This window comes from Mixophyes fleayi, chromosome 6, assembly GCF_038048845.1.
Source record: "Mixophyes fleayi isolate aMixFle1 chromosome 6, aMixFle1.hap1, whole genome shotgun sequence".
NCBI lineage: Eukaryota > Metazoa > Chordata > Amphibia > Anura > Limnodynastidae > Mixophyes > Mixophyes fleayi.
Window position 1 is genome coordinate 209180030 of NC_134407.1, and position 144179 is coordinate 209324208.

General features: G+C 40.4%; 4 protein-coding genes and 1 long non-coding RNA gene across 7 annotated transcripts; 1 reads left to right on the forward strand and 4 right to left on the reverse strand.

Annotated features, from left to right (window-relative positions):
* Window positions 1–2315: 2315 nt before the first annotated feature.
* On the reverse strand, window positions 2316–9419 carry LOC142095278 (uncharacterized). Of its 2 annotated transcripts, XM_075178220.1 has the most exons (5): window positions 9305–9419; window positions 7778–7942; window positions 6651–6821; window positions 6465–6528; window positions 2316–4839 (listed from the first exon to the last, which is right to left on the reverse strand). In XM_075178220.1, the coding sequence occupies exons 1-5, from the start codon at window positions 9353–9355 to the stop codon at window positions 3584–3586; spliced, it is 1707 nt and encodes a 568-aa protein (XP_075034321.1). In that variant the 5' UTR covers window positions 9356–9419; the 3' UTR covers window positions 2316–3583. The 2 variants fall into 2 exon arrangements, with proteins under 2 accessions (XP_075034321.1, XP_075034323.1); XM_075178222.1 differs by lacking the exon at window positions 9305–9419 and having other exon boundaries at window positions 7783–7861.
* A 14241-nt stretch (window positions 9420–23660) lies between these two features.
* On the reverse strand, window positions 23661–93559 carry LOC142095275 (pendrin-like). The gene is made up of 21 exons (XM_075178216.1): window positions 93515–93559; window positions 91437–91608; window positions 78216–78355; window positions 59814–59924; window positions 57322–57521; window positions 54420–54584; window positions 52986–53138; window positions 52006–52088; window positions 44868–45015; window positions 42920–43033; window positions 42142–42219; window positions 38415–38510; window positions 37106–37212; window positions 35541–35610; window positions 35363–35455; window positions 35187–35282; window positions 34132–34371; window positions 31807–31861; window positions 28981–29126; window positions 25006–25086; window positions 23661–23684 (listed from the first exon to the last, which is right to left on the reverse strand). The coding sequence occupies exons 2-21, from the start codon at window positions 91586–91588 to the stop codon at window positions 23661–23663; spliced, it is 2352 nt and encodes a 783-aa protein (XP_075034317.1). The 5' UTR covers window positions 91589–91608; window positions 93515–93559.
* A 12328-nt stretch (window positions 93560–105887) lies between these two features.
* On the reverse strand, window positions 105888–109405 carry LOC142095283 (uncharacterized). The gene is made up of 3 exons (XR_012677770.1): window positions 107918–109405; window positions 106902–106994; window positions 105888–106658 (listed from the first exon to the last, which is right to left on the reverse strand). It is a non-coding gene; the product is annotated as an uncharacterized LOC142095283 (long non-coding RNA).
* A 384-nt stretch (window positions 109406–109789) lies between these two features.
* On the reverse strand, window positions 109790–123064 carry LOC142095276 (uncharacterized). 2 transcript variants are annotated; one of them, XM_075178217.1, is made up of 5 exons: window positions 122995–123064; window positions 119092–120126; window positions 117455–117581; window positions 114463–114573; window positions 109790–112931 (listed from the first exon to the last, which is right to left on the reverse strand). In XM_075178217.1, exons 2-5 carry the CDS (start codon window positions 120112–120114, stop codon window positions 112009–112011), a joined length of 2184 nt encoding a protein of 727 aa, XP_075034318.1. In that variant the 5' UTR covers window positions 120115–120126; window positions 122995–123064; the 3' UTR covers window positions 109790–112008. The 2 variants fall into 2 exon arrangements, with proteins under 2 accessions (XP_075034318.1, XP_075034319.1); XM_075178218.1 differs by having other exon boundaries at window positions 109791–112931; window positions 117455–117578.
* A 2114-nt stretch (window positions 123065–125178) lies between these two features.
* Window positions 125179–129739, forward strand: LOC142095282 (uncharacterized). Its single transcript, XM_075178227.1, has 2 exons — window positions 125179–125468; window positions 127498–129739. The coding sequence occupies exon 2, from the start codon at window positions 127693–127695 to the stop codon at window positions 129046–129048; it is 1356 nt and encodes a 451-aa protein (XP_075034328.1). The 5' UTR covers window positions 125179–125468; window positions 127498–127692; the 3' UTR covers window positions 129049–129739.
* Window positions 129740–144179: the final 14440 nt, after the last annotated feature.

The window sequence follows — 144179 nt, forward strand, 5'->3', positions numbered from 1 at the left end:
TTTTTCTTTTGCAGAATTATTTATTCTCATTAAGAGCCGTGCCTATGGGGCACCCTTGCCCATGGGGCCCCCGGGCAGCTACCCATCGTGCCCAATGGAAAAGATGGCCCTGATAACAGTGACACTTACAGACAATCCTGAATTTCCCTCGCTGTAATGACATATTTAACAACATAAATAAAGCAGTAGTTTAGGAGAAGATTGGAAGTTGAAATTAATGAAGGTGATAAATTTATAACAGGCAGGAGTTTGAGGCGACATTATTATTATCATCTATTAGGTGCCTCTCGTTCTCCCATGCGCATATGATTCTGGTCCTCAAATCCTGCATGAGGTGGAGCAGGATATTTTTGTAGACCCACAAGGTGGAATGAGGTGAGTTCCTATGGCTGACCTAGGTGGAGAAATATGCACCTCTAGATGCAGTGTTTCCTGTTTGTAAGTGAACCCCATTGTACTATTGGGATTGGATACAGGACAAAAAGTTTCTGGGTCACTCCATGAAATATAGGACACAATACATGAACATTAAATTTCACATAACTGCTAACATATTAGTATATTTATGCTGCTAAAAGATAATTGAAAACCAATATTTATCGCGTATTGATTTCTCACATGTGTAAACATTGAACATATATGGAAGTTGTTGAAGTGGATGAAAATATGACTAATTTCCACATACATAAAATTATAATAGTAATCGCAATTTCATAGTTGCTGCCTCATAAAGTACTTTTAAGATAAGCAGTTCATCAAAAATAACTTTCTAAATATTGTGACTACACGTCGTAATAACAATTTTTCTGCCCCTTTGACTGGGGACAGACATGTGACACGAGTCACGTGTTAAAATTGCTTTTAAGTATAGTTGTTTGTGTGTCAATTATAAGTTTAGGGTCTTACAAGTGTATAGTATAACAGCAAAATTGTAAAAATAATTAGGACAGCAGATTTAAATAAATATATAAGTCCCCTCAGTTCCCATGTCCATTCTGTTGCAACGTGAGTCACAAATAGAAACAATAACATTTAACTACTAAGAGTGTACTTTTATTCCTGCTTCAAGGCATTAATTAAGACTACCTATCCCAGTGATGGCTAACCTGTGACACTCCAGGTATTGTGAAACTACAAGTCCCAGCATGCTCTGCCAGCTATCAGCTAGTTATCTACTGGCAAAGCATGCTGGGGATTGTAGTTTCACAACAGCTGGAGTGTCACAGGTTAGTCATCACTGACCTATCCCATATCATATTTTTAAAATGTTGAATTTTTGTTTGTGGTGCATTTAAACTTCAAAAAAGGAACATGAAATGTAACACGGGTCACATGGAACGACCCCTCTCCTGCAGAATTAGGAAGCGCACTGTGACGTCACGAAGCTAATCCCCGTGTAAGAATCCAACAATAAGCAGCTTGAACAGGGCTTATAAGGTAGTCAGCCACACAGGCAAATTATAGCCTTGTCCTTTCCATAAAGATACAACATAGAGAAGCTCCCCCTCCCTAAGCAGCATCTTCTTACATAAAACATATATTCTATATATATGTATATAGAACCGTAAACACATCAGTCCTTTAAATTATTTCACTCAGGTATATTAATGTACAAATAGCATGACTTGTTCTTTAAAATGTTAGTGATAGCACAATGTCTGCTTGGTGCGCTTTGCTTATTTGTCTACAATGTCAGAAACATAAATATATATCATCACTATCCGCTGCACAGTCATAATCCGCTGCCGATGGTTTAATTTCATGAAAATTGTGACAGGCCTATCAATATGGCCACTGAGCTCTATTTTTGTTGTATTCATACTTTTCTGTGTGTATTGTAAAATGCTTCTCTGATCAAAGGCTGGGCCGAGACATCTCCACATATAATGCCAGGGCGGTGCCTCAGATGCTTCTGCACATGTGCAAGAATGTATCTTTCTTATCAGTAATGGACCAATAGCGAGTCTGAAAATATATCTATACCCTTATATGTAAGTTGATTCCAAGACCCTTTGTTCTCGGAGTATAAAACTGGAATGTCAGAGAGACCCTGGTCTCATGACTGGACCTTGATGAAGAAAGGTGCCTATTGTTTTTCCAGTTTTCATGTGAAAGAGGGGTCCTATTACTTGAACATATTGGAAGCTAAGAATTTGGTTTACTTTTCCTTTTATGTTATGTTTATCGTAAAAATAAAGGTAAACGTCACAATAAATGTTGCATTCATGAGTCATTAACTCTTTGAAACCGAAAGCACCTCATTCAAACAGAAACAAAAATACAAAGCAAATAATAACGATACAAAAATAGGACTTTTATTGCTAACATAGTACAATATAATTATTTACAGTAATATACTTCTCCCACTATTGTACAAGTACATTTTCTGGTCATGAGACCTTTCTCCATGTGCAAAATGCACCCCTATACAAAGCAAGCTCTAAAGACGACCAAGCAATTCCGTTTCTTTTTAGGATTTCTTTTTTCTAAGCAGTCTCATCACAACTAGATCATTTCCAGAGAAGGATGACCAAAATATGAAGTAACCGGATGGTGAAAAGCAGTCAGAACAAAAGCAAAGGGTATACTGTTTATTCTGGGGAAGGGTGTCAATCCGTACCCCCCAAGTTGTGGCCATTTAATGTTGTTTAATAGAGTTGACTGTGGTTTTTCTAGGGCTCCTAGCTGGTAGTGCAGCTTAAAGGCCTTGAGAATTAAATAAGACAGTAAAATTCTTAATTTACTGCCAACAAGTCATTTAAGTTAAATGTTCACAATGGCTTTATTTAAAGGTACATCAGATGGCCAATTTTCTTTCTCTTTGTAAAAATCCAATGGTTTTTTTTTTTCTCCAGGATTGTGGAACATGAGGCAGTCCTGACAGTGTTCTTAAAAAACAAGACCCGTCTATTTTTTAAAAAAGTTTTAAGTGAATATAAGGTTGTTTTAGGTGCATATATCTTAAACATTATGATGCTACAAAAAAAATCCACCTGGATGTTGCCTAAAAGTACAACCATGATCTGTGTGTAATAAACAGAATATCCTAGAATTGTAAATAACTTTATTTAGTCCTATGAGTGGCACACAAACATCTACTGAAGGGAGAGAGGTGATCCGAACAGACTGAAAAAGATCGGCTCAACAGACAAACCCTGTTCGCCCTCCAAAAACAAAAAAACAAAACAAAACAATTAAAAATGAAATGAGGACATGATTTTGACACTAAAAATGTTGTGAAAACAAATTATAATTTAAGACAGAAAATATTGAGGTTAAAGTGCTTTTAAAGGTGAACAAATTCTTTTTGTATCTCTCAATTATTTATTGTTGTATTCTCCAGTGGGTAAATGACATAAAGCTAGACTGCCTCATCCAAAAGGCCATTTGAAGTCACACACAGCCCTCTAATTTCCACACCTGTTCAACAGCTTTAAAGCCTCTCCATACACATGATCTAAATCTCAGCAATGGTGGGGAGGTAAATGATAAATGAAAATCATTAACAAAAAAAACATCTTCCATTCATATATCTTTAGTTGCAGTTCTAACGCCCAAAAAATAAAATATTCCTACATTTTAATCACAAAACTTGTTTATCATTTATATGTATCCTCTGATGTTTAATAAGAGTTGCGTTGCTATTGAAACATTTCTCACAGTTGGGGCATGAGAACGGTTTCTCACCTGTGTGAGTCCTTTGGTGTATGATAAGATTTGTGGAGCGTGTAAAACACTTCCCACAGTCAGGGCACGAGAATGGCTTTTCCCCAGTGTGTATTCTCTGGTGTCTAACAAGAAGAGACTTCCGGTTGAAAACTTTCCCACAGTCAGAGCAGGAGAACGGTTTCTCACCGGTGTGAATCTTCTGGTGTACAACGAGAGCCGATTTCTGGGAAAACCATTTCCCACATTGAGGACACATGGACCTGTTCATCTCGGCGTGACTCCTCTGGTGTTTGATGAGGAACATTTTAGAGCAGAACTGTTTCCCACAGACAGAACAAGACAGATTTTTTCCTTTGTGGGCCCTCTGATGCTTCACAAGATCGGATTTCTGAATAAAACACTTTCCGCATTCTGAACAAGAAAATGGCTTCTTTCCAGTGTGACTTAACTGGTGCCTCTCAAAATGGGAGCGTTGGTTAAAGCATTTCCCGCAGATGGAACACGCAAACGGTTTTTCTCCGGTGTGGATCATTTGATGCCTCAGAAGAGCGGATTTCAAGGTAAAACACTTCCCACATTCTGAACACAGGAACAATTTTTCTCCTGAGTGAATCTTTTGATGCCTTGTAAGGTGTGATTTACAAGAGAAGTGCTTCCCACAATCAGAGCAAGACGTCTCCTTCTCGCCGTGTTCCGTCTGATGTTTATTAAGATCAGAGGTACTAGAAAAAGATTTTGAGCACACAGAGCAGTTATACATCCTCCCTATGGCACGTGTCCGTTGTCCAGACCGATTTGTTGATTTTTTATCAAGATTGACCTTCGTCCCTGACGTCCGTTTTTTTAATGCATTACCACTTCCTGTGTTACACACCAAAATATAAGTAGATGTATATTCTGTCTGTGTACATTTAGAGCCTGACACTCCCCCACGTGTACACGAGTTGGGCTCATCTGTAATCTCAGAGGATGTGTTTTCTGTCTGTGTACATTTCGTTGATGTGGAAGCTTTGCAGTCTGGCATATTAGCTGCTCCCAGCCATTTGTTATTTTCCACTGTGTGCCCTATAGAATATTTTTCTACTTCATCAACTGTTAAATCTTTGTTTGAAAAATGGAGGCATTCAGAGATGTGAAATTCTTCCCTTGTATTTTTTACGGTCGAACAAGCTGTTAAAGAAAAAATAATTATTTTTTTTCCCAACATGAAATACAAAATACTAGTGTAGACTTACAAATGGATTAAAAAACTAAATGGCCGCTCTTAGTCACTCTGTCACAATGAACAACGATTAGGATTCATGGTTCTCTATCACTTATGGATCACATCCGCAACTATAATACATGAGTGACATCACTTGTCAAAGATAACAATAGCTTTTCACTGTAGTGACCGATATAGGACATACACCCATCAGCCACAACATTACAACCACTGACGAGTGAAGTGAATAACATTATCTCATTACAATGGCACCTGTCAAGGGGTGGGATATATTAGGCAGCAAGTGAAGAGTCACTTTTGAAGTTGATGTGTTGGAAGCAGGAAAAACGGGCAAGTGTAAGGATCTGAGCCACTTTGACAAGGGCTAAATTGTGATGGCTAAACGACTGGGTCAGAGCATCTCCAAAATGGCAGGTCCTGTGGGTTGTTCCCAGTATGCAGTGGTTAGTACCTACCAAAAGTAGTTCAACAAAAGAGCTACTGTAGCACAAGCTGGCTATGATAGAAAGGTGTCAGATCACACAGTGCCTCGCAGGTTGCTGTGTACAGGGCTGCGTAGCCGCAAACCGTTCAGAGTGCACATGCTAACCCCTGTCCACCGCCGAAAGCGCCTACAATGGGCACGTGAGCACCAGAAGTGGACCAGGGAGCGATGGAAGAAAGCGGCCTGGTCTGATGAATTATGGTTTTTTTTTAACATCGTGTGGCTGGCTGGTTGTGTGTGCGTCATTTACCCGGTGAAGAGATGGCACCAGGAAGCACTATGGGAAGAAGGCAAGCCGGCGGAGGCAGTGTAATGCTCTGGGCAATGTTATACTGAAAAACTTTAGGGCCTGACATTCAAGTGGATGTTAATTTGACACATACCACCTAAGTAAACATTGTTGCAGACCAAGTACACCCCTCCATGGCTACGGTATTCCCTGACGGCAGTGGTCTCTTTCAGCAGGATAATGCGCTCTGCCACACTGCAAAAATTGCTCTGGAATGGTTTGAGGAACATGACAAAGAGTTCAAGGTGTTGACCAGGCTTCCAAATTAACACAACACATCCTGGAACAGTCTGGATGTAAGTATGTAAAGCCCTGACCAGTAAGAGGAATGACACAAGGTAAATGTATTAAACGGAGTTTTCCGGTGGGTTTGAAAAACCAATCAGAATCTAGTTATCATTTATTTAGTGCATTCTACAAAATGACAGCTAGAATCTGATTGGTTGCAATAGGCAACATCTCCACTTTTCAAACTCGCCTGAAAACTTTCAGCTTGATACATTTACCCCCAGGAGAATTTACAGACAATGCAAACAGAGTTAATTGTGATCTGGATTTACCCAGTTTTAAAATTAGTTTAAGAAAAGCTGAAGAAGACACAGAGTAAATTAAAGGACGAGGAGTCATATGATTCAGTACATGGGAGGCCGATTCTGACATTACAAATTCTGGATAATCCTGACATTGCCAGGAAGTGATCTGGATGAAGATACAGTCATGGCCATGACTGTAGGTGTAAGGAGTGCTGAAGTCACCTGCATAACACTGACCTTACACTATTTGACACATTCACTTACCTAAAGATCCTTCTAAATGAATATCTTCACAACGGTTCTGGCAGCCCTCTGGAATTTTCCATTCCTACATGAACAAATAGCGAAATACCGTCAATGTTCTTCATATTCCACAGAGACAAATATACAAACTTCTAAAAACATTAACTCCAAACTCTGGCTGTGTAATGTCCCATTCCCAGCAGTCACCTCTCCAGTCAGCAGCTGAATGATCTTGTTGGTGAGTTCTAGAATCCTCTGGTCATTGTTTCTCTCATGTATCAGTGAGTGAGGTGGAGGTTCCATGATGGGGCTCTGGGTCCTGCTCAATTCTCCTAACACACAGGGGCGGCTACTGGACTTCTTTAGTGGCCCATAATCCTATAAAATTGAAAATTTAATAAATATCACTATGCTAATAAATGTTCATTCCTCTCCCATCCCTGCATTTCTCAACCAAATTAGCCAGACATTTAAATTTTATCAGTCATTCCTCTCCCATCCCTGTAGGATAGTGATAATAAGAATAAAACTTCCATTGTTCCTGTGTCCTTATTTTATTTTAATATCTCGATTACTCTTACAGCAAAATACTACTCCATATTTCCTTCCCAATTGTGCTTGCCTAAGCAGCCAGTTTTGGTTGGGAGCGCCACCCGAAGGCTATACAGAGAAAGTCGTTAAGTTTGTTCCATAACTACATATATAAATCAATCACCTCATTAGGGACCTGACCTGCAGACTTTCCCCTTCCCTGCTGTTGGCTAATGATAAATGTCTTGAGTTGGCCACATGCAGACATATTTTCTTAGTCATGTTGCCATTTCTCAAACTATTGGCCAGACATTTAAATTTTATCAGTCATAATGAAATTATTATCAGCTTTTCACTCTCAATGGCATGTGATGTCACTGGCATCCTAGGAGTGGTAAGTGCCCACAAGTTTGGCTTGATGGCCAAAGTATCCAAGTACATAGCCAAAGTGCTCACAGAATCGGTCACTTGATTGCACTTCCGAATCATCCATAATCTTAAACATGATAAAACTAAGCAACACCCCTGAGAACTTCACATTAAACCTACAAACACCTCCTCACAGACTTTTTAAATATCTAAGCTCATCTTCACACTTCAACAATGGCGCATAACCCCTTATAGTCATGCAGTAAGCGCAGCCAATTAGAGGAGACACTAGACACCCCAGTCAGTCACTTTGCTAGATGGCCAAGGAAGATTTCCATCTCACCGTGCAGGTGATTAAACACAGATGTCAACATCAGCTCAAGTAGCAAATGATGTACTATTAATGTCAGTGTGACATTCCCAGAATCCCTCACCTCACCAGTCAGCAGGTAAATGATCTCCAGGGTGAGATTTAGAATCCTCTCAGCCATGTCATGGCTGTCATTCTTCATTTTGAGGGCATCCGTCAGGTGCGCTGTAAACAGGGTCTGGTCCATTAAACTGTCTTCTGATTGTATCACCACTTCATTTTCAAAAACCTAAGTAGTAAAGTAAATATTCAAGAAATATCTGATACGTAAATGTAGATGTGAACTTTATGTGAGGTATTTATCTCAGTGCTGTCATGTTGCAGCTCTCTAGCGGATGTGTTGTATGGTAGCTCCAGCCAGAAGGAGACCATCTTTCCTGCCACCAGATAAGCAGATGGACAGTTGGGCGGACTGTAGGATCTGGCAGTCAGGCAGCCGTATTGACGCTGCAGGACGGTGTAAAAAAATGAAACCCGTCTATTACTGGTCTTTGTACAGTCATAGTATGGAAATAGTAGAGACAGGTTTCAAATGACAAATCACTGAACCACCTTAGAACATCTGGATCCCTCATTCAGGACTTGCCCTTTCTTATAAGCTTTATATGAGAAAGAGTCCCGATTGCTAGAATCAGAAGAAAATACACTGCAAAGTAGGGAACATTGTTCTCTATGAAGAACCCACCACTACAGAGCAATTCATTAGTATAATCCAAACACAAGGTGAAGCTTCAACACATGGATATAGTGCATGCTGTATACTAGAGTTATATCTCTCCACAAGGGTACATTACAGAGATTAAATTGTAAGCTTGTAGAGCCATCTTTACCTACTGTCTTATGTCATTATACATAATGGACCTCATTTAGAGTCGGACGCAAAGTTCGTTTTAAGCGCATCTAACCAAAAAACACTACCACACATACAGAAAGCACCAAATCCGCCTGCATCTTGGACGCAATTAACACTTGCGACTCACTACGAGAGAATGGGAGGAACGCGGAATTGTGAAGGCGTGACCATGTAAATACATCCTAGTCGCAGGGAGGCGCAGACGCAACACACGTCAAAACAGGGCTAAAGCTGTGCGGCAGGAATTAGGTGGTGCAAGCAGTTAGCTAGCTGCAGGAACTGCTCGCAGCTCCATAGGGTATTAAGAGTGGGACGCAACTGGCTTTGCTTGCCACTCATAATACCCTACCAAGCTGCGGCACACTCCCACTCCTACACTTCTTAAACAGACTTTGCGTCCGACTCTAAATGAGGTAAAATATGTTTATATAAAGATCCACTCAATGTACAACACATATTTGGGCACTTTATAAATACAGGATAATAATATTTCCACCAGTTAAGTTGCTTAAATAACAGGGATATTAGTAAACATTTAAAAACAAAGGGCTACATATACAAATTATTGGGAATACGTTGAATACATTGATACGCAGCTGGGGATACTTGGTAATAGTAGACAGAACATGATACAAACATTTTGAGAAACCCTGTTATAGACAGGAGTACTATCTTTATAGATGGGCAATTAATAAATGAGCCTCACATTCATATACACAATACCTACAATAGACATACCTGAATTGGACCCTGTGCCTCAGCACAGTCCCCGCTCCCCGCTCTGATCATTGTCAGTGTTGTATCCACCACTTCTCCTTTGCAAACAAGTAACAGCAGACATTGCTCAGCTCACTGAGCATGCGCAGAAGCATCTCGGTGCCTGGAGCCCACGTCTTAACTACTGCGCATGTGCGAATAACAGGACGCTGTCCCGTTGCCATAGAGACAAACGTGCGCCTTTTTACAGCCATCATTGATTAGGGTACATGCCCATAGTCAAATAAGCACATGTATCTATAGCTTTATTACTGGGGTTTACGGACTACTTGTACCCTATTAGATTATACTAACGTGACTTAGTATTAACGCAATACAGGAAGCCTACGCTTGTTGAGTACAGTGGGGGATGTGATCACGTGTTCTCTGAGTCACATGATCGTGGGTTGCATCTATCTCATAGACTTGCAGCAGCTGTGCTATAACCTGTATATTACAATGTAATAATTACATAGGTTGAAGGGAAAAAGCAAAGCACAGGCTCATCAAACTCAAACTTTCCTAAATTGTAATTGCAGTCGTCCAGATGAACACACAACAAAACTCCCAATGTGACTATTGGCAATTTTGCTTAGCAAGGGAAGACATTGTTTCATGCCCCCAAAAATTCCCTCACCACCATTGTGTCCTGTACTAATTATAAGATCATATTTCATTTCCTGTATGAAAAGCATCTATTCCATTTTTATATTTTTTCAGTGAATTAGCTCCGTGGTGAAGAATTACACAAACTTACAGTAAATAACCTTTTTCTATGGTGATGGTGAAATCATATTTCTTTCATTTGCAACAATGAACACTTGCCCTGCGTATGGTCCTTGGTGTGAAAAGTACATTAGACAAATTAAGATGTGTTTATACATAGTAATTAGCATCTAATGGGCCTTCTTCCAAATATACCTATTTTTTTTATATAACCTCTCTATAATTTAACCCTCTCATTCCCTTTATTAATGCTCTAAGTAATGACATTCTATGGTAATATTATGTTTGCATTGCGTCCATTTGTGCACCTTTATGCATCCCACGATTTGTTTATCTATTACCAGGGACTAGGTGCGTAAACTTACATTTATTTACTTTACAGTTCATCTAATTTTATGGCAAGTGCAAGAGGGGGCACGGTGACGCCGTTGTGGTCACCATGGCCCTACCCCCTTCTATGAACTGCTGAAATTCATGCCATTGTGTATTGGGGGAAGCTTGGTGACTACTCCTCCAGTGTTTGGAGGTTTGCTTTATGTAAAGAATGTATCCATCAGCTTTCCTTATCTATAATATAAATGCCTAGTGGCGTGTGTTAGTTTGTCTATGTGTGTGTGTGTGGAAAAAATAAAACCAAGCTGCAGCGCCACCTGCTGGGCGGAGTTATACACTGACCTACTAAATTCTTAGTGTGTGTGGGGAAAAAAATTCAGAAAGGGCTGAAATTTGGTTTACTAAGATGTTTTTAATTTGTTAATTTAATTTGTTAATTGTTAAAAGTGTTTATAAAGATTTTAAAAAAATATATATATATTTCTTGAAGGAGAAGTGACAGTTGGGAGTGATTGGTGGTTGCCGGGGGTGACAGTGGGGAGTGGTTGGTGGTTGCCGGGGGTGACAGTGGGGAGTGGTTGGTGGTTGAGGCCTGGGCTATGGCCCAAATGCATGACAAGAACCTTTTTAACACCTTAAGTAGCTTGATTTGACTAGAATGCATGAGTATAATGCACGGGTTAACTTGTACTGGATATAATTATTAGGGATGTGCACCGGCGACTTTTGAGGTCTCGTGTTTTGTGTTTTGGATCCGGATTTTCGTTATTTTTGAGGTTCGGATTTGTCTCGCAAAACACTTGACGAAAGGTCTCGGTTCGGATTTAAGGTATTGGATTCGGATTTTTTTTGAAAAAAACATAAAAAGTTTAAAAATCAAGTTTTTGGGCTTATTTTCACTCCTAGGCTATTATTAACCTCAATAACATTCAATAACAAGCATTTCCACTAATTTACAGTGTATTCTGAACACCTCACAATATAGTTATTAGTCCAAAACGTTGCAAAAAGGTATCTTTCTGGACTGCGTAGAGGAGTGGGTCACAACAATATATCTTAAAAACCCTGAACTTTTATGATTCGCACCAATAATTGTACCTGGACTGCGTAGAGGAGTGGGTCACCACAATATCTTAAAAACCCTGAACTTTTATGATTCGCACCAATAATTGTACCTGGACTGCGTAGAGGAGTGGGTCACCACAATATCTTAAAAACCCTGAACTTTTATGATTCGCACCAATAATTGTACCTGGACTGCGTAGAGGAGTGGGTCACCACAATATCTTAAAAACCCTGAACTTTTATGATTCGCACCAATAATTGTACCTGGACTGCGTAGAGGAGTGGGTCACCACAATATATTAAAAACCCTGAACTTTTATGAATCGCACCAATAAATGTACCTGGACTGCGTAGAGGAGTGGGTCACCACAATATATATAATAAGAAAACCATCAACTTGTTTGATTCGCACCAATAAATGTACCTGGACTGCGTAGAGGAGTGGGTCACCACAATATATATAATAAGAAAACCATCAACTTGTTTGATTCGCACCAATAAATGTACCTGGACTGCGTAGAGGAGTGGGTCACCACAATATATTAAAAACCCTGAACTTTTATGAATCGCACCAATAAATGTACCTGGACTGCGTAGAGGAGTGGGTCACCACAATATATATAATAAGAAAACCATCAACTTGTTTGATTCGCACCAATAAATGTACCTGGACTGCGTAGAGGAGTGGGTCACCACAATATATATAATAAGAAAACCATCAACTTGTTTGATTCGCACCAATAAATGTACCTGGACTGCGTAGAGGAGTGGGTCACCACAAGATATATTAAAAACCCTGAACTTTTATGATTCGCACCAATAAATGTACCTGGACTGCGTAGAGGAGTGGGTCACCACAATATATTAAAAACCCTGAACTTTTATGAATCGCACCAATAAATGTACCTGGACTGCCTAGAGGAGTGGGCACTGGGCACCACAATAAAATATATAAAAAACCTTCAACAGGTCTGCATTACACTACACATACGGCTGCTCCTCCATCCTCTCCATCATATACATGTTGGAGTTTTAGCGTGTGACAACCTCTTGTTTTTGATAATGTCAGTGCATTTTGAATATTTTTCAATTTGCCCCACACCACTGAATGTACTTTATCTATGATACGCATCTATCTATCTTGACTGCGTAGTGTGGTGGCCCCGGTACACAATTTGGTACCGAGGCCACAATATAATTAAAAAACCCTCCACGTGTCAGAATTCCACCAAACAAGTATCTGGACTGCGTAGTGGGGTGGCCCCGGTACCCAATTTGATACCGGGGCCACAATAAAATAAATACACCCTCCACGTGTCAGAATTCCACCAAACAAGTATCTGGACTGCGTAGTGGGGTGGCCCCGGTACCCAATTTGATACCGGGGCCACAATAAAATAAATACACCCTCCACGTGTCAGAATTCCACCAAACAAGTATCTGGACTGCGTAGTGGGGTGGCCCCGGTACCCAATTTGATACCGGGGCCACAATAAAATAAATACACCCTCCACGTGTCAGAATTCCACCAAACAAGTATCTGGACTGCGTAGTGGGGTGGCCCCGGTACCCAACTTGATACCGGGGCCACAATACCTCCTCCAAACATGCTACAGACAATTCGTCATTGAGATCCCATCAAGTATGTTAAAGACAGACAGGGTCCAAGTGTTATTAGTTGACTTTGTAAAGAAAAAAACTGTCCCTGTTGCACATAGTCGTGCAATGAAGACTTACTTTTTCATTTAAAGGCACGATCTTTCAAGTGTAGTGTTTGTAAGTCTAAGTCATATTATACTTTTGGTAAAATTGGTTTTTTTTGTTCCTCTTTATGTTAATTAATTAGTAATAGAATTAAAGTAGGAAATAGAATTAAATAGAATTAAAGTAGGAAATAGAGTGGTATAGAGTTGTAGTGTGGTATAGATAGAGTGGTCCACACAATATAATAATAAAACCCTCAACTGGTCTGAATTCCACCAAACAAGTATCTTGACTGCGTAGTGTGGTGGCCCCGGTACACAATTTGGTACCGAGGCCACAATATAATTAAAAAACCCTCCACGTGTCGGAATTCCACCAAACAAGTATCTGGACTGCATAGTGGGGTGGCCCCGGTACCCAATTTGATACCGGGGCCACAATACCTCCTCAAAACATGCTCCAGACAATTCGTCATTGACAGACCCCAGACAGACAGGGTCGTAGTGTTATTGTTTGACTTTGTAAACCCAAAAAAATGTCCCTGTTGCACTTGCACATAGTCGTGCAATGAAGACTGACTTTTTCATTTAAAGGCACGATCTTTCAAGTGTAGTGTTTGTAAGTCTAAGTCATATTATACTTTTGGTAAAATTGGTTTTTTTTGTTCCTCTTTATGGTAATTAATTAGTAATAGAATTAAAGTAGGAAATAGAATTAAATAGAATTAAAGTAGGAAATAGAGTGGTATAGAGTTGTAGTGTGGTATAGATAGAGTGGTCCACACAATATAATAATAAAACCCTCAACTGGTCTGAATTCCACCAAACAAGTATCTTGACTGCGTAGTGTGGTGGCCCCGGTACACAATTTGGTACCGAGGCCACAATATAATTAAAAAACCCTCCACGTGTCGGAATTCCACCAAACAAGTATCTGGACTGCATAGTGGGGTGGCCCCGGTACCCAATTTGATACCGGGGCCACAATACCTCCTCAAAACATGCTCCAGACAATTCGTCATTGACAGACCCCAGACAGACAGGGTCGTAGTGTTATTGTTTGACTTTGTAAACCCAAAAAAATGTCCCTGTTGCACTTGCACATAGTCGTGCAATGAAGACTGACTTTTTCATTTAAAGGCACGATCTTTAAAGTGTCAGAAAGAGAGAGAAGACACAGGAGAGGAGAGTTGTAGCTGGGGACCTGGGGTGGAAGCTCCCAGGCTCCCCCAGCATTGCCTGGAAGTCTGAGCGTGGTGACTGAGCCAGGGCAAGGAATGTGTGCCCTGGATGAGGGGGAGAACTCCATGCCACTATAGTGAACCCAAGAGAGAGGGGGACACTGCACATGGAAGAGGCCCTGGAGTGAGGGCTGCTACAAGAGGCATGGTAGCTGTAGTGTCAGATCCTGAGGCTGAGAGTACACAGAGTGACGTGTCAGAGCACAGGAGACATTATCCCCGCAGAGGAGGGATGAGCTGCAGTTGAGAGGTCTGTTGTTGAAATAGGACATGCACACTTTAACAAACCAATCATTTCAGCGACAGGGCCTACCAAACAACTTTGACTGAAATGATTGGTTTGTTTGGGCCCCCACACCAAAAAAGCTATTCATCTCTCCCTGTACAGACTAAACAGGCTCTACTGAGGCAAGATGTCGTCCTCATCCTCAACCTCTGATTCCTCTCCCCCTACAGTGTGTACTTCCTCCTCATCACACATTATCAATTCGTCCCCGCTGGACTCCACAACCACAGGTCCCTCTGTAGTATCTGGAGGGCAGTGCTGTACTTCATTGAGGAATTGATTATTCATTTTTATAAACATCATTTTTTCAACGTTGTGAGGAAGCAACCTCCTTCGCCGCTCACTGACCAGGTTCCCCGCTGCACTAAAAACTCTTTCCGAGTACACACTGGAGGGGGGACAACTCAGGTAAAATAGAGCCAGTTTGTACAGGGGCTTCCAAACTGCCTTTTTTTCCTGCCAGTAACAATATGGACTGTCTGACATGTCTACTTGGATGGTGTCAGCAAAGTAATCATCCACAATTTTTTCTATTGTCACAGCATCCAATGCAGCGAGAGTAGACATGTCTGCAATGGTTGGCAGGTCCTTCAGTCCGGACCAGATGTTATCAGCATCCCCGCCAGTGCCTCTTTTGGGAAAACTGAGCTTTTTCCTCGCAGCCATAGATGTGGAAGAAAATGAGGGTGGAGCTGTTGGCATGTCACGGTCCTCTTCAGAGGACAATCTCCTGACCAGCAGGTCTTTGCACCGCTGTAGATTTGTGTCCGCCGGAAACAGAGACACAACATACGCTTTAAACCGAGGATCGAGCACGGTGGCCAGAATGTATTCCTCTGACTTTAAAAGAGTGACCACCCTCGGATCCTGGCAAAGCGTACGAAGGGCTACATCCACAAGAGCTACATGCTTGCTGTAATCGCAATGGCTTACCAGCTCCTCCCTCACTTTCTCCAGCTGCTTCTGCAACAGCCTGATCAGGGGAATGACCTGACTCAAGCTGGCAGTGTCGGAACTGACTTCTCGTGTGGCAAGTTCAAATGGCTGCAGAACCTTGCACAACACGGAAATCAGTCTCCACTGCGCTTGACTCAGGCGCATCCCCACTCCTTTGCCTATGTCGTAGGTGGCTGTGTAGGCCTGAATGGCCTTTTGCTGCTCCTCCATCCTCTGCAGCATATAGAGGGTGGAGTTCCAGCGCGTCACAACCTCTTGTTTGAGGTGATGGCAGGGCAGGTTCAAGCTTTTTTGATGTGCCTCTAGTCTGCGGTAGGCACTGGCTGAATGCCGAAAGTGTCCAGCAATTTTGCGGGCCACCGCAAGCATCTCCTGCACACCCCTGTCACTCTTGAGGTAATGCTGCACCACCAAATTAATGGTGTGGGCAAAACATGGGACGTGCTGGAAATTGCCCATATTTAATGCCCGCACAATGTTACTGGCATTGTCTGACACCACAAATCCCCATGAGAGTCTAAGTGGGGTAAGCCACTGGGAGATAATTTCCCTCATTTTCTCTAATATGTTGTCAGCGTTGTGCCTCTTATTAAAGCCTGTAATGCACAATGTTGCCTGCCTTTGCATGAGCAGCCATTTTGTAGATGCTGCTACTGATGCAGCTGTTGCTGTTGCTGCGGAAGGGGATGCATCTACCCAGTGGGCTGCCTGTCACAGTCATATAGTCCTTCGTTTGCCCAGAACCACTTGTCCACATGTCCGTGGTTAAGTGGACAGTGGGTACAACCGCATTTTTAAGAGCACTGAGGACACTTGATCGTACTTCTCTGTACATTTTTGGTATCGCCTGCCTAGTGAAGTGGAATCTCGAGGGGATTTGGTACCGGGGACACAATACCTCCATCAACCCTCTAAATCCCACTCCACTGATGGCGGACACCGGGCGCACGTCTAACACCAACATTGCAGTTACAGCCGCAGTTATACGCTTTGCAATAGGGTGACTACTATCGTATTTGGTGGTCATGGCAAACGACTGTTGGACGGTCAATTGTTTGGTGAAAGACTTAGCGGTCTTACGACTTCCCCTCTGGGAAGATGACCGACTAACAGCAGCAACAGCAGCAGTGGCAGTAGTAGGCGTACCGCTGCAGGATTCCTCGGATGAATCCCGTATTGAGGAGGACTCAGTCTGGCTGGTGACTTGGGCTGCAGGACTGAATCTGATGGAGATTGTGGAGGAAGTTGACGAGGAGGGTGTTGCTGGTGTGTATCCAACTGGACCACGGGATTTAGGTGTCCCTGTACCGATGAGGGTCCTAGCCCCAGTTCCTGAACTAACCACTGAACTATGAAGGTTATTCAGGTGACGTATAAGGGAGGATGTTCCTAGGTGGGCAAGATCCTTACCCCTGCTTATTTGAGCTTTACATAAGCTACATATTGCCATACATTGGTTGTCTGGATTTGGATAAAAATAACTCCAGACCGAAGAGGTGCATTTTTTGGTCTTCTGACCAGGCATGACGATGGGCTTTTTCATCCCATGGACATCAGCTGTTTCCCCCCCTGGTGCCTCATTTACAATAACCACATCACCATCCTCATCATCAAGTTCCTCCACAGCGCCAGCTACATCATCAATAGCCTCCTCCCGAGCCACCTCTTCCCGTACAGTGATGGGAAGGTCAGGCTTGACAACCACCAACACCCTTGGACTCGCCTTGGGGATTTGTGATAATTTCTCTTTAGAAGGCAGAGTTGTTTGCTGTTTTGTTGCTGACAGCATAACTCTCTTCAATTTTTTGTAGGGGGGGGGAGGAGGAGGAGGGCTAAGATCCGTGGGTGAAGCTGAACCACTAGTCATGAACACGGGCCAGGGCCTAAGCCGTTCCTTGCCACTCCGTGTCGTAAATGGCATATTGGCAACTTTACGTTTCTCCTCAGATGATTTTAAGTTTCTCTTTTTGCTACTTTTTCTTAATTTGGGCTTTTTGGATTTTACATGCCCGGTACTACGAGATTGGGCATCGGGCTTGGAAGACGACGTTGATGGCATTTCATCGTCTATGTCATGACTAGTGGCAGCAGCTTCAGCATTAGGAGGAAGTGGGTCTTGATCTTTCCCTACTTTATCCTCCAAATTTTTGGTCTCCATTATATGTAGCACAAGATACTGCAGAATGTGTGAACTTGGTAATATTGCAGTACCAATGGACTTATACTGCTGGATTGGTTTTGCAAATTTGGTTATAATTATTATATATATTTTTTTTTTTTTATTTTTTATTTTTTTTTACTTTTTTTTTATTTTTAAAAAACTTGGGAATAGTGGGGAAATAACTATGCCCTTAGAAGCACAGAGCACAGGACACAGCACCACTGGACTGAACAGGACACGGCACAGGACCCAGCAGCACTACGGAACTCAGCAGGACAGAGCACAGGACACAGCACCACTGGACTGATACTGCAGAATGTGTGAACTTGGTAATATTGCAGTACCAATGGACTTATAATGCTGGATTGGTTTTGCAAATTTGGTTATAATTATTATATATATTTTTTTTTAAAATTTTTTATTATTTTTTACTTTTTTTTTATTTTTTAAAAACTTGGGAATAATGGGGAAATAACTATGCCCTTAGAAGCACAGAGCACAGGACACAGCACCACTGGACTGAACAGGACACGGCACAGGACCCAGCAGCACTACGGAACTCAGCAGGACAGAGCACAGGACACAGCACCACTGGACTGATACTGCAGAATGTGTAAACTTTGTAATATTGCAGTACCACTGGACTTTTACTGCTGAATGTGTGAACTTGGTAATATTGCAGTACCAATGGGCTTATACTGCAGGATTGGTTGTGAAAATTTTGTGGTAATTAAAAAATATTAAAGTAGTTTTTGGTATTTTTTAAAAAAACTTTTTTTTATTTTTTTAAACACAGGGGAATATTGGGGAAATAACTATGCCCTTAGAAGCACAGAGCACAGGACACAGCACCACTGGACTGAACAGGACACAGCACAGGACCCAGCAGCACCACTGACCTCAGAGGGACAGAGCACAGCACACAGCACCACTGGACTGATACTGCAGAACACAGCACAGCACAGCACAGCACAGCACAGCACAGCACAGCACAGCACTAAACAGCACAGCACTAAACAGCACAGCACAGCACAGCACAGAACTAAACAGCACAGAACTAAACAGCACAGAACTAAACAGCACAGAGGACCACCTAACACACCCTCCCTCTACCCTGATCAATGCCCGAGTGAAGATGGCGGCGACTAGCGGGGAATTTATAGGATCCGAGTATCGCGAGATCCGACAACGGGATTATGAGTCAGAGCCTCAGTTTCACTTTTGAATTTGGCGCCAATACCCGGATCTGTCTCGGATCCGACTCGGATCCGCAACGTTCGGGTGGGCTCGGATTTCAGAAATCCGAGCGCGCTCATCCCTAATAATTATTTACTCTGTGATAATGAATATCAAATGCACCTGGTTCATATTCTGATATTATTGTGCATATTCTGAGCTCATTGGCTCTATTTTGTGAAATGAGCTCCAGCTCCATCTACTACCAGCCATGTGTAATACCTAATATAACATGGTAACAAGCCATGATAAGTGTGTTAGCTCATGCAATTATGTTAGACATGATATAATTTCTTCTGGTTTATGATGGAGATAAAAGAGCTTTGTGATGTCATAGAACCTCCCCGTTACCATGGTGACACTTCATGGATAATTACAATAGAAGTAATAGCCACAATAAAGGGGATATTGATAGAGCACTGACTTGAAGCCTTATTTCCAACTGCTATTTCAACCTCTAAATATATTTGGCACAATACTCAGTATACAATATCACCTTACAACAATTACGTAACTTATGTTAATTAACCTTATACTGATATCTATTGTATGTCTATATAAATATGTTTTGGAAGAGAAGCTGCTGCTTCAGCTGTAAGTTGGCAAAGAGGGGGACACAGTGTGTGAGATGGCAAAGAGGGGGACACAGTGTGTGAGATGGCAAAAAAGGGGATACAGAGTGATATGGTGAAGGGGCGCAGTAATATGATGAATGGGGCACAATGTGATGGTGAAGGGGGTCTAAATACATCTTAGTCATTTTGACCCAACTACTTAAAAACGTAATTATTTTGGCTTAGGGGTGCCTTGGAAAAATTATGGTGACCCTAAGGGTGCCTCGAACTGAGAAAGTTTGGGAACCACTGGGTTAGATAATTCCGGTGCACATCCCGAAATTCTCCACTATTATATATGAAAATGAATATCCACAAAATTCTATAAGTATAGATTGAGGCACTTCATAATGCAGTTATAAACAGTTCTCAGATCAATCCTCAACACGCCAATAACCTCTCTTTATGCGGAAGGCACAGATCACCGTCCAGTCAGCTGTTGCTTTCAATCTTAAGCAGAGATCCAAGTCCGACACATACTGTGTTACGTGGTGTGAACAGGTAATACAAGTATTTTTATTACATTTGAAAAAACCTTTTGGCTTCTCTGGAAGCCATTTGGACTTCTCTATACTTAACTGGGTATCATTGTCTCCTAAATTGCCTCTCCTAAACAAACGCGGCACCAATTGACGTTTTAATGTCTTGCCTTTCAAAAAAAAACACCTTCAGATTGTCATGAACTGTTTTTCTCAAATGTAATAAAAATACATGTATTACCTGTTATTTTGTCCTCCACAGAAAAACTAATTTTTGCTCTTTTGTCTCAAAAGAAAAATGCGAGATAAAGAATTTCCTAAACTGTCATTCTACATCTGTTATCTATGTGATAGAATGTATATGCGGCATTCAATATGTGGACCGCTAAACGAGGACAGTGTATGTGCGCTTTTTAGAACATAGAAGGAACATTCTTAAGGGGAATGGATTACATAGCCTAGCAAGGCATGGTATTCACATCAGGCGTTGTTTTCAATCATAAGCAGAGATCCAAGTCTGACACATACCCGTCATGGCCAATAACCAAGTGAAATTGTTCAATTTTAGATTTAATGTCAAAAGGTACAGGACATTTGGATATAATAAAAAAAACATTATCAATGGCAATCAAAAATTAATGCAATACAGTTACAAAATAAAGGGTGACTTCAGAGAACAGGTAGCAATAATCTGCAGAGCGTTACCACAGGATAGTGGACTAGACACAGATGCTGTGATGATCTGCGGATAGATGTGCTGGAGACTTCAGAGAACAACTAGCAATAATCTGCAGAGCATTACCACAGGATAGTGGAGTAGTCACAGAGGCTGTGATGATCTGCAGATAGTTCTGCTGGAGACTTCAGAGAACAGGCCGCAAACAGGAGCCAGGGAACAGGACATCTGAACAGGAGAGTAGACCTGAAGATCTGGCAACTTGGTAGAGAAGCAGGTGCTTTAAATAGACAGAGCTGACAAGCAAATAGCCAATCAAGAGAATGCAGGAAGTATTGAGCAGGCAGGTGTGTGTATGCTCAGTTCAGCCCAGCAAGTGAATGCAGAAAGAGGGAAACAGGTGAGAACAGTGACCATAATGCAGGTTTAGCTGGTGCAATGTGTGACAGGAGGATTGTTTTGTATGCAAAAGCTATGGATTCCTGACATGCGCAACTACTATCTGCACACACTTCCTTCCTTATACCCGTCCGACCACACGGTTTGATGATCAGTTCTACCCGCTCTCCTGGATTAGTAGAAAGGACTTACAGGCTGCATCAGTATCTTCCACATCGGGACAATTTACACCTAAGGGAACAGTGAGTCTTCATTGGGTCAAGCACCCTGGTCTTATTCAGATCCTTCTATTTCACTCAGACTTTCTTTTTTTTCCTGCACCTTAATTGATACTTCATTGGATCCTCCAAAACCACTCTAGGTTGTACTGGTGTTAGGTTGGGATTACGTGTTGACCAATATTATTGCAATATTTTGCACATCGACAATATGAGATGGGACTATTTTAACTCTAATCCAATTTCATTTAATTGAGGATTTTTTATCTTTATTTTCATTATTTCTTTATTCAAGTCTATCAGTCGTCCTCCTAACTCCCTTGTCCTGGCTCTCTCCCCCAGTTAGTACCATCCTATTTGTGTCTCCCCCTTTCCTTTAGGATGTAAGCTCTCTGGAGCAGGGCCCTCTTTCCTTGTGTGCTCCTTCTACTATTCCATCACCCCCTGTACCTCTTGTCCTGCTTCCTTAGCCCTATTTTCTTAAGCTTCAGCCTACTTCTCACTGACTACTACCATCACTTTCACTCATTGTCCCAGAAATAATTTGATTTGCATTATCATGTTACCTGTATGTGTGTGTTTGTGTATATATTTTTGTTTTTCATTTTTTGTTCTTTCTGTATGATGTTGTGTCATGGGTTACTGTTTTCTGTATATATCATGTACAGCACTGCGGACCCTTTAAAGATAATGATAATAATAATAATAATACTATGTTCATTTATTGTTTGTATTATTGTATTGTGGTTTTATTGTTTGTGGCTTATCCCTTCATGTAGCAATAAACACAGTTTTAGTCAATCACATTTATCAGTACTACATTATAGATGAGTAACTAGGGAATTAGATACTCCAGGGGATATTCTCCCCTCCATACCCACCTTTTAATTTATATTTTAGAACATGTAATATCTCCTTTCCCCCATAAGAATATCCAACTCCCCCTTTTTATACCTACACTATATGTATCTGATCCATCTAAGTCAATAGAGCGCATAATTCTAATTGTACTTATTATCTTTCTAGGATGGATACCTGTTGCCTTCTGATAGATCGGGGTCCTACCATTAGTAGTTTGATTGACACGCGCTTTAAACAAGTCTTCTAACAACGGGGAGTGATGTTTTCGAGTGGGATATTTAAGTGTTCCTGTACACATTGGAATATGATCACAACACATTGTTAAAAGAAGAAAATTATTTATTGATTTATATATTTGTTTCACATTAAGAAGGACTTTGTGAGAGATTTATATATTTTTTACACATTTTTTTCTACACAATATTTACACATATTCACTGGAGTACCTTATTTACCCTTTATATTATCTCAGCCTATCAAGTCTGTGAGTACACCAGGCGGACAGCAGAATTTGCAACATAATAAAAATGGTAATAGGTTTATTTATTTTTATTACATATCTTTGAATCAGTGCTATCTGCATAAATAACATGCAGAATATACTGTAATCATCTCAGAGATGTACAGTTGGACATTCGTGACATCATAATGCAGGTATAGTGACATTATTTGTATTCATCATTAACTATATAATACACCAGTGACAGTAACTGATTCAGTACTCATTACACGGAACAGTAAGACCCCTACTCTAAACTATAAGAATTTTAGCAGTGAGTTACATAAATTGGCGCTCAGTATTTTCTTATTGGACATTGTGTAGTTCAGCTCTGTTGATGTCACATCCTTTTCTAACACATTTGTCATTATATGGGACAAATCTGTCCTCGACTCGTAACATACAGAATTCCGCTCTGTAAAATTGTATAGTCCCGTTGAGATATTTAAATACAATCTGTGGCAGCACGGAACAGTTCACTTATGTCTATTAGCAGTCATCTCAGGCTTCTATGCTGGGGATAAAGGTTCTCTGTCCCAGAACTCTTTAGTGAGGCAGCGCCGTATTTGTGGAAAGGCCCCACAGGACCGATTCTAGGTATTTCGGAAGTGCAAAAAGAGTCTTGAAATCGAAAATTGAAATCCAGCCCTGACAGCGGAGAGCATTTACCCATAATGCACATGTTGTCTCTGTGGTGTGTGTCCTGTTTAACGCATTCATCCCTTCATGGTGTGGAATCCTTACTGGGGGCATAATACTTCCAGTTGTAATTGGTTTAATTTATCTGATAGGTCTAATTTTAATGAGTAGATGAAGCAGAGAATAATAATATATGCAGAGTGCCGATAAGTGAGGTATGTTTTATCAACCACAAAACTCTTTCTTCAGAAAGCCAGGGCTCTCATTGCCTGCAAAGTAAAGAAATCCATTAGTCTCAACACACATTAAGGGCTAGATTTACTAAACTGCGGGTTTGAAAAAGTGGAGATGTTGCCTATAGCAACCAATCAGATTCTAGTTATCATTTATTTAGTACATTCTACAAAATGACAGCTAGAATCTGATTGGGTGCTATAGGCAACATCTCCACTTTTTCAAATCCGCAGTTTAGTAAATATGCAGTTTCATAAATATACCCCCAGAGATGTCATAAAAGAACCAGTTTATACAGGTCTAGAAATGGGAGCCTGAGGAAGCACAGCTGGACACATATGGAATGATGACCCCCACCTCAAGGACCAATAACCAATGGAATCAACCATTGGGGCATCGAGCTATTGGGAGGTCATGACCCATCGACCTATGAATGTGGACCTTAATACTGTAACTGTGTATCTTTGTGATGTCACTGCTTTTTATGTCTGTACAGTGTGTAAAGTGTTCACCTCTGGCTTTGGAAACCAGAGCGTTCTGATAGAAGCAGCTTGTGTCGGTGCCGACTGCCCAAGTGCATGCATTCGATAATTTGTCTGTAATCTAGGGCAGCACAGTGGCCTAGTGGTTAGCACTTGTGCTTCGCAGCACTGGGGTCATGAGTTCGATTCCCGACCATGGCCTTATCTGTGTGGAGTTTGTATGTTCTCCCTGTGTTTGCGTGGGTTTCCTCCGGGTCCTCCGGTTTCCTCCCACACTCCAAAAACATACTGGTAGGGCAATTGGCTGCTATCAAAAATTGACCCTAGTCTGTATGTATATGTCTATGTGTGTGAGTGTGTCTATATTAGGGAATTTAGACTGTAAGCTCCAATGGGGCAGGGACTGATGTGAATGAGTTGTCTGTACAGTGCTGCGGAATTAGTGGCGCTATATAAATAAATGATGATGATGATGATGATGATTATAATAAAACTTTTGTGCTTTGGAACCACAGCGATCACATGGGAGAATCTTTAGTTTATACGATACATATGAACGTATAACCAAGTAGCAGCCATATGAGGCCTGAGGTTGTTCTGAGCGGCCCTGCATATGATTATCTGTATAAACCCACAATAAGATGCAAAGCCTAGGCAATGGTATATGCGCAGCGGGTATGCGTTTTCTGAAGCTTTTTTAAATCACCTATATTTATTAGTTCTTTGTCAATGAGCAGGAACTCATGGCATATTTACACGTTTGCTGCAAAATGATCTGTGAAACATCACTATGGAATTGTTAGGATTATCCAGAAATCATTCGCCATTAAAGAGGGGGGGACACACACAAAAGGAAACACAAAGAAATTCTCACCTCCTCAGGTTCCTGTAGCTCATCGTATGCTGGGTCAGCCATAAAGTCATATGGTTCTGTAAATTCCTTCATTAATAAAATCTTGGGAGAAAGTAAAATAACATTTTAAGTTCTGGATTGATTGTGTTGATTCATAGATGCTGCTGTTATTTCTACATTTTCAATGAGCAAAATGTAATAAGATGCATATATATATATTTTCTTGTAGTCTGGAAGTTGGGGGTCCTTGACATTTACTGTAGTTCTAAACATTTTTTATACTGTTATCCATTGTGGTGCAGTTTGTTACTTTTTTCGGGGTTACACATCGGTTGCAATATAATGATTCCTAGGAATTGATTTTTACTATATAGTCATAAGATACAATAGGCAACATAAGTGGGTTTTCCCTCTTCCCATCCCCTCTTCCCCATCCCCTCTTCCCCCCCCCCCCTCCTTCCCCTCCCCCCTATCAATGGCTTTCTGATTTCCATCTTGGTAAACATATAATGTTTTAGTATCTTAGAAGGTACAGTCACTATATCGGGTCCATTATTAGGATGCTAATCTATGGGTGGTATTGGTTTTATTAACTTTATTGCTCTCATTAGTTATTATAGTCAAGGTTTAGAGATATAGCCAGTAGGTGTCATCTCATAATATTAGGATATTAATGCTTGGTCAGGTTGATGATGTGTACTAAGCAGCAAAATTGGTATCTGTATCTGATATATTGTCACCAGATTTGAGTTTAGGTATAATGGATATAGATTAACCCACTGTTTGGTAGATTTGATCAGGTTGTATGCGATTATGTATGTGCATGTATATATGTGTTTTCTGTATATGTTTTATATATTGTGTATCACATCATGCATAACTGTTTTTAATGTTTTTTGTATATGGATGTTATATTACTGATTCCGCTGGCGTTATGGGGATTATGTAACACGTGTAACCATATCCTTTTACTATATAACGTAGCTAATGAGAGCAAATATCTTGATATTTTATTAGTGTCTATTAAGGGGCATATGGGTGGCTCCACTGGAGTGTCACGCTGCATATGCGGGATTACTGTTCCGTCTAGTGTTTTTGTGAATATGAATAAAGTTGTTCTGACGCATGCGCAGTAAGTGGCGGCATCTGCGCATGCGCCAAGATGGCGTCCGGGCTCTATTTAAAGCCGGCAATGTAGCGGTATAGGTATCTGCTGTTCTCCTGCTCCTGATGAAGTCCCGTTTTTACCGGGACGAAACGCGTTGAGCCTACTACCTTTAACATCTATCTGCACTCCTTGATGTAAGTGCATATATTTATTTTTTAATAAAGCGCTATTGTACTTTTTACACCTCCTTTCTTGTCATTATTGCTGCCAATGACTGAGATTTGAAGAGAGGGACTATACAACTGATCCTCCAAAGGATTGATTTTGTGCCAATTTGAAGAGACCATCTGGTACGCAGTTTATATTTTTATACCCTTTTTTTGGGCTGGTACACACGGGTGTCCTATATATCATAATTGTTGATTTCTGGGCATATGTGTTTCTGCACGATAAGGAAGTCCCATAGGTGGTATATATTCCACAGGTGGTGTGATTGCACATCCTGACAATACTACTCTATGTTGTATTCTGTTTTCTGCATTGTCCATTATTTTACCAACTGGGAGGAACAATTTATGAAGAGGATCCTCCTTCTCTGATTAGACGACCTACCAATACCTTATGGTACGCATGATATTACATCCATTTATACTATACAAGTGGTAATACACATTGAGGCGCCCTGCCTGTCTTCTGTTACAGCATATATATATATATATATATATATATATATATTTATATACTTATTCTGCTTGGGAGAAGATATCTGAAACAGCATGGTAATTGTATGGTGTTAGCCGTGGGATACAAAGGAGATGGAGCGAAGGAGAAGCAGTACACTAGACCACCCTTAGTCATACCCAGGCATTCCACTAGGTAAAATAAATGTTCCCTATGTGTCTTGGGTCAAGGGGTTGTCCTCTCTCCCTCCTTTGTCCTCCGTTCTTTCTGCATCTGACTGGTAAATTCCTGACTGATCAGATTGGTCCTTGTAAAGTGGTTAAGGTGCATAGTACCATTAGTCTTTATCAGGTTTGGTGACATAGGGGCACCAGGCCATGTGATAAAGGACAAGCCTGTGTGACACACATCTTTCCCACTAGGTACAAACTCTCAACTGTTATGTTTAAGCCCACCAAAATGTGGTCCTTGTCTTCCACGTCCTACAAGAAATAAGATCCACTCTTAGAGCTTATTATTGTTATTCTATACCCTGATCCCGGTACTGGATAAATTAATTTGAATAATTCCAATTAGCGCATTCTTTCTGGATCCACAGCCCCAGACTGGCTGGAACCAAGAAACTCACAGCTTAATATATTTACCCAGTTTCGGCATGTATCCAAGTCTCCAGCCCAATAGGGACCTGGGTTCCTTTGGACAAGAAGCGGAGGAATCACTGGTGTGAGAAGTACAGAGCTTAGTGGCAGAAGTGGAATGAGGACACTTGGGGCTAGATTTACTAAGCTGCGGGTTTGAAAAAGTGGGGATGTTGCCTATAGCAACCAATCAGATTCTAGCTATAATTTTGCAGAAGGTACTAAATAAATGAAAGCTAGAATCTGATTGGTTGCTATAGGCAACATCCCCACTTTTTCAAACCCGCAGCTTAGTAAATCTAGCCCTTGGACTCTAATAGATGCAGTTAGCATTGGGCTCCATACCAGACTACAACAGGAACCAACGTCCATCCTCAGGAGGAGTATTAAAGGGCTGATGTTACTATTCAGATGTCTATCTGACCGGCCGGCCGCCCCCCGGACGCAAAAAAACATAGTTTTCCCCCCGCGGCCGCCTCTGATGACATCAGAGGCGGCCGTGTCAGCGCAGAGGCGGCCACATCACATGACAGGGCCGCATCCCCTGTCATATGATGCGGCCGCCTGTGTGCCCCCCGGCCATCCCTCTCCCAGCCCGCGCCTGAGTATGTGTATGTGGTAATATAGTGTAGAATGCTTATTTTTAAATAAGTATGTTGGGGAAGTTAGTAGCTTTGTGCACCCAGTGGTACCCTCTGCATTGTGCCTACAGTGTGAAACACATCAGTGTATTCTGGTGGGACAACCTCTCTTTGTACGGGGTAAATACATCTTCCGATACTGGAACTTATGAATGTAAAGTGGAGGGATTGAGGATTAATATAACACAGACCCTTGTTTCCATGTTCGCAAATAATGAGCAGACAAAGGTAAGTAATGTAATACTGGGGCCCAGAGCTGCAACTTAAAATCATACTTGCCAACCTTTGAAAAGTTAATTCCGGGAGATCCTGGGCAGGGGACGTGGTTAGAGGGTGGCAGGGGCGGGGCACAGTCAATCATGTAATTTTGGCCCCACCCCCCCGCGTCAAAATGCCGTTTTTGTTGCAAGAGCCAAAATTACGCGATTCACAGCGAATCTCGCCATTTTGAAGCGTAAGTTGCCATATGCGGGATACTTGCCTGCTTTCCCGGGAGCGAGAAACAAAAATGCCACCCCCACTATGTCCTCAATTATAGCCAAATGAACCTAAAATATTTATAAACTGCGCCCTCCTTCAGCGTTGCACCCTATGTGGTCGCCCCCTATCGCACAGCCCTAGTTATATGTTACAGTGTCTGCAGTGGTATTAGGCAAGTGGCACAGTATCACAATGTGTGACCTGACAATGACTATGATCCCCGATAATAATCTGAACAAAAGATCTGTCTGTTCGACCTGAGCGCCAACTTGATTGTAACTGTGATTACTGGCAAAAAGGTTGCAATTTGTAAAATTGTATTTTTATCAAGGTGGAATAATCATTTTTTCTGACACTGTCATCACAAACATGACAATTATTACAAAAAGGTGTTCCAACAAGTCCCCCAAAATTCATCCATTGTTTCTGTAAACAGAGCTTTAGATACCTTCTCCATTATGGGATCGTGCGCATGTTTAACTTCCCGTTCATTTTCTATATGCAGAACAGCATCGTGTACAGTGAGGAAAAAGATATCAGATCTGATGGTTTCTTCAAAGAAACAGCAGGACTCCAATTTCTTAAAAACGTTATCTGGGAAAAGTGACAAAGTGCTTCTTACTTCTAATTCACCCTTATATCAAATTTATTCACAATTTATTTACACCCACACAAATATAATAGCTATAATGTTTGCTATAGTCGGATATCTCTTACAGTGTAATTAAGATCAAGTCAACAATATTATTTCAAGTTTCCTTATAACCCAGTTCAAACCATTTAAAAGTTGCTTCCTGCATATTGCTATATTTCTGAGAGCATTCATCCCACACCACTGTCTTACATCATGACATAAATTGCTCTACAACCAGTAATGTAAAGTGCAGCAGATTTTAACGACTTTCTTTAAATATTTGCACATTACACTGTACAATATTACATAATTAGAGCAGAGCAGTTCAATTATTATACAATTGTCATTGTTCACAGCCAGGGGCAGACATACACCATGTGATGGACACATAGGCAAGTGCCAAGGGAACAGAAAGTGCTCCAAGTCCAATGATCTCACCGGATGTACTGATTAAAATATGAGTAAACTGTGGACATCTCTAACACAGTACAAGTACATCCAGGGGGTCCTCAGGAAAGGGTGACTGCTAATTGGCTGTTGGCCCCCAGTCAATTGATGACAATATAATTTTATATTGTGGCTCTGTAAGTAGCAGCTGTTTATTGGATATTAGGGGTTTTATTTTATTTCCAGTGGATTTCAGCTATTGTAACTACATGTTTCACAGCAGACATTGGCAGCCATGGACATGCTGGTACTTGTTGTTCAGCAAACTCCAACATGTACTTACAGTCAGTGGCTACCAGTGCTTGCGGGGACTGAGTGCCATAATAGCTGGGACCACTGGAGGTGTTAAAGGGGCCACTATAGTGGACCAGATTTATTTCTGTTATTATTACTTAGGTACCCAAAACCCGAGTGGGTGTTTGATGGTAACATTGTATTCTTTATGTTAATAAAATGTTAGTTTTCACTAAGTCATACTTGCCACTCTCCGGGAATGTCCGAGAGACTTCAGGGAGACTCCCGAATTCCAGGTAGGTCTCCCGCATCCTGAAGACCATTCTCCCGCATCCTGCCAACTTCTTAGTGAAGTGGGCAGGATGGGAGTCTCCATGACATGATTCGCTGTTAACTGCATCATTGTGGCCCCGCCCCTACAGCTAAATGGCGCTTTCACAAAATTGCGTCGTATGTGCGGGGCCAATATGATGCGCTTCGCTGTGCCCATGCCCCCCTCTGTCCTCACTCTTCACCTCTCCTGAGGGAAAGAGTAAACAGTTGGTAAGCATGGAACAGGTCACAGCCCCCAAACCCCCCCAAGCTGCAGCCTACTACAACTTCCCTAGCCTCAGATGAAGGTCTTGCTTAGCCGGATGAAATCATTTTGGTGTAACTGGACGGACCATTCCACAATACTGTTTATTAGTGCAACAAGCTAAGAGCATGGGTATTGGTATATTTGTTTCCACGTGTAAATAATGTACTAAAAGCTACCTTAAATGTACAGAACACAGTAAAAGGAAACAACTCATCCAGTGATTTAAAGCTCCCATGGCCCCAGAGTGCCGGCCGCTGACATGGAGCCTGGAGGAGAAGCACCTTCTTACTAGTGTAGGCTGCTGCTCCTCAGTGTCAGTGATGGGCTGGGTGATGTCACTGCCCAACACCATTTATCCAGGAGGCTGACTAGGCAGCAGCCTAGGGTGCAAGGCTTTTTTTTTTGGGGGGGGGGGCTCAACATTTTTTGGGGTGCAAAATTGTGACAGTGAAATGTATAAATTGAAATTAATTTTAAAATATAAGAGAATAGTTATTCTCCAAAGTACAAAGAAAACATAAAAGAATAATATAGTAACGTTTTATCTTGAAGAAAGCTGGATTTGAAATTAAGGACAAGGGACCTGATTCATTAAGAATCTTAACTTGAGAAACTTCTTATTTCAGTCTCCCGGACAAAACCGTGGTACAATACAAGGGGTGCAAATTAGTATTCTGTTTTGCACATAAGTTAAATACTGACTGTTTTTTCATGTAGCACACAAATATCAACTTTAAATTTCAGTGTACAAATAAGCTATCAAGTATTTGTGTGCTACATGAAAAAACAGTCAGTATTTAACTTATGTTTAAAACAGAAAACTAATTTGCACCCCTTGCATTGTAACATGGTTTTGTTCAGGAGACTGAAATAAGAAGTTTCTCAAGTTAAGATCCTTAATGAATTAGGCCCAAGATCATTTTATGTACCGTGTATTAGCCTGGTGTGGATAGCGATGGAGCGCTATGAGCATACTAGCCTAGGGTGGCCTGAACCCTTAATCAGACGCTGTTGAAGGGTGCAGAAGATGTCACCCCACCTCCTGCCTGCTGTCATAAGCAGGCAGGAGTGGGGGCACTGCCTCCAAGGTATTGGGGGGGGGGGGATTTCCTAGGGCACCAACACTCGTGCTTCATAGAGACATTTCGAGCCATGAGTTTCAGAGCATAAGATCAGAAAGCTCTGTATATTGTATTATAGTTTTATGTTTTGTGGTTCAGTTATTACTTTTAAGTATTTTGTAGTTTTGCCAACATCTATTTATTTATTATTATTATTATTATTTATGGTTTAGATTTGCACCGCTCCTATGTTTTGACTTTGAGTTATTACACTATAAAGCTAACAATAGACACAACAAACAATAAATATATATTTACCATCACAAGCTGCAATGTAAGCCTCCACATCAATCCTCTTGAATTCTTTAATTATCTGTGCCAGAAAAGAAAATATTACGGTTATAAACACTTTCTGTTTAGGAAGTGACATTTGCAGTTTTTGCTGCCTTAGATCAGTGATGGTGAATACATTATCATTTTGGGGCCGCTTGAAGACATTAGTCGAAGAAAATATTAGCAACTCCCTACTTATCTACATAAGAATGCCATTTTATTATCTTATATTATGGTCTGAAAGTTAGAAAAAATTCACAAGATAGCACTACAATAGCCTGAGTTTTCTAGGCACCATATCTAGAAGATATCAGTAAATTCTTACAATGTAAACTTAGCTGTAGTTCTGCTGCTATCTAATGAGATATATAACAATCACATATTATATGACTAGCTAGAGTAACGATGCCATCTACTGTCTAGTCACAGATTTGTTAAGACGTCACAGTGCTCTGCAGCGCCGTACAGTAAGTAAAACAGGACATACATAAAACAGGGACATACAAGGTGGACAGTATATAAATGCAGATATGAAAACAAAGGGTAGGGAGGACCCTGCTCATTAGAGAGCTTACATTCTAAGTGGAAGAGGGCACAGCTGGAACAAGAGGATCGAGTCTGGCTCAGAGTAGAGATTGGGACAGTTGTAAGGGTGCATTAGTGTGAGCAGTGCCATCGGGGATAAAGTAAGCTCTAATAAAGAGATGGGTTTTCAGAGAGCGTCTAAAGATTCCAAGGCTGTGGGAAAGTCTGATTGGGCGTGATAAGGAATTCCATAAGTGGGTATTTGCTTTTCAGTATTTGCTTTTTTAAGTATTATTTAAGTATTTGTTTTTCATATAGAGTCTGGATACTTTTATAAAGGGTATGGGATAGGTTTCTTTTAAATATCTCCAGTGGACTTGACAGAAGTCAGTGCCCTGGTATGCTCCTATTAGATCAGGGTCAACTTGCTAATCGAAGTTAAGTAAATATTTCTTAAATATACATTTGTGTGAGTTGTCTTCCTTTCTTGTACCAATATGTCATGATGGTACAAGATGTAACATAACCATCACTTACAACGTCTTTCTATTTAGAACAAAATATGTTCAAATTTGATCAGAAACAGACTTTTTGGGATAAGGCTAAGAGTTACGCTTAGGACTAACAATAAAACTAAACTGGCCAAACATGCAGTGATATTGTCGCTCGTCCCAAGAACCAAGCAACGGAATCTCAAACATAGGTGGATGAGATCTGGCTGTATAGCACTTGGACCTAGCAGCCTGTTACTGCAGGCAAAAGATGAATGCACACACAGGCCAGGCAGACAGTTATATAGGACCAGTTGCCCAATATCATCTGTAATATTACAGTGTATGTAGACACCATTAGAATCAACTTAAAATTTTAACGTCTGGGACGAGAAAAAAACTGCCACCCCCCTAGCCTTTAATGTTAACCAAATTGACCTAAAATATTCATAAATTGCGCCCCCCCTTCAGCATTGCGCCCTGAGCGGCCTCCCCTCTCGCACAGACCTAGTTACGGCCCTGGTTTTGTGTATTGAGCCTAGAGTCTTCAGCCCAATTCCTGGAACTTTAATAGCAGGCTTTCTTGGACAGTGGTTCAACATATCAATGCTTACCCAATTTGAACACCATTACTAAGAAACATAGTGTTGGGTGCATAATACCTGTTAGGTATTAAGCATAATGATCCTTTAATCATTTATTAAACTTGCCTTGCCTTATCTAATAACTGTGCCCTGCTGCCCTTATATGGTTGTGACCTTGTCCTATATGGTAGATATAGGTAGCTCGAGAACTGCACTCCACCAAAATACATAGAGGGCATTATAACAATTAAATCATTTTAACATTTACAGAAATACAGAGACAAAATAGGAGTGAGCAGCCTGGGGAGGCCACAAGGTACCTCTCACCAGTCCCACCCTTTGTGTGCTCCTCAAGGGAGGAGGGGAGTGGAGGAAAACAAGACACAGTGTGAGACAGTGGAAGGAGCAGGTTGGTGATGTAAGCGCAGCTCAAACCACTGGAGCTAATTCTGCGCACACATAGTGAAACTGATTTTGCAACTCACAAATGCACTTGCACTCTTAATTGCACCCTATGTGCACAAAAATATGACACAGCTGATCCAGCTGCAATGCAACCATGTGTATATATATATATATATATATATATATATATATATATGTGTATATATATATATATATATATATGTGTATATATATATATATATATATATATATATACACACACACACATATAGGGTGTGGTATGTTACGATGATTTATGAAGTTACCAGCTTCAAGACTTTAACAGCCACCACGTCAAGGAATGATATCTGGCTGAAATCGAAGATTATACTGTGAATGGAGACTTTGGGAACAGACACTTTGACGGGCAGATCCGAATTCCAGTCTACTTGAATCTCAATTTCCTTTGATTTAATCCCATCATTCTCGGGTCCATGAGGATCTTCTGGATCTTCTTCTGATTCATACCCCATGTTATCAATACCTGCTGGACTGATGACCCCGTTCTGAAAGATATATGGTAGATTCTCAATCTATGACTTTTAAGGCAAAATACATATCCAATATTAGTAAGTCAATATCTGCAATAATATAGTACTTATAAACAAACAATAATAACATTGTAATGATTGCTATGATTGACGGCCAACAGCTGACTCATTTTTTTGAACAGAGAACAGAACCATACAACTAAGATTAAAAGAAAATCACAAAAACTTTGCATGACAGGTATTAAAACCGTTCCACAAGTAACTGTAAAATAATGGCGCTATAATACAAAATTAACAGTTAAAATATGATTTTCTGCTATGGGCAACACCCACCCTACACAGTAACCTGTAGACAAGTATTCATTAATGCCGCCCCTGCGCTAATTTTATTGGCCACTAAGGGGCATATACTATTAAGCGCGAAGTGCCTCCAGAACGGATCGGAAAGAACCCCACTTTACGCAACATTGCGGATTTCCCTTTGCACCCCATTGGGTTGCGAAGGGAAATCCGCAATGTTGGCGCACCGCATTAACAAAAAAAAGTGCAGCCGCGATGTTCAGGCCTAATTAAATCTGCTCCGTTAGGGTAGTATAGATAAAAAGAGCAAAGTATTCAAATAAAATGAAAGAGACAGAGAATACAGGTACTGCTAACCTGTACACGTAAAGTAATGTGTTAATCAGGGCAGGACTAACAATAAACAAAACAGAGGGAATCAGATCACTCAACAACATTAGTTGGAAACCATCAGGTTAAATTGTTGTAATCATACAACACAAAAATATATAACAAGTTTCATGCAACTAAAACAGTAACCAGAAACTCACCTTTGTAGTTCTTAGCTTCCCTTTCTTTATAAGTTTATTGATCTTCATCAAAGCCTTCGTTCTTTTTGTAAAAACTCTGACGCTATCAAAGCCAACCTGCCAAGACCACATAAAGAGAGGTGTAAATGTCATACCCATTTACGTTCCTCAAAGTACTACATGCATATTGCACTTACGATTTTCTTGATGCCGTTTCTCAAGCCTTCGATGTTACCATAGAAGATGCCACTGCAAAACCGAACTATTTTCACCCCTTCTGGCTCAACAAGCTGTAAAAAAGAAATTCCGTCATAGATTTGATTTGTCGTAGCTGATTTGAAGTATAAGATATCTGATAAAATAAATATCACCTACGTTTTTGTAAGTTTTCACATTTTTGTAGATATCGGAGTTTGGAACACTCCCTAGAGCGTAACAAGAGGGGCTGAAAAGAAATGGAATATAAAATATATAAATGTTTTCCAGAATCTGCTAAGCAATGCTTAGTATTAAAATCATTATTATTAAAATCCAAGAGAACAAAACATAGCTGAGCTAAACAAAAATATCCTTCAAATCCACAAAATAACACAACTACCACATTTCTAATGAACAGATGTGGGCAAAGAGGCCATGGGGTGTATGTACTACACTGCTGTATCATTTTGAATGTACAAAACAAATGACAGCTAGAATCTGATTGGTTGCTATAGGCAACATCTCTACTCCTTCAAACCCGCAGTTTAGTAAATATACCCCCATGTCTTATATCACACCTCTAGTCTGGACAGTCTAGCCACCATTTAGCCGTGGACCATCCCAAACCAGTAGGCCATGCCCATATACTAGAGGAAGATTCTTAATGTATAATTGGCTTTTATATGTCAACTGTGTACATATTCCCTGACCAGAATTTGTGAAACGGCTTCACACTTCCAGCCATCGCTTTCTAATTCAACATATTTTTAAAATTGCCTTTCTTATTTGTTTCTATCTCTATTTCTGCTGTGGGCAGGATGTGCTGGGGTATTGACGATCATTTAATTACTGGTAGAATAAATGTATTTGTTTGATACATAAGGACAGCATAACATTTAAGTAATTGAAGCTTGTAGCACATGACCCTTGCAGTCCTATTCCCCGACCCAATGAACTAGCCATACAGCATTAATGTCAGTTTTGGAGCATGCGCAGAACATTTTCACGCAAGATATGAAACGCAAGCGGACTCTCCGCTTCAGATATACACATACATACCCTGCATATATACCCTACAAATGTTCCAATTTATGACCAGCAAAGGGGTGGAGCTTGGACTAAAGTGGGTGTGTTTGGGTGGACTGGGGGCAGGAGTTACCCAGGGCTTGGTGGCGGCTTATCTTGTCCCAATTTTATTACTTATGGGATGTATACGCATATGAGTCCATATTTCTCATTTCCACAGTTAATATTCTCCACAGTTGATATTTATCGCTGATGAGAGAAAACGATTTAAAATATTTTTTCAAAATAGAATGAAAAAAGTCTAATTCCAGACAGTCATTCTTAGGCCGGAGCCTGCGGTGTCTACATCCAGTTATACGAGATGTGGCGGAGATCGAGGTAAGGGAGCAAATAACACTGCAATGGATGTATTAAAATGTAATGTAGCACTTTCCCCTCATACATCTTGTTTAAATCTACTAAACCATTTACATTTGGATTGACTCAGGCAATTGTGATGAAATTAAGGAAAACAGCAAAATACTTTGGTCACCTCTTAAAGAACAATTACACACTATATATTAGGATACCAGATGGAAGCTGGTGCTGTAGAAACATGTTATATACTCTGTTTCATTTTATGAATGTATTCGTTTCTAAATGACATTAGACATATACGTTACACTTAAAATGCCGTAGCAGTAAACTTGCTTAACTACAGTTTTAAATGTACTCACAACTGGACTCGCAAAACGACAGTCAATAATCCAAACACCAGACCGGCCAGTAACCCCAAATCCAAGCCAAGTATAATGGATGCGATACACGTGACTACCCAGTTGAGCTGGAATAAATGGGCAACATTAACATATATTAATCTGCAGTAACTGTGAGAAATGAGGGGATGTAACACAGAAGGGTAAATAGCAGGGGGTATCCCACAGATGATAACGCCATGTTTTTGTCCTGTATTGTGTTGCTATCACATTTTCTTGTATTCTCTAACTTAAATGTACAGTCGCAGCAGATGATTTTGCTGGGTAAGAAAAACATGTTGTTGAACATACCTCCGAATAATCCTGATCACAGGATACTTTATAAAATCTGGACAGGGTTTAGGCAAATCAAGATAGATAGATAGATAGATAGATATGAGATAGATAATTAGATAGATAGATAGATAGATAGATAGATAGATAGATAGATAGATAGATATGAGATAGATAGATAGATAGATATGAGATAGATCGATAGATAGATAGATAGATAGATATGAGATAGATAGATAGATAGATAGATAGATAGATAGATAGATAGATAGATATGATATAGATAGATAGATATGAGATAGATAGATATATATGAGATAGATAGATAGATAGATAGATATATAGATAGATAGATAGATAGATAGATGAGATAGATAGATAGATATGAGATAGATAGATAGATAGATAGATAGATAGATAGATAGATAGATAGATAGATATGAGATAGATAGATAGATAGATAGATAGATAGATAGATAGATAGATATGAGATAGATAGTTAGATAGATAGATATGGGATAGATAGATAGATAGATAGATAGATAGATAGATAGATATGAGATAGATAGATAGATATGAGATAGATATATAGATAGATAGATAGATAGATAAATAGATATTATATGATATGATATGATATGATATAGATATGAGATAGATAGATAGATAGATAGATAGATATGAGATAGATAGATATGAGATAGATAGACAGACAGACTGCACTCAAAGTTTCTATGGATCCCTGGGAATCTGCCATTATCTCTTTAATCCTCATAATTTGGTAAAACTTTACTTACAGACTCCAAAATTGGTGGTAAAAACATCCCTAGACTTTGTCAGTAAATTTCTGATAAATCACGATTTTGCTTTTCAAAATGTTGGGTGATATGTCGTAGGAAAACATCACATAAACAAAAGAAAGTTAAATCTATTCAAAAATTATAAAGTGCAACATGAAAGTAATATCAAAGGTAAAACCACCAGTAATGGCACTTACAGAATCCCACTTGTTCTCTCTCCACAGTCTGGGTACATCACGAACCTGCCAGAACATGCCTTTCAGGTTGGCTATGCAGATGGCTGCCAAAACAGACTGATGGGGAAAAAAGGTATTAAACAGGTTTCCAAATATTGGTGCAGGTATAATTGTCCTGGCAGTATATTCTCAATGATTTTATTCACTTCTACACATCTCATTGACGTAAAGGAGTGCACCTTGGTTTTCACTGATTTCAAATTTGTTATTAGTGAGTCAGACCCCTCTCTTCATACGTGCTGCATATTTTAAAAATTGAGACTCAGAAAGGTTTTAAATGTGACATCCTGAGTGCACTTGTTGTTACACAGGCTAGGGACTCACCTACCGGAGATGCCGTGATGTTGGCTGGTGAGCTTATCCCTCTATATTGTGCACAAAATCTCCTATTTATGAACAGTTCTGGTCAACATTATTAGCACCCTTGAATTTTTTATATAATCTGTACAGTACAATATCTTCAGAAATAAATAGAAATGTACCAACTTCCTTTCATTAGAATATTTTAATAGGATATCCAAAGTTATGAACCAGAAAAACTTTCCTTTTCAAATTACATGTAGTAATGTCAAAGACGAAATATAAAATATCACCTGGACAGTATTAAAGGCGCCATGCCATAATATTTGGTGGGCAGCACGGTGGCTTAGTGGTTAGCACTTCTGCCTCACAGCACTGGGGTCATGAGTTCGATTCCCGACCATGGCCTTATCTGTGTGGGGTTTGTATGTTCTCCCCGTGTGTTTCGTCTGGGTGCTCCGGTTTCTTCCTACACATACTGGTAGGTTAATTGGCTGCTATTAAGTTTCCCTTAGTCTCTCTTGTTCTGTGCGTGTGTGGGACTTAGATTGTAAGCTCCAATGGGGCAGGGACTGATGTGAATGAGTTCTTATGAGTTTAACCATTCTTTTGTGCCTTTGTATATGTGTTTTGGGTCTTTATTGTGCTGGGGGACCCATGTCCTTTCGACCCAAACCTAGTTTTCTTACACTGGATAGTACATTTTGTTCCAAAATCCCTTGGTAATCCACTGAATTCATGATTCCTTCAATACAGTCAAGGCCTCCAGTACCAGAGACAACAAAGCAGCCGCATGACATTATGGATCCCCCACCATGTTTAACTGTATATGGGCTGTTCTCTGCCTTATAAGCTTCAAGTTGTCGCCTATAAACAAATTGCTGATCTGCATCCAAAGAGCTCTATTTTGGATTCGTCTGTCCACAAAACATTTGCCCAGAAGGATTGTGGTTTGTCTAGATAAGTTTTGGCAAAGATCAGTTGCTCCTTTTAGCTTAGTGTGCGGTGTATGCTACAGGTTGAAACCATCACTCCAGATTGTTCCAGATCAGCCTTCAGCTCTTCCGGTGTTTTATGTGTTGTTTTTTTCCACAGTTCATACCGACCTCCCAAGACTTCTTTCATCGATTTTCCTCTTTCCCCCACATGCAGGGAGGTTCTTCACAGTTCCATGAGTAGCAAACTTCTTAATAACATTGTGCATTGTTGGAACTGGGGTGCCAAGGTCTCTGCAGATGGCCTTGTACCATTTAGAGATCTGGGGCCAGATTCATTAAGGAACGGAAAGCAAAAAAATAAGTAAATTTTCTTCTAGACAAAACCATGTTGCATTGGAGGGGGAGGTAAATTTAAAATATGATAGCAGATTTATGTCCTAGATCAACTTTAAATGGTCTACAAATAAGCTATCAAGTATTTGTGTGCTACATGAAAAAACAGTCAGTATTTAACTTATGTGCAAAATAATAAAATAATATGCACCCCTTGCATTGTAACATGGTTTTGTCCAAGAGAAAACCTACTTATATTTTTGCCTTACTTTCCTTAATGAATCAGGTCCCTTGTATTTAGTCATAATAGCACTTCTGATGCTTTCCGACAGTTATAATGTCTTCACCATTGAGACAAAGTAACAGGGAATAAAAAGTGGCTTTTTAAAACCAATAATTGTGTCATGGCAATCTTTCAAAATGTTTTATAGTTTATCCTAGTATTGCTTTTTAAATTGTTATCGTTTTATGCTTAGCTGTTCTGTGTCAAACATGAGTGTATATAGACCAAAGCTGTTTCACTACATTCCTTTCTTTCAGGAGATATTGTACATGATGTACTTAAAATTCAGGAATACCAATGATGTGGACCACAACTATATATGCTGATGCTGACACATAGAGATTTATATATTGTTTGTGTTAGAGAGACGGACTATCTTTTGTTTTCACATACACAGTTGTCTTAATTGTCTTGGCAGCACTTTCTCAAATTATTTTATTCACTTGTACACCTTTCATTAATTTAAAGGAGGGCACCTACTTCCCACTGTTTTTTAATTATCCAGACAACTATTTTCATTCTAGTTGCTACATGCCATTTGCCTGTTTTACCCTGATTGTCAGGTGCACCCACATTCCCCCCAGCCCCTACATTCCTCCACTGTGTCAAACCAATGCAATGATATCACAATTGTACAATAGTATGCGATGCCTCTATCTTCAAAATGGTAAGTTGGTCTTCCAGGAAAATTCAATGATAGAGCATGGTAGAACTAAGCTTATTTTGAATCATCAATGCGGATATCTTGTTAGCTTTGTATTTATATTTGTATGAATATTGTTCATTTTTTTCTATGTTACTGTGAATCCTCGGCAAAGAGAACTTGTATTAATTACATTTTTGATCTTATTATTGTAGATATTCTATCTCACGGTGCGCCACTAAATACGTCATTTCAAAAAGCTGACAGCAAGATTTTAAAAACAGCCACTACCACAATGTATGCACCCTTCACCATGATCCAATCCACCTTATACACTCTGCTCCCAGACTACCTACTTACTATTGCTGTAGTGGGGGCTAAACCCATTTAGGCAAATATGTTTATGAGCAGAGCGTTTTGTTGAAGGGGTCACATTGTGCTCTGGCTTTCGTATCCTCGCATCCTGTCTGTAACTTACAGCTCTCCTCCTCTCTGGTATCCACCTCTCACTTCCATCTTCCACACTTCTCCAGTGCTGCTGCCCACTTATGGAACACCCTACCCCACCTGACCAGACTCTCCCAACCTTCAATCTTTCAAGCTCTCAAAACCCAGCTCTTTACTATAGGATCTCCTACCCCACCTAATATAACCCCCTCTGCTAGTTCTACCAGCTTCAGTTCCATGGCCACTCTGTGTCCCACTAGCGCCTATTGTCTCAGCAATGCCCTCTCCCTCTATGCTCCCCCAGTGCAATCACATAAAATAAAGCTGGTAGCATTAGATACAGGCGTAGGCAGATCTAATAGTGAAAAGGACAGGTCTTTTGTCAGTGTGGATAAGACCAACATTGTTGTCCTGTCAAACAATGGCACCAATTGATAAGACGCCTATTGATACATTTATTTGGTGCATTAATAACTGATGATGCTCCCCTTGAATAGACGTATCTTTCCTTGCATATGAAAGACACCAACCAATCAGATTCTAGTTATCATTCTGTAGAATGTACTAAATAAATGATAACTAGAATCTGATTGGTTGCCATAGGCAACATCTACACTTTTTAAACCCGCCGGAAACTGGCAGCCTGATACATTTACCCCCAGGACTGGACATGTGGTCAGCGTTATACTAAGCTGGTTCTGCAAGGTTCTAGACAACTAAAGTATTAGCAACACATTTCTCTACCTTTTGCAACGGCTCCAGGAGCCTTCCGAGGGCCAATATAGCAATCATCACAACCCCGGCTGCGAACGCGCTGGCAAACTAAGAAGAATAGAAGACAGGGATAAATGTTATTATTTATCATTCAGCAGTGGTCGTTGTACTTCACCTTCTCACTTTCAATGTGTTGTTACATTTTTTTAGATGAAATTTGTTGCAGAATGTTTAGAATCACTTGAAGGAAGGTCAATGTGCAATACAATTTCTAGGCATGTAGATCACAGACAAGCACCACCTCCGCTCTCCCCATGACCCTATATCCAGCTTATCTGATGCCTTCAGTTTCTCCCTCCATTAGATTTTCATGCAACTGGCAATGAGCAAAGATTTGTTGCATGCGTGATCCTACAACTAACTCTGGTGTCTATCGGAAGGTGAAAAGGGTTTAACCTAATGATGATACTTAACACATAACAATCACTGCAGCCCTTATATTTGCGTCTACAGTGGATTTAAAGCGGCTGCTGATTACTTTGAGAAGTAAGCTTTACCCTAGAAAAAATGTGCCACAGAGCAGGGTCTGGAACATGTGAGACTCCCTTAAAATGTGGGCAAGTACTATAGAAACTAAAACTATTAAAATATCAATAAAGCAAACAAAAAACATTAATCCTAAAGCCCGGCGGCTCTGGAAGGATCAGGACTCCGGTAATTGTCCTCTTTGCTCTGACGAACAGACAAAGTGACTGATCCAAGGAGCTGACAGTCCACGGCAGGTCTCTTGGTGCACTGAATGGTTTACCTGAGTTTTGCCGCCGGTGCCCTCCTGGATTGCAGTCCGTGACAGTGCAGTACTAGCACAGAAGCAGGAGAAGATTCCACCGAACATATTGCTGACCCCATATGCAATGAATTCCTGCGGAAAAAATGCTGATGTGGTTACTTATATGGGAAAGTGAAGGGGGGGGGGGGGTTATATCCCTTTCTAGGCAAATCTTAGTGATTCAAATATGAAGAAAAGCTTCAGCACAGCTGATTCCAGTACTACACAAACACACTGCCGGCAAGTTACGTTTTAAGAACGAGTAGAGAACTTGAGCGTAGTTCTGACCGCATTCAAATCAAAGCGGATCTCAAGATTTGAATCTGGATGCGAGCACTCTCTGCCTAAACGTTACTTGCTGTATGTAGACCGAACAAACGGCAGTATACGAACATGCGTAAGGTCACTTCAGACAGCATGAAAAGAAATGTTTATAATACAATAAATAAACATTTTTTTTAGATTTTGTTTTACATTATATATATAAATCAAGATTTTGTTAATGTGTACTGTACATACATTGCGCTTTTTTTATAGTCTGTCTTACTTGCAAAAACATTTTCTGTGCTAGCTAGCGGCACGCACTTGTATTTTTTAAAACAAGACTATGTCATGCCAGTCATCACTATCAGTCGGCACTTACACCTGTCCTGTAGCTGGGGCAAATGATATATATTTGAAGCCAAGCGTATTTACAAGAAACTCCGGACTTCAATTGGCCGCATCTGTGCCGGTACGCCCTTGGCACGCTCTTACTGTGCATGGCCTATGTTAGTCCGCCACTTCCCTCCTCCGTTCCGCCCTTCAAGTTGTAGACAGTTGTGCCATTTGCATTCAGACGTGAATTGCATGCAGTTGCGTTCATTGATGTAGGGCCCGTTTCTGAGCATGCGCAGAGAAATTTCATGCAAGATACGGTACGCAAAGGGACTTATGCTCGAATATGAATCAGGCCCCCTGACTACATTTTGTAGACATTTGCCACAAGTAGGGATGCTAGTCTTTGTAGAGTATAGAACATGACGAATTTGGTGAAAGACTAAGTTGGAAGCCCCCCTCTATCAAAATACTGATTTTGCTCCAGGCTTAATTACTCTGAGCATTTGTGCCATATGCAATTTACATTGAGCAATAAATGTATCAAACATGTGGTGTTGTAAAATTACAGATTTTCCGACATTTTGCCGGTGGGATTTAAAACGGCAATATATTAGGAGGCAAACCCGGGTATGTTGGATTGAAAAATGTATATTTACCGAGCCAATCACCGGGTTTTGCCTATGACAAAATCTCAGAAAATTGTTTTACAACACCGTGGCCAGGGGTGGGCTGGGCCGGGGGGCAGGGGGGCATCTGACCAGTGTTTGCACATTCTACAAAATGACATCTAGAATCTGATTGGTTGCTATAGGCAACATCTCCACTTTTCAAACAAGCCGGAAAACTCTCAGCTTGATACATTTACCCCGTGTGTTTTATACCTTTACCCCTCAATGTACATTGCGTACGGCACAAATGCTCAGATTAAGTAAGTCAGGAGCAAAATCAGTACTTTGATAGGGGGGTGGGGGATTTCTAGCTTTGATACATGTATACCTGAGTGTTATTTAAATATTTTTATTTAAAGCGGCAATGTCAGGACCCCTATCTTAACAGTTAACCTGCGTGGTACCGACATTGCCACTTTAAATAAAAAATAATTGAGGGCGCACTGACGTCAGGCACTACTGCCAGACACCTGTGCATTCGGAAGAAGCTGCTGTCAGTGTCCTGCTACGATCGGATATCTGGACAGTCTCTGATTGGGTAAGTCTGTGTATATTCTTGTCGTTGTCTTCTCAAATCGGTTTTCTTTTGTAGGTGTCCTCAGCGTCGGATTTACCAGCATCGGCGACGGCCAGTGTAAAGAGACAGGAATGTAATTTACCTGATTGCCGTCCACTGGATAGTTATGTCTGGTGCCATAGACTTTTGCCACAGATACAGCCACAGCATACGCAACAATCCCAGTGGAGAACGCGGACCCAATCATTTCTGAAAACATCGACACGTCTGGAGCCATGGGCTTCATGAACCTGAAATGTCAAACGTTTTACAAACAGGACATTCAACACTGATCATCAAAACAAATGAAGATCTTGATACCATCACTTTCATCAAATATATTTCTGTTTAAACCACACAAGCATATTACATGTCTAAATGATTATACTCAGTGCCTAAAGTCATAATCAATTAATAATGACATCATCATGCTTTGCATAGTATAGCATACCCGTTATTGTAGATCAGGGGTTCTTAAAGGTATTGTGCACTTATAGAACCATCCTCCATTACTATAATCGGCCCATCCGCAGTCTACCAATTTCCCACTGCCTCATCCATAACCTGAAACGGGGAGGCTTGTGATTGGCTCATTTTAGCTGCAGCTCACACTTAACAGATCTCTATCACCGAGGGTGGATTCATTGATCCAGCAGAGCTATGGCATGATCCTTGACCTGGCTTCGGGTACGGATGTTGTTTGGGGGACCACCCAGCCAAATTATTACATGGGGGATAGGATAATGTAAATATCTCTTTCTCCTTTGTTGAAGTTTAATAATTGGACAAAGATGGTAATTATTAGTTTCTGTACACTACAAACAGTTGCAATGTGATTATTACTCAATGCAATTATTATTACTTAAATAAGTTTAATGTATTTCTATCATTTAATATAAAATATAAAGTGGTGAAGAGGATAATTAATGTTTTTTTTAATGAGTTTGGTATTATTCTGTTCGCAATTGCATGAGAACGTTTCCGTTTCCGGTATTATTTATGTAGCATTCGCACATTGCAAACACTAGTTATAAATAATGTCACTTTTCATACATCAAATAGCAAGTCCACAGTTGTCATAAAAGAGCCAATTAATACAGGTCTAGAAGCGGGAGCCTGAAGAAGGACACCTGGTCACCTCAAGCAACAATGGCCAGAGGAATCAGCCAATGGAACGTCGAGTTCTTGGGAAGTCATGACCCATCCACCTAATGATGTGGACCTTAATATTGTAACTTTGTGATTTCACAACTGTACACTGTGTAAATTGTTCTGGCTTTGGAAACCAGAGCGTTCTGATAGAAGCTTGTCGTTGGTGCCAATCGTGCAGGTGTGTGCAGGCGATACTTTTTCCTGTAATCTATTTTGTGAATAAAACCTATGTGCTTTGGAACCACAGCGATTGCTTTGGAGAATCTTTATTCTATATGATACATATGGACGTAACACCTTTCTGGTCAGGGCCCTGTTCAGATCTGCACCATTTCTAGTGTGGTGCTGTGTGATCTTCCCCCTCACACTCAACAGGGAATTTCTCTTGAACTGTTAGGACCCCCAAATTTCTGCTAGTTGGAAGGTAGGACAAGGGTTAAATTTGAGCGAACAGAACCTTTAAAGCGCTAGGCTTGTTGCCTTGAGTCTTTATATGTTATGGGGGAGGTTGTATTCTTATTTACATGTACATTGAGTGGCGATATGAACAGGCGGTAGCTTGGGTGTAAGTACACCTGGACTATACACAAAAAAAGTCAAGCAGCACCAATGCTACCCATGTAATGGAGACTCTTTCAGTGATAACATCCTGGTGCAGACAATGCTATGTATTGTCCGTGAGACCTGCCCTACTTGAGAAATGTGAGTTATATGTTAGTAGTAATATGTATATTATATAGTTACACTGCAAATTTAGTGTTTTTCGTGGGGCCTGGATGCTAGGTCCTCTTCACTGACAGAAAGGGACAGTAAGTTAGTGTGAGAGAGGCATTATATTATTACTTTGCTGCAGCCTTTGAAACCATCTCGGTGTTATCTTGTGGGTGCTCTGGATTCCACCCGCAATCGGTTTTCAATGGTATTGATCCTAGTCTGGACGGATGTGAATTAATTAATCTTCTCTGTGTTAGTACAAGTAATATATTGGCAATTTAAAAATAAAAATGAATAATAATAAACAGTTAGGGGCATATATTTAATTACGATTCCGGTCCGCAGGATCGCGCCGGAACGGGCCGCGAACTTAATCCATGGTACCGCAATAACGTGGATTTTCATTCACAGCCCATAGGGTTGCGTCCGAAAATCTGCGTTATTGCGGTACCGTATTACTGGCAATAGTGCGCACTTCCCACGGTAACGTACGACCGGAATCCTAATTGAATATGCCCCTTAGTGTGGAAAATACGGTTCTTGGGACTTGGAGCTAGAGAAGTGTGCCAGTAGGGCCTATCTGTGTTGTCGACTATTTACTGAGTCTCCCTAGTTACAGCATGTACAGGGTTAATTACAAGGTGCCGCAAAATGACAAACAAATTGAGGGTAACTAGACACCTACATAAGAGTACGATAGGAAAGAGACCATCACCATTTAAAGTCATAATAGTAATTTCCAAAATGACCACTGTTTAGAAATGTTTAGAAGTAGATGCTGACAGATCAGGTAAACAGGCCTGGAGCTCCAGAGGTAAGGAGCAGTCAGACAGAAAGGTTCAATGTGTGGTAGTGCAGCAAGAAGTAATTTGGAGAGATGTGAAATACATTATGTGGCCGACCACAACAAGTATGATGTATGGGAAGGTACAGGTGAGTGCTTTAAAGTGAAGTCAAGTGAAAGCCTTAAGCGCAACATAACTAATATGTCAGCTGGTAGAGATTTTGGGGAGGGGAAGATCACCCTAGAGGCGCAGGTTAGAGTTAAAACTTGCCCCTAGGCATCATGCAGGTTCTACATGTTTTATCTCCATTCCGCCAACACTGATGTAAAGCTCAGTTATTGCAGCAGTTCAGCTTAGTCCAAATGTATTATGAGACCGTTTTTGAGTTTTAATTGATCCTCTTGGATCCTTTATGGAGTTTTGTTTCAGTGAAGACAGAACACCTCTAGATATAAATGTCTCAGTAACTGTTTAATGATGGTGTTAACATGCAAAACAACCTTATAATACACAAGTGATGCTTATATATGTATAAACTCCTGCAAATAATACCTGTATAATAAACAATGAGTTCTGATGTCATTGGTTACAATTGTTGGGTTCTTATGTCATCTGTTAGTGCTCATAGGTAAAATTTGTGCATTATAAGGATTAGCTCATACCCTCCTGTAAATGATTACAGGTATTACAAGATCTGTAAGCATTTAGCCTGTGACCTTGTTTTTTTATAGAGTCATAGAACTCTTTAGTGACTTATAATATAATAGAAAGTACATTATCCCATATATAAATCACTTTCTAGGGGAAGATTCAACTGCTGACGGTGTGGGGCGTGGACATGGCACCGTGCACATGGCCAGCAGTTACGGTAGAAATCTGTCAAATCTCCGCCTCAAGGTGTCTTACGAGCGTTCCGGAGACACCTCACGGCTAGTTGAACTCCCCCGTTAGTGTAATTGATATTGATATTAGAAGTCACTGAGGTTTTCTTTGACCGTATACAAAGTTGTAGCATGAGTGTTTTTATACAGCTCACAGAAGCCCGAGGTCACTACTAATACCTGTTATAATCTACAGTAAGATGTATAGCATTATTCTTTATAATACACAAGTTTCCCTAATGAATACCGAAGTGGTGACATCAGAAGTCACCGTTTATACCAATATTATACATTAACATCACTTGTGTGTTATACAGGTATTATTTACAGAAATTACTTCATACATATATTACCATCACTTGTGTATTATGTATTGAGGCAACCTATATGTCTACCAAAAGCTGATTAGCTGATAACAATACAACAGGAACCAGAAATCTCACTAAGTGAAAGGAATCGTATAACAGAGAAACTGAGTCACTTCAAATATTTGAATGCAGTGCCCATATAGGGTCTAGGTCCCAGGTTCCCAAACTGTGTGCCGCCGGATTGGTAAGTTTTTCTTTTTTTTCTTTTTCTTCCTGTCCACGGCGGGAGACAGAGGGGGCAGAGCGAGGGGGCAGAAAGGATGCAGAGGGGGCACAGCGTGGATGCAGAGGGGGCAGAAAGGATGCAGAGGGAGCAGAGCGAGGGGGCACAGTGCGGATGCACAGGGGGCACAAAGGATGCAGAGGGGGCACAAAGGATGCAGAGGGGGGCACAAAGGATGCAGAGAGCGGGTGCAGAGGGGCACAGAGTGTGTGGATGCAGGGGGCACAAAGTGTGTGGATGCAGGGAGCACAGAGTGTGTGGATGCAGAGGGGGCACAGAGTGTGTGGATGCAGAGGGGGCACAGAGTGTGTGGATGCAGAGGGGGCACAGAGTGTGTGGATGCAGGGAGCACAGAGTGTGTGGATGCAGAGGGGGCACAGAGTGTGTGGATGCAGGGGGGGCACAGAGTTTGTGGATGCAGAGGGGGCACAGAGTGTGTGGATGCAGAGGGGCACAGAGTGTGTGGATGCAGGGGGCACAAAGTGTGTGGATGCAGGGAGCACAGAGTGTGTGGATGCAGAGGGGGCACAGAGTGTGTGGATGCAGAGGGGGCACAGAGTGTGTGGATGCAGAGGGGGCACAGAGTGTGTGGATGCAGGGGGCACAGAGTGTGTGGATGCAGGGAGCACAGAGTGTGTGGATGCAGAGGGGGCACAGAGTGTGTGGATGCAGGGGGGCACAGAGTGTGTGGATGCAGAGGGGGCACAGAGTGTGTGGATGCAGAGGGGGCACAGAGTGTGTGGATGCAGGGAGCACAGTGTGTGTGGATGCAGGGGGCACAGAGTGTGTGGATGCAGGGGGCACAGAGTGTGTGGATGCAGAGGGAGCACAGAGTGTGTGGATGCAGAGGGGGCTCAGAGTGTGTGGATGCAGAGGGGCACAGAGTGTGTGGATGCAGAGGGGGCACAGAGTGTGTGGATGCAAAGGGGGCACAGAGTGTGTGGATGCAGGGAGCACAGAGTGTGTGGATGCAGAGGGGGCACAGAGTGTGTGGATGCAGGGGGGGCACAGAGTTTGTGGATGCAGAGGGGGCACAGAGTGTGTGGATGCAGAGGGGCACAGAGTGTGTGGATGCAGGGGGCACAAAGTGTGTGGATGCAGGGAGCACAGAGTGTGTGGATGCAGAGGGGGCACAGAGTGTGTGGATGCAGAGGGGGCACAGAGTGTGTGGATGCAGAGGGGGCACAGAGTGTGTGGATGCAGGGGGCACAGAGTGTGTGGATGCAGGGAGCACAGAGTGTGTGGATGCAGAGGGGGCACAGAGTGTGTGGATGCAGGGGGGCACAGAGTGTGTGGATGCAGAGGGGGCACAGAGTGTGTGGATGCAGAGGGGGCACAGAGTGTGTGGATGCAGGGAGCACAGTGTGTGTGGATGCAGGGGGCACAGAGTGTGTGGATGCAGGGGGCACAGAGTGTGTGGATGCAGAGGGAGCACAGAGTGTGTGGATGCAGAGGGGGCTCAGAGTGTGTGGATGCAGAGGGGGCACAGAGTGTGTGGATGCAGGGGGCACAGAGTGTGTGGATACAGAGGGGGCACAGAGTGTGTGGATGCAGAGGGGGCACAGAGTGTGTGGATGCAGGGGGCACAGAGTGTGTGGATGCAGGGAGCACAGAGTGTGTGGATACAGAGGGGGCACAGAGTGTGTGGATGCAGAGGGGGCACAGAGTGTGTGGATGCAGAGGGGGCACAGAGTGTGTGGATGCAGGGGGCACAAAGGATGCAGAGGGGCACCGAGTGTGTGGATGCAGGGAGCACAGAGTGTGTGGATACAGAGGGGGCACAGAGTGTGTGGACGCAGAGGGGGCACAGAGTGTGTGGATGCAGAGGGGGCACAGAGTGTGTGGATGCAGGGGGGCACAGAGTGTGTGGATGCAGAGGGGGACACAGAGTGTGTGGATGCAGAGGGGGCACAGAGTGTGTGGATGCAGGGGGGCACAGAGTGTGTGGATGCAGGGGGGCACAGAGTGTGTGGATGCAGGGAGCACAGAGTGTGTGGATGCAGAGGGGGCACAGAGTGTGTGGATGCAGAGGGGGCACAGAGTGTGTGGATGCAGAGGGGCACAGAGTGTGTGGATGCAGAGGGGCACAGTGTGTGTGGTGATGAAGGGGCACAGTGTGTCTGGATGCAGAGGGCACAGTGTGAGTTAGCTGTAAATTATTCTTTGACAGAAATATAATTGATAAAAATATATATAAAAATATTCTTTTTCCTTGGATTTATGTGTATTATTTTTGCACACAACTAAATAAGTATCTCTGTCCTGACCTAAATACTTATTACGTATTTTTGACTACTTATAAAACGGGACAGCTTGATAATTATTTTGGAGGGGTGCCTTGAAAAAATTATGGAGACTCTAAGGGTGCCGCGAACTGCAAAAGTTTGGGAACCACTGGTCTAGGTCAAGGTGAAATCCACTAAATGTTGCAAATATTCACCTGGACAGACCATGTTGTGATACAAGGGGTGCAAATGCAATTTTGTGTGTATGTAGGGAATATACTGCCTATTTTTGCACATAGCACATTGGAGATTTATTTTTAAACCCCCCCCCCCACCTTTTGCAACATGGTTTTACTATAGTGCAATACTACACCTTCCAGATGCATGTACTCCTAACTCCTAAGTACTTGATTGCCCAGCAAATTCTCCAATCCTCATCCAGAGCTGTGAAGTGGTTTATATTGGGCAACACAGTTAAAACAATTAACACATAGATGTTAAATATCAGTAGCTCCCCGTGTTTGCGTGGGTTTCCTCTGGGTGCTCTGGTTTCCTCCCACACTCCAATCCTCATCCAGAGCTGTGAAGTGGTTTATATTGGGCAACACAGTTAAAACAATTAACACATAGATGTAAAATATCAGTAGCTCCACCATTCAATATGGTATTCATCATCTTGGTACCCACCTCAGCTAAATAGCCTCAATAGGATGTCTAGCATAGTACAAAATTAAATTAATACTTTGTTGTCCATATTGCAAAAGAATGTTACAGCCTCTCCCCCCACAATAAATACCTATCATTCCCAATAATATGCTAAAGTAATTTTTCTCTTAACAAGAATCCCATTTACATACTTTTTACTCATCAACAACAGTAATTAGAGTACCCACCCACTGGGGATACTTTTCACAATTCCAGCGTTGTACTTTTTTTCAAAGTTGACGCCGTACGACACTCCTGTAGCCACCACTGTCTACAATGAAAGCAAACAAAAATGTAAATGTGTGTTTTCTGTGTGACTTGTAAACTACAAACTACTAACGAGATGCTTTCCTGATACTTCTCCTGAAAATGTTTAAATGATAATTGGGGAGGGGGGCGGGAGATCTACCAAAAGTTGAACTGTAGGGTCGTGATAAAATCGCGATTTATTTTTGTGAATTACTGGTAAATTTCATAATTACTGATTCTAATGGCAAATTGACCTATAAATCATCCTATAAGCTTTTTAAAAAAAATTAACCCACATCACAGTGATATTAAAGAGGTAAATATATCAAATAAAAAGAAGATATCACCAAAATTGTTTTTCATTGGTTTCAGACATTATTTCAGTGAAATAATGTAAACTTTTTTGCATGCAGTGAATGGGCCCATTTATTTCAATGTTGTTTTCACTGGTACTCTATTAACCCCATTGAATTTAAAGACACACTGAAATGAAATGAGAAGCTTTGTCTATAAAGTTTTCAATTATTAGCCAAGTGGGCTTGATGTAAAATAGTCTTGCATTGGACACCCTTCTTGAGTTGTTCCCAATGATCCTGCATTTTTTACTTTGTATTTCCATGCCCCCATTCCTTCCAGCAGCATTAACTGTTTTGTTCCCCACGTCAACATAGATTTGAAAGTCTTTCAGTGCTTAGTTTACTTGTTGACACTTATTATTATGCTGAAGCTTACTACTATTTTACTATTACTGTTTAATAGATACCTCTTATATATGTGTACAAGTTTAATAAAAGGCTTCTGCAGGGGATTCTAACTAAAAGCATGATAAGAAAAGAACAGGGTGTTAAATTATCAATTACAACACATATTACAAATGATATAAAGATAATGGCCTGGAGAATTTAGAATTCAAACTCACCACAATAATTTCTATCGGTATAGGCACACGAAGTTTATGTTTGTATTTTTCATTTATTTCTTTTACTATCACACACACTATAAAGGCCAGAAGTCCCGCAATGAGATCAGCGATGTTGGTCTTCGGAATGTTGGAACAAATATCTATAAATGTCTAAAGAACAATTCAAAGAACAAAAGAAATAAACAAAAATGAAATAGTGACTAATAAAATTAATTAGTTCTGATTTAATTTCTGCAAATTAATAAGTTCAGTTTTCTTTGCTTGAAAAACAAACCTTTTGTGGAAAAAAATATGTATTTATGAGTTTTCGAGGGGAAGGGCCAAATCATTTTTTTAATCAAGGTAAGTTTTTTTTCTTAACAATGAAAAATACAACAGTTATTATCATCATCACCTTCATTCCCTGGGCCATCCATATAGCTTGCCTCGGGGAAGGAATGGATGATGTTGATGATGACTGCTGTATTTTTGTTCCAGACACATCTATAGGCTAGATTTTTAACTTGGACGTGTCTTAACATACTCAAAATACAGATGTAGAAACTCAAGAGTGCCTTGAGTTTTTACGGCTGGTGGCTAAGTGGTTATCACTTCTGCCTCACAGCGCTGGGATCATAAGTTCAATTCCCGACCATGGCCTTATCTGTGTGGAGTTTGTATGTTCTTCCCGTGTTTGCGTGGGTTTCCTCCGGGTGCTCTGGTTTCCTCCCACACTCCAAAAACATACTGGTAGGTTATTTGGCTGCTATCAAATTGACCCTAGTCTGTGTGTATGTGTGTGTGTGTGTGTATCTTAGGGAATTTAGACTGTAAGTTCCAATGAGGCAGGGATTGATGTGAGTGAGTTCTCTGTACAGCGCTGCGGAATTAGTGGCGCTATATAAATAGCTGCTGCTGATGATGGTGAAGTTTTGTCTTAAACCCTCATGCCCTACATATAATAAGGGGTATGGGAGACCTAAGTACACTAAAAGGGGTAGATCAATGTGTATAAATAGATTAATATCACAATCAGAAAGTTGTCTGACAACCTGTCCAGTATAAGGTAGGCGGTATAATTCGGTAACTTATATTAAGAATAAGCAGAGGGTAATGTACTAACACACTGTGTAGTACATTATGTTTGTCATTCTATGGCACTGGTGCGGTATGTCCTATATTGAACATGAAAGTGAAAGACATTGTTATATTTGATGACTAGTGATGTCAGAGAGTGACAAATATAAAGGTACCTCTAAGAATTCACACCAGTCATGTGTCATAATGTACTATTGAAAACAAACCATCTTCTGTAGTCACTGAAAGCACCAGTCATTGTTAGTGTTCTTTAGGAATCATATATTGTTGCAGTGTTCCAAATTGGAATCACTAAAGAAAATGTAACTTGGAGAATGCGATTGTTATCACACATTGCAGACTGACAGTGCTTACCAGTATTATTGACAACACTCCATTGAAGTTTTGTGCGGGGACGTTGAGGAGTTGTTTTATTTGTGACACCAAAACCTGGAAAGCTGCAGCTGTCGTGAATCCTCCGACCAGCGGTTCTCCCAGATATCGTACGATGAATCCAATCTGCAGAGCTCCTAGTGCCAGCTGTAAGACAGGGGGTAGGTGAGAGTGGTCTGATAATCTCTGCTCAGCTTCTATCCAACTATTCATCCACACTCTACTGTGTTGGTTTTGAGGACACACATTTTAACCAATTTACTGGGCATCATAACCTATGGTAGGCAGTTAGGGCCTGATTCATTAAGGATCTTAAATGAAGAGGTATCTTATTTCAGTCTCCTGGACAAAACCATTTTACAATGCAAGGGGTGCAAATTAGTTTTCTGTTTTGCACATAAGTTAAATACTGACTGTTTTTCATGTAACACACACATATTAACTTTAAATTTCAGTGTACAAATAAGCTATCAAGTATTTGTGTGGTACATGAAAAAACAGTCAGTATTTAACTTATGTGCAAAACAGAAAACTAATTTGCACCCCTTGCATTGTAACATGGTTTTGTCCAGGAGACTGAAATAAGATACTTCTTCATTTAAGATCCTTAATAAATCAGGCCCTTAGTTCACAGGGCCTGATTCATTAGGAACGTAAGTGCTGATACGTGCTGTAATTTGCTTAAAATCGCTTTGTGCATCCCCAGAACTGAACTATACACTATAACTAGGGGCGGTGGGGTGGCTCGGTGGTTGGTGCTTCTGCCTCGCGGCGCTGGGGTCGTGAGATCAATTCCCGACCATGGCCTTATCTGTGTGGAGTTTGTATGTTCTCCCCATGTTTGAGTGGGTTTCCTCCGGGTGCTCCGGTTTCCTCCCACACTCCAAAAAAAAACCCATACTGGTAGGTTAATTGGCTGCTATCAAATTGACCCTAGTTTGTGTGTCTGTGTGTGTGTGTGTTATGGAATTTAGACTGTAAGCTCCAATGGGGCAGGGGCTGATGTGAATGAGTTCTCTGTACAGCGCTGCGGAATTAGTGGCGCTATATAAATAAATGGTGATGATGATGATACACCAGAGAGCTCAGCAACATCCAATTAATCTTTGAGCGCAAATGACACGACAGCCTACGATTACATGGGCGGAACAGGGAGGGCAATGGACGTTTGCACGTAGTCAGTGCACAGTGAGGGTGTGTCAAGCACATGCAGCAGCGTCCGATTCAAGCTTTGGGCATTTCTCAGGTACGTGTTTTTCTGTTGTATCACTTGCACCAGCTACAGGTCAGGTGCACGTGCTGATTGGTAATGATGACGGCTGTGTGTGCATGCAGGATATGTGTTTGCAATCAGGAGCAACTGTAAAAATGCTTTTTATGTACATTCATAACATGCTGATATATGTATTTCATGAGGAAAAAAAATGATTCAAAAATTATTTTATAAATTTTTTTTTTTTTTTTTTAAAAAGGCTGTTTCACTAATGACAATATTTTTTTTTAAAAAAAAATGTCTGTGTGGGACTTTATATTGAACATATATGGTATTATTGTATGTATCCCGCAGTGTGTATCTGTCTCAATAGGGTCGTTTATGCAGAGTGTACACTTGTATTCAACAAGAGACGTTTCTTCAGATCTGCTTATACTTTAATACGTACGTGCATATGCTCGTATTACATGCATTTTAAAAAAGAAATACACAATACGTTCATTTTGTGTGCCTTAATGCAGGGTTTCCCAAACCCAGTCCTCAGGGCTCCCCAACAGTGCATGTGACATAATTAGGACCACCTGTGGATCTGTTACAATGTGTCAGTCAGTAATGAATACACCTGTGCTCCAGCAAAGAGATATGGAAAACCTGCACTGTTGGGGAGCCCTGAGAACTGGGTTTGGGAAACCCTGCCTTAATGAATTGGGCCCACAATGTTCCGTTACTAGAGACAGGGCATTATTAAATCTCATTGCTGAATCTTAAAAATATATTCTCAAAACTCTGGCCAGTTGTTATTTAATGTAAAGAGGGATTTCAGTATTCACTGATAGGAAAAACCTCCAACGTATTTCAACTTGTGTGTTGAAGCGCGTTTAAGTAAAATTGAAGATTGAGACATTTTTACAATCAGTGAAAAATGGAGGATTTAAAGCGTTCTGTTCCTGGTATAAAGATGTTATATTTCTCTGTAATTAGACCATCTGGGACCTGGTAGGAATTTGGGGCCTGATTCATTAAGGATCTTAACTTAAGAAACTTCTTATTTAAGTCTCCTGGACAAAACCATGTTACAATGCAAGGGGTGCAAATTAGTTTTCTGTTTTGCACATAAGTTAAATACTGACTGTTAATTACCCCCTTCCAGACATCCTTCTCTGCTCAGAATCTTCCAGTGTCAGAGAGGTAGGTGTGGTTGCCACATTGGCCATGTGAAAAGGAGAAAGTAGCTCCTGCTATACAAAGTGAACTAAGGTGGTGTTTTCCCTGCCCTGGGGGCCAGTTATCTTTATCCATCTCATCTGTGCACTGGATCCCAAACTCTGCAACAAATTTGGACAATTCTCCACGAATTGAGGTGTCCCGCCACAATCGGGACTGCTGGGAGGTATTGCATCGAATAAGGGTGGGGCTTACATGTAAGGGGCGTGTTTCCCAATAAAGTGTTTATTATGGTCGGAGTCTGGGAGGATCGGGGCAGGGGTCTATTTTGTCCTGATTTTGGGAAGTATGTATTGGTGAACTGAAAATAGCAGAAATATGCAGTTATCCCTAGCAATCGAGCAGATTTGAGCTTTAATCAGTTTGATATGGCTCCCAGCACAGTTGTACTGCTCAGTGCTGTAGAAGTGCCCTTTATATGTTAGAATGTGTTTTAGTCCATTGTACCTGTATAATTCCAATTAGGAAACAGAGTGTTCCTGAAATGATGACTCTTTGTGCATCTCTTGCTTCAATGTCTATCTCTCCAGTGTCTATCTCTGTGCTATTCTCTTCTATTGTCCCGTTGACCTTTAGCTTAAATTTTTCATCTGGGGCCATTTGGAGGACAGTTACACCAACCATCAGGCAGACCACAGGAAACGGTCCTGGTGGAATAAGAAGAGACATGTAAAACACAACACACAGGTAACGTTTCTTCCTCACCCCATGTTCTGGCCCTGTAACATCAGGATGTCTTATTGGCCTTCCAGATACGACGTATGTATATCGCTCTGTTTAAGACCACAAGACGGTGTTTACACCCTCTATGACCATGCCAATTGAGCAGATGATGGTGTGGAAGCCAATGGGGGCATCATCATCATCATCATCATCATCGCACAGACTATCGCGAAAACCGCAAGTGATCACACGCATTACGTGCAACCCCGCAGCAGTGCCAGGGGCAGGAGAGTCTTACATAAAGATCACTATCCTTATCGATCTGATGTGTAACCCAGTGTTGGCTCAGGAAGACACAGAGACGCAGAAATAGATTAAGGCTGCTCTATGAACGTGGCTGGAGGGATGGAGGATGTAGTAACGACCTGGTGTCACTAACCGACCTTCCAAGGCCGTGACTCAATCCTGTCTTCTCTATAGTGATGAAACGCTGCATGGCCAGACCTTATGACTTAGGCATTAGTAAATTTAGCCAATCAGAGGTTTACCAGAGTTCTTATAGTTTAATGATGTCACAAAGCAGAAAGATGTTAACCTATATAACATCTACACACCTTGTTAATGTGTTATGCGTAGATGACAGGAGCTGTTTATGGTTGTTCCTAATTTGCATTGCTGGCTGTGTTATCCTTCATTCTACTTACAGGACATAGTGGGCTCCTCCCACGAGGAGTCTTCCCTGTTGCCTGAACCTGAGATCTGTGAAATGCTGATTTTCCCTCCTTTATGCTGTAGGAAAACAATTGCATTGCTGTGTATTGCTCAACAACAGAACGGTTGTCAGATTCGGGTAACTGAGGTGGTTCCCATCCTATTTGGTATATGTGGTGGGAAGGTTTAATTAGGAAGGAGTTGTCCAGCACAACCACTTTAATTGTTCAAGGGTCAGTAGCATCACAGGCCCAAAACCACACTGGTGCCAACATAACTGTTTGTACACTATTGAGATTCTGCTTTGACTCCAGATTCCGTGAATGCAGCTCAATTTTATTTTACAATATAAATGTTTTGATGTGACTGACCACAACATATAATAAGGATATCACACCACATTAAGGGATAAATGTATCAAGCTGAGAGTTTTATGGCGGGTTTGAAAAGTGGAGATGTTGCTTATAGCAACCAATCAGATTCTAGCTGTCATTTTGTAGAATGTTCTAAATAAATGATAGCTAGAATCTGATTGGTTTTTCAAACCCGCTGGAAAACTCTTAGCTTTATACATTTACCCCTAAGTGTCCATTTATCAACCTATAATCCTCTGAAAACGGCATTTTTTTGGGGGATTAAAGTATAGAAACAGCATGCGCATAGCACTTCCACGGGAGAGTAATCCAGCAAAGCCAGAGAGGCTTCAGCAGGATCCCATAGAAAATAACAGGTAACGAGATGGCGTTACCTTGTGCAAAAAGCAGAGCTTTTCAAAGCTTAATGAATTGTAGAACTTCACAGTCCCCATATTAATCTACGTGGACTGCGTTAAGAACTATTATTCCTGTCATAAACCCTTCATAAATGGGGCAGGGACTGATGTGAGTGAGTTCTCTGTACAGCGCTGCGGAATCAGTGGCGCTATATAAATAAATGATGATGATGATGATGATGGTGATGATGATGATGATGATGATGATAAATTGTGCGATGGCCATGTTATGGAGTAAGCTGCTGTTTTCTCTGTTTTAATGGCTGATGGCACTTTAATAAATAGACCCCTGAATAACCCAGATAACTTGACATCTTTGCTGAAGGCCCACCCCAGAAATCAGGTTTCCCACCGCTGTATATAATGAGATCTCGATACTTGGATATAATGATGAACAACTTATTCTTATTATTCTATATGCTGTGATAGATGAATGTATTTGAAAGGGGCATTTAAATTACTGGTACATGTTGTCTTGCTAGTGTAGCTGTTATGATGCATACTCATAGATTCACCTGACGGATAGCAAACTAGACCTGAAAATTTCATTCAAATGTTAAAATTATCTAGTACATCCTTGTCTGGTGCTATATACGAAGCACCAGACACAACCATATGCATGGTAATCAATCAAAGTTTATTAGTGAAAATGCATGGAAGGTATGAGATGATTTGTTTAATTAATATAATATACAAGTGATTTTAACATATGTGTAAACATTTGTAAGTATAATAAATAATATTCAATATAAAGTTTAAGGAAATATTAGATGTAATCCTTGTGTGTACTTACCAATTGAAAGATGCCTGGATGTCCCCAGAAATATATATGGCAGGACCGGGAAAAAAGCTGAGTACAGACCATACCCGAGAGGGACTCCGGAAAGCAGCGCAAACGACAACCCTGAAATCACAAATGACATCATCTGTATCACAGGCAGCAGATTGCATCACCTCTGTGCCCAGAGATGGGAGCTTTCTACACAACGTGACATTGTTTTACTTCATGATGTTTTGAACAGAACTATAGCAAGAGAAAGGTCAGTATGGTATTACTCCTAAAATCATAACTTGTGCTAGAATTAAACCTGTGAAGATGTCATACAGGTAAATTATACAGGTGTTTCATTCATGACAAAATAGACATTGTAAGAACCTCCAGTAATTTTGCAAAATAGTGAACGTTAGTAAAACAATCAAGGCACCGTTCACATGGTAATTGAGGTCTATGACAACATACATCCATGATGCCACCAAGTGAGACAGAATTTGGGACTATGTCGCATGTTAACATCACACAGTGAGATCATTCATCGAGAAAAACAATTGTACTGAGACAGGTGCCACGGTTGGAGGAAGCAGTTACCTGCGCTGCTATTGGCTACCGCTAGAGAAGCTCAAACTGGCCGCGTATCGGTTCTCGAACAGGTTCGATGAATCGATACAAACATTTAAAAATTTGCCGGAATTTCTCAAATTTTTAACTGATTAAAAAAATTTAACTAAATCTGTGACCGAGGGGTTTGTTTATCATTGGTGGTTAGTGGGCGGCAGTAAGTAACATTGTGTATCACTGCATACTGCAGCAATCCAAAATGTACTGCCGCTTGTATTTACTATGCCAGGGCTCATTGACGGGCCCTGGCCTCTTCATGAACGAAAAACTCTTTCACCGGCAGCCTAACACTGGTGGGGAAGGGAGGAACTGACCCCTGTGTGGTTATTGTGTATGTGCAGCTAAGGTCACACATGCGCATATCGATGTGAACAGGCAATGGATCCATGGCGTCATTTCCGACGGCAATGGAGTCCTTTTAAAAGGTACAGTGCATCCGGAAAATATTCACAGCGCTTCACTTTTTCCACATTTTGTTATGTTACAGCCTTATTCCAAAATGGAATAAATTCCTTTTTTCCCTCAAAATTCTATACACAATACCCCATAATGACAACGTGAACATTTTTATTAAAACAATGGTAATTTTAAATAGAGTTATACAGGAGTTGAACAGGGGGTGAAGAGGACGTGAACACTGCTACTGGAAGACCACATACAACACACACACTGTGAGTATCTGTTCCCATCCACTCCATGTACCTGCTTTGTGTACTGCCTGGACACTCCCTACCAAACTCTTTGCAAACCATGCCTTCCAGAACTGCTTTATCACAATGTTTTTACCTTTATTTGTGTTGCTGTTTGTGACACGACCTTCAACCAGAAACTAACTACTTATGTCACACCTCACGCTCACAGGCGCTCATTTACTGCTAATCACTGTGGTTTATAATAACCTTTACACTTTCTCATGCATTTTCTCTTTTACACCTACTCTGGCTTATAACTATCCTTATTTACCACCGCCATTCCTCTGCCCTGTACTGGCTGACACATCTACCGTTATCCAATCTCTGCGCTCTCATCCCTCTAATAACACATCGTCTTCTCTCTCACATGCACACATTATCCCCATCCTACTTCCATCCACCTCCCCTCTCTCCAACACCGCAGTATAACTCTTCCATTTATTATTTCTCTTCCTTCAGCTTCAAATGCCTTTCTCCCTTCACCATCCACACTGCCCATTTCAATGGCATTTAACGGTCAACAAACCATTCCTCTAAAAGAGGAATGTACATCCTTTTTGAAATCAACTTTGTACACCCTGTGCTAACCAATCATGTGTTGGCATGGATAGATAAACTCTACTCTAATTGCTATATTCATACTCAGAATTCAAACAGTACACTTAATTAGTTTATGATATACAGTAGCTTTGAAGGACTTTATTATTGTTGTTTTGCTCTTTACATTTCTTTAGATATCTCTGAACTCTACTTTTCCATATTGTATTTTAACTACATAGCTTATTTTTAGTGTCCTGCTTATGTGCCTTATACAAGTTATGCTCCTCACATATAAAATGTTCAGTCACATGACACTGTATTCAATAACATTTCATTTTGCCTCCCGTAAAACCATTTGGTTAATGAATTACAGACTTATTCATGGGGTTATGGAAAAAGGGATCTACGTGATTGGCTAATGGGTAACTAAGCCCCAAGGAAGAATGTACGTATATTATATATTGTAAAGCATATAAAACACTGGTTTCGTCCTTTCTAAGATAGTATCATGTTAGTGTCTTATTCAAAATTTTCCTGCTTGAAAGAGTTGTTAGGAAGCTGAGTGACGGAGACGGTGTCGAGTAGATGTCTTATAATGTTTGTCTATCCATTATATAGCATTGTGACATTGTATCACTCATTTATTCCTGGAAAAATATTGTACCTCTTACATTTCTGCAGAGAAGATAAAAGGAATGTGCTGTGTCTGCTCTTTACCCTATGAACATACAGCCAGCAAGGTTTGTACAATTGCAGCCAAGTAAAGTTTGTGATCTCCATTCTGAGCCATTTCAAACAGATATTTACTGATCTTGGTTATGGGATCTATCTGCTTAGGTTTGTGGTCTGAGATGTGGATCAATACTTTGTTCTGGGAACATCTTAACCGTTGATGGATGTCTTTGATCTCCTGTGTTTCCTAGCACTGACCAGACATATGTGAGCTATATATGCAGCCATTGGACTCGTAAGCTCAACACTCGCAGTGAGAAATTGAGTTCAGCCAAGGGATTGATATCATAAGTTGACAGTGTGATGCTCCGTAACATAGAGATCACGTCTTACACTGATATCAAGATAAATATCTATTTTTGCTCTTGAGACTCTGATCTCTGTGGTCATGACTGTCACCTGGTCCTGAGTGTTATCAGTCAGATGTTGGCCAATGTCCAAAAAGGACTATTGCCATGCTAACCAGTTGGCCTACATTGTACAGTAGGCGCTTTCTACCTCCACTGACCACTATACTAAGTGAAAATAGGAAAATTTGGAGAACGACTGGTTGTGCATTCTCCCACTGCCCTCGCTCAGCTCTTCTGAGCATGTGCGGGGGCCTACGCATGGGCGTCTAAGCATGTGTGAGGGCCTACGCATGGACTTCTGAGCATATGTGCTGGCCTACGCATGGGCTTCTGAGCATGTGCGGGGCCTACGCATGGGCTTCTGAGCATGTGTGGTGGTCTACATATGGACTTCTGAGCATATGCGGGGGCCTACGCATGGACTTCTGAGCATGTGCGTTGGCCTACATATGGACTTCTGAGCATGTGCGTTGGCCTATGTATGGACTTCTGAGCATGTGCGGGGGCCTACGCATGGACTTCTGAGCATGTGCGTTGGCCTACATATGGACTTCTGAGCATGTGCGTTGGCCTATGTATGGACTTCTGAGCATGTGCGGGGGCCTACGCATGGGCTTCTAAGCATGTGCGGGGGCCTACGCATGGGCTTCTGAGCACGTGTGGTGGTCTACATATGGACTTCTGAGCATATGCGGGGGCCTACGCATGGGCTTCTGAGCATGTGCGGTGGCCTACATATGGACTTCTGAGCATGTGCGGTGGCCTACATATGGACTTCTGAGCATATGTGCTGGCCTACGCATGGGCTTCTGAGCATGTGCGGGGCCTACGCATGGGCTTCTGAGCACGTGTGGTGGTCTACATATGGACTTCTGAGCATATGCGGGGGCCTACGCATGGACTTCTGAGCATGTGCGTTGGCCTACATATGGACTTCTGAGCATGTGCGTTGGCCTATGTATGGACTTCTGAGCATGTGCGGGGGCCTACGCATGGGCTTCTAAGCATGTGCGGGGGCCTACGCATGGGCTTCTGAGCACGTGTGGTGGTCTACATATGGACTTCTGAGCATATGCGGGGGCCTACGCATGGGCTTCTGAGCATGTGCGGTGGCCTACATATGGACTTCTGAGCATGTGCGTTGGCCTACATATGGACTTCTGAGCATGTGCGTTGGCCTATGTATGGACTTCTGAGCATGTGCGGGGGCCTACGCATGGGCTTCTAAGCATGTGCGGGGGCCTACGCATGGGCTTCTGAGCACGTGTGGTGGTCTACATATGGACTTCTGAGCATGTGCGGGGCCTACGCATGGGTTTCTGAGCATGTGCGATGGCCTCCATATGGACTTCTGAGCATGTGCATTGGCCTACGTATGGACTTCTGAACATGTGCGTTGGCCTATGTATGGACTTCTGAGCATGTGCGGGGGCCTACGCATGGGCTTCTAAGCATGTGCGGGGGCCTACGCATGGGCTTCTGAGCACGTGTGGTGGTCTACATATGGACTTCTGAGCATGTGCGGGGCCTACGCATGGGTTTCTGAGCATGTGCGATGGCCTCCATATGGACTTCTGAGCATGTGCATTGGCCTACGTATGGACTTCTGAACATGTGCGTTGGCCTATGTATGGACTTCTGAGCATGTGCGGGGGCCTACGCATGGGCTTCTGAGCATGTACGGGGTCTACGCATGGACTTCCGAGAATGTGCCGGCGTCCTGATTCACTGCACTTGCTCTGAGATGATATTGGATTTAGACAGTGGTGGAACTACTACTGTTGCAGGCAGAGCGGAGGCTTCAGACCGCCTTCTTGGCTCCGGCCCCATAGCCGCTGCACCCCCTGTACGACGGTAGTTATGCCACTGTATAATGGGCACCTGTAGACACCCACCGCTTAGCGATGTTAGCCTGCATTATACACTAGCCAAAACACACAGAACATGTATCTCCTCTGGTTCTGTAACAGAACAGAACATGGTGACGCTGTTTCCTACCACAGATAAACTCTTATCAGTTGGTATTTCTGTTTTCCTCTGTTAATTTTTCTTTGCTGATGAAATACAAACTTGTGCACTTTACAGAGAAAAAGTCACTTCTCGGCAAACGCTGCCCTCAGACTTGGACCTACTCTGCCTAATGCCAATCCCATCCCTGCTGATCTGACTGTATTTCCAGAGTCTCCTACGCCCTGCGTTGTACGATAAGTTACTATCGTCACAATGGTCACAATGGACATACATTCCTTTCAATACCTTTATCATCAGTGGTCATGAAAAACTCTTTTAATATTCACTGTGTGACTTGTGATTATCTCACACACATAACTGATCTATAAAGATTAGATTTTACTGTGAGGAATCAGCTGTTGTAAGATTGACTGTATTTTAAAAGGCTACATGGAATTTCACTAGGTTGACTAGAGATGTTTGTATTACATTCAACAGTTCAATGTAAGTGTTATTTCATTATTTAAGGACCAATTTATATTAGGTTCTGAAATACTTTTCCCCAGCATATTCAAGGGAAAGTCCATCTTCAGACATGACTCTTTATATAGTACAATTTTTAATATCTATATTGGAAAGTTTATCTTGCTGGGAGAATGGTGGGTCCCACCAATCCTGACATGCAGTCTCACCAAACTCTCATTAATCCAGAGAAAAAGTGGGAAAGGAGAGAAAAAGTGTGAGTGTACAGAAACAGTGGGAGGGGAGAGATGAAGTGGAAGAGGATAGAAAAAGTGGTAAGGGAAAGTAAAAGTGTCAGGGAAAGTAAAAGTGTCAGGGAGAGAAAAAGTGGGAGAGCATAGAAAAATTGGGAGAAGAGAGAGTGGAGAGAGAAAAACTGGGAGCGGACAGAAACAGTAGGAGGGGAGAGGAAAAGTGGACGAGGAGAGAAAAAGTGGGAGAGAAGAGTAAAAGTGGGAGGAGAGAGAAAAAATGGTAGTGGAGAGAGAAAAAGAAAGGTAAGGGAGTGAGGTGAAAGGGGGTCTGCATACATGCTGTCCCCCCTTTCCTCTCTGAATCCACTCACAGGTTTTCAATCAAAAGGGAGATTTACTCCACAACAATGTCAAGTAGTCTGTGTAAATGTTTTGACCAGCTAGTGAGCTTCTTCAGACACTGCTTGATATTTTTGGGAATTAAACGTCACTATTGATTAAATAGTATATGTATTTTTTTCTACAAAAGTACTTTTATTGCTATCGATATTTTTATTGCAATGCATTTCTTAATATCTTAATTGTGGGAATATTTTTGTTATTGCCAAAGCCTAACTCCATTCAGTTGGCATTTATATATGTTAATTGACACCATCTAAGCCTTAGGCTGGGTACACAATACATAATTTTCCGACCAATGTGTTATCTACAGCGATTGTACCAGCGAATGAAAAAAAAAAGGAAGTTATGATCAGCAGCCGATTCATGCGAACACACTATACATGTTTTAAAAGATTTACCCTCAGATCTGTACTCTTCAGCTGTCATAACCGTCGGCTGAAAAGATCATGACTCTGTAAACTCTACGGAGATCCTGATCGTGACTACATACACACTGCAGGATTAGAACGACATTGGAAGGAGATTTATAGTTCTGCTGAACAATCAAATGAAACGACGATCGGTACTTTGGAACGACTATCGTTCAGCGTTTAAGTATAAACACTAATGCGATATTGGCCAGAACGGTCGTTTATCGCTCAATTGACCCAATAGTCAGCTGAAAACCTGTAGTGTGTACCTAGCATCAAACATAAAATAATCAAATGAGGTCTGGTTTCAAATAAAGAGTTAGTGCAATATTTTGGAAGCAATTAAATACCGCCAGAATAGAACGGGTCAGGTTGACTTGTAGATTGCAATCTACTTTTGCTAGTTCTTCAGTGACTTCAACCATCTCAGTCATTCGAGGTTGAGAAGTTTATTTTTAGATGGCTATGTCAGAACACTAACAGTTAAGTTTTTCATCGCTGCAGTTATAGGCCTATCACAGATACTTTATAAGCCAGTGACTCCTCATTAAGTTAAAAGCAGCGACAATCTCAAGTTGGGAATAGGTAAACCAGAGCTTCTAAGTAAATACAGGGGAGCGACAGAACTCGTTTTGCCTTAGTTAACCCTTGTGTTGTGGCATATGCTAAATGCTGACTCATCTGAACAGGAAAATTACAGTGATCCTAGGCAAGAAAAGAACTGCAAATCCTAAGTAAAATGAAATACTCGGCCAGGCTGAAAAAAATGAAAATGACTGAATCCTATTGAACAGCAGGGGGTAAATGTATCATACTCCGGTTTTTCAACTCGCGGGAGTTCGGCGAGATGACAGCTTAAATTTAAAGCGACCCTGCCTTGTAAAGGCAAGTTTCACTTTACAAGGCAGCGTCACTTTAAATTTTAGCTGTCATCTCGCCGGACTCCCGCGAGTTGAAGAACCCGGAGTATGATACATTTACCCCCAGGTGTAGACAAAGCAGCGTTTATTCTTTATCTTTCCCCATAATGACTTTCCACTAAACCAGTGGTGATTACCAGGGGTGCAAGACACCCTTGTGTGAAAGAAAATAATGTATTTTTAAAGTAGCATCTATTGCTGGGGAAAATTAGTGCCCCAAGAAGTCACAGTGACCCTACAACAGTTGAGTGACACTTGCCAAGAATAATTTTCCATGGCATATTTTTATGTAACTCAGAAATGGATCCTGGATTCTAGAAACTCAAGCAATAGCAAAGGGCACTATCTATAATCTATGGGCCTGATTCATTAAGGATCTTAACTTGAGAAACTTCTTATTTCAGTCTCCTGGACAAAACCATGTTACAATGCAAGGGGTGCAAAGTAGGATTTTGTTTTGCACATACGTTAAATACTGACTGTTTTTTCATGTAGCACACAAATATCAACTTTACATTTCAGTGTACAAATAAGCTATCAAGTATTTGTGTGCTACATGAAAAAACAGTCAGTATTTAACTTATGTGCAAAACAAAATCCTACCTTGCACCCCTTGCATTGTAACATGGTTTTGTCCAGGAGACTGAAAAAAGAAGTTTCTCAAGTTAAGATCCTTAATGAATCAGGCCCTATATATTTTATAATATCAAATAGACAGGGGCGCTTCCATGGTGTATTAACCAAGTAAAATGTTTTATTCAAAACAATAAAATGCACGTACCAGAATATAAAAGTTTTCAGGCATTGAACATTAACACGGCAGGCATCAGCTCAATATAGCTCTTAAATGTATCCACCGTCACCTCTACGCGTTTCATCACAAGGACTTCGTCAGGAGGTATGAATCTCTATACAAAGGTTTACCTGATATCAGGCTATTTGCAGATAACACAACAGGTACCAGGTCTTTGGGTGTATACGCAGTGGGTGTTCTGACACAATGTCCCATTTCATTCTGTACACATCTTAGTAGAGATCAAGTTGCTGATCTCTATGCCTATATTTTTTTTTATTAAGATTTGAGGATACAAGGGGTGCTGATTGCGGACAAAATAAGGCACTGGTGTGTACAGACAGACCCCCAATTTATTAATAATGGGAAATGATTTCCTGTCTGTATCCGGGGCTATAATTAAGCCAACGTGTTTTTATGTGATGCCCATCCATATTACTCACAATGTTTCCTGCTTCCATAATGAATATGATTTGATGAGCAGGAGAAACAACTGGTCCATCTATCTGGCTCAATGTAATATTTTGTTGTTATTATATGTTTAGGTTTTTATTTGGTGTGATTTATTATTCATATTTTCACCATGGGCTTGTATTTCTCCATATGACGCCCATCCCATCTCTGGACATTATGTTGAAGTTGGTGACTGACCTAATTTTGGTTTAGCACCACATTGATTTATCTACAGGTATTTATATAGCTACTGTAAGTAGCTACATATAACAGGTCAATTTGCTTTTCTAGAAAGGGATCATTGATGCCAAACTGCAGGCATAGGGACCAATACAAACTGAATGTGCTAGAGTGACTGGAGGGTGTCTTAGCTAAAACCAGCTTCATTAGCCCTGAAGGGCAGCATGGTGGCCTAGTGGTTAGCACTTCTGTCTCACAGCACTGGGGTCATGAGTTCAATTCCCAACCATGGCCTTATCTGTGTGGAGTTTGTATATTCTCCCTGTGTTTGCGTGGGTTTCCTCCGGGTGCTCCGGTTTCCTCCCACACTCCAAAAACATAATGATAGGTTAATTGGCTGCATAGTCTCTCTCTGTCTGTGTGTGTATGTTAGGGAAATTAGACTGTAAGCTCCAATGGGGCAGGGACTGATGTGAGTGAGTTCTCTGTACAGCGCTGAGGAATCAGTGGCGTTATATAAATAAATGGTGATGATGATGACTGCAATATCACTACAGAATTATAAGGCTTAGCAAGACCTGTTGGGTAGTTTATATCAGCAGAACTGGAAGGAGAATTTGCAGACAGTCTAACTAACGATGAGCAGGCTCGGATTATCGCAATCCGAGCCCACCCGAACAGTGCGGATCCGAGGGCGATCCGAGCACTGTTCGAGTATTTCCGGCGGAGAGAAACAATGAAAAAGAGGCTCTGACTCCAAATCCCGCCGTCAGATCTCGCAATACTCGGATTCTATAAATTCCTCGCTTGCCACCGCCATCTTCAGTTGGGCATTGATCAGGGTAGCATGAGGTTGGGTTTTTAGTGGTGCTGTGTCCTTCTCCTCTGTCCTGCTGAGTCCAGTGGTGCTTTGTCCTGTGCTCTGTCCTGCTGAGTCCAGTGGTGCTGTGTCCTGTGTCCTGTGCTCTGTCCTGCTGAGTCCAGTGGTGCTCTGTCCTGCTGAGTCCAGTGGTGCTGTGTCCTGTGTCCTGTGCTCTGTCCTGCTGAGTCCAGTGGTGCTTTGTCCAGTGCTCTGTCCTGCTGAGTCCAGTGGTGCTGTGTCCTGTGCTCTGTCCTGCTAAGTTCATTGTTATAAAAAAATAATAAAAAAATTCTAAAAAATTATACAAAAATAATAAAAAAAAAATTGTAATTTTTTTTTAAAAAAAGTATAAAAAATGTTCTACTGCAATATATAACTACGTTCACTGTTCCTGCAGTCCAGAAATATTAGTACTGCAATATTTAACTACGTTCACTGTTCCTGCAGTCCAGAAATATTATTACTGCAATATTAAACTACGTTCACTGTTCCTGCAGTCCAGAAATATTAGTACTGCAATATTTAACTACGTTCACTGTTCCTGCAGTCCAGAAATATTATTACTGCAATATTAAACTACGTTCACTGTTCCTGCAGTCCAGAAATATTAGTACTGCAATATTTAACTACGTTCACTGTTCCTGCAGTCCAGAAATATTATTACTGCAATATTAAACTACGTTCACTGTTCCTGCAGTCCAGAAATATTAGTACTGCAATATTTAACTACGTTCACTGTTCCTGCAGTCCAGAAATATTAGTACTGCAATATCTAACTACGTTCACTGTTCCTGCAGTCCAGAAATATTAGTACTGCAATATTTAACTACGTTCACTGTTCCTGCAGTCCAGAAATATTATTACTGCAATATTAAACTACGTTCACTGTTCCTGCAGTCCAGAAATATTAGTACTGCAATATTTAACTACGTTCACTGTTCCTGCAGTCCAGAAATATTATTACTGCAATATTAAACTACGTTCACTGTTCCTGCAGTCCAGAAATATTAGTACTGCAATATTTAACTACGTTCACTGTTCCTGCAGTCCAGAAATATTATTACTGCAATATTAAACTACGTTCACTGTTCCTGCAGTCCAGAAATATTAGTACTGCAATATTTAACTACGTTCACTGTTCCTGCAGTCCAGAAATATTATTACTGCAATATTAAACTACGTTCACTGTTCCTGCAGTCCAGAAATATTAGTACTGCAATATTTAACTACGTTCACTGTTCCTGCAGTCCAGAAATATTATTACTGCAATATTAAACTACGTTCACTGTTCCTGCAGTCCAGAAATATTAGTACTGCAATATTTAACTACGTTCACTGTTCCTGCAGTCCAGAAATATTAGTACTGCAATATATAACTACGTTCACTGTTCCTGCAGTCCAGAAATATTAGTACTGCAATATTTAACTACGTTCACTGTTCCTGCAGTCCAGAAATATTATTACTGCAATATTAAACTACGTTCACTGTTCCTGCAGTCCAGAAATATTAGTACTGCAATATTTAACTACGTTCACTGTTCCTGCAGTCCAGAAATATTATTACTGCAATATTAAACTACGTTCACTGTTCCTGCAGTCCAGAAATATTAGTACTGCAATATTTAACTACGTTCACTGTTCCTGCAGTCCAGAAATATTATTACTGCAATATTAAACTACGTTCACTGTTCCTGCAGTCCAGAAATATTAGTACTGCAATATTTAACTACGTTCACTGTTCCTGCAGTCCAGAAATATTAGTACTGCAATATCTAACTACGTTCACTGTTCCTGCAGTCCAGAAATATTAGTACTGCAATATTTAACTACGTTCACTGTTCCTGCAGTCCAGAAATATTATTACTGCAATATTAAACTACGTTCACTGTTCCTGCAGTCCAGAAATATTAGTACTGCAATATTTAACTACGTTCACTGTTCCTGCAGTCCAGAAATATTATTACTGCAATATTAAACTACGTTCACTGTTCCTGCAGTCCAGAAATATTATTACTGCAATATTAAACTACGTTCACTGTTCCTGCAGTCCAGAAATATTAGTACTGCAATATTTAACTACGTTCACTGTTCCTGCAGTCCAGAAATATTATTACTGCAATATTAAACTACGTTCACTGTTCCTGCAGTCCAGAAATATTAGTACTGCAATATTTAACTACGTTCACTGTTCCTGCAGTCCAGAAATATTAGTACTGCAATATCTAACTACGTTCACTGTTCCTGCAGTCCAGAAATATTATTACTGCAATATTAAACTACGTTCACTGTTCCTGCAGTCCAGAAATATTATTACTGCAATATTAAACTACGTTCACTGTTCCTGCAGTCCAGAAATATTATTACTGCAATATTAAACTACGTTCACTGTTCCTGCAGTCCAGAAATATTATTACTGCAATATTAAACTACGTTCACTGTTCCTGCAGTAAAGAAAAATTAGTACTGCAATATTAAACTACGTTCACTGTTCCTGCAGTAAAAAGGAATTTCTACTGCAATATCTAACTACGTTCACTGTTCCTGCAGTAAAAAGGAATTTCTACTGCAATATCTAACTACGTTCACTGTTCCTGCAGTAAAAAGGAATTTCTACTGCAATATCTAACTACGTTCACTGTTCCTGCAGTAAAAAGGAATTTCTACTGCAATATCTAACTACGTTCACTGTTCCTGCAGTAAAAAGGAATTTCTACTGCAATATCTAACTACGTTCACTGTTCCTGCAGTATAAAAAAAATACTACTGCAATATCTAACTACGTTCACTGTTCCTGCAGTCCAGAAAAATTAGTACTGCAATATATAACTACGTTCACTGTTCCTGCAGTCCAAAAAAATTAGTACTGCAATATTTAACTACGTTCACTGTTCCTGCAGTCAAAAATTGTTAAAGTGCGCATGTCCTATTTCACCAACATAAGGGTGGGTGGGAGGGCCCAAGGACAATTCCATCTTGCACCTCTTTTTTTGGCATTATGTGCTCTTTGGGGCCTAGTTTTTCAAACTGCCATCCTGTCTGCCACTGCAGTGCCACTCCTAGATGGGCCACGTGTTTGTGCCGCCCACTTGTGTCGCTTAGCTTAGACATCCAGCTACCTAGGTGCAACCTTTTGGCCAAAAAACAATATTGTGAGGTGTGAGGTGTTCAGAATAGACTGGAAATGAATGTTATTGAGGTTAATAATAGTGTAGTAGTGAAAATAAACCCAAAATATGTATTTTAGCACTTTTTATGCTTTTTAAAAAAAAATCAGAACCCAAAACCTTGAGTGGGGTGTTTTGGCAAACTCAATCAGAACCCAAAACCTGAAGCTAATCAGAACCCAAAACACGAAAAGTGGCCGGTGCACACCCCTAAGTCTAACAGCCGCTGCTTCCTTTAAGTGCTACAGACAGGGTGGAAACTTCCTATCAATGACGTTCGCTCTTCTATAATCAGAGACAGTACTTAGTGAAGGTAAAGAGGGCAATTGTCCTGCGCCCACCACATGACATTTTAGTTTTTATAATTATTTATTTAATTTACACTCCCAGGGATGTGAATCTTTTGTTTGCTTTTAGCTGGCATGGCCAGTTGTATATATTGGCCACCAGGGCGGGAATAGGGGCCACTGACTACATCATTCAGGAAGAGTAGACAGTGCAGCCAACTGCAACTGGACCTTAGTCTACACACCATACGGTGTGCACGTACAGAGGTCCTGCATTTTATAAAAGCTGCTGCTTCACTTCAAAAGTAAAAGCTTCAATACATCTAGTAATTTGGAAAATCAAACCCCTAGATTGGACCCCCTCTGTAAAAATAAAATAAAAGGTTTTATTCCTGGTGGTCATACCTTGGATGACACAAGAAAAATGCTCATCCTAATCTGATGTGTCATTGCCTGGGAGGGGGGGGGAAGGACTGAACAATTGCACGGTCATTGATGCTGAAAAGGCTTTAGATACACCCCCCATTGGAAGTATACAGAGATGTTCCTCTGTGGTTATGGCTTTTCTGTTTTTTTCCTTTACGTTCTGTGGCCAGGGCCGCCATCAGAAATCATGGGGCCCAGTACGGCCCCCTTCCCGGTGAGCATCCCCCCCATGAGCAACAGCGCAACACAAACTTACCTGAGAGCCTGCTGTCTTGCAGTCCGCTGGTCTCCGCTACTCTGCGCTGATGTCTTCAGCCTGGCTGTCACCGTGACAGCCAGGCACCATAATGCGATCGCAGGGGTGGAGGAATCATTCCCCTGCGATCATGTGATCTGGCTGTTGTACCGGGCCCCCTGGAGAGCCCAGGCCCGGTACAACAGTACCCCTTGTACCCCCCTGATGGCGGCCCTGTCTGTGGCATCTTTCTATTTTTATCCATTTGTAGCTGTAGACGTTTTTGGGTTTAATTGCAAACACGTCCAGATCGCAAACAGAAAAGCAGAAGTGTCTCTTGTCCCCCATCATTTTTCCCGTTTCTATGCAAATCGGTAATCTGTGTCTTACTAACTGGACAGATTACAGGGAAAAGGTAAATCTAGATCTATGATCTATGTAAACTATATTTTATGACTTGACAACTAAAATATAGTATTCAGAAACAAGGCTCTTATAAATATTCATAAATTCTTCACTGACATAGGTATTGCTGAACAAAATTTGACTAGCCAGAAAATGTTCAAATGCTATATCTCTTTACTTAAAAATACACACATGATTTTTTTCATTAGATTGCTGCTTTAACTTAAATCACTGTGATGGGCTATAAGAACAATGTTAATATTTACCATTTCCCCTTGCTTTTTCAGGATCATTTATGATTTATGATTCTGGACTACCATGACAACCACAGTCACATGGCACATGATGCAGTGAGCAGAGAGGCTTTGGAACTCCCCTCTGAGCTCTGTCTGAACTATGACATACCCCTCCTCCACCCTCTGCCATCCCATGACATGCTGAGAGCTGTGAGCCTGTGTCTGTGTAGCAGACTGACAATGCTTGTATCTGGCAGCTAGCTTTTGAAAAGGAGATAATGGTTTGTAGGTAAATAGGTAAGAAATATGTCTATCTGATGCATGCTTGAAAGGTACTTAGCTTACTATTTAAAGACAAATAAATTAAATCTATGTAGGAATTCTGCTTTAATGCTTCAGAACTCAATAAAACTAAGGCATGGATGGTATGAGACACCTGCCGACCAATTGCTTGTGACTCAAACACAAATAGCATGGAGATAATAGTTTTAAATCATTGGAAGCAGCAAGTTTCTCCACCTGAAATGAATATGGTTAAAGAACGATGGGATTTACCATCTGAAGCCTTTACAGTCATGGCCAAAAGTTTTGAGAATGACACAAGTATTGGTTTTCACAACGTTTGGTGCTTCAGTGTTTATAGACCTTTCTGCCAGATGTTGCTATGGTATACTGAAGTACAATTACAAGCATTTCATAAGTGTCAAAGGCTTTTATTGACAATTTCATTTAGTTTATGTAAAGAGTTAATATTTGCAGTGTTGACCCTTCTTTTGAAGATCTCTGCAATTCGCCCTGGCATGCTGTCAGTCAACTTCTGGGCCACATACTGACTGATGGCTGCCCATTTTTGCTTAATCAATCCTTGGAGTTTGTCAGAATGTGTTGGTTTTTGTTTGTCCACCCATCTTTTGAGGATTGACCACAAGTTATCAATGGGATTAATGTCTGGGGACTTTCCTGGCCATGTACCAAAATTAGGATGTTTATATCCCCGAGCCACTTAGTTATCAATTTTGCCTTATGGCAAAGTGCTCCATCATTCTGGAAAAGGCATTGTTCGTCACTAAACTGTTCTTGGATGGTTGGGAGAAGTTGCTCTTGGAGGATGTTTTGGTACCATTCTTTATTCATGACTGTGTTCTTAGGCAAAATTGTGAGTGAGCCCACTCCCTTGGCTGAGAAGCAACCCCACACATGTATGGTCTCAGGATGCTTTACTGTTTGCATGACACAGGACTGATGGTAGCACTCACCTTTCCTTCTCCGGACAAGCGTTTTTCCAGATGTCCCAAACAATCTGAGAAAATGACTTTACCCCGGTCCTCAGCAGTCCAATCCCTGTACCTTTTGCAGAATATGAGTCTGTCCCTGAAGTATTCCTGGAGAGAAGTGGCTTTTTTGCTGGCATTCTTGACACCAGGCTATCCTCCAAAAGTCTTCGCCTCACTGTGCAAGCAAATGCACTCACAGCTGCCTGCTGCCATTCCTGAGCAAGCTCTGCACTGTTGGTGCCCCCATCTCACGGCTGAATCAACTTTAAGAGACGGTCCTGGCATTTGCTGGATGTTCTTGGGTGCCCTGAAGCCTTCTTCACAACTATTGAACCTCTCTCCTTGAAGTTCATGATGATCCGATAAATGGTTGATTTAGGTGCAATCTTACTAGCAGCAATATCCTTGCCCGTGAAGTCCTTTTTGTGCAAAGCAATGATGACTGCACGTGTTTCCTTGCAGGTAACCATGGTTAACAGAGGAAGAACAATGATTTCAAGCACCACCCTCCTTTTAAAGCGTCCAGTCTGTTATTCTAACTCAATCAGCATGACAGAGTGATTTCCAGCCTTGTCCTTGTGAACACTCTCACCTGTGTTAATGAGAGAATCACTCACCTGATGTCAGCTGGTCCTTTTGTGGCAGGGTTGAAATGCAGTGGAAATGTTTTTGGGATAAAGTTCATTGTCATGGCAAAGAGGGACTTTGAAATTAATTGCAATTCATCTGATCACTCTTCATGACATTCTGAAGTATATCCAAATTACCATCATAAGAACTGAGGCAGCAGACTTTGAGAAAAATAATATTTGTGTCATTCTGAAAACTTTTGGCTATGACTGTATAATGACATTAATCTCTAACATAAATCAGAATATGTTAGTGGTTTTATTAGATACCTAACCAAAGAAATCTTACCTCTTCCATGTTTCAATTGGAAACTTTGTGCCCTCTATGTACTTTCATGCAATAAATAGCACACATGGGGCATATTCAATTGGCCGCATTACTGTCAAAAGTAACGCGGCTTGCGCACTATTACCATTATTCGGTACCTTTAATGCCGGCTTTCTGCTCGCAGCTCAGGGAGCTGTAAGCTGAGATCCGGGTTACTTTTAACACGGCGTTACTTTTGCGAGTAACGTTGCTAATTGAATATGCCCCATAGACCATTGTAAATACTGTTAGTCGCGGCGGCCGCGGGCACCGCTGCGATGCTGTCAGTGCTCTTCCCGGCGTCCCTATGACGACCGGGACGTCACTTCCTGTAGCTTCGTCCCGGTTGCCTGGGCAACAACCGGGACGCTGGGGAGCTTCTGGCGCCGCGCCCGGCCAGCTGTCAAACAGTCGGGCGCATGCGCACAGGGGATTACAGGGCCAGCCGTTCAAGGCTGATTAGAGATCGTGGTTACTGCTGGCACTCTGCTATTCCCATTGGCTGCAGGCTCTGCATGTTCATCATTCTGCAGCTGAGGACATATTCTGGACTGTGTCCTGATTGGCCATCTGTACTATTTAAGGCAGTGAGGACTGGGCCTCACTGCCGGTTGTAGCGTCCTGTTTACAGTTCTGCTGCCTGCTACTTTATCTATGTGCCTGGTGTCTAACCTAAGATAGATTTTCTGTGTATGACCCTTGCTTGTTCCTGGACTTTGAACCTGTGCTTCTGACCCTGACCAATTGCCTGAACCCAGATTGTGCTTCTCTGCTAGTGCCCCTGACCTTTCGCCTGTCCCTGGATTCCGAACCTGTGCCTGTGACCTCTGACCCTGGTTTGTCCTGTGCATACGCTGTCTGCTGCCGGCATCAACCCTGTCTGAACCCCACGCTGCTGTCCGCCATAACACTCCATCCCTGGGTTCTCCTTAGCCGGTACACAACTCTCGACTCTCTGTCAGCCTGCGGCCAAGTCTGTCCCCACCACTAGGGGCTTCAGTGAACACCAGGCTTTCGGAGTAGACTCTGGGTTTTGTTGTACCAGCTGGAGGAGTTCCTAACAAATACAAAATCAAAATGAAAAACTGTGTCTTAAAATTTAAACTCCTCAGTCTTACATAAAAGCTCTCATCCAATTTTCCCATCCACATCTCCAACCTCATTTCTACCCACAGTACTTCTCACCCCCTTTTCTCTCCCAATGACCACTGCTTCACTACTTAACTGATTTCCTCTTCCCACTCCCGCCTCCAGGACTTCACCTGGGCTGCTTCCCAGCTGTGGAACAATCTCCCACTCTGTATCATGTTAATCTCTACTCTCCAAGGCTTCAAGTGTGCCCTTAAGACTCATTTTCATATTTAAGTATTCAGTTCTCCTCCTAACTCCCATGTCTCGGCTATCCCTCTCACTCCCCCACTCGGTAGCACCCTATTTGTGTCTTCACCTTCCCTTTAGGATGTAAGCTCTCACATGCAGGGCCCTCTTTTCTTGTGTTCTTCCATTATTCCAGCACCCTCTGTACCTATTGGCCTGCTTCCCTAGCCCTGTTTTCTTGAGCTCAGGCCTACTTCACGTTGGACATTACCATCACTCACTGTCCTATAAATAATTTTATCTGCATTACCATGTTACCTGTGTATTATTTGTTTATTCTGTATGTCTAGTCTTTGTGTTTTTGTTTTTCTTGTATTATATATTGTGTAATGTGTTATGGAGCATTGCTGTCTGTATATGTCATGTACGGCCCTGCGGACCTTTTGTGGCGACTTATAAATAAACAATAGTAATTATAATAATGGTGGCTCAGTCATTATCATTGCCACATAAACTCACCCTGCAGAGTCGATACCAGTCCAGTGCTCACCCCTGCAATGATGTCGTGTACAGCCCATTCCTTCCACCTGTATTTGGGCAGCCAGTCCAATATTGGAAAAATCGATTTGATAATCAAGAGGAGTCTTCTACTTGAGCAGCTGTTGGATAAAAATCATACAAAAATGATCATGTAAAATACAAGTGAACGGGCATCGGTTATTCTGCAGGCAAAAACTCAGTTCTCTCTAATAAAGCAGGATTACATTTCAGCAGTCAGTGGCATTTATGTACTCAGAAGACAAAGAGATGACGTAATTACTAAGGAAGGCGCTATACAGAAGAAAACAAATGAAAAACTCTTACCGCTCCAGTGCGGTACAGCTGAGTACTGCTCCGCTGATTCGGTTGGAATTTAGTGATAAAATGCGATAGGCGCCGATAAAAAAAATCTTCAATATCGGCACTTGTTAATAAATAGACCCCTAAGTTCTTATTTTATCATGAGTCTATTTTCACACAGTTGTAAATGTTTAAACTGACACTGATAAGATTGCCATCAGGATGAGCAATTTTGTTAGAGGGAGTGTACTTTGAAGAACATGGGCGGTATCGGGTTTTCCATAAAAATATCGGACCAGTGCATTTAACTTTTGGGAAGGTGCCCTCAGTCCCGTCCAGACCGTCTAGATACCTACTGCACATGCTCAGTGCGGTCTGCCCATAGAGTCTACTGTGCATGCACTATTCTACTTCTTTACTGTGTATGAGTGCCGCGGTTCTGCATGGAAGTGCAGTATTTAACTCCTTGTGCAATTACCCTGGTTCTCATGACTGTTTATTGCATATACAAACCTGTATCCAGTATACAATAAACCAACGTTCTGCTTAAAATTATAATGTGTAGACTATCCTCCATACTCACATCTGCTGACACCTGTTACTATCCAACTTCAAATCAGAAGAAATGGCAAATATAGCAAAGTCCTTTATTTGAATTAAGGTGAAGATGTAGACTCCAGGTGCATGCATGGGCTTCGTAAAACCAAGAGGCTCTGAGAATTTTTCCACGTGGAAATTTGCAATGGAGATGTAGTTAAAACGTGAGAAATTGTGGAAGGTCACAAGTGACCCAGGTGACAACCCAAATCTCGATGATGTGGATAGGGCCATTGGAACCATTGGCTTAGCTGTGGAACAGCTAAGCCAATAGTTCCAATGGCCCCAACAGCTAAGCTCAATCATGGTTTCAATGGCCCCAACAGCTAAGCTCAATCATGGTTTCAATGGCCCCAATCATGGTTCCAATGGCCCCAACAGCTAAGCTCAATCATGGTTTCAATGGCCCCAATCATGGTTCCAATGGCCCCAACAGCTAAGCTCAATCATGGTTTCAATGGCCCCAATCATGGTTCCAATGGCCCCAACAGCTAAGCTCAATCATGGTTTCAATGGCCCCAATCATGGTTCCAATGGCCCCAACAGCTAAGCTCAATCATCAAAGGGATGGCAAAAAACATGTGTGTTACCCTGCAGACAGCTTGTGAAGATATTGATCTCATGAGAAGACTAAATCTAAGGTGTACAGATCCAAATTAAGTAAGTGTACAGACATGAACGAATACATCGATACGCAGTGGCCAAAGTGGAAATGTAGAAGTGGCAGTATGAAAAATGTAATGCAAATGTACATTTAATGGAATTTTATAGGTTTAAAATGAAGGCAGATGGAAAAATGGCTGTGTGGCATACCTCGTCATACACCCACTCTCCATTTCACAGCAGTTAATGTCTGTTGGAGCCCAAGTGGATAACAAAGAGGTCACACTGCTATGTCACAGAACTGGACCTCTGAATTCAAATTCCTAATAGTGGCATTGGAGTCATGTGCCACCAAATTAAGTACAGAGGTCATAAGGGCGAAATTGTGACAATTCCAGGAGCTCTGGACACTAAGGCTGAATCAACTGCTTTACTCACTAAGGACACTAAGTTTAAGACACTGAAGTACAAGGGCATTATTTGTCACAAAATGGGACATAAAGCCTCGGAGTGAAGACTGAAAATGCAGAATGGCACGAAAAACAACTGTGATAAAAACAACGAGTCAGCTGTGAATGTGGTGGACAGACACAGAAAGGACTGTTGGTCACACGGACTCAGGAGCCACCAGACACTTCAGATGTAATAAGCACTGATTCATTTTATTGAGTGAGTCTGATTCTATCACAGTCAGAAAAGTGAAGTCATACACAAGATCAAGGATACAAAACTTTGGTGGAGACACAAACGGGTCATAAACCTAATAAGAGCTTTGTTAACTTTCTGAGAAATCATGGAGTTCACCATCAGTTGGCATTGTCGACACAGTTGACTATTGCGAGACACGACACTCGCCTGAACAAAATGGTGTAAGTGAACGTGCAAATCGTACAATAGTTGAAAGAGCACATACTATGTTGAGTGACGTTGGCCTAGAAAAGTCATTTTGGGCTGAAGTAGTACAAACAGCGGTTATTTAAAAAATTATGCACCCTCTGTTGCGGTAAAAGGCAAGAGACCATTTGAAGCATGGTCTGGTAGAAAGCCTAATGTCAGTCATCTTAGGGTGTTTGGAGCAAAGGCTACAGGCTTTGGGACATTATAAACAAGAAACTTATCAAATCGAGAGACGTCATATTTCATGAAACAGCATCAGCTAGTGGAGAAATAGAACTTGAATTTAAGAAGAGGTGGAAATACTTGACATAACCACATTCTCCAGTACATCTTTGAATCTTGACAACCAGCAGGAGACAAGAACTCATGTAACAAGTAATAAAGGGAAACCTCCAAGGAGATATAGTGATGAATATGCCAATATTGTATTCTCAGAACCACAATATTTGCAGGAAGCCAAATTCAATGATCAATGGGAATATTGGAAACCAGCCATAGATGAAGAGATGACCCCTTTAGATGAAAACCTGGACTGTTGTCAATAGGCCAAGCCACCATAAAAGAATTAAAAACAAATGGGTTTTCTGTTTAAAGTCAAAAACAGATGGAATGATTGCCCGTTACAAACTCGTCTTGTTGAAAAAGGGTTTTACTCAAAGGTCTGGAAATTGATTACGGGGAAATCTTCTTGTCTTTGACAAGATACCGTACACTTCGTTTAGTTATTGCCATATCTATGTTGCATGAGTTTTTACTGTATCAATTAGAATTTGATTCTGCTTTCTTAAATGAGGAATTATATGAAGATATCTAGATGGAGCCCCGAGAGAATATTAATGAGAACATGTTTCCAGAAGGAAAAGTGTATTTATTAAGAAAATCTTTGTACGGCTTAAAGCAAAGTGGTCGATGTTGGTTCGACAAGCTAGACATTATGTTGATTGACATGGGCTTTGTACAATCAGAGACTGACCACTGTTTTGCCACAAAGTAATAGATGGAAAGCTGTTCATCGTTGTTGCATATGTGGATAATTTGTTGCTGGCAGGTCAGAAAAAAAACCACATAGTCAATGTAAAAAGTCTGTTGGGAGAAAAGTTAAGATTGAAAGACTTAGGTCCTGCAGATCACCTGTTGGGAATGAAAGTGTCACAAAATCTGAATGCTGGGACTGTCACCAAAGATCAATGTTCCCAGCAATGTTACATTGAGGCTATACTTTTTAAGTATGGGATAGATGCTACACTAGTAAATACTCCTGCTGATAAAAGTACAAAATTAGCCAAAGATATGTCACCAAAAAGTGAATCTGAAATAGAAGAGATAAAATAAATCCCCTATCAGAATGCAGTTCGAAGCTTAATGTATGCAAGTGTTGGAACTTGTCCCAACAACACACATGTAATGAACCGAGTGAGTCCATTTGTAATAAATCCCAGGAAAAAGCATTGGACAGCTGTTTAGACAAGTTCATTAAAACTAAAGTTCTCAAAATCCAAGACTTCAAAATTAGAAATTTTCTGCATAGCCTATTGGGGAGCAGATAAAGATGATCATGGATTATACACTGGTTACCTATTTGAATTAGCAGACACAGTGGTCAGCAGTCTACAGTTTCTCTTTCTAGTACCAAAGCAGAGTATATGGCTTTAACAGATGCAGCTAAAGGATCCTTATAAATTAAAAAGACTTTGTGTGAACTACATCTTTGCGCAGAGTTGAGACCATCAACATCAGATGTGATAACAGAGGTGCCATTGATTTGTCAGCCAGTACCAACCATCATGTCAGATCGAAACATATTGCTATTATACATCATTTAATTCAAGAACTTGTTGAGAGAAAGTCTATTATTAAATCTTATTGTATGCCACATACATGCTGCTGATATGCTTTTGAAAGTGTTGATTGCATTTTGGATAAAATGTGTTTTGCAATGTTATGAATATTGATGTTTTTGCTGACATTATCTGTTGCATTAACCCCATGTTTTCGGTTACAGGAGAACCACGTGAAAGTTCAATGATAAGATTGATACTCGTGTTTTGTAACTGGAGACATCTCTAAGCGAGGGGGGGTGTTGGGACAGATGAGTTCTGTGTGCTATCTCCAGCATACGCTGTCCCGTTCAGTCCAACTGGTTACCTACTGCACATGCACAATGTGGTTTTCCCATATAGTCTAACGTGCATGCGCTATTCTACTTCTTTACTGCATATAAGTGCTGCGGTGCTACACGAAAGTTCAGTACTTAACTCCTTGTGCAATTACCCTGTTTTTCAAGACTGTTTACTGCATATACAAACCTGCATCCTGTATACAATAAGCCAACACAATATTGCAATGTGTGGACTAACCTCCTTCCTCACATCTGGTGACACCTGTTACAATCTAATAGGCATCTGTTAATAATATTTCCTTTTTAATCATAAATGCATAAACAAGGTTTTGCTTTCCAGGATTAGATATATGTATGCTCTTCAATAGGTAGAGACTGTGCATCATTGTCCACACCTCCGATGTTAGCCCCACAAAATGGTTTTTAAACAAAATCAGAGTTCTCAGTAATAGGGCTGGGGACACTGTTTTCAATAAGATGCCTTTTATAGAAAAAATACATTAATATGAGCATATAAATAATGTACTTAACAACGTATTCGTTTGTGACGCTTAAATTAAAGTCAGTCCGTCAGAAATAAGCTTCATCATTCAATGTATGGGGAAGTCTATTTAACGGTACAAGTACATATCAGGATGGAAATAACAGAAAATGAATGGAACAAATATTTATCTCCTCTGAATTTTAAACCCCTTCACATTTTATGTTTATTCTTATCCTAGGGGGGGAGTTTTAAATTCGTCCAACAATAATTGTTCCCTAGGCAGGAGTAGTGTTTCTCAATGTAATCAGCTTTGATAACACTCCTGAGCAAAATTGAAAATATGAGTCAGGGCCTCTCTCACAGTCCCCACCCCCAATATCTTGCACCACACCCATAATCCACCAGTGGTCAGAATAAACTGCTTATCAAACCTCTCTAATTCCTGCAGAGTTGGCTGATCCCGGACATAAAAAAATTGTGCTACTATTGGCGACTGCGGATATTTATCGGTTTAGTCATTCTATTAACTCTCGGCTCCACACACAAAAAGATCATAGCTTTTAAAATAATGTTCACGACCAAAAAATATAGATCAAAATGGCGCAACGTATCTACTGGCTAAAATGTTGTCTAAAATTGACTCAAAAGTTAAAGTTCTAATAGAGACCAATTATAAATAGATAATAATAAGGACTTTTGGCACAACTGTGCTGCTTTCTTTGATATAATAACAACTATCTGATTAAAGCATATGGTATTTTGTGCTGATTTTATTTTATTTTATAAGACCTAGTTTTGCATTTTTATTGTCATGAGATATAACTGTTTGAAGAATCTACACTGAAATATCTATATTGTGTGCATTAAATAAATTGTTATATTTGGATTTTACTTTTCAGAATTGTGTCTTTATTTTCATTTAAAATAATGTTGGTTTATAATGTTTTCTAGGAATTGTATAGTGTGATTTCCTAATTCTCCTTGGTTTTTCAAGAAATATCACAAGACATGAGACTGGATACCGTTTGGGAAATCCACCATGACTTCCTTCATTGTATGTTTCTACATAGAGTTTACAGAGCCACAATCTATTCAGCTGATGCTTATTACAGATGAAGAGCACAGATCTGAAGGTAAATGTAGTAGCATTAGGCTCTCACAGAACAGTGCCTCTAGTGGCAAGAGTACAATAGAAAATGAGAGCGCATCACAGACTTCAGAAAGAAATAACGTTTGAACATGTAGACATAGAAGAGCCCCACTTAGATTAAGGAGCAAAGCAAAACAGGAGCAAATTTGCAACCTGGCTAAACCATGTTTCATTACAGGGGGGCAAATTTAAAATGTGCGGACAGATTTAGAGTTCGGAATGTGCATGTCTTAGTTCAACTCTAAATTACGGTGTAAAAATAAACCTATCCAGTATTTGTGTACCACATGCAAAAACAGCCAGTATTTTCCCTGTATGCTAAAGAGATCACACATTTGCACCCCTTGCATTGCAATGTGGTTTGTCCAGGAGCAAATTTGCTACTTTTTTTTTGCTCCTAACTCTATATGAGGCACAGTAGTACCCATGTTACACACAGAAAAGTATATATTCTACAGTTAGAAAGATTAATTAGTATTGGAGAACATTTCAGAAAACAGTTGTCTACCCAAGAGCGGGGGTCCCAACAAAGATTAATTAGTATTGGAGAACATTTCAGAAAACAGCTGTCTACCCAAGAGCGGGGGTCCCAACAAATTCACCCAAAAATCAGTCTGTACCCAGATAAATTGCACAAAAGTCACATCCAGAGGACTACAGACCTCCTTCAACAGGTTAAAGGTCATAGCGCTACCATAGAAAAAGGATTGAACAAGTATGGCTTTTCCTGCAGAAAAACATTGCAGTATGACTTGGGTTTGAAAAATTACCTCAGAATTAAACAATACTGGAACAATGTTCCCTAGACATACAAGACCAAAGTGGTGTTAAAAAGAAGAAACTCATACCAACCATCAAGTATGGTTGTGGTGTAGTGGGGTGATTATTTTACAGATGCCTCTCAGTCATTGAGTCAACCATGAAGTCCTCATTATACCAAATTATTCTAGAGGAAAATGCGTGGACATCTCTCCAGCAACTGAAGCTTGGGCAATTGGACCATGCAACAGGACAATGATCCTAAGCATACCAGTAAAACTACAACTGAATGGCTGAAGAAAAAAAGAATGAAGGTTTCGGGATGGCCAAGTCAAAGTCCAAACTCCAAGCATTGAGATGCTGTAGCGAGACCTAAAGAGAGCTGTTCATAAAATAATATCCACATCAATGAACTGAAACATCAAAATACGATGTAAGAGACCAATAAACTCATACAGTAAACATTATTAGTATTAATCCAGTTTATTGCTGCTAAAGAAAGTTCCACAAGCTACTGAATCATGAGGTGTACTTACTTTTACAGACATGTCATGAGATTAGATTTATCACATTTTAAGACTTTTATGTCCTGATATTTAAAAACGAAGATATGAAAGAGTCTGTACTTTCTTTGTCACATGATTATTGATGAAGAGGAGACCCCCTCTTCATAGAATTCTATTTAGCAAAACCAGTTTGTTTGGCTTTGATATATTGTTACGAGCCGCAACTCTCTCACCTTCGTCCCGGCCGTTGCTATGATGACCAGGACATCACTTTCAGGTATCGTCCCGGCCGCTGCCTACGGTCGGGACGCTGTTGTAGGTAGCGCCGCGTCCCGGCATTAGGTGCAGCCGGGCGCATGCGCAATTTAGTCCAGGTGCCGTCTATCAGCAGCCCCTGTGGCTGATCTCATTTGCCTGCTCCCATTGGCCAGCATCTATACATAAGGCAGGGAGGGCGGTTATAGTTCCAGTTTTTCTGTGTGCTTGCCTGCTGCTGTGCTTTAACCTATATTTCTATTGGACTTCTGTGTATGACCTTTTGGCTTTGCTATTCTGGATTTGATTCTTGCCTGTTGCCCTGACCCTTGCTTCGTTCCTGGATTACCCCTGTCTGCTGCCAGTCATGACCTCTTGCCTGACCTAGACCACGATACCAGCTTCGGACCTCGACCTCGGATTGTTTCCTGACATCGCTGAAACCTATACCCCGCTACTCTGCGCTACGGTACATACATACACCTGTACTACTGTGAGTATAAGACCTGGGGGCATCCGAGTACCTGTGAGCATAACGAGCTCTACGGGAAAGGCGGCTGCTATAGGTAAAGAACTCCCCATCTGGTTCTACAGGATGATGATAAGACCATTAGCCGTAACATATATGATCTATACAGACCTAGTACTGGCTAGGCTTCCTCCAAGTTAATTAACATCTTAAAAGGATACCAAGTCAACAGATACTGAGATTCCGCCCACCTTCGGGGGTGAATGGGAAAAACTCATGTTCAGTCACATAGGCACTCACTTGCTAACAGGAATTAGAAGGAGAAACGACATTACCCTGTATCTGGAGACCTTGCACGGATTTCACATGGGCCCAAACGGGCAGCGGTAAATTGTTTGAACATGAGAAAATAGACTAAAATATGAGTAACATTATACACTGTTTATTGCTAGTTGATGGTAAAACTATAAATGATAGGAGTTACAGTGGGACAGCATGGAGGGCTAATATATATGGAGAGATTACATTTGGTTCCCATCCCCAATGTGTGGGACATCCTCTGATTATACTGTTTGTAAGAGCATAGATTATCAAGACAATATGATGATGTGTTTAATGGAAAAGTCTTGGAAAAGTTAGATTGAGTAAAATGTGTAACATAGGTAATTGTATGGTGTTAGGTAACTATGGTTTAAAATGTATCATGCTACCATGGAAATGGCAGTGCATAGTGTGCTGGATTCAAATGGTTGATTTCAGACATGTGAGTTAGGCTTTGTTTTAAGGCCAGAGAAACATGGTTTGGACTCCATTTTGCAAGGGTGTCTTTGTCTATCTACCATGTGGACTGATCAGTCCTCAATCTCCCCCCCACTTGCAATTAACATATGCATCACACACACACTGTCTCATCACACACACACACACACACACACACACACACACCAAATCCTCTTCACATGCACTGTCTTACAATGCAATCTGTCTAACACAGTGGTTCCCAAACTTGGTGCTGTGGCTCCCTGGGGTGCTGCGGCGACCTTGCTGGGATGCTGTGGCCACGGCTTTTGGTAAGCAAGGCAGGTGACTACTTGGTAATTATTTTGGCTTAGGGGTGCCTTGAAAAAATTATGGAGACCCTAAGGGTGCCTCGAACTAAGAAGTTTGGGATCCACTGGTCTAACACACACATTATCTTACAATCTGATTGCACACACATAATGTTTTACAATATGATTAAACACAATCTGATTGAACACACTGTCTTACATTCTGTCTTACACACACACGCACACACATTGTCTTACAATTTGATTACACACATATACGGATATAGTACTATCATGTTTGCTTAGTAACATAGATAAGAGGCACATTTACCCATGTATAAAATAGCTGAAGCAGGTGATGCATTGTATATCATGTAAAATGTATTCTGCGTTCTACGCTGTTATTATATGTGTAAATACAGTTACTGAAAATACCTGTTGTTAATAAGAATACATATTATGTTTAATGAGACTTTGTGGAATCCTTTCTTAAATATGATATGCAATATTTCCCGTATTAAACTGTGGTAATCAAAGTAAATAGAGCAGACAATGAAATAGAATTATCTTTCTAAGGACTGGGTTCAAATTGGAATCAACCCTGTGTGATAATGAAGGTAGTTTATTAAATAGTTGTTGCGATATTAGCATTAATAGTATATTTACCACATCATTGGACCTTCATGCGTTCAGATTAGCATGGTAAATAGCACCAAAAAAACTACCCTTTTACAATTATATATGTACTAATGTATCTTTTAGCAGTCACACATTCCTTCTAAGTTGACAATGACAGTTCTGCAGCTGATTGCTCTAACCAAGGTAACGTTTTCTACCAATGTTTGCAACTCTTTAATGACTATATGATCCCAATGAAATAGTTTTACAGTCACTTCATAGTTAATCTTTAACTCAATCAAAAGAGACTTTATTTCCTTAGTTACATTTTTCTCCTCATTCCCTGGGCTTGTCTTTACTACCGAAGAAATGAGCAATTTACATATAGGTTGATTAATGACTTTTAGAATCCTATGAATTGTAGTTCAACAACACATAGGAGGACAGATGAGGAGGATCTTAGTCAACAAAGTACATACACAGAAAAATAGTATTAAATCTGTAATTTTTTTTCTTTATGTTTAACAGGACTTGTGTGGGGTTCGACCTTTGCTGTTTCACAAACATATATTATCCCACTGAATTCTCCATACAAGTATAGTACATACAAACAAACCAAATATATATTATTTGTAAATTCTGCCTTAGAGCATTGTACAAGCCACCGAAAAAAGAAAATGTACAAAACGCAAAAAAAGTGGGTGCGCAGGTTTTCTTCTTTGACCGAATGCGTCTAACTGTCCACTTAGCGCTATCATAGGTGACTTCACACACCATCCTGGTTTAGGGAATTAGCCGCAGAAAAATCAATCTACTATTCTTTTTATAGGATTGCAATATTTTAAAAAGTTCCACACATGGCCGTCGGTACTGGTTCAATATGCCGCATTGACTATACTGGGGATTGAGGCTAAAATCTCAAACCGCTGGCGAAGTGGGGCGGTTTTAATTTACCTAAACTGACGCTGACTTGCTTCTGATAGGCTAGATAGCACAAACAGCTCGCTGCTTGAGCTATCTTACCATACAGAACATAGGGGGCACCATTGGCTAAATTATAGGGATAATCATTTATTTATTTATTAAGGAGGCAACATTTATTTAAAATTAACTTACGGCATTGAGTTTAATTTTTCAGTTTATTAAGTGCCAAAATGATTGTTCTTTATATTAAGGGGGACTATTATTGTATTATTATGTTAATATGAATAAATAATTATATTATGGGGGCTTATTGCTATTTATTTTTCACGATGGAGGCACCATTTATACTGTACACATGTAAAACTACATGTGCCAGCATGCACATGCCCCATAAACCAGACAAATTTGTTAATTATTTTGCACATAAGTTAAATACTGGCTGTTTTTTCATGTAGCACACAAATACTTGATAACTTTATTTGTACACTGAAATTTAAAGTTGATCTAGGACAGTGTTGGCTAACCTGTGACACTCCAGGTGTTGTGAAACTACAAGTCCCAGCATACCCTTCCAGCAATAAGCTGCTATATATTGACAAAGCATGCTGGGACTTGTAGTTTCACAACACCTGGAGTGTCACAGGTTAGCCAACACTGATCTAGGACAGCCCAACTATAAATCTGTCCCCACATTATAACTTTACCTCCCCCTCCAATGCAACATGGTTCTGCAATGGTGCTGTGCTGCTGTGATAGTGGTCCAGCCCAGACGTCACCTTGCATACTTGTATCCAAGCCATTTGAATAAGCCCTTTTAGAAGAATGATGGAATAAAACTCTAAGAATGTATCTATCAAAAAGCTGGCCGATAAGGGAGAATCAATAGTGTTTGGGATCAATGTTATAACATCAAACATGTCACAATATATAGATTACTTTCTCCAACCATTAGTAGTAAAGCACAAGAGCTCTCTAAAAGATACAGCACAAGTACTGAACATCTCAAACAGTATCACATGGCAAAAGCATTATATCCTTATGAAGTGTGATATCACATGACTTTATACAATAATTGAGTATACCATCGGATGCGAACATACTAAAACTATTATGGAATTAGAATCTAATATTCCCCCTCTATTAATTACATTTATTACAGAAACCATTACTTTCATATTAAACCATAATTAGTTCTGGATTCAAGTTAGTTCCATAGACAGGTTCATGGAACAGCTATGGGCACAAATGTTGTGCCCAGTTACATCAACCTCTTTATGGCACAATGGGAAAACACTGCAATTTGGAACAACAGCACTTCTCAAGGAGATATGCTATGTTGCCACAGATATATAGACATATGTCATACGTATACGGATGGCTACTCAGATCAATTTAGATAGCTTTATTAGATATAATAACACAAACAATCTTAATTTGAATTTTAAAAGAAAGAGTGGGTTCCCCTATTGTAACAGATGTCAAGTGTGTAGAACAACAAGACACAAAACCAATCACTAGCTTCAAATCAAATGTCACTAAAGGAGTTTATAATACCAGAGATCTTGTCTGACACTAATGGGGTTTACTTGCTGGAATGCCCTTATGGGATTCAGTACATTGGCCACACTGTTAGAAGTTTAAATGTCAGGATAGCAGAATGGAATCAGAAATATAAGGAGGTATAAGGGATCAAGTGAGTACGGAACGTGTGTCAGATCACTATTCTAAACTCCACAAATGTGACTCTACTTCCTTGAACTCCTTAGGAATTAAAAAAGTTAGCTCCATCCTGGAGCAGAGAGGATTTTATTATACGCAGCTCTAAAGATTTGACCTAGGCACATTGTTCAAAATGTTATAATGTGAATGGAACTTTTTAGACATTTTAGGATGTATTATTATCTTCTCAGTCCTTTCATTTAGTACTAGTAAAATCTAGGAGATAGGATACATTTCCTGATGCACAACAATGCATCTATATAAATAGATGATGATGATGATGTCATTTATAAATCCAGAAATTAGAAATGAGGCTCGCTGTCTAAAATGAATGTCGGTCAATATGTTTTACTGAACATTAATGATAAAAATAAGCTAAACATTTGCCATTAAGTCCTGACTTATAATTAGAAATAAAGGAGAATACAATACAGATGTAAATAATGGGAATTAATCTTAAGTAATTCATCTTAAGTAATTCATCTTAAGTAATTCATCTTAAGTAATTCATCTTAAGTAAGACCATGTTGCATGTTTGTTTACCTAATAATTCCCATCTGTAAGACACTGCAGTCCACTGTACCCAGGGCCTTAACTAGGGCTGTGCGATAGGGTCGACTGCTCAGGGCGTTGCGCTGAAGGGGGCGCAGTTTATGAAAATTTTAGGTTCATTTGGTTAAAATTGAGGGCTAGGGGCATTTTTCTTTCTCGCCCCAGGCGGTACAATTTTAAGTTACGGCTCTGACTGTACCTGCAGCTGTTTTTCAGCCTTTCACGATTTGTTTTCTGTACAATCTCTTTCTTTTCAACGTCCGCCTGAAAGGATGGCTCAGAATACACCGACCGTTTCACCACATATTGAGTGTACCCAGATTTGGGTAAGTCCATACTTGGTGACACCATCTTATGATGATGATGATGATCTGATAAACAACATAGATTAGAGCATAAATTTACATTTAATATACAAGGGTTCATATTATAAGTAAACCCACACAATTACATTTTTTTTCATTTATAATCTTTTAACGATAGGGATATTAAATGGAAACATCATAAACAGGTAACAGTAATATTCCAAGACATTCAGCGCTATCTGGTTCTCACGAAACACAAAAATAGGTGCAGATAAACTCCACCCTAATCACAATGCAAACTTGTTCAGCCCTTCATTAACAAGTATTATAAAACAGTTCATATATTCGTTTGACAGTAACTTAACAACCGTAGCATTTCCATATTGGAAGCTGCCATCTTGGTGTATGGGCAGTAACCACTTTTATGTCTAAGCTAATCGATCATGCATTGATAGTTTAATGTTCAACTTGCAGGGGAAAAGCTGGGTTTGCACTGAACAGCAGATTTGCAAAAACATATTCCCTTGGAAGAAATATTAGCAGGAAAAGCAAACTGTCTAGGTATGTGGGATGGACTGCCACTGAAATATGGCATCATGCACTACTAGTAACCTTGGAATGATTACTAGTAGTCACCCTAGATAGATAGATAGATAGATAGATAGATGTCGGTTCATATGCGGTATATATATATATATATATATATATATGAAAGCATGATGTACTGAGACAATTGCTGGACAGAGCATGAATTTGTAATGTATCTTCTACCTTTTGCATTAAAATTCTAAAGATTCTTTCATTAGTGGTGCTGGTCTGTGCTAATTTATGGAACAATTTTGTATTTGTTTTTCCATTATGGGCCTTTAACAACTTTGAATTGAGTACAGCCTCAATATATATATATATATATATATATATATATATATATATATATATATATATATATATAAATATATATATATATATATATATATATATATATAAAGAGAGAGAGAGAGAGAGAGAGAGAGAGAGAGAGAGAGAGATATATGTTATTTAACAACTTTGAATTGAGTACAGCCACAATATATATGTATATATATATATATATATATATATATATATATATATATATATATATATATACAGAGAGAGAGAGAGAGAGAGAGAGAGAGAGAGAGAGACAGAGATAAGCAAATGGATATAGCATGGAGAAGTCACTTCCAAGAAAAGCTAATGATAATAATAACAACAATAATATAGTAATAATAATATTTTTTATAAGAGATGAAGCTAATGAGTATACTGTATGTGACAAAATGTAAAAATCCTTTTACAGACTGAAGTTTTGGTAATACTGACTGTGAAAGCTAACTGGTAATTGAAGAGATGACTCAACGTGCAGATTTTAAAAGTTATTGATAACAGATTAATCTAAGAAGAGCAGCTAAGCTGAGTTATAACTAGTGCTCTGATATGTCCCTGCTTCCTAAAACTGTACAAGAACTGTAGGTCTAACAGAAAATGCTCAGCTTTGTAAGATATAGTTTATTAAACAGGCTCCATAACATTAAAGATACATATTAAATAAAGCCTGCCACTGAATGTGCCTATTGCATACAGACGTACAGGCAATTAATTCATATTTTGCAACATGGAACAGATTACACAAATATATTGTTCCCAGACGCAGCCAATCAGAGTTGATCAGTCGAGTTCCACTATTCCTGTCTTCCACTGGGAACAAACGTTTACTTGGGGACAATTACGGAACGTTTGTTGTGCCATCTCATTATATATGCTGAATCATTTTTGAAAATATTGAGGTGGGGGGTTTTGCATAACATTTAATTGAAATAGCATTGTTAATTTATAACATGGACTGGAGCTCAATCTTCATGATAATCACATTGCAATCTAAAATAACACACAGGAAAATATATGCACTAATCTGACAAAGAAATTGTGCTGCAAGGAAGTGTTTTCCTACCTGAGCTTTTCCAGCCAAAAGCAACCTTGGAAGATGCTCTCTTGTTTACCACGCAGCATATATAGTGGCCATAAGTCAGGGGAAGATTCCTTTATAGGGCTATAATCTCCTTTTTTAACAAGAGAAATGTGACACCAAGTTTTATTTGAATACTTGTAGTGGATTTAGAAGTGTTCATGTTGCTCACAATAATTAACTGTTCAATTTTTTCAGAATATATTTCGATGTCTATTTATATATTTGCTTGTTATTCAGATAACATTAGCATTAACCCGACAGATATAAATAATTTGATAGATAATTAATTCATTTCAGGTAAAAAAAAATATTTTTCTATGATAAACTTTACTAATAAAAGTGCCCGAGTTATTTGCTGCTATGTAATTATAATTAAGGCAATAACAATGCTTTGCTATTACAGAATAATAACAAGACCGTACATTGGCACACACAAGCTGGCAGACATAGGCGAACTTACTGTGGCGGCGGCCAAGGGGTGTGTGCAGCTGTCAAAAAGTTACACCCCATCAAGTGGCGCCCATTAAGCTATGGTGCTATGGTGATAACCCAACACAGTCTGTGAGAGACTGAGAGGAAGGAGGGGCTGTCAGCAAGGGGGGAGAGAGACACCATATTTGCCTACTTTTTAAATCTGTACTCTCAGATCTCAGAGTACAGATCATGTGACAGAGGGTAGGAGGAGGCGTGATGACACTGTTACGTCACTGTATCCCCGCCCCTACAATAAAATACAGAAATTCAAGGTATTGAATAGCGGGGGCATGGCTTAATGACACGATTAAGCCCCCTGCCTGTTATTCTATCCAGTGAGTCCGGGAGGTTTGCCTACTCTTCCGGGCGTTCGGGAGGACTCCCCGAAATTCGAAAACCTCCTAGAAATTCCAGGAGAGTAGGCAAGTATAAGAGACACCCAGGGAGAGAAACACACAGAGACAGGCAGAGATAGACACAGGACCAGCAGAGATTATGTGAAAGCTGGGGACCCTGGCACAGTAGAGATGGATGTCCCAGGGTCCCCCGGCATTGCCTAGAAGCGGGTGAGTGGCGGCTGCTGCCTAGAGACAATCACTACTGTCTCCTAAGCATGAGTGGGGGAGCCTACAAAGGGGAAGGACCCCAAAAGAGAAATGGGGATTGCTGCATGCAGCAGTGTGACTGCATTTACAGAGGGGAGGAGTCCCCTAATCCCAGCAAAGGGGAGAGCTCCATATCACTAAAGAGAATCCCAAGAGAGAGGGGGGCATTTTGCATGGGAAAGACCCTGGAGTGAGGGTTATATAAGAGGCATTTTAGCTGAAGTGTCAGAGCCAGGGGCTGTGCGTACACAGAGAGAAGTGTCAGAGCCAGGGGCTGTGCGTACACAGAGAGAAGTGTCAGAGCCAGGGGCTGTGCGTACACAGAGAGAAGTGTCAGAGCCAGGGGCTGTGCGTACACAGAGAGCAGTGTCAGAGCCAGGGGCTGTGCGTACACAGAGAGAAGTGTCAGAGCCAGGGGCTGTGCATACACAGAGAGAAGTGTCAGAGCCAGGGGCTGTGCGTACACAGAGAGAAGTGTCAGAGCCAGGGGCTGTGCGTACACAGAGAGAAGTGTCAGAGCCAGGGGCTGTGCGTACACAGAAAGAAGTGTCAGAGCCAGGGGCTGTGCGTACACAGAGAGAAGTGTCAGAGCCAGGGGCTGTACGTACACAGAGAGAAGTGTCAGAGCCAGGGGCTGTGCGTACACAGAGAGAAGTGTCAGAGCCAGGGGCTGTGCGTACACAGAGAGAAGTGTCAGAGCCAGGGGCTGTGCGTACACAGAGAGAAGTGTCAGAGCCAGGGGCTGTGCATACACAGAGAGAAGTGTCAGAGCCAGAGGCTGTACGTACACAGAGAGCAGTGTCAGAGCCAGGGGCTGTGCATACACAGAGAGAAGTGTCAGAGCCAGGGGCTGTGCGTACACAGAGAAAAGTGTCAGAGCCAGGGGCTGTTCGTACACAGAGAGAAGTGTCAGAGCCCGGGGCTGTGCATACACAGAGAGAAGTGTCAGAGCCAGGGGCTGTGCATACACAGAGAGAAGTGTCAGAGCCAGGGGCTGTGCATACCAGAGAGAAGTGTCAGAGCCCAAAGAAGAAAAATCATCCCTGCAGAGGAGGGGTGAGCTGCAGTTGAGAGTTGCACAGCATGTGTCAGAACTGTACTGAGAAGCAGCCTGCCTGTTAGCATCCATGTGAGTGCCCCTGCAGAGGAGGGGTGAACTGCAATGAAGTATGGAGTACTGGAGTGTAAGAGTCATGTGAATTATGTTATATAAAATCTAGATAACATTAAGAACTGTGTGGGAGGAGTAAGGAGATATATTTACAATATTTGATAGAGTAAGAAGCTGTATATATACACCCATGCCCATCAGCTAGCCAGGGCTTGAGAAGGAGGTGCACTGTGTAACCTTTGCACCCAACACCACACACAGTGACAATTGCAGCCCTGTGAGAGGTTTGTTTGAAGACAGCACCAATAATTTAAATCATTTAAAATACAAGTTTCCTTATGTAGAGGAAACCACCCTTAACTGGGACGGTGGATACCCTCCATGGGATTCAACTCACTCGGGGCAGACCAGAATATATCCAAAATAAGGCTTGATTATGACAGCACAACACCATAAGACGTTCACAAGGTACAGGGTAAACGGTAGCGTGTACCATCCAGCAGCCTCTTGCAGTCAGTACTCCAAAGTAACATTCTCAGTATCCTTCAGCTTTTTATCCTCCCGCAGTATTACTGCTACTGTTTAGCTAGACAGTTTTTATGTCGCCCGACATGTGATATTGAATCACACAGACCCTGTCCCGGTAGGCTTTCCTCTGTCGGCACTACCATGCCTGGCCCAGAGTCCTTTGTGTTGGTGTTACATACACCAGGATCCTCCAAGATAGTATGAATCTATTGACATACTGCTCTCCTTCTATTCCTGGCTGTCTGCACATGGTGTATGGTCAAGATGTCCCAATCAGCTGAGAGTGGACACTTAAATTATTTAACTGTCTCTGTTACCTTGATTATACAATGGAATGGCTTGACTGAATTAACTATTTGGCTTGATACGTGTAACAAAGGGTTACAATATTACACCAGGGAACGAAAAATTAAGACATTTCACACATTGTATCTGCAGCGTCACATAATTTAAGTCTGTGATATATTTTGATACAATCATTTTTTGTTGATACATATTGATATATTTTCCAATGTAATTTCAGCCAGTATAGTACTGTGGAGACACAATGCACATAATCTGGAAGTTCTAACATAACTGCCTCCTAGATTACATGTTGACCCAGATAACTAATTTGGGCTGCCAACTAGCTACATTCAGACCCTCAGACATTGTTCTGATTACTAACAGCCCAGATCTATGCCACACCTCGTAACAATGGACATTTGAGACAAATGATAATTACCTTAGCTAACTAAACTACCTTATCTAACACAACTTTCCATCCTGTCATGCAATATGGCTTCTGCTGTCCTGCTATTTTCACACAATATGGCAACAGTCTTTATATTTCCAATACAAAAAATATGGCAGGCAATAGCAAGCGCAAAATGTACCTAACAACATGAAATGGCAATACACGTGATACACCAATGCTCTGGTGTATATACTCACACTGGGCTAAGCATTACAAAGTACATTAAACTGTGAGAAACAGGTGGTGAATAAAAAGTCCTCATTCCAATGGGACCCTGTTTAGTCACATCTTATCTCTAATTTACAGCTAATTACATGGTGACCTAAGTCCCAGGTAGAATGTTGAGAAGTTGTTGGGAAATTTGGCAAGAGTGTGGGGAAACAAGATAAGTGTAATAAAATCCATGCAAGGAAACATTAACTTTATAGGGGCCCATGTCAATTTCTCCAGTGTTTGAGTTAGTATACTGCCAAAAGTTTGCTGGTTTTCTACTTTCAAATATGCCTGGACTATTCTTAAATTCCACTGGAACAACGTATCAGAGGATGAACTAGTTCCAGAGAGATAATTCTCTGATGTTTTGCTGACATATATGCACAAAGGACGTAAAATCTGGTATGCAATTTTGTCATTTACACAATCATTTCATGGTTCATGCATTTGTAAAGCAAATACACTTGCTACAATGTTCACACATGGTAGATATTTATTGGGTCATTGGAGTAAGCGGTAGAATACAGCAGAATATTTTGTAATCACCTTTTACACAAGTTCTCACACCTTTATTTATCTTTAGATCTTAGCACTCAGCCTAGATCACCTTGTAAAAACCTGATAAGCTCAGTTTACAAGAAAGTATTTATCCTCGATGGAAGCTTGGGGTCAAAATAATATAACATTTCTTGGAAGAAATGTTTACAATATCATTAAATCTGAAAAATGAAATACTTTATCTATTGTACAACAGGGTGATCTGTAAGAACAGCTGATCGCTAAAAAAACAAAACATGCGGAAGTTATCCACCGCACACTGATATGAGACTCCATCCAAGAACTGACTTGGATGAATCTTACTAGCAGTAATAGCAATATTTCTTTTACTTATTTATCATTTAACAGAGATCAGCTCTCTAGACACCGGTCGACTAATTCAGCATCGGTCACACTGAACAATGAACAACTCAGGTTTAAATAGTTTAAACTCTTCCCACAGACCTAACTTGATAAACAGGTGATACTCCCACCTTGGCTTGAAATGGAGTTCTCATCGGGTGCTCTGCTTGATGAGCCTCAGTGCAATCACACCCTGCCAGCTGCTGTTAACTGTGGGAAAAGATACTTTCAAACCATTTCAAAACATGTAAGTTAAATCAGACTATTTACTCTTATTTTGTCACACATATGACCTCCACCTGTATCTCTTTAATCTACAAGGCCAGCATGCTCTGCCAGCAGATAAACACAAATTTTATTCCCTGTGTCATTGTCACTAGCAGAGGACCCACTTAAAAAATCTGACTCCTTATATGTAGACAAAGTTTAAACATCAGGACGTTTCAGTGTAATGTGTAATTTGCTCTGTACAAATTGGGGTTCGGACAGCCAACTGAAATCGCTGTGTCCTTCTGTAATCCAAACTTAATTTTAAAAATGTAGTTTTAAAATTGTATCCCTTTTATATTTAACCAATTTCAATTTATTGATGAGGGAGACAGTCTGATTATAGATTTATTTTTCAAGACCTACGGACAAGTTGAACCACTAGAGTCACACACCTCAAGGTTTGTCCGCCTCCGCATCAGCAGCATATCCTCGTTTATGATTTGTCATCATCATCAGTGCGTGCTTGCACCTGCCCATTTAACAGAGAAGGAATTAAAGAAACCAAATCCTGTTGTTAATTTCAACTTATGTTTAGAGGAAATTGTGTGTGATTTGAAAAAAGTGCAAAGGTGCCAATATTTTGGCCACGACTGTATATTATACCATCTGTGATACCCTGTTTTATATTATATGTAAGGATTGTTATGGAACATGAATATGTTAATGAGAGTATAAAATATCTTAAATGAAGCTACGTCTTGTGTGCAATCTTTCTTGATATAAATTTAAGCTACTGATACAGAAATGGATTTGAATTTCTTGGGTTAAATGGAAACTACCTTTGTGAGTGGTTAATTAATGATATTAGTAAAAATAGTTATTAAATATTCTGTTGGAGCATAACAACAGTTACAGGCTAAGTATTATTGAGTGACTATACTGGAGGGACAGTAGGTGGCGCTGTTTCTTAAGTTGATCCCTGTGTAGTCTCTCCTTACTGTTGTATTGATTATTTTGTTTTGTTATCCTCTACATTCTAAGTTTATCCTGTAATGGTGATAGCAATGTTTTGCTCCCACAAACATTCCCTGTGTGTTCGTGCTTGAGCATAGAAGCAGAATCTGCAAAAGGGTCATTAGCATATTTGCCTTGCTATTAGTCTCTCAATGCTACCAGCGCATTAATCGCACATAGCCTTATTTTCAGTAATTCATGTGATGTCATTGTTACATTTATTTTATACAAGGGCCAGTTATTATGACTCAGGTTATATGTTATGTATCTTTATGTAAGTTTATTGATGGTCCGTATAACTCCACAATTCTGATGTCATATTGTCAGTAGAATGTTGTTATTTTAGTCCATAAAATGTTATATTTATTTACAGGAGTGGGGATTTGCAATGTGGAGTTTAATGAGATTTCTTTTTTTATTTTATTAATATTTAACAATGTACAGTTTTGAAGTTTGCAATAATTTGTACACATTCTGCACTGACACAAAAAGGAAGGAGTTAGTATTCACCCATTTATATAATCACATGAAAGCCCCATTATTTCTCACTCTCCACTTTCTTTCATATTATTGCACAAGTTAACCCGTGCAGGATACTCATGCATTCTAGTCAAATCAAGATACTTAAGGTCTTAAAAAGGTTCTTGTCATGCAGTTGGGCCTAGCCCAGGCCTCCTCAGGGGAAGATTGTTACTTCCCGACGCAAGCGCCCTTTTAAATGTGTGTTCATGAGGTAAAATTACCTCACGAAAATGAGTTTGACCCTCAACTCGTAAATTTAGCCTTTACTACCCCTCCCACGGGGGGAAGGGGGGATGATGGAAGTTAACTGACTTGACTATTCTAATTTTTTTGTCAAATAATGTCAGTATACCAAATTTCAGGTCAATTGGATGAGCCCTTTCTGAGAAAATAGTTTTTTCCACACACACACACACACACACACTAACGCACGCCTCTACACATGTGTGTTCATGAGGTAAAATTACCTCACGAAAATGAGTTTGAGCCCTACCAAATTTCAGCCCTTTTTGAATTTTTTTTCCCACACACACTAAGAATTTAGTAGGTCAGTGTATAACTCTGCCCAGCAGGTGGCGCTGCAACTTGATTTTTTTTTTCCACACACAGACGCCACTAAGCATTTATATATTAGATTGTTTTTATTTTTGTTCTCATTATATTACAGTTTACACTTGAAAATTATAATAGCACTGGATTGTAATAGAATCATCATCATCATCATCATTTATTTATATAGTGCCAGCAAACAGGGTAGCATTTTACAATTGGGAACAAACACAGTAATAAAACAATACTGGGTAATACAGACAGAGAGGTGAGAAGGCCGTGCTTGCAAGCTTACAGTCTATGGGACAATGGGAGTTTGATACATGAGGTTAAGGTTGCATATTAATATTGCATATTGGTCCAGCCAGAGTGCAAATGTAAAAAGTGCTTAGTGGGCTATATGATCCAGTCACACAGCAATGTTGGTCAGGGGTCAGAGGGTTGCATGTCTTGCATGAACCGTGTAAAGGGTGGTAATAGGGTAAGATTAAGAGGGTGGTTGAGGAATATTATAAGCTTGCCTGAGGAGATGGATTTTCAGAGAATGCTTGAAGGTCTACAGACTAGAGGAAAGTCGTATTGTGTGAGGGAGGGAATTCCACAAAGTGGGTGCAGCCTGAAAAAGTCCTGTAACCGGTTATGGGAGGATGTGATAAGAGTGGATGAGAGACGCAGATCTTGTGCAGAACGGAGGTGTCGAGTTTGGAGATATTTGGAGACAAGTGAGGAAACGTATGCAGGTTTTGTTGATGGCCTTATATGTTAGTAGAAGTATTTTATGTTGGTTTCGATAAAAAACAGGCAACCAATGTAGAGACTGACAGAGTGGCTCAGCAGAGGGAGAATGATTTACAAGGAGAATCAATCTAGCTGCTGTGTGCAAAATAGATTGTAGGGATGGGAGTCTGATTGGAGGAAGACCAGTGATGAGGGAAATGCAATAGTCAATGCGGGAGATGATGCGTGCAGTCTCTTGTGTGAGATATGTGTGCATTCTGGAAATGTTTTTTAGATATATACAGCATGATTTAAATATAGAGTCGATGTGGGGAACAAAGGATAGTTCTGAGTCAAGAATCACACCTAGGCAGCAATATTGCCGTCATGTTCAGGGGTCGAGGTGGAGATTTAGAAGTGGCTGTGTGAAAAATGTAATGGGAATGTAAGTGAATGAAATTTGATAGTTTGACAATGAAGGTAGTAGGAGAAGCGGTGGTGTGGCATACCAACGTATATACCCTCAATCGACCAGTGGTCACGTTGTCAGCAGAAATAGAAATGTCAGGCAGGTAACTTCTGTTGGTGGGTGGGAATATTATTAACTCTGTTTTTGAAAGATTGAGTCTGAGTTGGCGAGAGGACATCCAAGATGAAGTGGCAGAAAGACAGTCAGTAACTTGGGACTACACAGATGGCGAGAGATCAGGAGAGGACAGATACATTTGGGTATCATCCACATAGAGATGATAAATGTAAAATCCTTCAGATATTATTCTCAATATTCCATATCTTATAAAGATCATTATTGTATCAGTAACCACTGGTTTAAAACATCTCTACTCAAAATAACAAATGAAAATAGTGCCAATATTTTGATATAATATATATTATTAACAGCCTAGTTTATATAAGAGAATTCAGGATAGCTTATTGATAGCCTTTCCTGAGTCATTCACTATCACCAGCGATATACAACATGATTATTACACTGATCACTTGTTCATAAAATTGACGTATCCAATATTTTTACTTCTAGTATGAAATTGAAATGCTTTTAGGCTTTATATCTATATATCATTCATCACAATTTATTTACTGACTTTTAAGCATTACAAAGGGCACATTATTTGTCCTCATATCCTGTAAAACCGACCTACTTGTACACTATATTTAATGATTTCTTACTGGGAAAGAATTGTCACCAAGAGGGTTTGGGAATGACTTCATGTCTATTCAAAGAAAAGAACAAAAAGACCTAGGGCCTGATTCATTAAGTATCTTAACTTAAGAAACTTCTTATTTCAGTCTCCTGGACAAAAAACATGTTACAATGCAAGTTGGTGCAAATTAGTATTCTGTTTTGCACACAAGTTAAATACTGTAAGAAGTTTCTTAAGTTAAGATCCTTAATGAATCAGGCCCCTATATTCTAAAAGTAGGCAGCTATAATCTAGTATCCAGTTGGTGGCATCTCAATATGTTGCACTGTCTGTGCTTTCCTGACGTGTTCTTATATACAGGTTAATCCTTTGCTGGCAGCTTCTCTTGAAAAAAGTCACAGCAATATGTGAACTGAAGCATTTTGTAGGACCTAAGAGGTTTATCTGCTCTCGAGAAAACCTAAAGGAATTAATGTTTCTTGTACATGAAATGAAATAAATAGCCCAATGGTTCAGTAGCCTATGGTGAACCTATCACTTTACCCTTAAATAACATTAGTTAAAGAAAAAATATCCAAGCAGCTTCAAATGTGTTTGTTTTTCTCATTGTGTCTTGTAGTAAAACTAGTGCAACCAATAATCTGTGGTTTACAACATTCTTCTTTAGAAATTACTATTTCACCAAGAGCTTAACAATGATAAATGTTTATCTACAGCTCATAAATCACACACTGCCTTTTAGTTGGGTCACATTCTGTGCATGCAAAGTAAGCTGCCCATAAAATGTTTACTTGCATAGCCCAAGCTACATAAAGTCCAAAGGGCTTCACATTGGTAACAATGGAAACAAACAAAGCTGGAGAAGGTGCATAGGTCTGTTCATGACGCAATTACACAATATAATTATAGACATTCACAAAATAAATCTTCAATTTCAATATATAGAAACTTACAAAGTACATAGAATAAGAATAGATGCCTAGAGACCTAGTACCACTACGGATCATATGGACCTAGTACCACTATGGGTCATATGAACCTAGTACCACTATGGATCATATGGACCTTGTACCACTACAGATCATATGGACCTAGTACCACTACAGATCATATGGACCTAGTACCACTACAGATCATATGGACCTAGTACCACTACGGATCATATGGACCAAGTACCACTACGGATCATATGGACCTAGTACCATTATGGGTCATATGAACCTAGTACCACTATGGATCATATGGACCTTGTACCACTACAGATCATATGGACCTAGTACCACTACAGATCATATGGACCTAGTACCACTACAAGTCATATGGACCTAGTACCACTATGGATCATATGGACCTAGTACCACTATGGATCATATGGACCTAGTACCACTACGGGTTATATGGACCTAGTACCACTACGGATCATATGGACCTTGTACCACTATCGGTCATATAGACCTAGTACCACCACGGATCATATGGACCTAGTACCACTACGGGTCATATAGATCTAGTGCCACTATGGGTCATATGGACCTAGTACCACTACGGGTCATGTGCACCTAGTACCACTATGGGTCATATGCACCTAGTACCACTATGGATCATATGGACCTAGTACCACTACAGGTTAAATGGACCTTGTGCCACTACGGGTCAAATGGACCTTGTACCACTACAGGTCATGTGGACCTAGTACCACTACGGGTCATATGGACCTAGTACCACTACGGATCATATGGATCTAGTACCACTACGGATCATATGGACCTAGTACCACTATGGATCATATGGACCTAGTACCACTATGGATCATATGGACCTAGAAGTACAATGGATTATATGGACCTAGTACCACTACGGGTCATATGGACCTAGTACCACTACGGATCATATGGACTTAGTACCACTACGGATCATATGGACCTAGTACCACTACGGATCATATGCACCTAGTACCACTACGGATCATATGGACCTAGTTAGGTAACTACTGGGACCATATGTTTTATTTCAAAGGTCTGGTGATTCAATAACATAGTGGATATAGAAAGCCTACAAACCCTTTGTAAACTGGCTGATGTTTGTAATGAAAAGTCTGAATGAAGATAAATCACGTCAGACTTTTTGCAATTTTTAGGAAAACAAAGTTCAAGGGGTCAGTAGTATACACCTTACAGCAATGAAAGTGATTGTGATATAGGTGCCTCTTGGCTATTTTTACCTCTGATTAATCCACAGACTCCTGCACAACACAAATATAATGTGGAGCACATAACCATATAACCACTGGGGATGTAATATAACGTACCTTTGGACTGTTGACGAGTGGCGAGTCTGATGTTGTGCTTCTCTATGCCTCTTTACAAGTGGCCAATATTGTGGTGGCATCCTGTCTACTGCGTAATTTAGCTTTAAATCAAAATAGGACATTCCCAATCACAGTAGACCACAAGGAAGCAAGGGTGCTCTTACCATCAGTCCATGTGGAGAATACAGAATGGGGAGGCATATTAGACAACAAATAATTCAAACTTACTTCCCATGCACGTGTTGTTAAAAACACTTTTATTAAATAACTGTGCAGTAAAGGAATGTCAAGCACGCAAAATATTGTTTCACAACAGGACAAAGCACATTTTTGGGCATTTTAGAATGAAGTTCTTCCTGGAGGTCCATCATGTGGCCTTGACCGCTGCCACTCCTGGTTGGCCAGCTTCTCTTTGGTTGAGTCTCAGAGACAGATGTTGTAGGTCTGTTTTAAACAGTTGTTTCAGTGGATGATGGTACAAGAGGTAGCAGCGACAATTGCTCATGCTTCAACTGTGTAAGTTCCCTCACAGAACCTGTGAGGACATTCATTGCCCCAGTATTGTTCACTAAAGTAGTTTCTATGCGCTCTATAGAATTTGCTAAATATTCTTGGGCATTTGCCTGGTATCTTAAGCCCCTTTTCAGTACATTATTAATTTCCCCTATCTGTCTAGTTTGGCTATTCATAAAAATCATGTGGATGCGCTGAAACAATTGTTATGCACGTTTTGTCGCTATCCAATAACGATTGTAGAATCTCGATTTGTGTTTCCAACGCACAAATATTTATTATCCAAAAGTAGCAGAATAATTCAGGCGAAATAATAATAAGTACAGCCGTTACTTATCGCAGGCGCCCTGGATCCAGTGAACAGTCATTCAGGTCTGAAGTCTGTGGTCAAAGAAGACTGGTCACTAGCTCAAGAGCTCCTGCTTATATGCAGTCAGAAATACAGTAAGACAATGCAGATGACGTGGCTTGTTTCTATTGGTTCAGGTTTCAGGAAGGTCCAGGTTGTTGCAGATCATAGGCCAGTTCAAGCCAAAATATCCAAAGGTGGGGGTCATCTCTCCAGGGGTTGTGCTCCGACTTTCCCGCCCAGAGTCCAGCTTCAACTAGTCTATTAGCATTTTATAGTTAGTATCACTTTAAACATTTATTCCCTAACATCGCTAACTAGAGTATGCAATGTGCGATCTCTTCGGCGAAAGAACCGGACAACTGCTGATGAATAGGGGATTAATGATACCAGACATGACACATTTCCTATAACCTGAACTTTATGTTTTACTAACATGCATATAACTTATAATATTAAACATAAATACTACTATATTTTGACATAAATTACTATGTTTTGGAACTACAATTAATGTGTACTAATTACAAATGTGTGTTTCTGCGAATGTGTATAAAACTGTAAAAATTGTTATTGCCACGTGTTGCGGCTGCGTACGCCCTTCCACGCCGTAGCGTGCTCTACGCATCTTTTCAGACAAAGACAACCAAGTTTGCTCGATATTAATTGAAATGACTTTATCCAATTTGCTGACTTCGACACTCTTCCACAGCCGCTGTTACCATTGTTACTGGGTCACTTGTTGGCAGAGAAGAGTTTTCATGCTCAGGTCCCTGTGTTTGCTCAGTTTCACCTAACGTAGATGGGCAGGTCCACAACATGGAGTGTACCGAATGTCCACTCTCCCTCTCGAGGTTCATCACCACATTCAGCAGCCTGTTGTGGCTGTCCAGATTGTGTGTCATGTTGTGTTGATGTGAATCAAAACATATGTGTAAGCAGTGGCAGAACAACCATTGGTGCAGTAGGTGTGGTACACCGGGGCCCATGGAGATAATGGGGCCTGCTGCATGACAGGTGAAGAGAGTCGGTGGCCCCGGTTCCCTCCTCCTGACCGGGGCCCACAGCTCGCTAGTAGCGTCTCTGTGTGTAAGTATGCATGTTGGATTTATGCCATTTTTGTAAGGTGAACTCACCAGCTAATTCGCCATCTGAGGCTTGATCTGTAACAGGTGTCGGGGTTAGAGGTGTCAGACCTTGTCTGGGTGATGGTCCTGTTGATTGACATGGGAAAAAGCAATATTAATTTATGAAGATTTTGTAACTATAGTCATCCTGTGATGCACAAAAAAATGATAAAAACAATGTAATAAAATACATTGCATATTCCCCTACGTATGCCTGACAGCCTGTTTGCATAGATAATTTAACAATGTTCCAGCTTTATTGATGTTTAAACAAAGAAAACAATAACAGATACAATATCATTTTATGGGCACAATCATAGCTATACTCACCAGCAAGTGAAGTGTAGAGGGACGGTCACTATAATGAACATTGACCCCTTCTATGAACTTCTGTAGTAGGAATATTTATTGGTGGTATCAACCCTAATTATAAGACAAATGCAGGTGAGTGGTCTCTACACCAATATGTCATACTTCTTTGCTAATACTTCTTTGCTAACAGGTTATAAGCTAGAGTAGGACAACTGTGACATTGTTTAAAGAAACTTCCAACGTTTGGTGTCATCTGCAAATATTAAAACTTTGCTCTCTAAACCATTACCTAGGTCATTAATAAATATATTAAAAAGGTGTGACCCCAGCATGGAACCTTGAGGTACACCACTTAAAACTTTTGCCCAATTAGAAAATGTTCCATTTATCACAACTCTGTTCCCTGCTCGCGGTTTCTAATCCAAGTACAAATGTTGTTTCCTAGACCCAGTTCCCTTATTTTGCAAACTAACCTCTTGTGTGGCACTGTATCAAAGGCCTTTGCAAAATCTAAGTAGACCACATCTAGACTGTACTACCAAGGTCTAAATTCCCACTAACTTCCTTGTAGAAACTAAATAGATTAGTTTGACATGACCTATCCCTCACAAATCCATGCGGATTCCCACTAATAATCTTATTGCGCACCAAGTAATCCTGAATATTATCCCTTAATCCTGGCATAGCTGTGTGTGCCATTCTGAGAAAAGGGACGTTCTTTACTTTTCCCCGATGGTGATAACTTGCTTTATCACACCAGCATTCATCCAAACAGCACAACTTCGAACAGTCAGCATCAGAAGTAGATATATGTAAGCATTAGATGTGCGAATAGTGTGGTAATAGATACTAATTCTTGTTACATCATGAAGCTGGGTGGATCATTAAACATCAGCGCTAGGTTCGCTATTTGATATGAATTAGTTCTCATTTTTTGGGAAAATATGTATGCGTTTGATACGTTGTACTGTTTAAAAATATTATGTGATTTAATTATGTAGCATTTATGACTCTGCATTTACGGCTTTATTCACCTGCCGGTGTAATTAAAGGGGATGTACACTTTCAGGGAAATCTGTTGTCCTGGCCGATGTTTTCTTTTCTTTCCCCTGGATGCAAAAACAAATAAGCTCAGGTCTGTGAATCGGACACCAGTCCTTCGACATGGCAGAACTACTGCTGTATCTATGGGCAACAACCTCTGGACAATAGAATTATTTGCAGGTAGACTTGTCCATTAAGGGTTTGTTTAAGAATGTATTTTGGCGAGATGTTCTATCTCATTATAGCCTTAGCAAATGCAGTATATTAGTACAACACTGCTGCTGCTTTTGAGCGTCTCTTATGTAACTCAGTTGTGAATGATGCAAGGAACTGTAAATTATCTTACATTAACTATCAAGATGTGATTGTGACGGGTTACATCCATCAGATCAGTGCAGACACTTCAGAAGGTGCAACACAATTCATACAGCACAAGTGACAATGAAAATGTTGTACCTGAATAGACCCCCAGTTCACATATAGTCTTAGCGCCCAGTAACAATGTGAATCTACACCCATTGGGCCACACTTGAAAGTTCCTGAGTACCAAGTACTCTACGGCCTTTCAGGGAACAATTTATTATCAAGTACTAATAGAGCTTAGTGACTTCTACTTGATACTTGGTTTGCTTCACACTCACCTATTCATTCACTAGGGAAAGACTGGTCATGTGGTTGGCTGGAAAAAGTGTTGCTGAAGCTTGTGTCTCTGGCCAGAGTTTCTGCTGCAGCAAGGTCCATTCTCTGATCTGTACCTGCCACTAGGTGGTGCAATTCTTATGACCTGAGTTTAGGTCAGTGGGCAGCAATGGATGCAGATTGTTCAGCACGCCCCTTGTCCTTGTGATCGAGAAACTTCACTCCACATAAACCTGGTGGACAGAGCCACATAGGCAGTGACGCAGAGTTTTAGCCATGGGCAAAATGATCTCCTCCACTTTTATTAAATCACTCACAATTTCCTTTAAACATAAGGTGAAACTCTGTAAATATTACAGAACCTTTGTTTTTCATCCTGAATGTAATACTGTATATCCTTTTAAATTAGAAGATGAGAAGAAATGGCAATGACAAAATATTGACATTCTAGAATCAGCCGCTTCCTATAATCATGGACGAGCTTCCTGCATTTCTCTACTGGCAATTTGGTCCATTCTTCTTGTCCAAACTGCTTCAATTTGAAAGCTGCCTTCTTCAAAAAGCTGTTTTCAAATCTCTTCTATGGGAATGTGATCTCGACTCGTTGCTGGCCACTTCAGAACAGTCCAGTGACTTGTTTTGAACCGTTTGTCAGTACTTTTTGAAGCGTTTGGGATAATTGTCCTGCAGGAAAACCCATGATCCAATTTTCGGACACTAGGTTCAACATTTCGTTCCAAAATGGCCTGGTAATCTCCAGCTTTCATGATGCCATGCACATGTTCAAGGAACTATCATGTATTGTGTCTGAAGGTCAACTTGGATCTGATCAAAGTGCTTTCCCCACTACATACCATCCAGCTAGCAGCCTGCAAAGCATGCTGGTGCTTGTAGCTTCACAACACCTGGAGAGCCACAGGTTGTCCAGGACTGATCTATATAATGAACACACAGTGATGGTTCTAAGCACTTATTGATGCTATTAACAATATTATACTTTTGTGTGTCTCCTCTTCTTATATATTGTAAAATGCATCTCTACACAGAATATACCAGGGTAATAAAACACGCAGATAACAACTTTTGCTTTCTCCACAGTGTGCCACAAAGGGATTTGGCTTGTTGAAGAGGACAAATCATGAAATGATAACCGAAACCTTAAGAGGTTTGGTAAAATACATCTTCATGACAAATACAGTAGGAACACCAACAATGAAGAGTCCATGAAATGAAACTAAGTAATTAATTTGCACATTTGAAAATAATAATTAAAGTCTTGATTTAGAGATTGTGCTTTCACCTAAAAAAGTTAATTTTAAACAAAAAAAAGTCCCTTTAGCCTGTGGTAGATTAATGTAACTGTTTCACCAGTTACCTCACACTTTAGCTTGTCCCACGTTTCCAGGTTCCTCAATAAAGAAGAGAAAATAAGAAAACACCTTTATATATATAATTTTTAATAAATATGAAGTAAAATTTGAAAACAAATGATATATTCAGCAATTTCTTTTAAAGAGCACCTGGTGTCTACAAGCATTTTGTGGGCTAAACCAATATTCACTAGGAGTTAGTGACATCACTAGGATACTTTGGGGTATATTTACTAAACTGCGGGTTTCAAAAAGTGGAGATGTTGCCTATAGCAACCAATCGAATTCTAGCATTTATTTAGTGCATTCTACAAAATGACAGCTAGAATCTGATTGGTTGCTATGGGCAACTTTTTCAAAATCACAGTTTAGTCAATATACCCTGTTGTGTGTCATTATTTGTTGATGTCACTAGCTCTTAGTGAATTAACTACATTCTATAAAGGTCTATCTCTTCAAATCAGTGCTTTGTGTACAGATGAGAAGCACACTTTAAAAGACATCAGCAATGGATTTTCTAGGGTGGGGAGCAACATTTTCAAAAGACAATGCTGCTTATTTCAAATTATAAAACATTTTGAACCATCACCTTTCTATCACATGATAACATGTGACCTTCTATGTTTAACAGTTTTCCTGAATCGCAGCAAAACCAACCGCACATCCCTATACACTGGTAGGCAATGACTAACAACTTACCTGTATGGTGCTAAGGAGTTTGTTTCAGTAAAAGACAAACCTGATTCCAATCTCTGGGATCCCATATTAGTATAGTAATGTGATCATAACATGTGAGTGCAGGAACATAAAATAATGTGCGGACAACAGGAGACTAGATCACAAACAGGGCATTTTACACCCACAAGTCTAACATCAAACATTGGGTAAATGATTCAAACAGACAAAGCAATTCCTTTATACATTACAAACATGTACTTCATTTTATATGGATTTTAACATATTATGCTGCTATCAGTGCAGTAATCCTGTGGAAATAAACAGATTCTCTGGATAAAAACATGGCTAACATAAATATACTGCAGTTACAATTAACAAAACTATTAGGGCGGCTGGTTTAGAGTGTTTACACTCCTTGAGATTTAATTTTTTTAATTTCTTTTTAATGATGGCTCAAAGCCATCATTAAACTGAATAGCTTTTTGTGAACTATTTTATGGACCAACATACAAGTCTCTTAAATGGGTATAAAACATAAAAGCTTCAATTTGATACAAATTAACATCTGGGGTAAGTGTATCAAGCTGAGAGTTTTCACGCGGGTTTCAAAAACCAATCAGATTCTAGCTATCATTTATTTAGTACATTCTACAAAATGACAGCTAGAATCTGATTGGTTGCTATAGGCAACATCTCCACTTTTCAAACCCGCTGGAAAACTCTCAGCTTGATACATTTCAGGTTTATACCTCCATTGTGACTGCTATTGAATAAGTTAGAGCTGGTACTGTGTGTGAAGCCCATTAGCATGGGATCGGAGCAGCCGCTGCATTGCTTTATTAAAAACAAAACTGAAATGAATGGTAATGTGCCGCCCTTTTGAATGCGTCCCTTGAGGCTTATCAGATTGGCCAAAAATTAAATAGACTGGAGAGATAAGTAAAAATGAGTTCAAGTAAAATGTAATTTCATGTGGTAGCACAACTTACAGGTAAGTTTGTAGCACAGGCTAAAGAAGAAATAGAAATGTTTTATTCATGACTAATACTGTATATTTAACGCTGGTAAAAAAAAAAAAAAAATGGCCGTTTGAAAAACGCAGGACTCATCAATAGAATTTTCCTATTACCGATAAGATGTAAGTTAATGTCACACTCTGATCACCAAAATATGATTCCGTTAATATTTAATAAGAGCTACAGATCTGCAAAACACTTCCCATGCTCAGGGCATGACATTGGTTTCTCGTCTGTATGAATCGCAGGACAGGATTGATCATCAAGATATTTCACACAATCTACCCAGGAAAGTGCTCTCCTCTGCTGTGGCATCTTGCTCATGTCTGGCTAAGCTTGTGTATCCTCTGAAATCTCACATTATGAATAGAAGAACTTTTACTGCATAGTATGAATTTGCTGGTGTTTGATCAGATTGGAGTTTACAGAGAAACATTTTCCGCACTGAAAACACGAAAATGGTTTCTCTCCAGTGTGCAGCCTTCGGTGCCTAATCAAACTTGATTTCTTGGCAAAACACTTCCCACATTCAGGGCAGGAATATGGTTTCACCCCAAAGTGAAGTCTTCGGTGGGCATAAAGATTTGAAGTTTGGGTGAAGCATTTCCCACATTCAGAACATGGAAATCGCTTGACGCTAGGATGAGTCTGCTTATGTTTAACTAGATCAAAGTTAGTTTTGAAACATTTCCCACATTCCGAGCAAGAATATGGCTGCTCTCCTTTATGGATTTTCCTGTGTATAAGGAGGTGTGATGGATTAGAAAAACATTCACCACATATAGAACACAAGTGAAATGTTTCTTTGTGAGTGCTTTTATGCCGCCCTAGAGCTGAGTAATCTAAAAAACTTTCCCCACATTCACAACAAATAAATGTGTATACTTCCTTGTGAACTATTTGGTGCTTAATAAGATCTGACTTCAAGCCAAAACATTTTTCACAATCCGGGCAGGTAAAGACTTTTTCTATTCCATGACTCCTCTGATGCTTCACCAGACTGGAGCTGTCCGTAAAACATTTGCCGCACTCCATACATGAGTAGGGTTTCTCCCCGGTGTGAACCCTCTGATGCCTGGTAAGATATGATTTATATAAGAACAGTTTACCACAGTCTGGACATTCTTCCATGTGTGTAGGTATCACATAGTCTGGGAGTCCTCCTTTTTCCCGTGAGGTTCCTTCATTCTCCTTTAATTTTGTAAGTCTTTCTGAATTTTCAGTCTGTGCATCTCTGGTAAGACCACACTGGGAGACACCATTACTTTCTGAAGGAGGAGTATCCTTGTTCACAGACACATCTGTCAATAAGAATTAAGGGATTCAACATAAATAATAGTTTGTACACACACATATGACACAGTACCAGTTTACAAAAGATTCTGCATTAAAAAAGAAGACTGAACTCGAATTCTTACATTAATATAAAAGATGAGGTACCTAAAAGTTACATCTTATATGTTAGTGATGATCTGGTGTATGTTGTGCACACCAAAATCAAAGAGAACAGATTTAAGCCAAAACTGAAGCCATAGCATTCAGCTGACTTCTTACAGGAGATCCGAGTTTGATGCATTCTTAGTTCTCAACGTGATGGTAAACAGATTGGCTGTATACACCTAATGCAGAAAACCATTGCCTGCAACCTGGGTGTTATGGTTCAAATAAAAAAATAAATAAATTTGACAGTCAATGACTTATTTCTCTTTAGGAATTTGGCCTGTAAGCCCAGAAGGAGGTTAGATAGGTTATATACATCAAAGGGCACAGATAGTGTCAGGAAACCAGCCTCGCCTATGCATGTTATAGACCTGAGAGAGTTGCCACGTTTGTGGGATTCCATCTGGTAATTCAAGTCCCTTCCTGTCAACCATTTACGGTAACTCTATAAATTAGTTTTTATAAAGTCAGAGGATATTGGTATTTGAAGGTGTTAGTCTAGTAAATTAACACGGTGGTGTGAGAAGTCAGTGACATCACAGATGGAAATATATTTTAGGTTATGGAAAATTGTCAGTTTGGGGAATCAATCCAATTGAGAGCTGTCCATTTCACTACTGCCTTTCCCCAGCATACAGACTATACAATATATGTAAGTGCTCTATTTTCTGTATTTTTATTCCTTTATTTTCTGTTATTACAATTACTATGTATTTCATTTAGTACATGTTTATTATATCCAAATCCCTGTATTTTTTATGTTAAATCTAAAATGTAATAAGTTTGTCCTTGATACTGTAACAAATCCAAAAGCGTTTTAAAAAGATAAAGATTGCTTGGCTGTGTTAACCCTTTGAATGCCAGAGTACGCCGTGTGAAGAGTTAACACAGTCCAGCAATCAAATAATGAAGTATGAAGTGTTAGCTGTAGTTTAAGAGTTCTTTAGCCTTTAAAATAGGTGGTGGCAGCAATTAGCTGTGTATTGATGCGAGAGACCTGCTTTGTAGTGTGTTTCAGCTAGATCTGTAACATGTGTGAAAGGTAAAGGCAAGACTGAGTGCTGAAATACTATTTAAGCCCCTGCAATATAACATCAAAGTGATGGACACGTTGAGTGCATTAGTGACACTGAGCAACAGGCCAGAACTTAATAGAGATTCTAAATAATGGGTTAGACACAAGGGAGGCTACATCAGCCTTCCTGTCAGTAAACCTATTAAAGAAGACCACAGTGAGCCCTTTCTAGCATTAAAGTGCTGATGATGATAAAAAACAACAGCTTTTAGTGAAGTAGATACAGGGCTACATACAATGTCCAACATATATTAGGATATGTGAGAAGTTCAACGTCAGTCTCTTCGTCCTGTCTTTATACAATGTGCAGCACTTACCTGTGCTAAGACCTATTGGAATCTCCTTCTCAGAGGACGGGGGGCTCTTCACATAAGGCTCCTCTCCTCGCTCAATCATTGATACAATAGGAGGTATCACATTGATCCGTCCTGTATATGTATAACGACAAGTCAGCGTTGTTTTACTGAGGGAAGATCAATTCACTAGTTCTACCAAGGAGGTACAAAAATATTTACACCTGGCCAAACAGCGATTCATTTTACATCATTCTAATGTAGACATGGTACCTATTGTTCAAAGTGAACCTGTCACATACACAGAGTGGAGGCAGCCATTTTGTGAGCCAACACACTATGCAGCTTATCAATTTGCTAAAAAACAAAAACAAAAAAAACAAAACACATCACGAAGGCACAGCCCAATATTCCTAAGGCCTGATTCATGTTGTACTGGTTCCTCCGGACTTAAACTGGCTTCTTTATTTCAAAATGGCTGCCCCACAGTGTATAGGTGACAGGTCCATATTAATTAAATACAAGTCCCACTTCACATTACAAACCTACTAATATTAGAATTAAGGTGGACGTTCCCTTTAACATTCACAGGTACGATTCCCTGTGCCATGAGAGGTCCGATGTGTATGTCACTTTATTATCCATGCTATTTGTTACATATGCAATCTCTGCGTACTGCCAGCTAGAACCACAGTCCTAAATGGTCACTACAGCACTGAAACGAGGGTAATATATAATCAAATTCATTTTTACCCTTTTGAGGACTGATTTTGCGCCTCATATGTATCATATGTCATCATTTTGGGATGAATAGGGCTTTATTTTAGTAGAATGTTAGTACAAACATACAGGTTTTTTTTATTTGGATTAAATGGGGATGGGCAGAATGTAGAACAAAAGTATCATAAAACTATTGTAAGTGACTGGAAAATGTAAGTGACATTTTCCAGTCACTTACATTTTAGTACGTGGAGGTACTCTGTGAAAAATGGTCTGGGGGAAGGCTAAGGAGTAATGTTACTAATAAAGTAGTGTGAGGTAGAAAAGCACTGCCAGCTAACTGCAGTAAATTAATTTAAAGGGGATGCCTACTTTTCGGCTTTATTTTTTCCCATCCCTGGCATTCAGATAGTTTCTACTACTCAGGCATTTAAACAGGGCAGGACTGTGAACAGTGCCACAGCTAATCGACGGGGTGCCATGATTTGACAACATAGTCCCTATGGCCTTATAGGTTCTCCAGACATCTCCTCAGCAGTCTGTATTTTGGTAAAGAACCAGAAGTGGTAGAGGTGCCCTTAGGGGGGTTGGGGTGTTTCCAGTTGTCCAGAACCCCTTAACACTCAATTCATGAGAGTTCTGTGGTTTAAAAAGAGGAAACAACTTCTAGGAACCTCCTCCACTTGTCTGAATTAGAAAAAAAACTATAACACTGTCTGCAGACTGGGACTCATTTTGGCGGGGATCTGCCTATGTTTTAATGAACTTTGGCTTCAACAAAAATGTCCGCCTTGGTTGTTCTTACTTTTGGCTCTAGTGTATGGTTCTTATGTTCTGGATATAGTGTTGAGTGGGGTACGATTTTTCGACAGATTGTATCACTATAATCTAGAAGGCTTTATCTTAATTGTAACCCTAACCCTTAAAGTAGATTATAGACACGATGGGTCCTGTCATTCCCACTTTAAATCCGAAAGTCACACTGTTGCCATGCTAAGTGACGTAAATTAGAACTGCCAGCATTTAGTACAATCAGAATATAGACTTTATTTTTGCAAAGGTCAACGGTAAATATCAGATAATGACGCAATGAGTAACATGAGACATATGAACAATAAGGTAATAAAACAATAAGCGTCTATCATAAAGCCTACCAACCATCCACATAACCCCTTCATCTCCTCCACTCGCTCTCCTCCCTTGCCTCATCTGGCACCCCCTGTACTTGGTCTGTTTTCCCTCCCTTAGGATGTAAGCTCACATAACCAGGGCCCCCTCCCCTCCTGTCCTTTTGCTCCTTGTTTATTGCATTAGCCTGCCTCGAGTTTCTGAAGTATTGGTATTTTTGTTTATTATTTTGTACTGTTTCACCCTGTATAGTCTACTGTTTGTACTGTGTACGGCGCTGCGGAAACCTTGTGGCGCCTAACAAATAAAGGATAATACTAATAATAATCATAGAAATTGAAGAATCTAGGCGTTGAGTTAATTTTACCAACAGCAGAGAAGAGATGTACTGTGTCTTTTAAATGGCAAGTCTGCATTTCCATGTTATCGGCATTGTTGTAATCGGAATTGTTTTGTCGTGATACAATGTGTTGTGATTATAAGTGTAGCTAACTACCTACTATCAGTGACGTTAGGGAGTGCAGTAAAAGTTATACGTGATATTCTGCAGTCGCTGCTGAGAGTGATGTAAAGCAATAGGTGAACAACTAACACGAATTGCACTGTTTGTTTCATCTAATTGGATGTGAGGGAGGTGTTAGTAGTCATTTTGTTGCATTACTTTACAAACTACATTAATTTAAATTACATTACTTGAAGATTGGTCAAGGTTGATTAATTAAATGAGGTTATTAATGTGGGTTTAACGTACAGCTTACTTGCCTAATTTTTATTTAACATGTTATTACATTTATAGACATTGTACTTTTCTAATATGATTATTATTGCAGCAAATGTTTTTTTCTATGTATCCTCCCACAAAACTAAGCATTTGGAAACCTCCCCTCTAGACCTCCTGGGTTTGCTTGTGAATGGGCATACACAGTACACAGGTCTGTATTAAAAAAAAAAAAAAACATTAAGAAATTATTTGGATCAATTGTTGGAGATTGGAGATTTTTTGCATTCTGTCATCAACGTTCCCATGATAGCGATAGTAGAATTCTATTATATCTCACGTTCCAAACAAACAGGACAAGAAAATACCTAAAGAAATGTTCAATTACAATTTACATTGTGGAGTTCTTCCAGATGACATAGTTCCTATAGCAAGCGTAGGAGTTCTTACCTAGAGATCGCAGGGTCTGGTAATTCTCCATCATCACTTCCCGGTAAGTCTCCTTTTCTTCTGTTTTTAAACAGTCCCACTCCTCCTTGGAGAAGTGCACTGCAACCTCATCAAACTGAGATTTCTGCTTTCACAAAAAATACAAACACTTTTCAATTAGGAAAATGGCTTCATTTACAATGACAAATCCATGACCCAACAGAAAATGACATTTTGTCATCTCACGACAATCATAAATAATAAAAAGAGGATGGGGAGGAGAAAACAGATAGAGAAAGGGGGTATATAAGGAGGGGTGGAGGAGTAGGGGGAAGCAGAATGAGGGGGGTATATAAAAATCAGTGTGCTAATGTTTAGACACCAGTTAGTGACTGTCTTCAGGGCTGGACCGTAGGACACTAGCTGACCGAAAACATTGACACATGATGCTCACACCTTTGTGGATTAAACATCACCTTTGATTACACACTTCAGGTATTATACTATATATAGTATTCATTTTTTCCTACTAAATGGATATTTATCAGGAGATAAATATATATATATATATATATATATATATATATATCAAAATAAAAATAATTATTATTGCTACTGTGGGAATACATTTGTTATCACCCAAGTCTACTTATTTATGGGATACTGTGGTCATGGGGATGGATCCCTTGCATACGTTACACTTTGATTTTATTATTGTTAGCTTAAACGACCACTAACCCTAAAATACAAGTTGACACGAGTTGATCTATTAATAACATTGAAAATGATATCTGTAAGCGTTGCTGGAGCTTATCGGAACGGAAGATATTTCAGATGACGTTGCGATTGAAAGGAGAGTTATTTTCTTTTACACAGCAGACTTCTGGTTAGTAATGCCAATCCGACTCTGTTTGGATGATTGTGACACTAAATATATTCGCTGTATGAAATGTCTGTCTTTGTTTACTACATTTTACGCATGCGTCACATAGCTAGCACAGAAATACTGTACGCACTGAAGATATATTTTCTGACAAGTAACGTAGGTACTCATTTATGTTTGTTATTTTAAAATAGAGGAGATTAATAAAGAAATTCTCAAATATATGTATTATATTGAAAAAAGTAAATTTGTTTTGTTTTTATTTGATTGGTTTGTTATTATATTGTTACAGATTGTTAATTTAATTTATGATTATATAAAAGTTAAATGGACGTATGTGCCCTCTGATGAGTATTAACTGTAAATATGCTTGTAGTAAACAGAGTGCAATTGCCCCCAAACTACTATTTTCGGCTGTATCTGTCCACGTTTATGGAAAGGAACGCTCTTCCACCCCTATCACATTGTAACGTAGCATAAAAAACGTTTGGATTTGAATATGGGTGGAAATGCGCAAAAGTTGATTCAGGTCCCTTAAGTTCTAATAAATTTGCATATATATTTGTGTATGCTAGTTAGTATTACTATTAGTAGTTATTTTATCAGTGTCAAGTTGTATTTTAGCATTAGCGATCCTTTAAACAGAAAAGTAGAATACCTGACTGATTTTACTGAGCAATAACTTTTGAAGGAAAGAAACATTGTATTACGCATGTGATAAACAGCACAAACAGTCTTATAAAACATAGGTATTTGGAGGCTAAACGTCACCTACTTTTCCGAAAGTGGAACTACTGAGCAAAAACGTTTCCGACAGGGGCACAGTTTCCATCATCGTCTCTCTCTTCTTTGGCTGGTTTGACCAGAGTTCAAATTTATGTCCGCCAGTACAAAAAGCATTTACTACCAGCGACAGCCCATCCATTTTCTTCTCCAGTATTTTAATGGGAGATTTACACAAGCAACGTGCTCCACTACAAAGCTTCAAAAACAGCTGGTCTAGACACGATTCAAAAACAATGAATTTCCGTTCATTGGTCAAGTCCTCCTTCTTTTCAATCACTTCGGAGGTCTCCTCTGATGCCTGCGAGTCTGAAACATTGAGTGAAACGTCTGCATGTGTTTGTTTAGTGGTGCACACTGCCTTGGAGGCTTCTTGAAAAATCACTTCTTCTTTTGCGTTCTGATCCGGTAGTGAATGGGCAGATTGTTCTTTAGACATCTGTTGTGTGCTCACTGGAGTTGAGGGAGCACAGGGATATAAATAATCAAATTTTACTCCTACTTTATTCTTAACGTCAGCCACACCATTAAGGTTTATCGTCAATATTTCTTCCGTTTGGGTGCTGCTATCCTTCTTTATGCACCTTGGGCCAGTAAAGTTGCCATGGTTTCCCTGTCTGATACATTGGTCTATATAGGTGCTGCCATTTGTGAGACTGATTCTGGGGACTGCTGTAGAGACCTGATCTTGGTCTTCTCTTCGCCTCAATGGTGGAGGACCTACAAATGGCTCAAAGATGGAGGGGACTGCTCCTTTCTTCAGGTAAATCTTACTGCCTTTCCTAATATAGCAGTCTACGGTGAAATGTTCCGAGCACATACGGTAAACGTCACTTTTCTTTTTCTCAAGAACTTGATGGGCGAACACATTGAGGTCTCCAAAATCCTGTCCTGTTTCAATAAGCCAATTTTTTATTTCTGGGATGTTGTTTGGGAACCCATGTAGAGTTACTGAAGGGTATTCCAATTTCCGCCCGGTTTTATGAGGACACCCTTTTACGATGCAGTTCGGCATTTTAAATCATCCCTGTAAAGGAGTTTCCAAATTAATTAGTGGCACTTCATTTGTTACAAGAAAAAGCTAACCTTCCAAATATGGCCTGAACCCCACTGGAGATGTTTTCTCTTACTCCCACTATAAAGACTTCTACACATACAGTCATGGCCAAAAGTTTTGAGAATGACACAAGTATTGGTTTTCACAAAGTTTGCTGCTTCAGTGTTTTTAGACCTTTTTGTCAGATGTTGCTATGGTATACTGAAGTAAAATTACAAGTATTTCATAAGTGTCAAAGGCTTTTATTGACAATTACATTAAGTTTATGTAAAGAGTCAATATTTGCAGTGTTGACCCTTCTTTTTGAAGACCTCTGAAATTCGCCCTGGCATGCTGTCAATCAACTTCTGGGCCACATACTGACCGATGGCCGCCCATTCTTGCCTAATCAATGCTTGGAGTATGTCAAAATGTCTGGGTTTTTGCTTGTCCACCCGCCTCTTGAGGATTGACCTCAAGTTCTAAATGGGATTAAGGTCTGAGGAGTTTCCCGACCATAGACCCAAAATTTTGATGTTTTGATCCCCAAGCTACTTAGTTATCACTTTTGCCTTATAGCAAGGTGCTCCATCATGCTGGAAAAGGCATTGTTCGTCACCAAACTGTTCTTGGATGGTTGGGAGAAGTTGCTCTTGGAGGAGGTTCTGGTACTATTCTTTAACGAGAGAATCACTGACTTGATGTCAGCTGGTCTTTTGTGTCAGGGCTGAAATGCAGTGGAAATATTGTTTTTGGGATAAAGTTCATTGTCATGGCAAAGAGGGACTTTGAAAGTAAAATTACAAGCATTTCCTAAGTGTCAAAGGCTTTTACTGAAAATTACATTAAGTTTATGCAAAGAGTCAATATTTGCATTGTTGACCCTTCTTTTTTGTAGACCTCTGCAATTCACCCTGCTGTCAATCAACTTCTGGGCCACATACTGTGTGATGGCCGCCCATTCTTGCTTAATGCTTGGAAAAGGCATTGTTCGTCACCAAACTGTTCTTGGATGGTTGGCAGATGTTGCTCTGGGAGGATGTTTTGGTAGCATTCTGTATTCATGGCTGTGTTCTTAGGCAAAATTGTGAGTGAGCCCACTCCCTTGGCTGAGAAGCAACCACACACATGAATTGTCTCAGGATGCTTTACTGTTGGCATGACACAGGACTGATGGTAGCGCTCACCTTTCTTTTTTTCCGGACAAGCATTTTTCCAGATGCCCCAAACAATCTGAAAGGGGATTCATCAGAGTACATGACTTTACCCCCAGTCCTCAGTAGTCCAATCCCTGTACCTTTTACAGAATATTAGTCTGTCCCTCATGTTTTTCCTAGAAAGTAGCTTTTTTGCTGGCCTTCTTGACACCAGGCCATCCTGCAAAATTCATCGCCTCACTGTGCATGCAGATGCACGCACACCTACCTGCTGCCATTCCTGAGCAAGATCTGCACTGGTGGTGCCCCAATCACACAGCTAAATCAACTTTAAGAGACGGTCCTGGCACTTGCTGGATGTTCTTGGGCGCCCTGAAGCCTTCTTCACAACTATTGAACCTCTCTCCTTGAAGATCCGATAAATGTTTGATTTATGTGCATTCTTACTAGCAGCAATATCCTTGCCTGTGAAGCCACTTGTGTGCAAAGCAATTATGACTGCATGTGCTTCCTTGTAGTTTACCATGGTTAACAGAGGAAGAACAATGATTTCAAGCACCACCCTACTTTTAAAGCTTCCAGTCTGTTATTCTAACTCAATCAGCATGACAGAGTGATCTCCAGCCTTGTCCTCATCAACACTCTCCCCTGTATTAACGAGAGAATCACTCACCTGATGTCAACTGGTCCTTTTGTGGCAGGGCTGAATGCAGTGGAAATGTTTTTGCAATAAAGTTCATTGTCATGGCAAAGAGGGAAATTAATTGCAATTCATCTGATCACTCTTCATGACATTCTGGTGTATATGCAAATTGCCATCTTAAAATCTGAGGCAGCAGACCTTGTGAAAAATAATATTTTTGTCATTCTCAAAACTTTTGGCCATTTTGCACATTAACAAAATGTTTTTTTTTTGTTTTTTTTTATTTTAAAATTACACTAAGTACATCTGGCTATTATCGGGCTAACTGCTGGCAAAGCATGCTGGGACTTGTAGTTTAACAACACCCAGAGAGCCCCAGGTTGGCCAGGCCTGTTCTATAGCTCAGTCAGATCTTGACTGAACAACAGATATTTGGTACCTCTATACTCAGGAGAATAAACCACCTACATTTTGGAGTAAGTTTCTGGGGTCACAATAAATAAACTATAGGAAGAACCATGGAATGGTACACCCCCCCTCCCCCATCTTTGCCTGGAGTCACATGGCAAAATACCATGAAAGTATCTTATCTTACTAAAGTACGATACTTACATAAATATCCTACAGAAAAAAAGCCCCATCAGTCTCTTAGAAAATAAATATGAAAATAAAATACAAATTATTCTCAGTAATATCATCACCTACATGTGGGTCTTATACAAAGGTATAACACAGACACTGCTTGGACAGGGAACTATATATTAGGAAACAATGCACAGGTATGAGGTGAATAGTGATAAAGAGACAGGTGGATATTATAATATTACACAGCAATAAGGGGGCTATTATAACACATGCATATATATTATGACCCATGCATATATATTATAACATGCATAAGGAAGCCTAGGGCATCATACACAGGTATAGGAAGTCTGTGGCACAATACACAGGTATAGGAAGTCTGGGGCACAATACACAGGTATAAGAGGTACAGTGATCAGAAGACGTCACACCCGGAGTCTGACATCACAGTACAAGTGAGGACAGTGCAGATACCTGGGCTCTCTCCCCTATCAGCGTCCCTCACTCCGAGACTGACTTAATGTGACGTAACAATCACCATCCGGTGCCCACACAGCGCATGCGCAAGACACTGGTGCAGCCCCTGCTATCCCCAAGTCAGAACTCTGTGGTGTTACCATGGAGGCAGGTGGAGCCAGCGCCTGCATTCTGTACGCCAGAGTGATCAGTGTCATGCTATGTGAATGTCTTCAGTAGCGGAGACATTTTCGCGACTATAACAACATTTTAATACCATTAATTCATGTCAGGATTTCTACGTACGTTCCTGAAGTTGTGGGGCTATGTGTATTTCATGCATTTCTAGTGGGACGATGGCTGTATCATTTTTATTTAACTATTGGTAGTGGTATAGGGGGGGTAAAAACCACAAGGCTGAAGTTGGCTTCTTATTCATGCTCTGGTTATTATTCAGGAAACTTTATTTTTAGACATGACAGGGGGTTAGAAGCATCCTAGGGCCACAAGGATAGGAAATATTGCAGATTGTGGCATAGACTGATGTGTTGTTCTAAGGCAGTATTGGCTAACCTGTGACACTCCAGGTGTTTGTGAAACTACAAGTCCCAGCATACCCTTCCAGCAATAAGCTACTATATATTGGTAAAGCATGCTGGGATTTGTAGTTTCACAACACCTGGAGTGTCACAGGTAGCCAACACTGTTCTAAGGAATAGTGGAATTGCTGGAGTATGGCTAACTGTAACTCCCTGATGTACAAGGTATGGCATCAAAGGTCAGCACCATTGGTCCAAGGACCTGCAGGCCCTTATGTTCTGCCCAAAAATGCTGATGACAGAGTACCAGTACACAGATGACTGCCCAATATCTGAGGCTGTATTTAATTCCAGATCCAGTAAGATAATTTTCTGTAAAGGGATCTTCAGGTTAATTTACAGTCGAATGTCCGGAGCGGTAAAGGCTAGATGTAGGCTGGCAGCCTACTCCTGCTGTGGCAGAACATTAAATAAACAGTTGTACAGTTAGGGGATCACTGTTATCCCTGCAACAAGGTTATTGTCTTGACCTTCACCATTATCTTTATAAGTGCTCTGGGCGCCATCGTCATCGTCAGATCAAATGGATGAGCCTCAAATTGGACATGTTGGACATGTTGGTCTAATAACGTATAATGAAGGAACACGGTAAGCGCTGGGAGGTGGAGATATGCGCCCTAAGTAAAACGGGCTGAAATAAAATGGTTAGAGATGATGCATAAATGATCACCCCCCTGACCAGGTTTTGAGTACCTCTGTAATATTCAGAGCTATAACCCCAAATGGGTGACTGGAACAAGAGCAGGGGGGTGTCATGCTGACTTCCATGACTTATATGTACAAAAAAACTTTGCCTATTCTACCACCTCTTGACCATCATATCCATCAACGCCAAGAGCAGGCTGGGCTGGGGGGCATCTGCCCCATGGGCTGGTCCCACAGTGGGCTACTGTGGGATGGGTCACCTGTATTTTTTGCCTTTAAAACTGGCTGCTGAGTCGAGACTTGCCCCCGGGCTAAAATTTGCCAGCCCTCCCCTGATCACCTCCTCTTCCTTTGCTCACCATCTCCATTTTCTCCTAGTTGGTTCTACTGTCTCTCACCACCCCTCCCTCTAGAATGTAAGCTCTCACCGTCAGGGTCCTCTCTATCTACTGACTCCCTTGTACATCCTGTCATGTCTTTTGCTGCACTCTGTGTGAGCCCACATAACATTACTCACACGCATCTCTGCTACTTATATGTTTATTACTTATGTATCCAGCACTATGGAATCTGTGGCACCTTATAAATAATTAAATTATAATAATACATGAATACGCCCCAAAATGTCAATTGAATATGGGGCAGATTTTGTCTATAATAATGCTGACAATAGTAAAATAAGAATGAGAAATGGAGCACTTTTGGCAGTGCTGCAGGATTCCAGGTCCGGCCCAGGGAGCAAAAAAACAAAACACCCTCCAGCTCCAGACTGCTTCATGTTCGGGGATTGAGGAGCAAATCCTATTGCCATTATTAATCATGGCCGCGGTTAATTCTGTGACGTAACGTCTACCAGCTCTGTATAATAACACGTACCACATGTACCTAGCACTAACCTCATTGGTTAATATGGGCTGGGGGCGGAGCCGCAACATAGTTTGTTATACAACCCTTACATAGACTGTGGGGGATTTCAAGAGATGTCGCCCCGGAGAGCGCCTGGTGTAGTTCAGTGAGAGCTGGGCCCCGGCGCTGTCACATTCCTCATATTTAATAGAAGAACTGCAGAATGCAACTAGGCAGCTGCACAGATCGCGGTACACAGCCTTTCCCGTGGTGTATAAATGTCTCCGGTTCTGGTCTCATCGTGTGTAACTTTAAATAAATATTGGTCTTCGGGAAAATGGCCGCTGCGTTACAGAAAGTGGAGAAGCCATGTTTGAAGTGATTAGTTACAAGACACTTCAGGTAACTCCTATATGCTTCCACCTGTTTAATGTGTTTTGATAGTGATGGTACTGGTATATCTATGTACTGTATGTGTGTATGGTTTTGGGGAGTGAGTTCAGTGGACAATAATGGAGGTGATGTATAGGGATGGATACAGACTTTGCATCATAGAGGCAGTAAACATTTGTGGGGGAGCTCAGAGGTAGAGTAAATAAATCAGTGTGGTATTTTATATGGAGGAGCAGAAAATCATTATGGTGTCAGAGCAGTTTATAGGGGCACCACTAATCACAGAACAGCAAACTGGTATAAAGAAAAAAGATGGTGTTTCTCATAGCAACATTATATTAGTTATTTTTAGTGCAGTTTAGGAAATTAAAGCAAACCTCTGGTTTCCATGGAGAGCACCACCTTTTTCATTGCACCAGTTTTATAAATGTCCCCTATTGATTAACAGGGCAGTTTTTAAATGCATAATAAATTACTGGTAGTAGTATTAGTAGTAAGTAGTATTACTGTAAAGCATATTATTTAATAGAGCTGCTGACTTTGGGTCTAGAGTTTAGGCCTCTTTCCAGCTTTTCCTACATAGCAATTTAAGTTAGTGTTTCCATATAAATGTTTTATTGTCTAGAATTTATAAAGTTCTGTCACTTTACATAGAGCTGCACAGATTGTAAGATGTGCACATACATTACATACTAGTGCTTTATGAATCAAAACTGAAGATGTTTAAATGAGGAAAACAGACTGTGCTTAATTTGAAAGTATCCCCAGGATGAAATGGATCAGGTTTATGTATTTTTCAGCTAAGATCTAAAATCTCTCAATATGAAATCACTACTCTGTGTTAATATGTTTGCTGACAAACCAATCCAGATATATAGTATATTGTGACCTGGCCTTACAGTATAACTATCAGCACCACTAATGAACAGTTCATCCACTCAATTAGGACCATTGCAAAACAAATGCAAGCATTAAATTAACTCTTTTTGTTCTTTCTGTTGGTTATTGTTGCAGCTGTTAGTCATGGAGAAATATTCATAGCTCTGCTATTTTACTTTCTTTATATCCATTGGTTTTCACCGATAAGTAGGCACATTTTTATGCAACCTGAATTTTTTCCAGAGAAAATGTTTCTTAAATTCCTTAGTCATAATATATTATTATTATCAGGTTTTGGCTTTTTTTTTTTTTTTTTTTTCCAATTTCAGAAATAACTAAAGGAAAAAAAATAGAATGTACCTTTAAATGTTGTCTCCAAGATTTGATAATCCAGGTAACGAAATCAATATCTGAATAAACTATAATACAATATTAAAAAATTAACAAGCCTGGAAAACACTTTTTAAGTGATATTTGACTGCAATACAGCACAAAATTAGGAATTTTTACATGCTAATATAAACAAAAATATAAGATCCCAAATTTGGTATGGAAACATTTAAAATAAGGAAAAAATTCAAAGTTTTTGAAAATTAAGTCATGTGTTTTTGTAAATTTGGTTTTCTGTGACCTTGAAATGTTAACTTCCTTAAACCTTGTCATGTGGTATATAAAATTAAAGCCCGTTAAGTTCTGAACAAACTGTCTTTATTTAAATATCTCAATGGTATTTGTATGCTTACAAATTGCAAATCGTGTGGATTTTTAGCATTTTCAAACCCTTACTTATAAAAGACTAGATGACATAAAAATTACTTTAAAGACCCTCTCTTATAGTACTAAATGTATTGCAGAGAATAAAAGAAAATGGTAGCGTAATTTTACATTGGATCATTTGATATGAAATTACCCAAAATATAATTTTCTAATTGACATTTTAAGATGGTAAAACCTTCAAATATATTCATATTTGTGATGCGAACTACAAAAAAAATCACTGCAGTAAAAATACAACGGAGAAGTAAAAGCATGACTTTTCTTTAATATAACAATTATATATTTTAAATCATATTTTATGTTCTTACAAAAAAGCTTTGGCGATTTCCTATTGTTATGTTATGGTATGTTTGTGATTAATGCAAATGTTTTGTTCCAATAGGTGATTTTGAAAAAGGAATGACTCTACATTGTCCACTGTTCACAGGTGTAAGCAGTACAAGATCTCGGTCTGACCTTACTTGTGAGACTAATGCCAAAGAAATCAAACTTTCATAAATAAGGGAAATGTCCCAGAATCCTGTCTATCTAGACACATCAGTATCTAGATATCAACATTGATGAGAGCAATGCAAACATGGTGGATATCCAGGAACTGCATGATAACTTTAATAAGAGTTGCAATAGTAAGAATAGAGAGACAGTCAAAACTAAGAGAATGTATAATTGTTCTGAGGTTGTTCAGAGCTCCACATTTAATTCCGGTCATGAGGAACATCAAACTATACATAAAGACAAACACAAGTTCTCCTGCTCTGAATGTGGAAAACACTTCACTTCTAAATCTTATCTAACTATACACCAAAGACTCCACACAGGGGATAAACCATTTGAGTGTTCAGAATGTGGTAAAAGGTTCACTCAAAAACAGCATCTCAAGGCCCATCATCGTACTCACACCGGGGAGAAGCCATTTCAATGTTTTGAGTGTGGAAAAAGTTTCCCTTTCAACAGCTATTTTAAAATCCACCAGAGACTCCACACTGGTGAAAAACCCTTTGAATGTTTTGCGTGTGGGAAATGTTTTGCAAGCAAAGCACGTCTAAAAACTCACCAAATCTCTCACAGTGGTGCCAATCCACACTCTTGTTCTGAATGCGGAAAAAGCTTCCCCTCTAAGATGCAACTTCGTAACCACCTGCTCGTCCACACCGGAGAAAAGGCATTTGAATGTTCTGAATGTGGGAAACGTTTTTCTACTAATTCACATCTTACTTCCCACAAGGTAACCCATAAAGGGGAGAAGCCATTTGAGTGTCCTACGTGTGGTAAATGTTTCACCAATAAAGCTTCTCTTCGCAGTCATCAACTATACCATAAGGGAGAGAAGCCATTTGTGTGCCGTGAATGTGGGAAAAGTTTTATCAGGAGATCAGACCTGGTTAATCATGAGAGATGTCACACAGGGGAGAGACCATACGAGTGTTCAGATTGCGGGAAATGCTTTGCTTTAAGTTCTACATTGTCTGTTCATAAGTTGGTTCATACAGGCGACAAACCATTTTCCTGTTCAGAATGTGGAAAGGGGTTTAGTCTCAAGTCAAATCTGCTCAGACATCTACTTTGTCACACTGGTGCCAAGCCGTTTGTGTGCTTTGAATGTGATAGAAGCTTCAAACTTCAGCCAGATCTTGTGGCCCATCAAAGGATTCATACGGGCTCTAGAGACTTTGAATGCTCTGAATGTGGGAAATGTTTTACTACTAAATCTCATCTTGTGAAACACCAGAAACTTCACACCGGAGAAAAGGAGTTTGTATGTTCCGAATGTGGGAAAAGCTTCACCCAGAAAATAGGTCTGCTTTCTCATCAACAACGAATTCACATAAAGGAGAAACCATTTGCATGCTCAGATTGTAACAAATGTTTTGCTGTGAAACCGGATCTTGTTAAACATCAGAAACTTCACACAGGGCTGAAACCTTTCAACTGAGTGCGGTAAATCCTTCGGTCGGAATCAAACTCTCATCTTGCACCAGAAGACACACACAGAAGAAAAGAGATATGTATGTTCTGTGTGTGGGACATCCTGTAAAAACATGTCAAATCTTTTTAAACATCGGAAAAGTCACAATAACTGATCTTGATTATAGGATCTGATTATCTCAAATATCTCTACATACACACAACAGAGTGGTCACAGATACCTTGTGAGGTCGGATTAAGCACCAGTAGAAAGAGATACAAGCATAGTAGCAGTGACACATCATGTGGACAGGCATAATTAAATGAAGTACATAGAAGACCAGTATTATATGATATTATATGACCATGTGGCCACCACTAGGATGATATATACCTATACTGGTATGTGTGCAAAATTGTATACTAGAAAGACTATGAATCTTTCAAATACAAAATCGCTAAAAAATGCCCAATTCTTTGTATGTTTGCAATTCATAACCTATATACAGCACTTCTTAGTCATATTCCATAGATCCCAACAAACTGATGAATCTTTTTTCAGTGTATACGTGAAAAAAAATATATATACATTATACACAAACACTGAAAAGTCAGATTTCACTTTGGCAAAATCCCAAACATTCTGGTATACTCTGAAAAAACTTGAAAGGCAGGTTAGATCTAATTATGTAATAAACAGTAACTGAACTAATATATATATATATATATATATATATATATATATATATATATATATGTGTGTGTGTTTTGGTTTTTTTGTTTTTTTACTGGATCAAATATAAAAAAAAGCATGCGTATAATTTTTTTTCTTACATAATTTGAGTTTTATCAAATGAAATGTAAATGGCCCATTTAGTTCTGTTTGACCAAGTATAATTTCTGCGTGTGTATGTGTGATGTATAATACTTTGAAATAAAATAGCAATGTTTACTCATTGTGCCGAGTTTCCTTGTTTCATTGTGTTTGCCTATTGCTCTCCACACCCATATGTTTACACTTCTGGTTTAGCATGTGTTGTAGAGCTGCCTATTCCAAAGCGACCTTGGGACAATGGCTGTTGGCTCCTACTCCTGTCTTGTCCTACATGCATGACATTTAGTAGCTCATGAGGCAAGAGGTTTGCAGAATGAAAGTGTACTTTACAGCAGGAGCCAACTGCAGAAAGAGGAAGACCAGAAGACCATGTCCTAAGAGAAACAGAAGGTCAATGACTTGGTCAGGGAATAAGTCATTTACAACAATAAGACAATTGTTGTTAGAGCTTGTCCTTAATTGGTGCATATCTGTGTGTATCTAACAAAACACGAGGTATTGGTTCATATATTGCTAAAAACATTTAAGCCTGCATTCCAATGCCAAGGGTACCTTCTTGCTGATGATGCCCATTAATCCAATGTTGGAAAAGTGGTTGATTATCGTTGTGGTGCTTTGTAGGTGTGTGGCCATATTTTGATGGCTCTCACAGACTGGAAGTAATTTGGACCAAGCCACGTCGTCCATTGATGGGTTTCCTGACAGTGCTGGGGCCAAGTCGCTAGATTTGGCTTGTATGTGTTAGTTTACAGGGCGACGCAACCTCAAAATTGCAATCTTTATAAATGAATCATGGAGACAAAATATTGCTTAGTGTTGCCATTAGATGTCACTACAGATCTGTTCCCTCTTCATTGCAGACAGCTGACTCTCTTCCCACATCTTTAGGACAGTGTGCTGCAGGGATCTCCACTGACTCTGGAGGCCTGACTCCTGTGTTCCAGCCGTCTACACAGTGTATTTCTGCACGTCTGCCAAGCTGTCACTCAAATTCTGCCTGCGATGAGAATCTCCTGCCTCGTAAAATGGTAACCTGCTCCAGAGAAGTGGAAGAACGCTCAGCTCAGCTATAATCAGCCTTAGCTAAATATTAATGTCTAATAGCAGATTTACTCTTTAACTCCAGCTAATGTGGAACAGATCTCACTGCTGACAGATTTGCTTTTTGAAAGTGAAGGTGGTTAAAGAAGCAAGAATAGAAGCTTGGATGTAACATCTTTCTGGTGATGCACTTATATTTCTGAAACTTGCATGATATGTATAGTAAATAGTGGGTACAGGCAGGGAAATAGTTTGAGCTCTCCCTACGTCACCATTGGTAGCCAGTTGGCATTTAAGAGGAGATTACAGCTAAGTGCAAATGAAGGTGAGTGCATCTGATATTAACTGCATTTTAATGGTGTTTAAAGCATATAGGTGAGTGTAGGACCTGCATATAATGGGGTTCCCTTGACGTTGGGATGCAGGCTTAAATCTTTTGATCAAAATATGAACTAATACCTCATGTTTTCATCTTGCTAGACACACACAGATATGCAGTTTAAAGGACAAGCGCTGACAATTGTCTTTTTGTTTTTAAGTGCAAATGAAGCCTGGGGGAAGGGAAGTGCATTTCTTATGTGTGATTTTATTTTTAGTTCTCTGCCAATTAGAATTGTGTGATGGTTTTTTTTCCCCTGTTTGTTGGAATAATCAAGAATATGTAAATTTTAATTCTGTGTGGTCTTGTTAACCCGTACAAGTAGGGATATTATGTACTGCCATTCCGGACACGTTGTTGTGGGTCATATGATCTATTTTAATAGACTGAAGATGTGAACCAAGAAATGTGTTTATGTATACTTATACTTTATGTATACTTGTTAAGATACGAATGTCTTTTATTTATCCTTGTGCTTTGGATATTTTGTTTGATCTAAACAAACTTTAGGGGCAGTGCTAGGTGCAGTATAGAGTAAGTGTGTTCCTTGCTCTCCTGCCAATATCCGCAATAACTATCCTATTCCATACTTTACTTAAATTGTTATAAACAGGGGTCGCAGACAGCTCTTCTCCCTCTTTCTCTGTTGTTGCTTCCCCAGATAGCCAATCGGCTCCTCCGTTCCCTCTGGTGAATGCTAGAACCGGAAGTGTCAGACGGCCACGTGGTGCAGACCGGTGAGTGACCTCTCATCTCTGCTGTGGTCTCCGCACATTGTGACAAAGGGAGATCCTGCTGGAGTACACCTAATCTCCAGCCGTCTGTCTCTGCTGTTTTACCAGCTACCTGCGGTGGGGTTCTGTACCCTGAAATCAAGATTGTTACAGTGAGGCCTCCATACTTACCTGCTGGATGGTCTCCTGTCAGCTTCTGTTACGCTCGCCCTCCCTGCTGCTGTTTGGACAGGACTTAGTTTATGTGCTGCTCTACACATCATCTAGGGCACTTGCCTCGGTTGCCATCCAGATGGTACATTTGTCAGTCCAGTGGTTCCCTGTTTGGTCTGCATTGGCATGTGTCCGGTTGCCTGGCTCTACATGAGTACCATCACTCTCACATACACACACGCAGTGACAGTGTGTCTGAGTTCTACATTTGGCTGCCAATCATACATAATTGTTTATTGCGTCCATGTACCAGACCCAGTACTGTGACTGTTCTACTCCGGCTGGGACACTGCCATGGGCGGGCTGGCAGACTAGCCTGGGGGGCAAGCACACAGCACTGGCCCATAAATAGCGGCTCATCCTTAAAGGGTGGTCTTCGGTACAATATATATTTATCAATATAAAATGAGGATATTTTAGTGTTGTTTAACCCAGCAATACTTTTCATTATTTAAGATTTATCATTTATTATAATAAATGGAAAACAACTCTCACTTTATATTGTATTTTATTTTATATGTTCTTTCTCCCTACAGTACTTTTGTTTTTTGTTTTGTTACATACCTCCCTGATTATAATTTAGTATGAATCATATTATAGCAATAGATTATATAATGATGTTCTATTACAGTACTGAACACAGGGGCTGATTTATCGAAATGCAAAACACCCTTTTGCTTTAAAAACCTGATGTTTTTGCATTGGACTATATAGTAATAGGTTATTTGCTTTAGGGTTAACCTAAAACAAATAATATGAGCGGTGCTACTGGTAGGAGGAGCAGAGCACTAGGTGGCAATCTGAAATCCTGGCCCAGAGCTGCATTAAAGCTCTAGGGGAGCCTGGGTACTTTAGACAGAGCGGGCCCCTATGATGTGACATGGTTATCATTTTAGACAAATACACAGGCAATAATGTGTGCCCTATAGTTAGGTGCACGTAGCTATGCCTTCACGAGAAGTACAGTGGGACAAACCTCCCAACTGTCCTTGCAGTCAGACCAAATCCTGACTAGGTGGGACAGTCATCCAAATTTGGGACTGCTCCAACAGATTCAGGACAGTTGGCAGACTGTCCTGCTCTCTCCTACCTGTTCTTGTCACAATCACCAACTGTGGCTGCTGATTTCTTTAGTTGCTGCTTGTCTGGATCCTGGAATGTTGGATGCCCTATTTTGAAAAAAAATGGGTACATGAAATTTAGAAAACTCCAACCAGCCTTGGTGTTAAATCAATATAACACCCACGTTTTATAATGAAGCCTCCGTCCAGCCCGAAATTAAAATAGTATTCACATTTGATAAGTAGATCTACTTCCCTCCAACTAGCCCTGACATTAAATTAGTAGCATACACATTTAATACATAGACCTAATTCCCCCCATCATTAAATAGTATTCCCATTTAATAAACAAACCTATTTCCCCCTCTCCAACCAACCCCAGCAATAAATTAAATAGCATTTACACTTAAATATAACCATTTCCCATAACTATTCCAGGCATTAAATAATTCATGATCACATTTAATAAATGGACCTTATTTTTCCCAAACAGCCCCACATTCAATGAATAGCTCTCAAACCACCCCAGCATTAAAGGTCCAATCACCCCATCTTAACTTCATAGGCCCCACTATTAAATTGCCCCACCACCCATTAAAATAGCACCTATAATTAGCCCCAACCTGCACTCCACCATTAAATTAAATTAAATTAAAAGCCTACCTCCCACATTATATTAAGTTCCCCCTTCGCTCACATTATACTAATATATTGAGACACACACACTGTACTGCCCCCCCCCCCCCCACACACACTATGTATATATACTGCCTTCCCCCTCACACACACACACACAATATATGTACTGCCCCCTTACAAACACACACGCACAATATATATACTGTGCCCCTCACACACACACACGCACAATATATATACTTCCCCGCGACACACAATATACTGGCCCTCTTACACACACCCACAATGTCCTGGCCCCCTCACACACATACAAACACTATATACTGGTCCACACAATCATCATCTATTTATTTATGTAGCGGCACTAATTCCGCAGCGCTGTACAGAGAACTCACTCACATCAGTCTGTGCCCCTTTGGAGCTTACAGTCTAAATCCCCTAACATACATACACACACACACACACACACACACAAAGACAGAGAGACTAAGGGCAAATAAATAGCAGTCAATTAACCTACCAGTATGTTTTTTTGGAGTGTGGGAGAAAATCGGAGCACCTGGAGGAAACCCACGCAAACACGGGGACAACATACAAACTCCACACAGATAAGACCATGGTCGGGAATCGAACTAATAACCCCAGTGCAGTGAGGCAGAAGTGCTAACCACTGAACCACCGTGCGGACCACACAATACACTGCCACACACACTATATACATACACTATATACTAACATACAACCTCCCCACCCCTGCACTTGCTTTGTTCCAGCCGTGCCGCGCGGTGATGTTCCTCTTCACACATGGGACAGCACCTGTCGAATGGTGCGCGTCCCATGTGACACCAATAAGAGGCCACACATAGTGGAAGGGAGGGAAGGGGGTCACATCCTAAGGATCCGAGGCCAATGCAAGAAGGTGGCTATTCCTGGATGAGGGGCCAACCACCTAGTAATAGAGACTAGGGACCGGTCCAAAATAGATTTTATTTTGATCCAGTCCAACCCAGCCCACTCCTGGACACTGCAAGCCACAGCGATATATATTTGGGGACAATCCTATGTGATTCTTGACTATAGTGCCTCCTTTTCTGTATGCATTATTGTCGTGTGGGAGGTTACAGACTTTGCTTTTGGTCTATTCTCCCTCTCTACTGTGGGATTTCTGAGCTACCCTTCCTGAGTTGTTTGTAGGGGAGGCACAGGTCACACATCAATATATATTTTCCTCAACATTATGGGAAATTCAAGTGATGACCGCTGAGGCCAAATTGGTACGTCTGTCGGTCCATCTCTGCACCCCGTAACGAAGGGTGAAAGAAGGGCCTTTGGATGTGCAGTCCTCAAAATCTCTACCTGACGCTGATCCATGGGCCCCAGAGGAAAACCCATCTTTACAGCAGGTGCCCCTAGCTATCACTGGCACTGAAAAGGAGAATTTGGGAAGAGGCCTTTTCACCCTCATTCCACTGTTGGACGGGCTCATCGCCTCCCTCCACATGCGCCTCCACCTTGTGATCCTTGAAGACTTTGTATCTGTGTTTGTTCTTTAAAATTTTCGAATTGCCGTTTGGGACTTTAACTATTATTGTACTTTGATTGCAATATTTTGTTAGTTTTATAATTGTAGCAGCACTAATGCAGGAGCAATATTTGGGAGATTTCCAGCTCGCAATAGTTCAGTTTGGTTACCCCCCCCCCCCCCCACCTCCCCAGCCAATTACATATAGCCAATAAATGCAAGTTAGTGATAAGTATTTATATATTATTGGTAACAGTGTATAAACATAACACTAATGTGAATATCCACACCATGTGTATAATAGGTCATATTCTATTTTAATTTAGTCTTTCGTGTTGCTGGTTAAAATGTATGATCATGAATATTCTAAAAGAAAATCATAGTTTTTGCCATCTCCCTGAGACTCCCACGAAAGTCTCTCTATTCCTTATGTATTTATTCTCAGTGCTCTGTACTGATTTTCACATAGTGTAGAATAGTTTTTACAAACAGCTTTTCAGACTGTAGAAATTACATGAATCCTTGTAACGCCTTCAACACTGTACAGAATAACAAGTATAAGCTTTTGGTCCAAGCAACGAATGCAGAATGTAGTTTTATGGCCCCCCACCCCTAAAAACACCCCTTTCAATGATGTGTGCACCTGTTGCTTGAAGGGGGCTTCTTTTAGGGGGGCTCCTGTCTCTGAATCTGTAAGTCCTGATACGCAGAATAGTGGGTCAGTCCCCTCAAATTTGGACTGTCTCACCTAGATTAGGAGACTTAAGTAGACCACATGCTTATATAAGGCATGACCTATTACTTAAAGTGCTGGCACCACTGTAAATTAACAAAGGCAGTGGGAACTGTGCTTCCCTTGATAATTATCCAGGGTGACTGTGTTCAAGCAAAATAACATATTTCCTGGAAATTTGAGTGTTCATTAGTTTACAATTTTATTCTGGACAACATATAAAACACAGTACACAAACCCCATAAGAGTGCACTTTTATTTAAGCTTGCAATTCCACAAAGCACCACTTGAGGTCAGCAACTGTCTATCTCTGTAGTATCCAAACTTTGCAACCTAATAACTGATGTGCACCATTACTAACTCACTCACAATTGCTCTCTCTTACTCTTCACCTCCACTGTTCTGATAAAAGCTCATTATATAAAAATAAAAGTATTGTCGCACTAGTATAATGTGAAGGGACTGTTCACTCTTTAATATACTGTCATACTTTTTATTTTCATAGGCACCTCAAATAATTACCCCAAATTAAATCAAATAGAGGTGCTACCAACCAGCCAAAATTGACATAAACAAGTAAAAGAGGAATAGGAGAAGCTGGAGATGAGATTGGTGCACAGTACAGTCCATATTCAAATATGTTATTCCGTCTTTTGCATGTAAACCCCAACATTCTTTTGTTAAAATAGAACTTTTATTGATTATTATAAATAGAATATGTGTAGATTAAAAGCAGAGAAATTGGTAAGTCATAGATGAATAAAATAATGTAATTTTAAAAATTGCTGTGTGCGACTCTCAATATATATTTTCTCATAAAGTATAATAGGAATTGAAGGATTAGAACATCATAATTGTATTTATATGTCTTATCAATACTATTCTAACCTGTCTCCTGCTAATGATAATTACCTTAACTGCAATAAAGACAAGCTAGTCCCCCAAAATCCTGGTCATCTATTATTTATCACTGTTGTACTTGAAATTTTTTGTCACTTGTCAAAAGAAGTAACTCAATTACTATTAAGTCTCCTTGCTCAATATCTATAGGACAGTGCCAAGGTAATATTATAAAAAATATGGTGGTACCTTTTGTAGGACTACCGGCAGCGGCACGCATATGGGCGCCAGTACATATTTGCTGCCCAATAATAAATAAATATTAGTGCCCTGTAATAAAACAAACTATAAAATATCTCCCTTTCTTGATTCAATGTAATCCAATGGGAAAAATGTACCCTATGTACCAAACAGATGGCTCCCAAGAGCACTCAATGCAAAATGAAATAAGCTCTGGGGTGAGCAAGGCTACTTAATACCTGAGCAGCCAATCAGGAGCAGCCACTTACACCGCTCATCCACTAAGAATCAGCTGAATAGCGTTTCAGTCATTTAACGCCGTCATCATTGCGTATATTTGCACAAGCTCTCCAATACCCACAAGAGATACATATTTTTTTTTTTACATTAAATACATAAATCAAGGTTTAAATGCATACTGTACATACGCTGCATTTAGTCAATCTTCCTTGCATAAACATGTTCTATGCTAGCTGGTGGCGTGCATACATGTCATTTATAAATACAGACTATGCCATGTCAGTCATCACCATGAGTCAGCACTTACACCTGCCCTGTACCCGGTGCGAGTGATACGGCTTGAACCAGGCGTACGTATGAGAAACTCAGGACTAGGATAGGCTGCATCTGCGTCAGAATGCCCTTATTGTACACAGCCTACGTTCCTCCGCTCCTTTCCTTCCCCACTCCCCCTCTCAAGTCGTAGGCCGTCGTGTCATCTGCGTTCAGACATTAATTGCATTCATTAGCGAAATGTCAGTTTCTGAGCATGCACAAGCTATTTCAAGCAAGATACAGAATGCAAACGGACTTACGTCCGAACCTGAATCGGGCCCTAAATCCCTCCAGCATATTTCTGTCCCATTTACGTGGTGAAAGCGGTCATATCAATTCCATGTGGGCAGCGCGTCTTTATCTTGCATGACTCAATTAGGGAGGGAGAGGAGAGGGTCTAGACTGTAGTCTAAAGCTTCTTAGGGCTGATTGACTTCTGCTAGCCTTGCACAGTTTGGTGGATCCATCAATGACAGGACCCGTGATGTCACTGCAAGTATGAAAAGGTGCAGTATTAACAAAGAATGAGTGAATCAGACGATAGATGTGACAATGAACAGTACAGTTTATATTACTTTTGTCACGGAAATTAGGAAGTAAAATTCAGCTTTTTTATCTCTCCCAACCTAAACAATTCAGCCCTTGACCATACTATGTGTTCATTTCAGTTTAGCATTCATAAAGGACATCATTTGTGTTTATTGTACTGAGAATATGAAGTTCCTGGAAAACAAGGACACAATCTGTATTTTTATACTAACAACAGAGCATCTGCAGAACAATGGTTTAGAACAGGCCTGTCCAACCTGCGGCCCTCCAGATGTGGTGAAACTACAAGTCCCAGCATGCCCTTCCAGCTATCAACTGGTTGTCTACCAGCAAAGCATGCTGGGGCTTGTAGTTTCACAACACCTGGAGGGCCGCAGGTTGGACAGGCCTGGTTTAGAATCTCTAAGAATCAAGGTCAACATGTCCCTCAGACATTTTAACATTCTATGAGATGTTAAATACTTCTATTACTATTATTATATTTGCACTTATTATTGGCATATATAATAAAAAAAATTTGGTTAGCCAATAAAGGTATCACTCCTATAATACTTTTGTCTTTTTTGACACAAAAGTATTTAATATCACATAGATTTTTCTGGCTTAACACGGTACTGCAATAATAATTTTTAAAAATATTTTTTTTTCCTAACATGCTATCAAATATTTTTATTTCCTCTCAAGAAAACTTCATCTCAAGCAACACATATGTGATTAACCCTTACATATTTTTGCTTCCTCTATGAAGTATACTTTAAGATGGCAGTAACCTTGTGCATTCCTGTAGAGCAGGCCTAGGCAGCATGTCACACGATGGCTGTTTTTGAATGGCAAGTCTTGGCAAACCTTGCCAATATAAAAGCAGGGAATGCCAACATAAACCTATGTTGTAGTTGTTGTCTACCCAAAGAGGTTGGGACAGGTAACGTTATCACCTGAAGCCTAGAAGAAATGGAATTAGTTGTAGCAAACCCGTATCTAAAGATAAGTCCCAACAATAATTGTTGTTGCTTAATGTTGAATCGTGAAGTAAGAGTGTCTTCAGTCTAAGATCTTAAAATAAACTAAGGAACGTGGTGTTGCAATGTAAGCATTGGCAAGAATCACTTTGAGATGCCGCCACATTCTTTTTGGTAGAGGTCATGGTAAAAGAGGTAACTCTGAGATCTGTATCAGGACAGGTAAGTGTAAAATACCAGAGAATTGTATTTCTGCTGAAATACAAAGCGTCCACAGATGCCCACACGGTCGGTAGAGGCATATGAAGAAGGGCATTGGTTGGTGAGCAGGCAGATGTTAGCCAAGAATTAAAGGGTTATAGATTTAAATGTTGAACCACAAAACTGTAACTTTCCAGATGCTGTATTGAATTTACACCCTAAAAGCACACTTGGAGGTGGGGGGGGGGGGGGAAGGATTTAATTCAAAGCACTACACCCCTGGACATCATCGCCATGTAAGGAAGGTTAATTTTTCTGCACAGTTCTATGGGGTACAAGGAGAGACTATGCCAGATGCTTTTGCGGACTGTTCTGGAGGCATTCCGTGGCGCAATGCTTTGAATTGGATCTATCCACTGGGAGGCGAATGTCAATGCAATATTGATTGAGGTAGACAGATGTCCATGATGGCATCACAATAAATGGACAAGGAAATGTACTATATTCAGACAGAGTTATATACAAAATTTAATTCATTTACGGTTACTGATGCCATAATTGCAGCTTTGAAGAGTAATTTAGCCAGTAGGTGCAGATGGTTATTAACATGCAAGATTATTGTGTTAGGGCCCGATTATCCAATAGGGTAACTAGGCTGCAGCCTAGGGCTCAAAATTTTTGGGGTTGCAAAATTGTGACATCAGAGGCAAAAATCTAAGTTAACTTTTAAAAGAGAATAGTAGAGAATAGTTGATCTCCATAGAAAAAACAATACATGAAGGAAAAATGTAGTAATAGTATGGTAGAGTTTATTCTTGAGGTTTTCCCAGGGTTAAAGCTGAAGACAATAAGTCACCGTCAGGCGGGTATTTGAGGAAAAGCAAGCAGGAGAGACAAGGACGACAAACAGGTGCAACACCCCCCCCCCCTCCCCCAACCTTCACTCAGTAGCGCGTGTTCATGTCTCCGTTCTACGATACAATTATAATTGTAATGAGAAATAAATGTGTAACTTTTGCCGTGATTCCTTTTTCAGCCGTATGGTGGTGGTGGTGGGGTGAAGGAAGACGGATTTTACATTGAGGACAAGTTCATGCGCGCCTACCGCGTACTGGCCTGGCATGGCAGGCGAGGGGATGCTACAAATTATTTGAGCCTAGGGTGAGCTGAACACTTAATCAAGTCCTGCACTATATTAACCTCTTTCCAAACTCATATTTTATGCCAAAACGCTACTGTGCCTATTCCAACAAAGCAAATCGACGGTGGTGCAGTGAATAACATTGATTATCTTGTTAGACTGACACCTGTCATGGAGTGGGATATATTAGGCAGCAAGTGACCAGTCAGTTCTTGAAGCTAATGTGTTAGAAGCAGGTAAAATGGGCAAGCGTAAGGATCTTTAGGATCTTAGGGTTAAGACCCCTACCCCTTAATGTAAAGCTAATACTTACCTGGTTCTGTGAGTTGCTGCATTAAATTCGGAACTTTGCAAGTCTCAGCTGTAAGTGACGTCATTTACAACAGTCGCAATCTCCTGCCTTGGGATTTGCTCTGTCTTTTTACTACCACTTTCATACTGCCGCCCCGGCAATATCCCGGGTTTTTGAAACCGGGTTTTTGCAGGGGCTCGGAGCGTCCCAGCTCAGAAACACCATTCATACTGCACCTCGGACCCGGGAATTTCCCATGTTGACCCCATTCATACTGCACAAGTCTGTGCCCTGGCAATTTGTGGGAGTCATCACCAGAGCACTTTTCATTGGCTGAAAGCTGAAATATGAAAAAAAAAAAATATCTCTCTCTCACCCCCTCTCCCCTATGCAACTATGCAAAAACCCGGGTTGCACCATTCATAGTGCAGGCAACCCGGGTCCGACCCAGGAATTACCCCTCGATAAATCCCGGGTTAAAGACCCGGGTTTTTAGACCCGGGATTTTTCACTTGTACCATTCATACTGCACCAAGTTCAGCTCGACCCAGGAAAAACCCGGGATTTTGGTGCCGTATGAATGGGGTATAAGTAGTTATTTTTTTTCGTCGCTCTGTTCAGTATAGGAATAATTGTGGAGGATTAAAGAGTGTCGGTGTTTACAGCATCAATCACTCGATTACCAACGTAACTGTGAGTCCTAGGACAACAGTATGTACTGTCATTTACTAAAGTGGAACAGAACATGATTATGGGCAAGTACCACATTCCCAATCCACTCATTATGCAAATAGTACATCCAGGCAGCAGGGTCCCCTTTGCTGATGGGTCTCTGTACCACTTAGATGAGTCATAGACTTATTTGTAGTTTTGGATAAGTCCACAGACATCCAAAGTCTAGTCAAGACACCTGGTCAGATATTGGCATATAGGGCTGAACTAGAGGCGGTGAGGAGAGTCCTCTTTCACCAACCCTCAGGATACTGCACAATATAAAGCAAAAAATTATATCAGTATAGAGGAGACAGATGAGTCTCTGATAACAATCAGCTGAGAAGCCAAACTTAGATTGTGCTTTTACCACATCTTCAAGATGTCTAACTGAAACGGCTTGAAGAGAAGGACCGGTGGCCTCTAGAAACTAAAGACCTTCTTGAACCAGATAATTGGGCAGTATCTTGTCTTCTGGAAAGAACAAAACCTTTTATCCTAGTATTGAATATAGACACAGGAACACCATACTCAGAGTTAGAATAAGGCTCTATTTCTGCGAATTAACTATCTGTTAGACTTCAGCAAATGGTCAGAGGCCCGCAGGTGGGAGTGCAAAAAGCAAGCCGAATCTGCCTTGAGATCATCCAGGTAAGGTATGGTAGGGATTACTCTTCAACATAAGAAAAGGGGTCCCCCAATGACTTCTGTAAAAACTCTTGGCGCAGTAGCTAAACCGAGGGATCTGAAGTGGAAATTATAAATTGGTATGCTGAATTTGAGAAGGCAGTGTTGAACTATTTAAGGATGCCAAGATGACAGATCTTAGGGACTCCATCCTGAACTTGTCCATCCACAGGCTGGAGTTCAAGGTATTCAGGTCTAACATTAGCCAAACTGACATATCCAGCTTTTGAACAAGAAAAATGCTGGGAGTAAAACCCCAGACTCTTCTGTTTCTCTTCAACAGAAACAATCATTATTGAAAAAGAGAGCAACAGAATAGACTTCTTCAGAGCAAATATACTAGCCATATTCTTTGGAAGGCCAGTGGAAAGGACCTTTGCTGTGGAGGCATTATACAGAACCCATTTGTTTAATACCCGTCACAAACCTATCCGGAGAGAAGGCGTGCTCCCACCCCAGACAAAGCTGGATACAGAAGAACCTCATCATGCGCTCTGAATTTCAGTGGGCTTAGGCCCTTGGCTTTAGGATACCCATGCCTGTCTACTCCTCTACTGACCACCCGATGAAAAGAAGGGTTTTCCTCCAGGTTAAAATTTTGAAGAAAGAACGAAACCTTGGGTGCATTGGAAGGAAGGAAATAACGTTTTCCTCCCGTAGCCGGACAGATTATTTCAAGTTTCGACCAAAACAAAACATTGCCCTCAAAAGTAAAGGCTTCCAAAGACTGTTTGAAGGTTCCATCAGCTTCCCAGGCGCATGACAATCCTACCATTGATATCTTCAATGTTCTGGCCAAAAAAGGGTAACCTGGATCGGAACAGTTGAACCTGAATAAACCTGGGTGAGTCTCCTGCGATAAAGCATCCGTTCCAAATGTTCTTGCTGAAAGGTGAATTTCAGGAATGTCACTCAACTCTTCAGGACGCTCAGCTATTTTGATTAGCTCAGCAATGGATGGAGCCTGCACAAGCAGACTTCACCAACTCCGCTTCATCCGCTCCAGATGTGCTCAAGCTGCGGCATTCCTCTGCTTCAAAAGCTGCACACCGTGCACCTGGATTCTGGCATCCACTAAGTAATTGATAATTACACAAGTTAAAATTAAATACCAACTGTCCTCCTCCAGATTTAGACTTGGAACAAGTCCTTTTACCAAATATAGTGTAAGGCAGATGTGCTCAATCCCAGTCCTCAAGAGCTACCAACAGTTCATGTTTTTAGGATCCATGTTTTAGGATTCAGAAATCCTGAAAACAGTCTTGAGGTCTGGGTTTGAGCACCTCTGTTGTAAAAGCCATAGAATACTATATGTTCGAGAAATCTGACCTAGAATTAATATTCTATATTCTGGTACAGATAAGGTAATATAAAAAATGTTGCTTATAATTACAAAATATTATCGTATCCAAAGGAAATTAATACCTATGCAAAACATCTCACACACACGGTTAAAGAAAATTATATTCAAATGAAGTCAATCAAGGATACATTTAATAGCATAAATGTCTAAATATAATTAGAATATTTACAGATAAAATGTTTAGTATCCTTTTAATAAAACATATACATTAAAGGGCACTAGATGTCCATATACATATATATATATATATATATATATATATATATATATAATGATTTGAGCGTTAACCCGCATCTATTATAAGGATAACTAATTTTAGCCAGTTCTCAAACTGAAAGACAAAAGGGCCCAGAGTGCCAAGCAGTGAGCCGTACCCACAGGACCAGTCCAGATGGGGATCTGGACGAATGAACCACAAAGATTTCAAAACGATGAGATTTTCATTATTTTAAACCACATCTTTC

Excerpts from the sequence above, each read along its gene's own strand:
- LOC142095276 (XM_075178217.1), bottom strand. The coding sequence starts at position 120,114 with ATGCCGAACTGCATCGTAAAAGGGTGTCCTCATAAAACCGGGCGGAAA. Across the intron at positions 117,582-119,091 it reads GTAGTTCCACTTTCGGAAAA|CAGAAATCTCAGTTTGATGA; the intron begins GTAGGTGACGTT and ends TTTTTGTGAAAG. Across the intron at positions 114,574-117,454 it reads CCAGACCCTGCGATCTCTAG|GACGGATCAATGTGATACCT; the intron begins GTAAGAACTCCT and ends ATACATATACAG.
- LOC142095275 (XM_075178216.1), bottom strand. The coding sequence starts at position 91,588 with ATGGTGTCACCAAGTATGGACTTACCCAAATCTGGGTACACTCAATAT. Across the intron at positions 57,522-59,813 it reads ATCCAGGCATCTTTCAATTG|GACCGTTTCCTGTGGTCTGC; the intron begins GTAAGTACACAC and ends TTATTCCACCAG. Across the intron at positions 29,127-31,806 it reads TTACATTGCAGCTTGTGATG|ATAACGTTTTTAAGAAATTG; the intron begins GTAAATATATAT and ends CACTTTTCCCAG.
- LOC142095278 (XM_075178220.1), bottom strand. The coding sequence starts at position 9,355 with ATGATCAGAGCGGGGAGCGGGGACTGTGCTGAGGCACAGGGTCCAATT. Across the intron at positions 7,943-9,304 it reads AGGCACAGGGTCCAATTCAG|GTTTTTGAAAATGAAGTGGT; the intron begins GTATGTCTATTG and ends TTTACTACTTAG. Across the intron at positions 6,529-6,650 it reads TTCAGCTGCTGACTGGAGAG|GAATGGAAAATTCCAGAGGG; the intron begins GTGACTGCTGGG and ends TTGTTCATGTAG.
- LOC142095282 (XM_075178227.1), top strand. The coding sequence starts at position 127,693 with ATGGTGGATATCCAGGAACTGCATGATAACTTTAATAAGAGTTGCAAT.